Source organism: Rhinolophus sinicus, chromosome 16 (assembly GCF_057876585.1).
Source record: "Rhinolophus sinicus isolate RSI-liver-muscle chromosome 16, RSI-T2T, whole genome shotgun sequence".
In the NCBI taxonomy this organism is placed as follows: Eukaryota; Metazoa; Chordata; class Mammalia; order Chiroptera; family Rhinolophidae; genus Rhinolophus; species Rhinolophus sinicus.
Window position 1 is genome coordinate 33,825,889 of NC_142516.1, and position 121,896 is coordinate 33,947,784.

The 121,896-nt window shown below is 38.3% G+C and overlaps 4 protein-coding genes and 1 long non-coding RNA gene across 8 annotated transcripts; 3 read left to right on the forward strand and 2 right to left on the reverse strand.

Moving 5' to 3' along the window:
• Positions 1-49,523: 49,523 nt before the first annotated feature.
• On the forward strand, positions 49,524-61,595 carry NDUFB6 (NADH:ubiquinone oxidoreductase subunit B6). The gene is made up of 4 exons (XM_019734082.3): positions 49,524-49,830; positions 51,711-51,803; positions 57,678-57,722; positions 61,415-61,595. The coding sequence occupies exons 1-4, from the start codon at positions 49,651-49,653 to the stop codon at positions 61,481-61,483; spliced, it is 387 nt and encodes a 128-aa protein (XP_019589641.2). The 5' UTR covers positions 49,524-49,650; the 3' UTR covers positions 61,484-61,595.
• A 470-nt stretch (positions 61,596-62,065) lies between these two features.
• On the reverse strand, positions 62,066-62,797 carry TZMP1 (transition zone microprotein 1). 2 transcript variants are annotated; one of them, XR_012495826.1, is made up of 2 exons: positions 62,440-62,567; positions 62,066-62,263 (listed from the first exon to the last, which is right to left on the reverse strand). XR_012495826.1 is itself a non-coding variant. In XM_074330627.2 (2 exons), the coding sequence occupies exons 1-2, from the start codon at positions 62,654-62,656 to the stop codon at positions 62,141-62,143; spliced, it is 168 nt and encodes a 55-aa protein (XP_074186728.1). In that variant the 5' UTR covers positions 62,657-62,797; the 3' UTR covers positions 62,066-62,140. The 2 variants fall into 2 exon arrangements, 1 of the variants encoding a protein (XP_074186728.1); XM_074330627.2 differs by lacking the exon at positions 62,440-62,567 and adding an exon at positions 62,612-62,797.
• TOPORS (TOP1 binding arginine/serine rich protein, E3 ubiquitin ligase) lies at positions 62,466-73,196 on the forward strand. Of its 3 annotated transcripts, none has more exons than XM_019734056.3 (3): positions 62,466-62,657; positions 64,205-64,399; positions 69,634-73,196. In XM_019734056.3, exons 1-3 carry the CDS (start codon positions 62,655-62,657, stop codon positions 72,562-72,564), a joined length of 3,129 nt encoding a protein of 1,042 aa, XP_019589615.2. In that variant the 5' UTR covers positions 62,466-62,654; the 3' UTR covers positions 72,565-73,196. The 3 variants fall into 3 exon arrangements, with proteins under 3 accessions (XP_019589615.2, XP_088649204.1, XP_088649203.1); XM_088793078.1 differs by having other exon boundaries at positions 62,467-62,484; XM_088793077.1 differs by lacking the exon at positions 62,466-62,657 and adding an exon at positions 62,862-63,140.
• LOC109448596 (uncharacterized) lies at positions 66,877-80,775 on the reverse strand. The gene is made up of 2 exons (XR_016019282.1): positions 80,649-80,775; positions 66,877-67,015 (listed from the first exon to the last, which is right to left on the reverse strand). It is a non-coding gene; the product is annotated as an uncharacterized LOC109448596 (long non-coding RNA).
• Positions 80,776-80,951: 176 nt separating this feature from the next.
• Positions 80,952-121,254, forward strand: RIGI (RNA sensor RIG-I). Its single transcript, XM_019734070.3, has 18 exons — positions 80,952-81,160; positions 89,144-89,278; positions 91,875-92,056; positions 93,028-93,175; positions 94,239-94,361; positions 96,300-96,401; positions 96,819-96,972; positions 97,500-97,758; positions 99,434-99,596; positions 101,070-101,189; positions 103,853-104,010; positions 104,968-105,103; positions 105,856-106,004; positions 108,389-108,479; positions 110,606-110,776; positions 111,934-112,085; positions 118,316-118,459; positions 120,160-121,254. Exons 1-18 carry the CDS (start codon positions 81,055-81,057, stop codon positions 120,454-120,456), a joined length of 2,790 nt encoding a protein of 929 aa, XP_019589629.3. The 5' UTR covers positions 80,952-81,054; the 3' UTR covers positions 120,457-121,254.
• The last annotated feature ends 642 nt before the right edge of the window (positions 121,255-121,896 follow it).

Genomic DNA, 121,896 nt, shown 5'->3' on the forward strand with positions numbered 1-121,896 from the left:
CTCTTTAATGATTATTTAATCCAGTTCCTATGACTGAATTAAATAAAGAAGAACTCAAGCCTAGACAGGGAAATGGCTTGACCTTGGTCACTCAGCAAGTTACTGCCAGCCAGACTTACAGTCTCTGTCTCAGCTCTTTCTGTCTAGTGCCTCCTCTGCTGTGGGGTGGGAGTAGGGTGTGGCATGGAAATGGGGGTGCTGCTGAAATTCAGTGCTTCAAGTCAAAGAGGAAAGACCCAAGAGGCCATGGCCCCAGGAGAAGTCAAGTCAAAGGGAACCGACAACCCTGAGGCAGTAATCATCAATAGGGACTCAGGTGAGAGTGAGAACCCGTGGACAAGTAGCAGCAGGTCAGAAATCAGGAAGTCCCGGTGGCCGGAAATGTGCAAGCATCAGGCAGGACCCAGAGCCTTCACACAACCTGGGACTTTCTGTAGGGGCCTGAGGCCTTGGGTAAGTGAGTGGAAAGGGCCAACAGTGGCATCCAGGTAACTGGAACAGTATGTACCATAATTGGGAAGTGCCTCAAACGGACACTTGAACCTGAGAGATCTTTCTCAAAACGTAACTTGGAATTAGATTACTCTCTTCTTAAGACTGTCCAAGGGCTCCCTATTGCCTAGACGATAAAGTTCTAACTGTTTATATACCAGTTTCTTTATAATTATGCCCTCTGTACAGTTCCAGTAGTTTTCAAGACCACTACCTAACTTTTTAATGCTCTAGTGATGTAGGAAATTTCTGTGAGTGCTGGGATTGTGGTCTCGCAAAACCAAAGAACGGAAGCACGGATCAGAGAGGCGAGGAGTTGCAAAAGAGGACAGTTTATTAAAAGCAAAGAGTCGCAGCTCTCAAGCAACAGGGGGTACTGACTGGGGTGCCCACGGACTAAAGCAAGAGGCTCATTCTTATATCTTCTCTTGCCCGCTTGGAGAAGGGAGCTGGCGCCTTCTAATGGGATTTGTCTATCAGATTTGCTCTGTTAGTCTTTCCTGAAGGGATTAACGAAATAACCCATTTCTATCTATCAGATCTGCTCTTTTTGTCCGGCCCAAAGGGATTTACGACATAACTTATTAACTTCAGGGTGCTGTTACATTTTTGTCCTGGAGTTTCAGAATATGGTTGCCTTTGTTTCTTCCACCAGGGACCTTCCTGTCTACCTAACAACATGCTAACTAACCTGTCTCACTAGGCTAGTGGTTTTCCAACAGTATTATGGCTTAAAGGTGCAGCAGAATTACCTATAGAGGGCTTGAAACACGCAGATTGCTGATTCTCCATTCTCAGAGTTTCTAACACAGTACATCTGGGGCAGGGCCTGAAATTTGTGTTTCTTCCATGTTCCCAGGTGATGCCCAGGGTCTGGGCACCATATTTTGAAAACTACCGTTATAGCCACTTGCTGGTGTGCTCTGTGGGCCAGCAGCGTCAGCATCACCTGAGAACTTGTTAGAAATGCAGGTTCCTAAGACACACCCCAGGCCTACTGAATCAGAACCTGCATTAAAAAGATCCTCGGGTGAATTCAGATGATGTTAAAATCGGCGAAGTACTATGCTCGCCTTGTAGTTCTCTACCTTGGCTTTACCTTAGAATTGTCTGGAGAGCTTTAAAATTTAAATTTTAAAATATCGTGGAAGCCTGCGCTCCACCCCTACAGATTCTGATTTAATCGAGCTGGTGGTAGGGTTAGGGCATCTGTAGTTTTAAAAGCTCTCCTGGTGAACTTCATCTACAGCAAAGCGGAGAATGACTGTTGCAGCCACAAGGAGCCGCCACCACTCTCCAAACATAATGCAGGCGCCTCCTTGTTGTTCTGCACTGGCTCTCCCCTCAGCTTGCAGAAAAAAAGTTCTACTCATGTTTCAAAACCCAGGTCACAAAACCTTCTCTGGGAAGAGGTTCCAGAAATGTCCCCAGCAGAGTTAACTGCTCCCCTCTTGGGGGTCTGTTCTTTGTGCACTCTGTTAGAGATTAGTCATATTGAATTGTCATTATGTATTTTTATGTCGTTTTTCCCTCACTAGGGAAAACTAAGCTGTGAATGTCTTTAGGGCAAGGAATCTGGTCTATTTCCTTTTTTGATCTGCAGAGTCCTGTTTGTTCTCTATACCTAGTTCTCTATACCTCTATTGGTGATCAAATGCACAAATGATTAAGTCAGGCTTTGAGAACCACGTGCATAGCCTTCATGTGTCCTCAGTCGCCCAATCATCCCCACCAGCAAAATTACCCCCAACCCTGTCAACTCTTTATTGTTCACCCAAAGAAAACAAAAGGAGGAAAACAAGCAAACAAGCAGCACCCCAGAAACAGAGGTGTGCGTACTCGCTGTGTCCTGGCTGTTCAGACAGAGCAGTTGGGAGCAGATGGTAAGATCCATATGGACAGGAATTCTGGTTGGTTTTGTTCGTTGCTGTCACCCCAGTGCCTAGAATAGTACCCCGCATCTAGAAAGGGCTACAATGAATGAATGGATGTGGAAGGGTGATTGTAAGACAGCTGTCTTTTCTTCTCCTCCTTCCCATTTGTTGTTTACTCCTGTGATGTTGGGCTCTGTTTTGAATGCTGTGCCTTTTCCTAAGACAGGATCACCAGGAGCTCCCTCTAAGGATGTTCTGGCTTTGAAAATTTGCTGACCCAACCACAGTATTTTCAGACAAAAATGTGAAGTCGATCTGCTTTTCAAAGACCTGGTTACCTTTAGATTGACTAAATATAATATAGTCATAAGACCCTAAGGTTTTCATCATTCTCTCTCCCTTCTCCCAGCACTCACATACACACACATACACGCACACACACACTACATGCACACACAATGCACACACATACACGCACACATACCTACTCTAAAGGAAAAGCCCGAGTTACACTGAGCTGATGTACATTGAGCTTCACTCGGGTTTGGTAAACTGCGACCCACACAGTGAGGAGTCTGCCTGTAAGAACTCAGAAGCACCTCCTGCCCACTGGGCTGAATCAGCACTGAGTTTGACTGTCTCTTGATGACTGCTTGTCTTGCTGAATCGCTGATGGAAAATGACAGCATTTTAGAGCTGGAAGGGATTTTAGAAAAAACCTGGTTTAACCCCATGCACTTGATGGATAAGGAGACTGAGCTCCAGAGACATGTCACTTGCCCAAAGTAACACAGCTCCTTAGTTGGTAAATACGAGCGTCAGCTGGTGCCCTCGCTTCCGATCGCCTGCATTCCCCTTTTGCCTCATTACCAGCTCTCAAATTTGCTTTATGCTGGGCCTAAACTATTTAGTGTGGGAATAGCAAATCATCCTGTTCCTTACGAAAAAAAAGAACTTCAAAAGAGAGTTATGATCCCTTAAAAATGAATCCCTTTAGGTTAAAAGTGAGGTCAGAAATGCATTGAAGTGTACTGGTCTCAGCTTGAAAGAACAGATAGCAGATTTTTTTCTTTGTTTTGCTACTCAACTGAAAGCAAGCTTCCATTAAAGTTATTCTCAAAACCATTTTTTCTCAGGTTTAGAACTTCACCAAAAACGTCTTAACCAAGCTGATTTATTCACTGTCCTGCAAATACACTTTATATTTGTAGGATATCCTCTTCTCCCTAATCTAAATCTTCTGTCCTGGCTGATCTCATTGCAGTCACATCCTACATGTTTTTCCCAATCTAGTTAAATTTCTTCTCCTCTCTAAGTGTTCTGTGGACCACCGGACTTGCCTGGAATAATATCTTCTTTTTACCTAAGTTCTTTAACATATATAACATTCAATAATTATATATTCATTTTATTGTGTATTAGGAAAATATGTCACTCTCATATCAGACTCATGATTTCACAGTTACTTTTTAAAGGGTGATTTCATTGAAGCTTATATCAGTTTGTTGTTGTTGCAAAACAAACTACCCCAAAACCTAATGTTTTAAAACAGGAATTCCGTCCTGTGCTCATGCTTCTGTGGGTCAGCAGTTTGGGCTGGGTTCAGTGGGGCAGGTCTTTTGGTTCCTTCATGTGTCTGTGGTCAGTGGCAGGTTTGCTAAGTGCTGAGGCCTCTGCGGGTTGGCTGGTGTTGGCTGGAGCCCCTCCCTTCTCCATGTGGCCCTTCCTCCCCCAGTGGGCTTCCAGCCTTTTCCTATGGCAGAGCCAGGCATCCAAGAGATACAGCAGAATAATTCAAGGCCTCTTGAGGCCTCTTGGAACTGGAACAACATCACTTCTGTGGCTTTCTATTGGTTCAAGCAGATCAGAAGGCCAGTCCCTCCGTCTACGTGGGAGGAACTACCAAGTCATATGGCAAGGGGCACGTAGAGAGGGGAGCTGGGGACCCATTGCAATTGTTCTACTTCAAAAGTCAATTTAAAGAAAAATACAGGTAGTAAAGACAGTGACCTTGTTATCCAAATGTCTGAATACAGAGGAACACAGTCCATCTGACACAATTATTCCTACCTTATGACAACCCAATAGCACCAGCCTGGAGTACAACTAGAGTAATGCATTTCCCAGGCCTTGATCTTTATTACTTGGATTTCTAAAATTCTAGCCCCATCTAAGGTCTCCCTTCAGATCTTAGGACTGCAGTGTGTTTGGGGTGGGGGAGGGAGTGTGTTGGGGTAGAGGAACATCTCGAAGGGCATCTCACAAAATGCTGTCTTCCTCCATGACCCTCAGACAGCAGATATCACTGAAGTGGATCCTTGATCACTCCCAGTGTATCTGGACACCAGTGTTGCTATCCTGCTGTGCACTGTTAGTCAGGGGCAGGTAGTCAACATTTTGGTCAAGTTATTCTGACTTAGCCATTGTGATACAGCCACATTGAAGCCAGGGACATTTTGCTAGGGCATAACCTACAACAATTAAAATTTCAGTTGAAAAAAACACATTAGTAATGTGAAAATGGACATTTTCACACTATTCCTACACCCTGCCCCATAGTTGAGACAAGGGGTAGGGGTGAACCAAGCCATGTTAAGTGGTTGACAGTGACCCAGGAGGTCAACCTGGGCTTTAGGCAGAAATGCTAAAATTAAATTACAATACTTTGAAAATATGGTTTCTATTAACTCAGGCTTCCATCAGCAACTGCTTACATAACTAGAAAAATGCAAATTGATCCACTCTTGCTGAGGGAGATAGCGAATCAAGTTGAACTCGGAAGGAAGGAAGGAAGGAAGGAAGGAAGGAAGGAAGGAAAGAGGGAGGGAGGGAGGGAGATAGGGAGGGAGGGAGGGAGAGAGGGAGGGAGGGAGGGAGAGAGGGAGGGAGGGAGGGAGGGAAGGAAGGAAGGAAGGAAAGAAGGAAGGCAGGAAGGGAAAGAAGAAGGGGAAGGGACACGAGGGAGGGGGAATGGGAAGGGGAGGGGGAAGGGGGAAAGCAGGAAAGGAGTAGAGAAAAAAGGTCCTCCTAGGGAAGACACTGACTTGTCAACTACTTTCACAATAAGTGAATGCAAATTACCTGGTACAGTGAGAGACCACAACAATCCTAAGAACATCCAGCTCACAGTCCCCTCATGACTGTAATTGTAGTCAGCCAAATGCTGAGCCTGTTTAATACATGATGTATTCATTTCCTAGGACTTCTGTACAAAAGTACCACAAACTGGATGGTTTACAGCAACAGAAATTTATTGTCTCACGTTCTGGAGACTGCAAGTCTGACATTAAGGTGTCGGCAGGGCTATGCTTTCTCTAAAGCCTGTAGGGAAAAGATTCTCCTTTGCCTCTTCCAGCTCCTGGTGCCCCAGACATTCCTTGGTTTAAACCTGCAGACCTCCAACTCTCCATCTTCACATGTCTCTTTACATAGTCTTGCCTCTGTGCATATCTGTCTTTGTGTCCCAATTTCCCCTTGTTATAATTATGGACACCAGTCATGCTGGATTAGGGCCCACCCTAACAACCTGTTTTAACGTGATTACTTCGGAAAAGACTCTATTTCCAAATAAAGTCACGTTCTGAGGTACTGAAGTTAGGACTTCAACATAGCTTTTTGTGGGGACACAGTTCAACCCGTGACACACGGCATGGTGCTATTATCTGGAATGGGTAATTTACTTTATTGTATAAATTGTAAACTTTCCTTGTAAATACGTAAATTTTAAATACGCCTCTCAAGAAGTTGTTTGGTTCAAAAAAATCACAATGGCAATCTATAGAGAAAACAAAAAATTATCAAAAAATTAGGAAGTGTTTTACCGTCAGAAAATCTGGAAAAACAAGTTTTTAAACATATTTTGAACAATTGCATCTATATTTACACAAACTATCATTTATTGCTTTATTAATGAAGATTAGGTGGCAAATAGCTAGTTAACTAAGAGAGACGGAAAAGGAGTGAAATGATGGCAATTCCAAAGACATGAAAATGTTTTTTTTATGGCCCATATATCTAATAAATGCCTTATCTTTGTAACCCACATATATCTGGAGCCCCACTGGGACCTATCGTATCCAGTGGAGTTACATAAATGAAAAAAGTACATCCCAGGATTAGGACAGAAAAATATAATTGGAAACACTTCATATCTTTTCAATATCTTTTGACAAAAGGCCAAGTGAGAGAATATCCTTAATAAATAGTAAAAATTTCAAGAGAGAACACTCTCCTTGTCTCCTCACATAGACACAGGCACACACATACACAACACTCATAAACACATCTGGCAGTGGCTTCTGAAGTGAAAGAGTCCCCTCTGTTTTTTTCCCCCAAACTCTTTTAATGCCCAACCCTCTGATTGGTCTTCTTCTCTCTTCTTCCCTTTTTACTTGAGTCCTTTATTACAGAATAATGGAGTTTCTCGGGTTCCTTTAGGTTCTTTTTTTCCCACTGTGCCTTTTTCTTGGATGCTGCAGAGCAACCAAACAGCGAGTCCAAATCCATTCTCCTTAGAAGAGGAAGTGCAAGGCTGTGAATACTCACACATTAATATTTTGTGAGCTTCAGTATTTTTGATGGTGACATTTTTAATATAAAGCAAGTGGTATAGTGTTTTATTAATAGAAATAAGTTTCTTCCTTCAGCCATTAAGTAAACATTGAACCAGTATTTTAGAATAATAATAACCAAATTATTAGTCCCCTGGATCCCCCTACATATGAAGATCTTGAGAAGAAGTGCTTTTGGGATCAAAGACAACAGGGTGTTGGTGAAAGAGAACAAGGATGAACAGCTTGGGATTTAATGTGAAAAGATGATGACTGAGAGAAGATGTGGAAAAAAAGAAAAGAAAAATCAATGCAATCATTAAAGGCATAACACGGATGTTACTGTAGTACGCTAATCCCAGGATATTAGTCAATTTAAGAGGTGTGCTTCGAATCAAAAGTGGGGGCTGGAGGCAGTAGTATAATTCCAAACAGCAATTTTAAAGTCCACTTTGTGTCATTTAAAGTTTTAGCCTGATGAAAAGACGGTTTAAAATGAAGTCATGAGTTTCCATGACTCCATGTTAGTAGTACTTAGTATGCCCTTTCAAAGCTTCCCAATACAATGCCTAAGAAAAGGCACAAAAAAGACAGCACTGAAAGTAAAGAGAAGACCACGTGCAGTGGTCTAGTGGCGATTTCTACTAGAGGGAATTTGTATGAACAGAAACACTGATGAATGTGCCCCCAGAGATGAAACTGGGAAAACGCTTTGATCGCCCGTTATTCTCTGCCCTCCTTAAATCTAAGGTGTCTTTGCTAGAATTACATGTGGTCACCCATCTCTGCAAGGGGGCTGTTGCTGTCATAGGCAGAGTTGTGTAACCTGTCCCACACCTGCCTCATCACTTCTCCTTTTATATCCTTTGGAAACTAAAACTCCAAGTATGCAACACAGCCAGGAGTAGAAGAATGTGATTGGGTTCCCATTGCAAATATTCCTTGTCTCAATCCAAGGGTCCTATATTGGGCAGGGCAGAGTGTAGGTGGCACACATTTGTATTCATATTGTCTGAACACTCCCCTACTTTATTTCTGTGGAGCTAATCTGAAAAAGAAAGGTATGGAAAATATACTAATATCTATCATGAGTATTGCTATCAAACAGATTCTCCAAGCATTTATAATTACCCTACCATGTGAGTTCCTGAGCAACACTCCTCAGACCCTCTTTGGAGTTATGTTGATGTTAGGATATGGCAAATTCTTTGGGGGAAGGGGGCACCCTAACATAATGCCAAACTCTTGGAATTGCTAATGCACATTTTATAATTCTAGGAGTTTATGAGTTTGCATTTGGTGCCTATAATCCCTGGTGTGCAATTTGGAGAAGAAAAATGGAGTCTAACTAAGGACAATGTAGACATTTTGGAGATGTAAGTGGAGCATTTGCAATTACAATGGGAAAGGATCCTCTTAAAATTCAAACCCAAAATTTATGCCACTATTTTAATAAATATATGCATACATAATGAAAATTTTTATTAAAATTTATTGGGGTGACAATGGTCAAAAAACTATATGGATTTCATGTGTACAATTCTATAATACATCATCTATATATCACATTGTGTGCTCACCACCCAGAATCAGTTTTCCTTCCATCACCATATATTTAATCCCTTTACTGTCTTCTACCACCTCCCCACTTTCCCTCTGGTAACCACTAAACTGTTTTCTGTGTCTATGAGTTTTTGTTTCTTTATTTGCTTATCTTGTTCTTTTGTTGCCTTCAGTTTTATAACCCACATATGAATGAAGTCATATGGTTCTCAACTTTTTCTGTCTGACTTATTTCATTTAGCATAATAATCACAAAATCCATCCATCTTGTCGCAAATGGCACTATTTCATCTTTTCTATGGCATAGTATTCCATTGTGTATATATACTTTGTGTGTATATTCCATTCCATTGTGTATATATTCTTTATTCAATCACATAATGATAATTTTTAAAGTTGATTATTGTTGTATAGTAAAAGGTAAGAAGGAAGGAAATTTTGCCCTAAAACTGTTGTATATTTTTTTAAGTAACATTTATTTTGCCTTTCAATTTGAAAAGTAACATCTGTTATTGTAGAGAACTTTAAAAACTGATAACATTGTACTACTATAGCAATTTTAAGGTATATAATACTACAATACAGCTAATATTATTCTAAACACTTGATATGCATTAACTGTTTTGATTTTCACAATAACTCCTTAGGTAGGTATTATTAGTCCCATTTATAGATGGGGAAACTGAGTCATAGAGTGTTTAATTAACATGTACGTAATTGTGGTCTTCTTATATCTTTTACAATTTCCCTTTATTATCATCTATTTTTGAAGATCACTAGTAGTTCTCCTTTAACTTTTTAAAAAGCATTGTTAACCTATACTTTTTCTAATTATCAAAATAAGAAATGAAATGGTATCTTCAGATTTTCTTCTCTATATGAATGAGGAATTAACAGTTTTACTTCCTCTTCTCATCTCTCTTTCTAGTCTTTGTTAATGTAACCTGGAGTTTAATTAAATTGCTTTTCTATTATTTTTTTTTCTTTCAGGATTATAGTTTGACAACTATATTCCATTTTGTAACAAAGTTTACAATTCCTTAAATTAATCTCAAAATATTTTCAGTGCTTGTTGCCAGTTCTTTTACCTCTTCCTAATTGTCCCTTTAATTTTGAGTCACATCTTAATCTTAAAGGTTATTGTTTGCTTGCTTGACTTTTAAGAGGATAGGTGAGTAGAAACTTTTAGTCCTTCACAGACCTTTTTTTTTTATTGCCTTCACATCTATTTGAGTGAATTTTTAAAATCTGGGTTGGGACATTTCTCTCCTAAAATCTCTGAAGATATTACTCCATTGCATTCTGGCATTTAATGTTGCAAAAATAAAAGCCTGGGGCCAACTTGGTTTTGGTTCCTTTAGGTGCAGCATGTTTGTTTTAGTAAATATCTGTATGGCTTTTTCTTTATTCATTAATTCTAACCATTTTCACAATATGTCTCTGCATGTATCTTTTTTCAAAGGGAAGCAGGAAGCATAGTGGTTAAGGACTAGGGCTTGGAAATCAAGTAGAATAGACTGAATCTCAACTCAGCTACTTGAGTTGAGCCCTTTGTCAAATTACCCTCTCTAAGCTTCAGTTTCCTCAACATAAAGTGGAATAATGGCAGCACTTTATTGCTTAGGTTTGTTGTTAGACTTCAATGAAATCATGGATGTAAAGTGCATAGCACAGTATCTGGTTCACAGTACGTGATATTATTATCAATCTTGCTGAAAACATACTTCACCCTTTCAATCTTTGTACTGACACAAAAATCAAAGCAGACTCACATGAATCATACATTGTACTCCTCATCAAATTTTCCTAATAATTAAAATGATAAAGGCAAACACCAGATAGAAACAAAGCATTATTTTCCTGGAAGAGCCTGAAATCACCCAAAGCTTACAAAAGTTGGCAAAAATTCTCCTTTTTTTACACATTGGATTTTGGTTTGGGTTTTGGAATAACCAATGAATTTTGAACAATGTGCATGGAAATATTCACAAAAGGGTCCATTGTGGTTTTGAAGGACCATTCCATTTATATTCCATCAATTACACAGAGAGGAAAAAGCTTACATGACTACCTTTTATTTTCCAGCCAGCCATGCTCCTTAAGTCCAGACTATTCACTTAAGTCTACCTCTATTCACAGTAAGCAATCTAGACAAACCAGGTATATCATGATGAAAAGATTCTGTAGAGACTTCGCAGTAAAAATACCATTAGCATATTTACAGTGAGGTCTGATCGAGGTAATTCATTCCCCTAGATAAGGAAGGAGTCAATCCTTTCCTTCTTAACCTTCATACTGTAGTATTTTAAAACTCAAAAAAACCTTTCTGAAAATGTCTTTAATTACTGCTTCTGTCTCAAATTTTACTTCTTTAGAAAGAACATCAACAATTCTGTCCAATTCTCTTTCTTTGCTTTCCATATCTATAATTTTAAATATCATATTTTCTTCATTCTTTTTCCCGCATTTTTTCCTAGTGTAAGTTTTATCTCCAAATGGAGATTTAAATATTATTATGTTTGGATTTGTATCTTTTTTATCTCATTCATCTCCATTTTGAGCTCATCCTGTTGCTTTCCATCTTAGATTGTTCTCTTATAGGTTTTTGCTGTGGTAAGAGTCTTATTTCCTTATACCCTGCTAAAAATGCCAAACAGATTTCTAGAATTTTCTTTTTCTGGATTTTGAATTAGATTATGTTCAGAGTTTTCTTCTTACACTGCATATACATTTCCCTTTTCCTTGTTCTACAGTATTATTTTAAATAAAGCTTCTATCCCTACTGACTTGTACTTGAATAAGAGATTACTACAATAATGATTACCAACAGATTTGGTAAATGGATTGTCTTTGGTCCCATTCTTTGTCCCCTTGAATATGGTTGTATTCTATTTTCAGATGGCAGAATTTAACACTCTTTCAGTTAGTGTGGCTTTGATGGACTGAGATGTTATGGCCTCCTACCCCTATTGCCAGACTCTCTACTAACTAAACAGATGACATCATGAAAATGTATAATTTCCTGTATACTTTTTATCAGGACTTCTCTTTTTCCAGGTCCCCCTATTGTCCTTTATCTAATGGCATTACCTGCTTTGCTACCCTACTTCCCTGCTTTCCCCACTTCATGCTTACATGCTGTCTGAGAGTTACAGTTGCTGATAATGTAGAAAAAGTAAAATAAATAGGAGGTAGAGAATAACATTTGGTAACCTAAAAAAAAAAAAAAAAAAAAAAAGCATTCCTACAATAGATGTATATGTTCTCAGTGTTCCAGTTGGCAAAGACCTTGGCTTTCTTAACAGGGAAAAAAAGTGGTAAGAAGCGAAACAAAACCTCTTACTTTCTGCAAAAGTGAAGGTACATGGGTTCTGAGGCTAGGAAATAAAAGATATGGCATCTTCTGCCTTGCTCTCTTTTTGATCAGTTGTTCTGTGGAAAGCCAGCTTCTGTGTTTTAAGTACACTCAGACAGCCCCATGAAGAAACCCACACTGAGAGAAACCAAGGCCTCCCCACAAGAACCAGCCCCAAGTTGATAGCCATCTGAGTAAACTACTTTTGAAGCAAATTCCCCAGCTCAAGAGCAGTTTAGTCTAGACTTCTTCAGATGACTTTTTCTCCAACTGACATCTTGACTACTTATGGGAGACCCCCAAGTCAGAATCTTCCAACCAATTCACTTTCAAATTCTTGACCCATAGAAACTGTGAAAAACAATACATGTTTATTTTATTTAAATTTTTATTGAGGTAAAATTCATCATACATACAATTTACCATTGTAACGTGTATAATTCAGTGTTTTTAGTATATTCATGATGTTGTACAATCATCACCACTACTTCGTTCCTGAACTTCATTCCTGTATTTCCTAATTCTCCCCCCACTCCCCACTAGCCCCTGACAATAACTAATCTACTTTCTGTCTTTATGGATTTGCCTATTCTGGACATTTCATCTAAATGGAATCATAAAATATGTGGTATTTTGTGTCTGGCTTTTTTCGTTTAACATAATATTTTCAAGCTTTTTCATGTTGTAGCAAACTTATAATATTAATGACAACAATAATTATTATTATTGACCTAAAGAGGGGAGTTTTGAGGAGGGAACAATAAACAGTACAGCATAAAGGCCAAGTATGGTAAGGATTGGAACATACTCAATAGATTTAGCAACTGGAAGGTCATTGACATTGGTGGTCATGGTAAGAACTATACCAATGGATGGGGGGATGCTGTAGCTGCCTGGCAGTGGGGGTGCAGAGGGAATGGGGAGTTAGGACAAGAAAGCAAAAGGAGAGGGCATTGGCTCCAGCAGAAGCAACTATGAAGGGTAGATAATTAGACACTATTTACTATAAGCCCTTTGCTTCTACATGCAATGGATAATAGAATGCCACCTTATAAAAACAGTATACCCAGCAACTCCCCATGCCTGTGCAGGAGATTCAGTCTTTTCCCTTTTTGGGTTAGTGCATTTCTAAATTTTTCTTACCAGAAAAAAAAAGTTAAAAATCCGAACTTCTATTTCTGGCTTCTCTGTAGTTTGCTAAATTACAACTTTAAATTTTTAAAGGTTTTCAGCATACACAGCAAGCTGATGCAATAAATGCAAAAAAAAAAAAAAAAAAAAAAAAGTAAAAAGAAGCTTACCAGTGAGAAGCAGGAGAGATCATTAGTGAAGAGTTACAAATTCCCAGCTGGCTTAGGAATGAATAAATGGTGGAGACTTTGAGCATTTGAGAGGAATCAAATGCAAGCCAAAGATGATGGATTTAGGGGTTTTAACATTGCATACTAAATTGCAAACCCATTCGGCACGTAATCATTATGGGTAAATGTAGGAGGTGATATTGATAGTTTTCCTGAGCTAGTTGGAGGATTTATCTGTGTGGTAATAAGCTCTCCAAGCTGGAACAGTGGGAAGATGCTTGAGTTTGTAATTTATTATTATTCCACTTAGCATTGTATTTTGTGCCAACAGTCATACTTTACCCAAGATCTTTCTGAATAATTTCAGTTCATCAGCCAGAAGGGAGAATGATCCCTCAAGGGTAAGAGCCATGAGCTGAATGCTGTGCCTTTAAAAGGGCACTGGAAACATTGCATGAGGCAGTATCTAGACATTTAATAGAGCCAAGGAGAGCCTTAGTTCTCCCCCTTGGGTGCTTATGGAAGCTTTGATAAATTGTTATCATGAGGAAATAGAAAGGGACTGGACTAGAGTCACAATGTTCAGTATCAAATCCTAGTTCTTTTTATGAACTGTGTGAAGTGGGTCACTTCATGCCCTCTCTAAGCCCCATTTCCTCAGCTGTGAAATGGGGCAATTATATCAATCTCATGGATTGTTGTACAGGTGAGATGAGATGCCAAATGTCTGACATGTTGAAGGTCCAATAAATTCCTTCTGAATTTGGATTCCTAGTACATCTCTACTTTCTATTCAACAAATACGTTGTATTCTTCCTGTGAATACAACCTGTGTAATACCTCTAAATTCTGTCCCCAAAATGCAGAGTAGTGAGTTACCTGTGACAGTTACTGCCACAGTCGTACAGAAAAACATGAATGGGGCAGTGTGGTGAAGTGATGTGACTTTGCTGCCCTGGAAGTCAGGACCCCAGCTGCATCTCTCACCTACTGAGTGACCTTGAAAATGTTATTGACTCTCTGAGCCTGCTTCCTGATTTGTAAATTATGCCCACAGGATGGATTGTGGTGTGAAATAAATACATTCTAACTTTTCTTCTGTCTTGAATATTCCAGGTCTAGATCAGCAAGTTCTTTCCATACTGCACTATTGAGGCATACTTTTACTCATGATAATTTGTTAAGAAGCACTATTACTAGTCATTATTATTATTACCAGTAACTCCAAATGATTCTCGTGGAAGACTTCCGCAGCCAATGAAATCATTCACAATAAATGAATTTGCTAACTAAAATGTGATGCAGTCCTGTGAAGAAGAGAATTTGTTTTATGATAATAAATATTTATTAAAAGGAAGTCATTATCACTCAGTTCCAGAATTGTATGTGCATGCGTATTTGTTGATTTAATCAGTAAATAGATTCCTGTCCTCCATACAGGCAATCTATGCAATTGGGTGAAACCTGAGAAGGAGTGATGTGGACATGAGAGGAAACGCGGACGGGGCTGTGTTCTGATCACTTGCCGTTCTGTGATGCTGATTGGTACTGCTGTCCTAAAATATATCTTTGCCTACAAGGATCCTGCAGGCTAATTTCAGCAAATGAGAACCTGCCCAGGCTGTCATCGGCTTGAAGGTACGCTGCCGCAGGCAGTCACCAGCAGGCATCTATCTCCAGATCTAGGGGGAGCTTGTGGTGACATGACTCCGAGCCCCAATACGGGGCCTAATGGAAAGTGATAAGTCATAGTTACAGATCCAAATGTTTTTGTCAGAATAAATGTGGGACTTGTTTAAAGGTTGTATACATGCACAGAAAAGAGTTAGCTGCACATAGATGTCTGACAATTAAGTTTGCGAACTTATTGCAACGATGTTGCAACCCTTTCTTGATATCAGAGGGATTATTCATTATGAATTTGTACCAACTGGGCTAACAGTTCACCAAGTTTACTATTTGGAAGTGCTGAAAAGGCTGCATGAAAAAGTTAGATGACCAGAACTTTTTGCCAACAATTCATGGCTCTTGTGTCACGACAATGCACCAGCTCACACGGCACTGTCTGTGAGGGAGGTTTTAGCCAGCAAATAACTGTATTGGAACACCCTCCCTACTTGCCTTATCTGGCCTTCAATGACTTCTTTTTTTACCTGAAGTTAAAGGAAATATTGAAAGGAAGACATTTTGATGACACTCAGGACATCAAGGGTAATACGATGACAGCTCTGATGGCCATTCCAGAAAAAGAGTTCCAAAATTTCTTTGAAGGGTGGACTAGGCACTGACGTCGGTGCATAGCTTCCCAAGGGGAGTACTTTGAAGGTGACCGTGGTGATATTCAGCAATGAGGTATGTAGCACTTCTTCTAGGATGAGTTTGCAAACTTAATTGTCAAACCTCATATACCGTGCTGCTGCAAAAAAGAAATGAAAATGGTTACTGTAAAAGCACCACCAGTAAAGGCAGAACTTGCCAACTAATGCTGTTGTGGAACAGTGGATTCTGGGCAGAATCTTGTCAGTCAGGGACAGAAGGAAGTGAGAACCAGTCACGTCTATAACAAGCTTTCCTGCCATTCTTCCCACAGGCTACAGAAAGACCCTAAACCTGGGCCTCAGGGGCACTCCCCACACACAGCCTAAGCTGACCTGTTGGTGAGCTGAGGTGAAAATGAACAAAATAAGTACTAAGCAGTGCCAAAAGTATGTCTTCTTTATTCTGTATAATTTCTCTTTTGCCTTCCCCTATGCTACTCTCATACCTCATGTCGATGCAGTGTTCTCTGTGAGGCAGGCTCTTTCCAAACCCCAAATTGAGACTGGGGTGCAAAAGCCTCTGGTTTTCCTTTCCACAAACTTGCTGGAGACTTTTTTTTGTTTGTTTTTTGTTTTAAAGATTTTATTGGGGAAGGGGAACAGGACTTTATTGGGGAACAGTGTGTACTTCCAGGACGTTTTTCCAAGTCAAGTTGTTGTCCTTTCAATCTTAGTTGTAGAGGGTGCAGCTCAGCTCCAGGTCTAGTTGCCATTGCTAGTTGCAGGGGGCGCAGCCCACCATCCCTTGCGGGAGTCGAACCAGCAACCTTGTGGTTGAGAGGACGCCCTCCAACCAATTGAGCCATCTGGGTGCTCAGTGGCAGCTCAGCTCAAGGTGCCGTGTTCAATCTTAGTTGCAGGGGGCGCTGCCCACCATCCCTTGCGGGACTCGAGGGATTGAACTGGCAGCCCTATGGTTGAGAGCTCACTGGCCCATGTGGGAATCGAACCGGCAGCCTTTGGAGTTAGGAGCATGGAGCTCTAACCACCTGAGACACCGGGCCAGCCCAAACTTGCTGGAGTTTTATCTTGCACAGCCCTTAAGTTACCACCTGGAAGCAAAGGTGGGAAGGGGAAGCCAGGACCCTAGCCTCTGGCCCCTTGCCACTCTTCTCTTCTTTTGGCAAAAGACATTTTACTTTCTACCGTCTATGGGAACTTTCCTTGGGTCACCTCTGAGTCCACTCTACCCATGGCATAGAGGAAAACTATGTATTTTCAGTCCTAGAACCATTGTTTCTTACATGTAAAAAAGGAGATTTTAGAATTTATAAGAATTCTTTTCTCTCTCTGCAATGTCTGGCTTTCAAGTCTGTCTTGCTAGGAATTAAGAAAAACAGACATTTGTTTGATGTGGTACCAACCTCCTCCTTCCCCAAGGCAATACGATTCTTGGCTTATCTTTAAGGCAGATGAGATTCATGGGAAAGACAAAAAACAACAATAAAAAAAACACCTGGGGTACCCAGAAATTACCAAGGAAATAATGGAAGATACTTTAAAAAATTATTATCCCCATGACACTGGTAAAGATCCATGGTTATGCCGTTAGGGTGGATCTTTCATTTGTTCATTTGTGAATATTTATAGAGTCAACATGGGCCAGGCACTGAGGATAGCAATAAACTGAACTTTCCCACTTTCACAGCCCAGATAATAGTACTAAGATCATCCATAAGTGCATTTGTCTGATTTTCACAGAGCCTTGGAAAAGTCTCGTAGAAAATGAGTTGTGTTTTTCTGACTGTCTGTGATGACAATAAAGACTTTTGCTTTTTGAGGGACCATTGCATCAAGCCCTCTGTTCAGGGGTGCTATAGCCTGACCCTGGCTGCATTTTGTATTGGTTATTTAGTGTTGTGTGACAAATTACTCCAAATTTTATCAGAGTAAAACAGCAAATATTTATTATTTCACAATTTCTATGGGTCAGGAAATGGAGAGCTGCTTAGCGGGGTGCCTTTGGCCCAGGGTCTCTCATAAGGTCGTAGTCAAGCTGTCTACTGCAGTCACACCCAGACTGGACGGGGTGAGGAACCTGCTTCCAAACCCACTCACGTGATTATTGGCAGGCCTCAGGTGATCTCTTTCCAAACTTACTCATGTGACCTTCTCCATGAAGCTGCCTTGCAACGTCGCAGATCGCTCCCGCCAGGATAAGCAATCAAGGAAGAGCAAAAGAGAGTGCCCAAGATGGACGTTACAGCCTTTGTATAACCTCATATTAGAATTGACATCCTATCACTTCTGCCATATTATTCTGTTTGTTAGGAGCCAGTCAACAAATCCAGTCCACACTTTAGGGGAAGAGATTACCCAGAATATGAATACCAGGAAGTGGGGATTATTAAGTGCCATCTTAGAGAGAGGTTGTCTAGCATAACCTTCTTCATCTGCCATAAGTGCCTCTTGGGTTATAGGTCACAGTATCGAGTTCTATGATTTCTCCCAATTCTTTGGCATAAATGGCCACAACATTTGATGAAGTATTTCACACATTGGACCTTACCCTCAAATAAGTTTAGGCAACCCTGCCATGATGGTAATGCCTGGCAGGGCCCATAACGTAGAAACTTACTTCTAAGGCTCGTCTTGTAATCACCTGCCCTCTGTTTGCTATTGAGAGAGCATGTTGAGATATAGTCATGGACTCTCAAATGAGTGGTTAATGGGATAAATTAGAAATACAGGAGTTCCTTTTTTCCCCTGTGATGATTCCTGTTCTGTCCTTTTGGGAATTGTTTTAACTACAAAAGCACTTGAACTCATCATATCACAGAATTAAGAGTCAAGAAACCTGGATTTGAACCCCAGCCCTGCCTCTAACTAGTTCTTGGCATGAAACAAGTTACTTTATTTCTCAAAGATTTTATTTCTTTATTTGGAAAATGAAAGTTCAGACAGAAAGGTCTCTAAGGGCCCGTCCAGCTCAAACAGTCTGTGCTTCTTTAGTCACAAATGTTTTTCTTTGTTTTAGGAGCTATGTGTGGAGCCAGGTAAAATGGTCTTGCAGAAATCTTGCTCTGGTTGTATAAATTGTTGGGATTGGATATATTGCTATCATTTGGCAGTTTTCTAGAAGGACAGAGTCTCTGGGAATTGCTAAGACGCATTTTCACCAGTCTTGTATGGGAAAAGAGTAGACATTTATTGAAATTTTACCATGTGCCAGGACTATACTAAGCATTTTGCAGGCTTTCTTATTTGAACCTAATAATGTATGAGGTAGATATCTTTTTATCCACGGTTTATAAAAGAAGAAACTGAGGCTTAGAGAATGAAGTGATTTGTCAAGGTCACAAGTTAATAGTGAGCAGGTCCAAAATTCTAATGGTCAGTCTGTCTGGCTCAAAGCCAGGCCCGTGACTTCTAAGGTACCTATTTTGCTCACCAGTTCCTTGGATGGGGCCTGATCCATCAAGGATCCAAGACCCCGAGCACTAGAGCTCATCAAAGTACTCTGCCAGCGTCGTATCTTAGAAATACCATTTCCAGAATAAGTTGATGGTGTAAAGGTGTAACTTAAAGGAAGGTGAGTCCTATGAGCACCGACCATTTTCTGACAAGACTCCTGAATGTGTGTTGCTGAGCCGATGTGGTCAGTAAACCTTGTGTTTCTCTTTTGTTTTCTCTCTGCTGTGATTTATTTTATTCCAATGAATGTACATTTCTTCGAAAACCTCTCCTGTGTTTTCGGTTAGTAAGAGAGCTGTAAAACGGAGATGCCTCTTTTGGCCCCTTTGGCCCTCCTGGAGGTAGAACTTCGTAAGTTTCTTGTGCAGAGGTCTTTTAAAACTAAAGCGGGAAGGGCCTTGAGGCTGTTTTTTTGCTCCTTTAGTCTTTTAGTCACACAGCGAGAGCTTAGAATTGAATTCGAGCCACAGCACACTGTAGAATAGTCTGCAAGAACTCCACTGGGAGCCCCCTGGCAAAGGATGTGTCTGGTCCCTGGTTCTTAGTTCTCCCTGATGCTGCTCCAGAAGCCAATTCTTGCGATGGGCTGAAAAGGGAGGATATCAATCCCTTTGCCATGGCTCCTGTCCCTAAGTGGCTGTTTTGGGAGGTAGCCCTTTGGGGTTGGAAGAAATGCTATTTTGTATCACCATTTATTGGGCTGTTGCTATCAGGAAATTTTCCACTGACATGAACAAGCCATTCCAAAGATTCTACTAGAAGGGAATGTCTGCATTAGAGTGATCAAAACCGTAAAGTAACAAGGCACAATCACTAACATTTATGGAGAAGTTTGCAGGAGCTTTGCACATTGTCTAAGTAAATCCTTTCACCAAGCTTGGGTGATGGATACTGTTATCTGCGTCATGCAGATTGTGTGTAGCGAGTTTAAGAGACTCACCCAAAGTCACAATTCCTGTAACCGGGGAAACAGAACTAGAATCTGGGTCTTTCAGAATCTGAAGCCAGTGATTTTGGCCAATATGCAAACTACCTGTGAATAAGTTAGGGCTTCCTTTCATTTGCACCCCAGAAACTTGGAACTGTGCTCATCTGTTTAGGGTGGGATTAGCACTTAAAATGCTCACTTCCTGAATTTGTAGCATAGACAAAATTTAAGGTTGAATAGTTAAATTATTTTAAAAGAATACACATTTGTAAAAGACTTCAAAGTACTCATTTACAAAATTGATAGAAAATATGGAATCGTGAAAGCTCCAGGGTAGAAAGACTTTCAGAAGTAACAGACCCTTCCCCCTCCCTCTTCCCTCAGTCCTAATGTCTCTCATCATTTGCAAAGCTCATTTAAACAATCATTTTCTTGGCACAACACTCAGAGTTTATAAAGCTCTGTGCCTTTAAGACAGTCTGCAACGTGGGCGTCTTCCTCACTCAGGTTCTACTTCCCTCAAAATTAGACCAAAAGTATGGACTAATTACTCTTGAGTCGCAACAAATCCTCTGAGGGAGCAAAGTTTATGCAACAGCAAGAATGCCTTAAACCTTTCCATGTTTACTTTCCTCTGGAGAACTTGTACTACTTCCTTATTTGCTTATTCCTCCAACTTCTTTGACTAGAACTGTCCAGTGAGGTCCATTGGCTACATCAGGCTCCTGAGCACTTGAAACGTGGCTAGTCGGAATTGAGAGGTGCTGTGCTATACCTGTAAATACACACTAGAATCAAAAGCCTTAATACAAACAAACAAAATTAAGGAGTCTCATTAATGTTTTATATTGATTACATATTGAAATGATGTTCTGTATACATTGAGTTAAAGCATATTATTAAAATTAATTTCACCTGTTCTAATTTTTTTAAAGAAGGCTACTAGAAACTGTAAAACGACGTAAGTCCACTCACATTATATTTCTATTTGCTGGTGTTAGATAAGAGCATAGAGAGATTAAATAATAAAGGAGATGTAACAACTGTGTTTCCCTGAAAATAAGACCAAGGCAGACAATCAGCTCTAATGCGTCTTTTGGAGCAAAAATTAATATAAGATGCGGTATTATATATATTACATTATATTATAATATATCATATTATATTATACCCAGTATTATATTATATTATATATATTATATTATGTTATATTATACCCAGTCTTACATTATAGTAAAATAGGACTGGGTCTTATATTAATTTTTGCTCCAAAAGACACATTAGAGCTGATTGTCTGGCTAGGTCTTATTTTGGGGGAAACACAGTAGAAGTTGACTAGGTCCCAAACTTGGAAGGCCTTGAAGAACATTTATGAATCAATCTGAGTATTCCAAATATTGCCCACAGCTTACAGAAATACACAATGTCTCACTCAAGACTCACGACTTTAATATTGCCTGGTAATTATAACTCTAACATGTCCATATGCACAGTTGTTTGAGCCACTCACCTTTCCCAGCCCTTTGTTTGTTGTGTTTTATAAAGTGGTTAAGTAGTTAGAAAAAGCTACCAACAATGGAGGTGAGGAAAGAAGAGTGAACAGCTCTGCAAGGGAGAAAAAGACTATTGTGTAATTTCCATCTAAAAGTGAGAAAACTAAGGCACCAAGCCATTAACCCAGGGTGCACTCTCTTGCAGGCCTTTGGCAAAAGGCATAACACCTACTTAAGTGGGTCACAGCCTGATTGTTAATTTCCATTCATGGGGTTTGTTTCATTTTCTGGTGTGTCAGTTAGCTCCAAGGGGATGCTTTAAATAGTTGTGAAGACATCTGTGGAGGTAGTCAAAGTTTCTGGAATGGTCATCATTAACTTCCTTTGTCAGTATTTCTCCACCTTCCGATGAGTCTTCAGCAGAATCTGAGCTATTCCTTTGGAATCCAACCAGCAAGCTGTTATCAGAATTCTCCAGCCACTCCTGGATACCATTGTCGATGAACTGGAAAGAACTGTGTAGGAGGAAACGCTAGTCTTGCTGAGTCAGGCAACTTCTTCAACCCAAAATTGACTGTAATTATCGTGACTGTGTTCATGGGACCACAGGAGGTACAATCAGCCCAGACCCGGCTCTATCGGATTCTCTCAGTCAGGGAAGGGCACTGTCCCGGGTAGTGAAATGTTCCAACTCATGCAGAGAAGAGCTGGCAGAGTCAGGCTATCCACAGGCAGTAGGTATGGTTACCTGCCCTTCTGAATTCTGGGGTTCCTTTGATGTGATTAGATTGTGGCCGAAAGAGAGAATAAAAGCTAGGCACTTTGGCAACCTACTGGAAGCAGCTAAGACAGAGAGCTAGGCTTCTGAGGACTCAGTTGTATAAAGGTTTGGAGACTGGCATTCATGCTGCTGAGAGAGGCCCTAATATAATAATCCCTTCCACTAGTTTGAGACACTCAAATGCTGCAAACCTGGAAGCGTGGGGTCTGAATTTCACTCCAGCTTGCAAAAAACCTCAAACCTTGATCCCAGACTGCTTATATACTCAAGTGTTTTGTAGGAAAAAAAGGAAAATACTTTATGGAGAAAAACAACATCATCCTGGGTCTCAAGCTACCACTAAATGTAATTTCAGTTTGTCCAGAGAACTACCAAAGATTGCAAAGTAAATGAAGATTCAAGACCAATGGCAAATAATGTAGTTCCAAATCACCTATCCACTTAGCATATGAAAAGATGCTCAACATCATTGGTCATCAGGGAGATGCAAATTAGAACCATATCATACCACTACCCTTAAAGCAACTGACAATACAAAATGCTGGTGAGGATGAAGGGCTTTGGAACTCACATGCATTTACTGGTAGGTACGCCAAATGGTACAACCCCTCTGGAAAAAAGTTTGGCAGTTATTAAAAAGTTAAACATACACTTACCGTGTGACCCAGCAATCCCACTTCTAGATATTTACCCAAGAGAAATGAAGACATATATATCCACAGAAAAACCTGTTCCACAAATGTTTATAGTGGCTTTATTTATAATTGTCAAAAATTGGAAATATTTACAATTGATAAATACATATATACATACATACATATCTAAACACACAGTGGAATGCAAAAAGCCATGCTGACTCTTTCGGACTGGTCTGATGTTTCAGTCTGTTAATGGCCGATGGGGCATATGGGAGCCCTTGAGAGCAGGAGGATGATACACCTTTAACTTAGGAAAAGGCAGTGCTGTCACCTCCCGTTTCTCCCTTCCATTTGGCTCTCTTGGTTCCCCATCTGACTTTGTGCTCCTTTAGTGGGTCGTGCTGTCACTTGCGGTTGGGCTCACGGCCCCTGTGATAGGTCCAGACAACCAAGGATGTTTGCACAGGAAAAGCATTTGCTGTGGGCTCAGCTGCCTCATGGATTCTGCCAGTGTTTCACATCCCCTGGAGCAGGAGGGAGAAATAGACTTGTAACTTGAGGGCAGGACTTTGTCTTGTGCTTCCTGTAGTGACCCTTCATCGCCAAGTACAGAGCCTCATGTTTACTTTAGGGCATTGGCACTGATTTTTATAAGTTACTGGTGGGAAAAAACAGAAATTAAACGTTTACCAATGTTTGGAGACTTGTATGTGGACAATCGAATCAGGTTCATGCTTATTGATGTGAAGTGGTGACTTTGAAACATTTGGGAGAATATTTCTATTCAGTAAATTATTTTTCCAAATTAAGATAAATTGAGCTCAAGAGACTCATTCTCTAAGAAGTATTATTAGTCATTTGACCATTAGTCATGATGGAAGAACCTCTGGCTTACAAGAGCCAAGAGGAAATAGCATATATGAGTATACACAGAGGACAAGCCAGGTAAAGGGGGGGATGGAGTGGGTTATTAAGCTGAAGGTGGATCCCAAGCCCCAGAGCAGAACTCCAGTTAGGCTGAAGCATATGGAGGGCTCCTGTTAAATACAGTATTTTTATTTTTTAATTTAAATATTCTTGTTATTTTTTTTATGAAAGTAATACATGATTGGCCGGGGGCGGAGGGCAGAGATGTAAAGCAGAAAGTGAAAGTCCTGCATAATTCTAGGACTCAGAGATATCTAAACATTATAATCAATTTGGTTTATATCTTTTAGGCATCCTTTTTAATAGGTGCATACGATGTCACTGGAGGGGTGTGTATATTTTATTTAACCAGACCTACACTGAGGAGCGTTTAGATTGTCACCAATTTTTCTGTTATGTATAACTTTACAGAAAATATCTTTATACATACATAGATCATTGTACCCTAACTTCTAGGTTATTTCCCTAGAAAGGATGCCTAGAAGTGAAATTTCTATATCATAAGTCTGCAAATTTTATATTTGAATGTATATTGCCAAATTACTTTCAAAAAGGTCACACAAGCTGTGCATCCAACAATAGCATAGGAATGTCAGTTTCCCTATGCTGTGCTTGCAAGGTTGAAGATTTGTGTTTATAAATTAGATATTTTCTTTTTTGTGTGTATTGTCAGTTCACATGTGTTGGGCGGTTGTTCCAGTTATCTATTGTTGTTTAACAACAATCACTCTATCTCATGATTTTGTGGGTTAGGAATTTGGGCAAGACTCAGCCAGGTGACTCTTCAATCCACATGATACCATCACTTGATGGAATGGAGCAGGCACCGGGGGGAGTTTGGAGGGTCTAAGATGGCTTTACTCACCTGCTTGGCACCTTGATTGGGATAGCTGGAAGGGTGCACTCAGCTGGGCCCTGGTCCTTCTCCATATAGTCTCAGAGCTTCTTGATGTGGACTTCTCAGCAAGGTAGCCCAACTTCTTACAGATGGCCCAGGGCTCCAAGAAACCAAAGTGGAAGCTCCCAGTCCTCTCAAAGGCTAGACTCAGAAATGGCATGGTATCACTTCCACCATTCTAAACTGGCCAAAGCAGTCACAGACCACCCCAGGTTCAAGGGGAGGCCCAACAGTCCTCACTGGGAGGAGTGTCAAAGAATTTGCGGCCATCTTTAGTCTACCACAAATATTAGCATTAGTGTGTTTATTAATATTTTTTAAATCTTCCCATTTCTTGAGGAAATGCTACTTGGACATGACGGAAACTCCCTAAATATGTTATTTTATTTAGTTTATAAGTACTTTACCCAAGGTTTTTGCATCTATATTAATGTATAAGATGGGTTTATAGTTGCTGCTATTGTTCTAAGTTTTGATAGCACCGTGATTTCAGTTTTCTTGTATTTAATTAAGTAGAGTTCCATTTTTAAAATATTTGAAGTAGTTTGTAAAGGACGAGAATCTTGTGTTTTTTGAGCATTTGAAAGGTTACTTACAAAGCTTCCCGTTGCTTGCTGCCACTCTCCTGGTCAACTTTTCCCTTCACTGAGTGCTGCACAGGCCATGGCTTTTTTAACCACTTAATTTTCCCAGCAAGTCATCAGGTATGTACTCAAATTCTAGATTTTCTCAGGCTACACAGCAAACGAAAAACACACATAGACTCATGGAAGACTACATCTAGGAGATGTTATGGGACATCTGGTGACACCTGTCTCATTCCTTTCATAGACTGAGGAAACTGCTGAGCTGATGGCAGGCGCAAGATTCATTAAACAGTTTATTCAAGAGGCCAGAGTGTGTTTTTCAGGAAGCAAAAGATACCATTTGACGTAAAGTGATGAGATTAGAAGCAGTCATGCTATGAGGATGGATACATGAGAAGTACATCATGAACTTGTCAAATAGGAGAATAAATACCATCCGTGGGATATATGTTGAACATTTAAAGTCATGATACCTTAAATGTTCTATTTAATTTATCCAATCCACTATATGGATTCAAAAAAATCCTTTCAGTGAAATTTTCTTTTACAACCTTTGAGATGTGAGCCCTTTGCAAGCAGAGAAAGAGTATTTTCATCTCTGATATCTCCAGTGCCTATATTGTTCCTGGCCCCAGCCTGGCCCCGCAGAGTTAGCCTATTGTGTCAGCCAGTTGAGGATACAAGTGCTGCTTCCATTGGCTTTTTAAAAGTGTTAGAATTCACTAATTTTTACTAAATTTACAGAGTTGTACAACCATTACCACAATCAAATTTTTAGAACATTTCCATCACCACACACACACAAAAGCCAACCTCGTACCTATTTGCAGTCAACCCAACACTCCCCTACTCCCTCACCATTTCCACCCCCAGCCCCAGGCAACCACTAATCTATTTCCTGTATCTATAGATTCGCCTATTCTGGGTATTTCATGTAAATGGAATCATACAATATATGGTGTTTTATACCTGACTTCTTTCATTTAACACAGTTCTTTCGAGATTTATCCATATTGAATCATAGATCAGTACTGATTGCTTTTTATTGCTGGAATGGTGTTCCACTGTATAGATATACCATATTTTATTTATCCATTCACCACTTGATGAATATTTGGATTGTTTCCATGTTTTGGATATTATGGCTAATATTCTTAGGAACATTCACATACAAGTCTTAGTGTGGACGTAAGTTTTTATTTCTCTTTGGTAGATAACTAGTAGAATTGTTGGGCCATACAGTACCTCTACGTTTAAAATGTTAAGAAACTGCGAAATGTTTTACAAAGTGGCTGTACCATTTTACATTCCCACCAGCAGAGTATAAGAGTTACAGTTTTCTACATTCTCACAAGCACTTGTTATTTTCTGTCTTTTTATCTGTTGGCTTTGTAAATATTGTAAAGATTGTATGAAACCCTACACCATCTTCCTAGATCCTTAGGTGGAAGTTGCTGTTCTAATCACATTTCAAGAAATAAATTAATTATCCTTTGTAGAAGCTTAGGAACTATGTACACCTTCCAGCTGTTGTATTAAAATCTATAATAGAAACTAGTACCGTTGTAAAAATATCACATCACTTAAAATTTATTGTGTGTGTGTCAGAAACTGTTAATTGTATCCCAGTATCCAGTCTTTCTTTCTTACAGAAATAGAATTATTGGGTGGGCACAACTAAAAGGTACATTTCCAGCCTCCCTTGCAGCTAGATGTAGCTGTATGACTAATTTCCAGTGAATGGGATGTAAGCAAAAATGTTGTGTATTCTTAAACAGAAGTAGTGAGCCCACCTTTTACCCATCTCCACATCTTTACTGGAAGTGGAAATGATGATAAAGGCTGGAGTAGCCTTGTTAGACCCAAGATGAACACCACGTGCTGAAGTGGTGAAATAGAGTCTGGGTCTCTGATTGCAGGGCCACTACACCAGCCCTGGATTGCTTACCTGGACTTAAACATGAGAGATAAGTACAGAGTTATTTTGCATCTCTCTGTTATGACAGCCCAAATGTGAAGTTACTAACATCTAGAAAGCCTCTGTGGAAACATGACTGCAATATAAGAGTCTCCACTGATGAACGCGATCATACAAGGAAAGGCAGGGTAATGTAGTAAAAAGAGTATTGGCTTCAGAAAAAGGTTACTGGAGGTTTAGTATTGACTTTCCTACTAGTCAGATTTGTGATCTCATGCAAGAATCTATATCTCTGTGTCCTCATCTGCAAAACAAGGTGGTTTTATCCAGTTAAAAATAAAATGTTTAACACTTAAAAATAAAAAAAATCTGGTTTCAGAAGTACTTCACTGTATTCATTTTCATGGTATGGAAACTTAATAAAAATTAAAAATGTATAAACTTGAATCTTTGGTACCTGCCTTCTTTAGTAAATAATAAGACAATAATCATTTTCAGCAGCTGCAACATTTGTACAGAGCTAAGAAGTCCCCCATGTATTAAGCTTTCTTATCCTCCCAATGGGTACCATTATCCCCGTTTTACAGATAAGGTACCTGAAGTTCAGTGAGGGTAACTACTTGGCCCTGTTCTGCAGTTAGTGGTGGAGCCAGGATTTAGATTCCTGAGTCCAGAGCACAGGTGTGTAACCGCTGCTACCCTGCCCTCCTAACTTCTGTACCTAACTAGTCACTGTGAAGCATACCAGGAAATCAATGGTAATAGCCATTGGCGCTCATGGCCTCTTCAGCCATTGAGACTAGGAGGCATTTTTATACATATTTCAAAATGAAAAACAACTCTTGCCAATTTGCTCACTAGGTTAAGGTGACATGTGAAGCAATCACTGTGATTCATCTAAGGAACACAGGGAGAATTAAGCTAATGGTGGAGCACACCTGCTAAATGCTGAAAAGAAAATAAACAGCCCTCAGGAATCCGTGACCTGTAATGCTGGGCAGTGCGATCGCTGGGGCTCCATGGACCGAACCTCCTGGCCTTGGCTGGCAGCTGTGATTCCAGAGGCTCAGGGTCCAAGACATGCTGTTTCCTGCCCATTGCACTTCATGGAGGCACATCAGAGAAGCTAAGCCTGATGGACTCTGAACACTGGTTGTTGTTTTTTTCCCCCTGGCAACAAAATTCAAACTGTACTTAGGGATTTATCCACCGTTTTGCTGATCTCGATGGGAACTGTGCAGTGAAATCCCCGAACACAGCACCGACTGTCTCCCAGGGTGTTGCTTAAAATGTGGCTGAGCACAAATGGAAAACATCAAGTCTTATTGAAGTCAGCACACAGGATTAATCTCTAAAAGTGATGAAAGAATTAGTTTCATTCTGTAAGATAAATAAATGCAAAATATGGTAAAGTCAGAAATGTTCAGCTCAGCTGCTTTTAGAAGGAGACATATTGGGAAAAGCATATTGTGTACTTGGGACACCTTTTAATGCCACTCTGACACCTTAGGGGATTGTGAAGCTTTGTGTTTCTTTTTTAAAAATATATTTAATATATGAGAGTTTTAACCTGCAACTATTCACCTTCAGTGCTTTTTAACACTGGGAAAGTTAAAAACTAAAAAGTGTCGTAGCCAATTTTTTTTCTTTTCTTTTATTAGCTCTTAAGAGCATAATTGATATTTAAGTAAATATTTATATTTAAGTAAATATAAAATTAGGAAACATCTCAATATTTAAAGCCAATATGAAATAAAACCTTCTGCTTTCTACCCCATCCTTAATGTTATTTTTACCTTGACTCTGAATTTCATGCTTTGGTTTTTTTCTAAGTGTGGTCCCTGAACCACCTGCTTGGAATCCCCAGAAGTACCTATTTAAAAGTTCTTAAAGTTTGGGGTAAAGGAACTCAGATCAGATAACGTTTCTCCCCCAGTACTTAATGAAATGAACAAAAATATTATTTTTCAAAAGGCCAAAAATTTGTCAGCAGCAATCAAAGTTGAAAAAGGATAAAGCTTCATGTAAGAAATTTTGAAAAGTGGCCCTTAACCTTGCTTACCACATCTGCTCCCCAGAAACAGAACTGAGGAAAGGTGAGTCAACATAAATTTGATATCCTGAACTCACCTTTATTAGAAGAGAAGTGGCCAAAATGTGAGTTGGTGGGGAAACTACAAGCGTTGGAGCCGTCTCTGAACCACTGCAGGTCCTATGGGAGCAAGAGGGGTGGATAGAGCCGGCCATGCTCCAAGGGCCTTGCTGAGTGAGAGGAACCAACCAAAGCCCATGCTTTAGGCAATACCTGGCCCTCTCTGGGAAGACTGGTTCTGGTCAAGGACATTTGCTGGGACTCGGAAGAGAGAATGTAGTCTAGGATCGCAGCCAGGACTGCAGGCAGTTCCAGAAAAGCTCTTCCCCTTCCCACTCTCAAGGCTCAGGCTACAGAAAAGTAAATAGAAAATGACATACAGCCCCGAAGTTGTTGCCCACAGGGGTAATAAAATAGTTTCCAGGGAAGGTAAGAAGAAGGTCAAGAAGAACTACATTAGATCAGAGAAACTGAAGAGTTCTACAGAACTTGTCCAACTGCAGTTCCAGCAAAATGAAAAGAAATGGCACGTTAACCTTGTAAATATGCCACAGAGGAGAGAGAGCGAGAGCGAGAGCTAGAGTGAGAGAGAGAGAGAGAGAGAGAGAGAGAGAGAGAGAGAGAGAGAGACCATGCCAGACACACACAAAAGCATTCTGGAAGAAAACAAATCCTCCAAAACAGAAAACTACCCCTATTGCCTTGTGCTAAAGTAAAACAACAAAAATATGCTATCAATAAAAAAAAGACCTCAAAGACAAAATGCTGAAATGACAGAAAAGGTAAAGAGAAATTGCAAGACTAAGGAAAATAATACAATTGTAGGTCTAACAAATAAATTAGAAATAAAAAAACAGTCTAGACACAACTGAAGAGTTACTGACCCTGAAGAAGGATGTAATCATGAACATAGCAGAAAGTTACAAAGAAGTTAAAACAATTAGAGATTAAATAAGGTGTTCAGATCTAGATGACACAAAATATAGATAATTATTGTCCTTGGAATAGCATTTAGCATTCTCAACAATAGAAGATAAAAAATTATTCAGAAATATAATGAAGGAAATTTCCCTGAAGTGAAAGAATGAACACTGCTATTGAAGGGTAAGATATTTGAGTATATCCAGAAACTATATGATATAAAACAATGGACACTAATTAAGATATTTAACTTTCCTTAAGGCTAAAGAAAGATTTCCTGAGGCATCCAAGCAGAAAGTACTAGCCACCTACCAGGGAGGAATGTCAGTGTGGCCTCCTACTTTTCCACAGAAGACAGGTGAGCACTACGATATCTACAGTTTCTGCAGGAAGGAAAGTGAGACCCAATATTATACTAAGCTCAGTTGTCATTCAAATGGCAAGGCTAAATTTAAAACATATAACAAAATAACCAAAGTGAGGGGGAAAAGAAGGAAAGAAGAGAGGGAGGAGGGAAGGAAGGAAGAAAATATCTATTTCTCTCTCTCTCTCTCTCTCTCTCTTTCTCCCTTTCTCTCTCTCCTTTGACAATAAAATCAAGCCAATCAAGAGATGAGGTTAAATCACCTAATTTTTTCTATCAGATTTTCCCCTGAGATTGTCAAGAATTAGATTTTCAAATTTCATAGGAAACCTCACCCACTTGAGAGCATCAAGAAAGAGGAAGATTGAAATGTTGGGGACAGGCAAGTGGCAATGGGCAAAAAGTACAAAAACATAAAAGTCACACTTTATTGACAATTTTGCATCAGGTTAACCTTCCCTGTGCTCCACAGTCCCATTGGTAACATGAAAATAATAATCCCGCTTCATAGGACTATTGCGAGGAGTAAAAGAGAGAAAGTATATAAAGACTGGACCACTGAACCTCTGTATTCTAAGTGCTCAGGTGTTTTAGTCTCTCCTCCATCCCCATTCCTTGCTCATTGCCTAAACACTGGTGTTTGTTTTATTTTGTTTTGTTCACTCAGACTCACTTTATATTCTTATGTCACTAGGATTTCAGGTTGAGCAATTTATGGCTTAAAGCTAATTTGCTAGCAAACTATTCTTAAAGCAGCAAGGGAAAAACCATGGGCTTTGATATGAGAATTAGGCTTCAACCCCAGGTTGTCTCTCTCAGACATAATGGGAACATCTGAAAGAAAAGAAAGTGAAAGGAACAGAAGCAATATTTGAAGCAATAATGACTGAGAATTTCCCCAAATTCACGTCAGACAGAAATCCACAGATCTGGGAAACTCAGAAAACACCAAATAGGATAAGTGCCCCCCCCCCCCCCCCCGCTCTGCAAACTACACCTAAGTATATCATATTCAAACTGCCGCCAATCAAAAAAGAAAAAAAGAAAGAAAAGAAAAAGTCTTGAAAGAAGCCAGCGGAAAAAAACACCTTCTCTATAGAGGAGCAAAGGTAAGAATTACATCTAGCTTCTCAGAAACCAGGCAAGGAAGAAAAGAGGAATGAAATATTTAAAGCGTTGAGAGAAGTGTAAAACCTCACTAACCTAGGAATTTGTATCCTGTGAAATTATCCTTCAAAAATGAAGGAGAAATACTTTCTTTTTTTATGTAGTTTTAAATTTATTTGTTCTTATTGGTATATTTACCATCAGGTGATTCTATCACGATTTATTAATCCATTCTTCTGTATATTTTCTTAGATAAACAAAAACTGAGGGAATTTGTTGCAAGTAGATCTGCCTGGCAAGAAATATTAAAAGTTCTTCAGAGAAAAGCAAAATAATATAGATCAGAAACTCGGATCTGCATAAAGAAAAGAAGAGCATTAGAGAAAGAATAAATAAAGGTAAAATGAAAACTTTTTATTTATCTAACAGATAACAGTTTGTTTGAGATAATAACAGCAATGTATTTGATGATTTATAGTTTATGTGTAAGTGAAATGAATAACAGCAGTGGCATAAGAGATGGGATGGAAGAATTAGGAATATTTTGGCATTATAAGGTATTTGCATTGCTAGGGGAGTGACACAGTGTTATTTGAAAGTGGTCATACAGGCTACCATCCAACATTGTTGCTTCACCACATGTGATTTAGCATCTAGTAACTTAAGAGGCCAAATGGACCTCACAGCACCACAGATTGTGATCCACCTATAGCCTAAATGCACCGATGACCTCATCTAACTAGATCTGATGGTTCTGCTATGATTCTCCTGGCAGCCCATTCACAAATGACACTTATTGTTGTATGTGTGTGTTTCTTTTAACCTGATTTTCTAGGGGCCTAGATTCCCCCTCTTAATGTCTCTCTCTTTCATACTAAGTCCATTAGCAAGTCTTGCTTATGCTACTTCTGAAATATCTCACACGTATGTCCCCTGCCACTGTGTTTGAGGAGCACTATCTCCTTCTACTAGCCTCCCAACTGGTTCATTTTGCCTCTGAGCTCTTCCTTCTCTTGGCCGACTTTTGCATCGTTGGACAAATTTTCTTTTTACAAACAAACTCTATTAGTCTGATTATAAAACTTCATAGACTGCTTACAGGAAAGCCTACACTCCTTGATATACACGATCATTCAGTATCTACCATGTGTCAGCCTCAGCACCCATTGCTTTCTCATGCACCCTCCAGCCTCACTGAGCATCTCACCTTTCCCAGAATATTCCACATGGCTTTAGGTCTCTCTCCTACTGTTCACACTGTCAAAATACCCTTTCCTTCCTTCTCCACCTAGATAATTACTCATGGTTTAAAATCTAATAAAGAAGCTTGCTACTGTGATATGCCCAGGAAGTCCAATTCGGAGTTTCTCAATGCTTAGTCCTAGGCCTTGTCCCCTGTCTCTAGATTTTTTTTCCTAGTTACTGTCATCCATAATGTGGCTTCAATTATTGACATGCATATGATCCGCAAATTTATATCTCCCACACAGATCTTTCATCCAAGCTCCAGACTCATGTATCCAACCACCTACTTGACATTGCCTTTTTTAATATTCAAAAGCTCTTTTAATCTTTATAAAAATTATGATATAAGCACTGTTATTATTTCCATTTTGGAAACTAGAAGACGATAGCTTAGAAAAGTGAAATACATTGTATACCTTTGCTAATGTTTAATGGAATCTGAACCCAGGACTTTCTGCCCTCAAACTTCATAATTTTGCCCAACATATCATTACTGCCTCTTATCTCAGGGAAACTGAGATAGGTGGCTTAACATCATCATCATCATCATCAGTAAAAGTATGACTGTTAAGAAATGGAACCAATTCATTCGCATAGGAATAAATCAACATTCTAGATAATTCAAAAACTTATACAATATAATAGAATCTTAGGGCTGGATAGGATTTTGAAGGTCATTCAGCCCATGCGTTTTTCTTTCCTTCTTGATTCTGGGACATATCTGAGGTTATAGATTTTTGTTTGTTTTTAAAGAAATATTTTTATTTTTCATTAGAATGGATTAATATTGCTTGTTCTGAGCAATGAGGAAAGAAAATTAATGTCTGTCTTGACTTCAGGAGGGGAAGTTCTGTGTCTATTTTGCCCACCATTGTATTCAAAACCCTAATATAGTGCCTGGAACATAATTAGTACACAACAAATGATTTTTAGATGAGTAGATAGATCCCTCTCTATGTTTCAATACCACTTTCTCTTGATCATTTTGTATTGCAATCCTGTTTTTGCCTTTAAGGACACATACCTTGTTTTATTCATCTTTGTTTTTTACAAAGGGACTGGCACATGGCCTAACTCATAGTAGGTGCTCCAAGTGTGCCTGATTTTCTAATTATTTAAGGCAGAAAGATCCTTGTTACTTTATCATGGCCAGAAGTGGAAGTACATGCACATTATCATGGCCAAACTTAATCCCTCAATTCTCTGAACACACAAATGTACAATTTTTGTGGTCTGGAATTTAATGGATAAGACGATACACAGTTGCCATAAGTTTGTAAGAACCAGGATGGGAAATGTTTTCAATATAATATTTAAGATAACATAGATGACCACAGTATGGGTAGGAGACTGTTTTAGCCTGAATGTAATACTTTGATTTCTTGTCTACAATTGTGGATGTGTATTAAAATGGAGAATTAAGTTCGCGAACTCATCCTAGAAAAAGTGCTACATACCTCACTGCTGAATATCACCATGGTCACCTTTGAAGTACTCCTCTTGAGAAGCTATGCACCCATGCCAGTGCCTAGTCCACCCTTCAAAGCAATTTTGGAACTCTTTTTCTGGAATGGCCGTCAGAGATGTTGTCGTATTACCCTTGATGTCCTTAATGACATCAAAATGTCTTCCTTTCAAAATTTCCTTTATCTTCAGGTAAAGAAAGAAGTCATTGGAGGCCAGATAAGGTGAATAGGGAGGGTGTTCCAATACAGTTATTTGTTTGCTGGCTAAAAACTCCCTCACAGACAGTGCCGTGTGAGCTCGTGCATTGTCGTGATGCAAGAGCCATGAATTGTTGGTGAAAAGTTCAGGTCGTCTAACTTTTTCATGCAGCCTTTTCAGCACTTCCAAATAGTAAACTTGGTTAACTGTTTGTCCAGTTGGTACAAATTCATAATGAATAATCCCTCTGATATCAAAAAAGGTTAGCAACATCGTTGTGACAAGTTCGTGAATTTGATTGTCTGACTTCATAGTGTGAGGGCTCCATTTAAGTACAGGGAGAATCCTGAAGGACGGTAGAAGTGGAGGAAAAAACCCTCTGGTGTTGACTTCCTTTGTTTCTGGGAATAACCCAATGTTGCTATTATCAGATTTGCTAGAGGGATGATTAGAACAGAAGAGGTGGAAGATCCTACCATTGGTCTCCTTTGAGTAGGACTGAGGATTGGGGAAGGGAAGGAAGGAGAGATTCATGGCCCACTATCCATTCCCTTGATTTTCTTTATTTTGAATCAGATGAACTCCTTTTGTGCATTGACAGCTAGCACCTGATACAAAGGATGCCAGTGTTAATGATGCACAAATAGAAAAAAGTGTCCTCTGTTCTTTCTCGTCAGCAATTCTGGAGATGCCTTATAAGGGCAACTACCAGACTCTTGTTGCTAAATGTTGGGTTTGCAGCTTTTCATTATAATCATCCCATTTTTGTTTCAAAGCATATTTTATTTGGGTGGTTTTGACTTCTTTGGAGTTGTCAGAATCCGTATAACAAAGCAGAATAACCTTAGGATTTTGAAATGTGTGTCTCAAAATAGAGCTGGACAAAAAGGAGTAGAATCTGTGTTGGTCTTAAAATCCACTTGGAGCAAGGGAAATTTCCAAATTGGGCTGCTTTCTGGTCTCTCTACCCATCACTACTGATTCTGCACTTTGGGGGACAGGTTGTCATTTCAATGTTGCCAGGTTGTTCATTTTAAGTGATCTGTTCAGAACAAAATACTCTCTGCTAAGAAAACTTTGAGCTAATTGTTTTACGAAAACAGTGTTCGTGTCATATTAAAAGATGAAATTGTCACATCAGTAGTATTTTAAGAAAACCACCTACTGTTGATAATGAAATACACTAAATACTTGAAAAGGTATGAAAGTTGCAATTCATCAGAAAGCTTTCGATCTCCATTTTTGTAATATATCGAAACAGGGCCATCTAGTGGAATCCCCTAACTATGAAACCATGAGTGCATTCTCTTAATACCTTACATTCAAATTTTCAAAAATATCCTTTTTGAGGCTTCTAAATCCAAATGAACTGTCCTGATATAAAGAGTCTATTCAGAAATGAACTTTCCACTCAAATTCCTACGCTGATTAATTCGATAATACCATAATCTGTGGAGACACATTCAGTTAAGTTTCTAAAAGTTTAAAGTTGTTTACTTTTTCCTCCTTCCTATGAAAAACAGCCCTTTCCAGTCTGTCTCTTCTCACACTGCCACCCCTTACAGCATGAAAATCTCACTGAAGAGTTGAGAAATGTTTATGTGAGACAACCTGAGAATTATATAAGACAGTGCATGATACAGGATTCAGATGTTTGTTGCAAATATAACTGGCCTGTACATGACCCATCAGACACATTGTTGGAATTGTGTGAGATGTCAAAGTGTGTTTCCTTGAACTGGTTGGAGAGAACAGGCCTTAAGAACAGGTATTTGTACATTTCTCCCTAACCAAATGGGATAGGGGGTTTGTTCATCAAACTCATTTCATTCTTTTCCTGGAAACATAACTAAATTACATTTTGTAGCATCCTCTGTAGTTAGATGAGGCCTTATGATTGAGTTCTGACAAATGGATGCGGATGGAAGAGATATACACCCCTACCAGTCCTGGCTCCTAAAACATCCTGCATCATCCTCCATGTTTCTTTTGCTTCTCCTCCCCACCCTCCATCCAGTGAATATCGATGGCCAGGACCATGGGAACCTTTATCAGCCTGGGTCCTTCGATGCCTGTGTGGAGCTTACCTCTGCCCCCTAATCTCCACAATATACAATGGACTGTGACATGGATATGAAATATGTTTTCATCATTTTAAGCCAATGAGATTTTGGGATTAGTTGTGAATTACCCTGATTAACACAGGAGGGAAGAAACAACAGGAAGACAGAAAAGAGGATGGTGTCAGAGAAGGGCAGTAAGGTCCAAACTTCCTTCAGAGATATTTGTGAGCATTCTGACACTTTTCTCCAGGTTTCAGAGTAAGCACACGGTTGATAAATTCTGAGAACATCTAACAAAACAGCTGGAAGTAGAACCACAGAGTGCTTTATAACAGGGTTTGAGCTGATGGGGTCAGGAAGCCAGGCTGTGGATGGAGACATTGAAGTTTGGATGGAGATGCTTCCCACAGCTTGAGATGTGGTAAACATGGTATGAAGCGTTACAGTATGGGATATTTGAGAACAAGGCTTGTCAGCGTTAGCCGGCAGATATTTACTAATTGTTTCATGCTAATTAAACTTCTCAATTAACTCTATTCCATGATGTCCTCCTGCAAGATATGGTATGTGCCCATTGCCGTATAATAAATGTTTCAGGTATATTCAGACTAGGCAGAGTGGGATGTTAGCAAAATTGTTCATCTGTGCCATTTGTGGAAGCAATACTTGGCACTGGTTTAACACACAAGGAGTCCGTTAAACGTACAAAAGAAATAGAAATCAGTGAGCCACAGAGGTCACAGTTTTGCAGAGGACGTGGGACTTGAGCTAAACAGTCACCTGGCATAGAGGAAGGAGGCAAACATGACTGGTGACAGAAGGCAAAGTGAAAGGAGTGAATAAGGAGATATTGTTGAGGGGTGGAAAGGTGATTGGTCTTATAATGTAGGACTGAGATAGAGGAAGAGTGAAATTAAACATTGCAGAGACGATGAAGGCAAGTTACTAAAAGTCTAAAAACCATCTTTGGGATTTGGATTAGAAGCCACAGGCCAGAGCTCCCAAGCCAATTGAATATAATTGAAAAATAAGCTGGACTTACCCAATCATTTGTTCTGGTACCTGCCATCATTCACTTTTCCCCGATGGCACACACGTGGGTACTTGAAGCTGAAAGAAGGTCTGACTGAATTCTCTGCTCCTATATCTAAACATGCAGAGATAATGAAAAATACTAGTCTGTGTGCTTCTTCCTCTCATCTGCCCAATGACAGTGTCTCATCCTTCTAGATCCAGTTCTATTGCCTTCTCTGCTGTGATGCCTTCCCTGAAGCCTCCTCCAGGTAGCTCGTCACTCCTTCCTTTGGTATCAGATATATGCCTCTAGTAGAGGCTCCTCTGCTCCTACACTAAACTGTGGACTCCTCGGAGGCAGGGGCTATGTCTCATTTAACTCTGTGTCCCTGACACTGAGGACAAGGACGGCCATCTGGTAGGTACTCAAGGTTAATATATGATAAATGCACAAATGGATGAAGGAAAAGGAGATAGGTTTATTTTCCCAAGGCTGGAGACTTCATTCACATATCCACCATAGCATTATGTATGCTTATTTGTCTACATATCTGTCTTCTTTATTAGATTGTAAGGCTCCTTGAGTCTTGTTCATAAATTTATGCTCAGCATCGTTCAGCGTCTGACATGTATGAAACACTAAGTAAAACGTTTACTGAATGAATGGCTGCATGGATGGTTCCTGCTATAAGCACTCACCAATTACAAAGATTTGGTGGTATGAGATCTTGGAAGAAATTTGATAAATGAAAATTATGTATTATTGTAAGTAAACAGTTGCTAGAAGAGTGTGTGTGTGTGTGTGTGTGTGTGTGTGTGTGTGTGTTTCCACATGGTAAAACACAAAACTGAAAGTAGAAGTAAGACACAGACCTGAAAGTGGAGCATATTTGGAATATTATTATGATATATTGTTTGAAGTAAGCAAATTACAGAAAACTTTACACTTGGCCACAAGAATGTTTTGGAGTTTGATATTGAAACCTTTTCTCCCTGCATAATATAAACCAAATGGAGCCCATTGTAATTAGTCTCTTGCTTCGCCAAGTAGTTCTTGTGAGTAAACAGGTCAATAAAAAGTAAGCCATTGTTTTTTATGTAGTAACCTTGGGAAACATGGATCAGTGACGTCCCTCTGATGGAAGTAGGTGTGCTGAGGCTGGGGGCTGTTGAAGGGTACATCCCACTAGTTTAGATGATACTTTGAGATCTAATGTGACCCTGTGACTTCCACCTTCCACCCAAGAGGAGTCACTGATCTTGCATCAACTATGTCCAAAACCAGTGGAAAATGTCTTGGCAGGGGATTTCTTTTCTGTAAGGGTGAAATTCGGTAAATCAATAATGTAATTAGACTTAGCTAGTTTGCAGTTTAACTCACTGCATATCTCGCTATCTAGCTACCTGTAATTAGACTTAGTTTGTTTGCCGTTTGATCCATCCAGATATTCATCTGTTTTCTCCTTGTTTCTCCCTTCACTGATTAATTGAAGAACTCTGTTTGTTCCCTTTCTCAAGGCTACCCATAACCCGTTAATTAACAGTATCCTAACCTGGAAAAGAGCAATTTCTTAATCCTCAGGAGCCCAGATACCAAAATCCAGTTTACAACTTCTTGCAGTTTTTACTGGTGATGCATAGTCCCAGGCCATGATGACCGAGTTAGAGTCCGGAGTCCAGAGATAACATCATCTTCAAACAGACCAGACCCCAGGAAGGATGTCAGCCCACATAACTGCCTGACTGACTCCCCTATTCCTATATAAGAAAAAACTAACCTGAAGTTAAGTGCAGCTGTCTGTCAGGCACTACCCTGATGAAGCACTTTGCCAGTATTTCTCTTTTCCTAACTTTAATAACACTTTTTCTTTTCTTTCTTTCTTTTCTTTTTTAAGATTTTTTTATTGGGGAAGGGGAACAGGATTTTATTGGGGAACAGTGTGTACTTCCAGGTCTTTTTCCAAGTCAAGTTGTTCTCCTTTCAATCTTAGTTGTGGAGGGCACAGCTCATCTCCAGGTTGCGTTGCCATTGTTAGTTGCTAGGGGCACAGCCCACCATCCCTTGTGGGAGTCAAAGAATCGAACTGGCAACCTTGTGGTTGAGAGCCCACTGGCCCACGTGGGAATCGAACCAGCAGCCTTCAGTGTCAGGAGCACCAAGCTCCAACCGCCTGAGCCACCAGGCCGGCCTAATAACACTTTTTCTTGATCTTCCACTTTGTAGAGTCTTGTGTGAATGCTTTTACCTTCTGTGAATGACCAGGGGTTAATTCCATTCCACGACATTTTCATTGTTGATCCACTAAAACAAACAAGCCATGTTTCCTTTTTTAAGAGCAGGGTGTTAAAAGTACTTATTTGATCATGAGTAGCTTGGGAAGAATGAAGTAGACCATTTCCTCTGACTTTAATTTCTCTAAACCACTCAGTCAACAAAAAACACAGACACAAAAGGTTGTTGTGAGCCTTAAATAAAATATATATGTGAAAGTACTTTACAAACTGGAAATTTTTATGCCAATAATAGGTACTGTAATTAAGATTTATCCACAAAATACACATTGTTTTCACTGAATGAATATTGGTATAATTAATGAGTGAAATAGTTTTTCCCTAATGATGCAGCTAAAAAGTTTGAGTAACATTTAATGAATTGAGCAATGCTAACAAGCACTGGTATAATTCTGGCTAAAATAAATATTAAAAAAAGAATTTTGAAATAGAACATATAATCCTAAAATTTATATGGGACCATAAAAGACCCCAGATAGCCTCAGCAATCTTGAGAAATAAGAACAAAGTGGGAGGTATAACAATACCTGACATCAAATTATACTACAAGGCTACAGTAATCAAAACAGCATGGTACTGGCATAAAAACAGACACATAGATCAATGGAACAGAATAGAGCCCAGAAATAAATCCATGCCTATATGGCCATTTAATCTACGACAATGGGAACAAGAATGTACGGTGGGGTAAAGACAGTCTATTCAATAAATGGTGCTGGGAAACCTGGACAGACACATGCAAAACAATGAAGCTGGACCACCTCCTTACACCATATACAAAAATAAATTCAAAATGGCTTAAAGACTTAAATGTAAGATCTGAAACTATAAAATTCCTAGAAGAAAATATAGGAAGAAACTTCACAGACATTACCCGGAATAAGATTTTTACTGATATATCCCCTCGCGCGAGGGAAGTAAGAGAAAAAATAAACATGTGGGACTACATAAAACTAAAAAGTTTTTTCACAGCAAAGGAAACCATCAATAAAACAAAAAGGGATCCTACTGAATGGGAAAAGATTTGCCAATGATATATCTGATAAGGGGTTAATATCACAAATTTATAAAACACTCATTTAACTCAACTCCAAAAAAACAAACAACCCAATTGAAAAATGGGCAGAGGACATGAAGAGACATTTTTCTAAAAATGACATACAAATGGCAAACAGACATATGAAGAAATGCTCAACCTCACTAACCATCAGAGAAATGCAAATAAAAACCACAATGAGATACCAGCTCACCCCAGTCAAAATGACTATCATCAATAAATCAACAAACAACAAGTGCTGGCGAGGATGTGGAGAAAAGGGAACGCTTGTGCACTGTTGGTGGGAATGCAGATTGGTGCAGCCACTATGAAAAACAGTATGGAGGTATCTCAAAAATCTGAAAATGGAACTACCTTATGATCCAGCAATCCCACTCCTAGGTATCTATCCGGAGAAATCCAAAACTCCAATTCAAAAATCTTTATGCACTCCTATGTTTATTGCAGCACTATACACAATAGCCAAGACATGGAAACAACCGAAATGCCCATCGGTAGATGACTGGATTAAGAAACTGGTACATTTATACAGTGGAGTATTACACAGCCATAAAGAAGAAAGAAATCTTACCATTTGCAACAACATGGATGGACCTAGAGAACATTACGTTAAGTGAAATAAGTCAGACAGAGAAAGACAAATACTATATGATCTCACTTATATGAGGAATCTAAAGAAAAGAATAAGTGAATGGAACTAATCAGAAACAGTTTTGGAGACATAGAGGAAAAACTGAGGGTTGCTTAATGGGTGGGGGGGTGGGGATAAGGGGGAAGGTGAGGGGTTTAGAAAATAATCGGTAACCACAAGATGGTCACGGGGTTTTGAAAATTAATTTGGGGAACGTAATCAATAATGTAAAGATTTTGTAGGGTATCCGACGGACATGTGTCCCATTTGGGAGACCACCTCTGGGATGATGTAGATGCCTGATCTCTGCACTGTACACCTGAAGCTGAACAATAATGAATGCCAACTATAATTATATATATATATATATATATATATATATATATATATATATATATGTATGTATATATATATGTATGTATGTATATATATGTATGTATGTATACGGTTACAGGAAGCGGAGTATAGCATTAGGAATAGAGACAGTGGAAATGTAATGGCTCTGTGCGATGTCAGAGGGATAGTGGATGGAGGGAGGGGGTTCACACAGTGTGAGGGATATAAATGATAAACGTCTAAGTATTGCTTTGTCTTGTGCACCTGAAACTAATAAAATAAAATAAACAAATAAAATTAAAAAAAAATTTATCTAGTTTTATGTTTCAATTCTCCATTTCATTGGGCCTGCCCTAGCCATATTTTTTTCTGAATTTAAATTTGCCAGGTGGGCCGACCCAGTGGCTCAGGCGGTTGGAGCGCCATGCTCCTAACACCAAGATTGCCAGTTCGATCCCCACATGGGCCCAGTGAGCTGCGCCCTCTAAAGCTAAGATTGTGAACAACACCTCTCCCTAGAGCTGGGCTGCTGTGAGCAGCTGGAGTTTGGCGTGAGCTGCAGTGAGCTGCAGTGAGCTGCCGTGGGCTGCCGTGGGCTACCATGTGCTGCCATGAGCGGCCGGTGGCCAGCGTGAGTGGCCAGCAGCCAGTGAGAGCTGCTGTGAGCTGCTGTGAGTGGTGGTGGTGGTGAGGGGGGAGTCCAGGGAGCTGTGTCCTACACAACAAGACTGAGAAACAAGGGCTTGAACCGGAGGGGATGGAGGTGGGGAGGAGGCAGAAGAAGGGGGGAAAAATAAAAATGAAAAATAAAATAAATTTGCCAGGTAAATAAATTGATGACAGTGATTATGGTGTTATCTGAAGTAGGCAGAATCTGTGTGTGTGTGTGTGTGTGTGTGTGTGTGTGTGTGTGTGTGTGTGTGTAAACAAAGAAGTGAGGAGAATAATAAGTCTTCCGGATTATGACCACTACATCATCATGCTAATGAAATACATAAGTACAGAAAAGAGAACAAAGAAGCCATTCAAATGTTCCCATCACTCAAATCACTGCAGAAACTCATAAATACACCAACGCACATGTGTGGAGATTTAAGATAACTGATGAGCAGCAAAGAAACAAAATGTTATTTCAAAAACAAACAGAAGACAGCTGTGTTTTCATAATGATGAAGGCTTTTCATGTTAATTAAAAATTTTTAAACAATACTTTTCCTTTTTATTAATAATAAGGACTTTAAAACTATATTGAGCCTGTCAGATCTATTGAGTAAGAAGTGAATGTGAAGTTTATCAATTGTTATGTAAATTTGTTATAATCAATTGGCACGATTCAGATTCCACCTCCCTTCCTCCAAAAGCCATTTCTTTCATCCAAAGGAAATCAATTAAAATTAAAGGGAGAGGGCACTTTGCCCTGATGCTTTGTGAGATATATAATAATGAAATGTAATTTACTAGGTTGAAATTAAAGAATGATCTCTTACATTTAAGAATATTATATCATACAAAAGTTATTTGTCACTTTAGTCCTCAAAAGGCAGTTCAACTGTTCTTATGACTATATACTTTGTTTTTTCTTTGGTTTATTTTGGTTTATTTCCTGCTGGTCATTAATAACTTTATAGAAAAGAAATAAATCTGTATGATGTTTACAACAGTGTCTTTCAAATTTAAGTAATGTAATAATCCCTTTTCAAGGAGGGAAAACAAATTCTTGCATATTCCTAGAGTAAAATAATTTTCATTATAACATTATTTAAATATCCACAAACAAAAATTACATATAATCTCAGTTTATATTTTGTTTCAACTATAAAACTGAAATTAATTTACAGATTAAATACAAACAAAAATCTAACACTAATAAAATTCAACAGCAGATATGTTTTAACAAAGCAAAAAAAAAGTGATGTTAGTTTGAATAGTGGAAAGATTTATTTTGTGTTTTCTGCTTCGTTGTTTATTGTCTTGATTTTGAAAATGCTGGAACATTATTTGAGTCATTGAGCATTGTTTTTATTTTTCCTTTTAGTCAATTACATTAATTTTAACCAATTCATTGTTTTATTGGGCTGATCTGCCTAATAGCACCCTTCAAGAATTGCAATAGTAACAAAATATTCTAACAATGTGGCGGCATAATGACAACTTTTTCATTTTGCCTGTTCGTTATCTCACTTACTGAATGAACTGTTGCTAGTCAATATATACAAAGATGGAATCTTTGCTGTGAAGTGCTGTGTGCTATGAGGTTGTTCCATTTACCACTTCCCTACCTATAAATGACTGTGAAACCTTTATTCATATAGTGTGCCATAATATCACTTGGTTCCCAAGCAAATTTGGGTACTTGGTTATAGTAAGGTGGTTATCCATATGATCTAGAATACGCTCACATAAACTTTTAAAAATTATTGTTGAAATGAAATCACAAAATTTAGAAATTCTTGTCGAGAACTTGAGGCAAGGTTGCCTTCTGTGTTACAGAGTTAGTGATTTTAATCAATCACTCTTTCTAGAGTGTCTGATTGGCATCACTCGCCGTTGAAAATGCAGAGATCCAACTAGAGGTAAAAGCTTGAGCAAATGGACTTTGCTTTGGAGTACTAAATGCTTGAGAAGTAAATTCATTCTGCTATATTAATCTCAGAAGAATATTAAGACAGCTGTAGTCATGTCAACCGTGCTCCTTCCAAGTTTTGTGGGCTGGTTAAACAAACCTTTTGTAAAACCCAATTTTAATTGCATTAATTTTTCAGCAAGCTTGAGCGCCCCCTTGTGGGATCCAGTAGTTTTCCAGGTGCTGCAAGACCATCTGATTTTATGAGTACACATTTCAACGGGTGCTAAGCTGAATATGCTCCCCCACTGTGCTTTACTTTTATTCAATCTATCTTCAAGGGTTTCAAAGCTATAGGTGTAAGTGGATATATGGTAGACAGTAGCCAGTAGTATAAGAGTATATTTTCCAAAACAATATTCGTATCATTTCTTTCATTGTCTTTTTAAATGTGGTGGTGGGAGGTGGAGAAAGAGTAGTGATTTTCCTACGTCAGAAAGAAGGCCCCATATTCAATAAATTCCTAGATGTCCTTAACTCTACTCACAAAGGAAACATTTATTGGAGTTATCAAATGCCTTATTGAGAATCTAAATACAGTCCTTCCTGGAATGATTAAGCACTCAGGGACTTCCTCTCACTTGAGTACCAATTGTTTGGATCTCATAACAGAGTTGAGAGTGCTAGCCTAAGTAGCCTGTAGAATTTCAGTCCAAAATGTAGTTGTTATAAAACAGAATGAGGATTAAGAATAGCTTAGGGGCACAGTGTACTTACTACTTCAAGGCATAGAGCTTTAGAAAGGTTTTATTTGGAAGAATTTCAAACATATACAAAATAGTATATGAGAGGAGTATAATTAATCCCCATTTACCTATCAGAAAGCTTCAACAATTACCAACTCATTACTATTCTTCCATACCAATTCCTCCCTCTCCAGTTATTAAGTAAATTCCAGACATCATATTCTTTCAGTCATAAATAATTCAGGAGGTATTTCCAAAAGACAGATTTCGCCTTTAGAAGTATAACCACACCATCACATACAAAAATTAACAGTAATTCCTTAATATCATAAAAGATCGAGGTAGTGTTGAAATTTCCCTTATTGTCTCTCTTTTTAAAAAAGACCTTTTAAAAGAGCAATTTGAGGTTTACAATGAGATTGAATGTATTCTATATACTCCCTTCTCTCACACATGCATAGCCTGCCCCATTATCGACATCACTCACCAGAATTTTTTTTAAAGCAATGATGAACCTACACTGATACATCATAATTAACCAAAGTCCATAGTTTACCTAAGGGTTCACTCTTAGTGTTGCACATTCAATGGGTTTAGACAAATGTAAAATAACATATTCCATCATTACAATATCATACAGAATATTTTTCACTGCCCCAAAAATTCTCTGTGCTCTTCCCATTCATCTCCCCACCTCCACCAGCCCTGGAAATCACTGATCTTTCTATTGTCTCCATAGTTTTGCCTTTTCCAGAATGTCATATAGTTGGACTCATACAGTATGTAGCCTTCTCAGATTGGTTTCTTTCACTTAGCAATATGCATTTAAAATTCCTCCATGCCTTTTCATGGCTTGATAGTTCATTTCTTTTTGGCACTGAATATTCCATCGTCTGGATATACCAGAGTTTATTTATTCACTCACCTACTGAAGGACATTTTGATTGCTTCCAAGTTTTGGCAGTTATGAATAAAGTTGCTATAAACATCCATATGCAGGTTTTTGTGTGGACATAAGTTTCCAACTCCTTTGGGTAAATACCAAAGAACAAAATTGCTGGACTGTATGGTAAGAGAACGTTTAGTTTTATAAGAAACTGCTAAACAGTCTTCCAAATTGTCTGTACCATTTTAAGTCATTCCCACCAGCAATATATGAGAACTCCTATTGCTCCATATCCTGGTCAGCATTTGGTGTTGTCAGTGTTCCAGATTTTGGCCATGTTAGTTGGTGTGTGGTGGTGTCTCATTGTTTCAATTTGCATTTCCCTGATGACATATGATGTGGAGCATCTTTTCATATGCTTACTTACCATCTGTATATCTTCTTTTATGAAGTGTCTGTTAATTAAGGTCTTTTATGAAGTGTCTGTTAAGGTCATTTTTTAAGGTCTGAAAAAAATGAATCTCTTCATTTTTTAATCAGGATTTTTGTATTTTATTATTGTTATCGTTTCTTTTGATTTATGGGTTCTTTGTCTTTTTTTCCCCTTGACATATTTTTGTTTAAGAAACAGCGTTGCGGGCGGTCAGATGGCTCAGTTGGTTAGAGCGCGAGCTCTCAACAACAAGGTTGCAGTTTCAATTCCCTCATGGGATGGTGGGCTGCGCCCCGTGCAACTAAGATTGAAAATGGCGACTAGACTTAGAGCTGAGCTGCGCCCTCCACAACTAGATTGAAGGACAACTTGGAGCTGATGGGCCCTGGAGAAACACACTGTTCCCCAATATTCCCCAATAAAATTTAAAAAAAGAAAAAGAAAAGAAACAGTTGATTCTCTGCAGTTTCTGCAATCTAGATTTTTATAAATGTGTCACATTGGTGTTACATAGGAGTTCCTCTGTCTCTTGTATTTCAATTAAACGAGTAGTTAGATCTAAAAACTTGATCAGATTCATGTTCAAGTTTTTGTTCCGCAAGGCTACATCACAGGCAGTGAGGCAGCCTTCCGCCAAGAGGCACAGTTGCTCTCCTTTTGAGATGTCCGTCAGCCGCTATTGATGATCACTGCATTGATTCATTAATGTAATAGCTGTAAAATAGTGATATTCTAACTCTGCCATCCCTTCTTTCTTTTATTAGGTCTTTATGGTTATTTGAATGTTTCCCCTCATCAACTCTTTTGTTACTCTAAGATGCAATTTGTACATATAGGCCAGAAAAATGCTTAATTTTTCCTCTACCAGTTTTTCAAATACAGAGTTGGTTCCCTAACCATTCAAAAGTGAGCAATGAATTTTTAAAAATCATTATGAACTTATGTAGGGGAATGCATTTGATATTTTTCAATCCACTGATACGTACTGATGCTCAAATTATTCCATCTTTGACCAGTTGAAGTCTATTCAAGTTGGCTCTGGAATCCTTTTGACCTGACTCAAATAGTGTTTAAAAACATCCCTGCTGTTTGCTAAGACAAGATGTTCCAGGTTTCTTTTACATTTCCTACCTGGGACCTGGAATTAGCTATTTCTCTAAGGCAATGGTTCTCAAAATATGCTCTAGGGAACCCACGGAATCCCTGTGATCCTTTCACAGGATCTATGAGGTCAAATTTATTTTCATAATAATACTAACATGCTATTTGCCCTTTTTAAATCTCATTTTCTCACAAATATGTATTAAGTTTCCTAAAGGCTCATGATCTGTGATATTATGATTTAATGCGGAAGTGGTTATAAGAATTCTGCTGTCATTTATTAAGCCAGGCATTAAATAAATTTACAAAAATGTAAAACAATGGCATTCTTCTCACTAAACAATTTTTATTAATTTTTTTTATTTTAAATATTTAAATATTTTGTTATTTTAAAGTGTTTTCATTTCTAAGGCAGTTCTAAATTCAATACATATAACCCACACAAACAAAAGCTCTTTGGGGGCCTCAACAATTTTTGAGTTGAAATAAGTTTGGGAAGCAATATGTTTGAGAACTGCCACTTCAAGGAGTCCTAATTCCTTTTAATGGAAAATGGTATTTAGAGATCACAATCTAGGCGCTAGAGATGTTCATGATTACTACTAGGTTGGCCATCGTTTTTTAGGCCATTGTTTTTAGTGCAGAGCTAAGATAAAATTTTGTATATATATTTAAAGATAAAATACTTCATGAGTTGATTCTTTCAATTCAAATTCAGGACTGCAGAATTTTTACTTCAACTCATACAATTTACATTTGTATCTCCTTTCTCCCATTACAAAAATCCCAGCATAAGCATTTATTTTTCGTGTCAGATTAACAATACCACCATTACCATCACTACCAATACGATGACTTAGAACAGCTTAAGATTTTTTTTTTTTTTTGCAGTTCTTTTGTCTTTGAGGTGTATCTCTCTATAGATGTACGGTAATTTGATGGTTTAAAGTTACTTGATATGGTGTGTGTTTTTGAGATTATACCACCAAGCAGATCAGTTAGAACCATGTGTTTTTCCTTTTGATATTTAGAGACTGCTTTTTTTGTAAATTTAATTTTATGATATGAAATGTTTACATGTTTCTAGAGTCAAATCTATTAAATAAGATATATTCAGAGAAGTTTAGCTTCTATCCCTTCTCCTCTATCCTATTCCCTTCCTCCCCATAGGTAACATTTTTTTTTAAAAATTAAGTTTTCCTTTCCATTATTTTTAAAATTTAAGCAAACATGTATATATATTATTACTGCCACCCTCCCTTTTTTTAATAAAAGGTAACATACTATATACACTTGTCTCTCCTTAGTTTTATTCATTTCACCATATATTTAAAAATAATCCACAATTGCATATAGAGCACTTCATTGTGTTATTGTACCATAAATTTATTCAACCAGTCCTCTACTGAGGAATTTTGGGGTCATTTCCAGTATTTTATTATAAATAGTGCTGAAGAGAATAGCCGTGCACATTCCTTTTATATTTTTACTGTATCTTTAGGATGCAGCCCTAGAAATGGGATTGCAGGTCAACATGTGTATGTGTCTAATTCTCCTAAACTACTCTTTTTACTTCCGAAGTACATACAAATGAAGGAACATACTGATATAGCTGGTCAAGGTCACCAGTCACCCTCACGGCTGGGATTTAAACTTGGACGTAAGACTCCAGACTCTCTAGGTCAGGGGAAGAGTTAATTCCAAGGTGAGAAAGGAAAAGGAAGAACTTTGCATTGGGACACCACATTCAATGAATCACATATTCGCAACGTTCCAGCTCCCAGGACACCAGTTCTTCCTTATCAGAACCTCTAGTCCTCTCACTTCTCATACTTTTTTCTTATCGCCTCTTCTCCTCTTTCTCACAAATAAAACGCTACCCCCACCGCTAGTCTGGGCTCGCGCAGGTCTCTGCGCATGCTCAGCCACTACGCAGCGATTGGAGCCCCTGAAGAGGTAGGACCAGAGTGACATCATATCGGCGCGCCGCTGCCAGGCGTCCTCGCAAGGTCGCTTTGCCCAGAGGAAGCGCGCATAAGTAACAAGACCCTGGTTCGGGGGCGCGCCGTCCCTTTCCGCCTGGGTACCAGCGGCGACATGACGGGGTACACGCCAGACGAGAAGCTGCGGCTGCAGCAGCTTCGAGAACTGAGAAGGCGATGGCTGAAGGACCAGGAGCTGAGCCCCCGGGAGCCTTTGCTGCCTCCGCAGAGGATGTGGCCTATGGAGAGTTTCTGGAATAAATTTCTGCAACACCAGACCCCCTGGAAGAACATGGTGAGTGACAGGCCTTCCCCGCCCCCATACACACAACCCACCACGACCTGGGACGCCTACTCCTTGTAGCCAAACCAAGGGCTGACATACATCGCCTTGGTGTGCGGGCTGACACCGCCCGCAAGTCCTGGTGGTTCCCCGACGGAGAAGCAGGTTCAACCGAGACTTAGGTTCAGCGGGGATGCTGCCTTGTCTTAATAGTGCTGGGCAGGGAGCTAGGAGTCCAGGAGTATGTACGGCTTTGGAAGAGTCATGCCCCTTTGCTGTCAAATATAACGAGAGGGAAGCGAATCTGTTTAGGTTTTACAGGACGCTGCACGTTTGGTTCTCTTTTGACTAGAAATCTTCCCTGAGAATGATAGCCAAGGATTCACTGGTTAAAATTCTATGATTTTAGTATTTGAGAACATTTGTCTGATTTTTTTTAAGGTTGAGGTTAAGAGACCAACTAACACTACATCCAACTACCAGAAGGCACCATGAGCCTCTAGCTGGTAGTGCAGCCTCCAGGCGATCACCACAAAAGACAGGTCCTGTTGGTGTGCTCGATGAGTCATATTCATGAACCACCTTCCTAAACTACCACCATCTACTTTTAACACACTTTTTCGTTAAAAAATGCCATTCCTGGACTTGGCAGAAAATCACTCCTTCAAGAGCTGTCTTTATTTTCAGGGTCTCTGGGACATTTTCTTGAGGCCTTAATTAGATCACATCAATATGGGTGATGAACAGTACGAGTTGCTTTCAATTAGCTATGACCTTGGCTGATAATGGTAATACTACTAATAAGTAACACTTGGGTGCTTACTGTATGTGTGGCACTTTGCTGAGGGTTTTACATGTTACTTTAATTCTTTACTCCTATAAGGTAGCAAACTATTCCTAATTCTCATTGAAATGAGTGGAAACTGAGGCCTACAAAAATTCAGTGATTTATCTATGGTCACAGAGCTAGGGATCGAAGGAGTTTACATTGAAATCCATGCGTACCTACGTTTTTACTGTGCTCCAACATCTGGTGCAAATTTTTCCAAGAAGGTGGTATGAGATATTTATGGTGGTAAAATTAAACTCTAATTTAACCCTTCTCCCGCCCTTTGTATCCTTGACATTACTTGTTGATTCTGGCAGCCACTGGTTGAAAGTAGACATCCTACCCATCAGCTAGTGATATAAATAATCATTTGTTAAATCTGTCTTTCCTTACTTTGAGTTAATTTTTACTTCTATAATCATATCTATTATAACACTTAGAATCCTTTCCCTGAAAGGGTAGGTGTGTTTCAGTCAAATTGGCTGCACAGGGAAGTTCCATTTTTTAGTTCTCTTTTGCCTTTCTCTTTTGAAGTAGTGTGAAGGCATCTCAAAGTGAGCTTGGAACACCCCTATCCCAGTATGTAAAACACTCTTTTTCCAGCATCGGTGTGCCCAGGTTTTCTGCCTTACACCTAGAATGATACAAGTGGTGGTGATTGTATCTGAAATTGATAAATTAGGGAGATGACTACCTGAAAAATTCTATAGGTTTGATTACTCTGGTTAAATCAGTAAAAATTCTTCCATTATTTATGCCATGTTTTATCTTGAACAAAAATATAAGGATATTTTTAGAAATACGTTTTAAAAGAAATATCTATTAATGTCTTACTATAGTTTTGCAAAATGCTACTTGTCTTAAGGGTCATTTGCCCTCAACACTATGATAGGCCCTATAAAAATATTTGAATGGGTCAGGTTAGCTACAGACTATCAAGAATTATGTAGCATTTAGAGATTTTAATGTAATCATGACATTATTTTATCATTGAGGCTTTTTTTCTGCCACAAATGTAAAAGATGAGGTATGTTTATTTTGTGTATTGTTTTTCCCCCCCCAGATCTATAAGACATACCGACACACTATCTTTGCTTTCACTCATGTACTTATACCTGCCTGGATTATTCATTATTATCTCAAGTATCATGTGAATGTAAGTATGTTTTAAATATGTGTTTTTCAGAATTTATTTTCAGTATTGTACAAAACTATTTCTTATGTGGGTATGCCCTACCTTGCTTTAGTTAGTGGAAATAATCCGCCACTTATAACTAATTTTGAACTACTTTGAATCCTTTTAGGTAAAAGGTTTGATGAAACTTAAATAATGTATGGTTTTTTCAAAAAGGAAATCTTTATATATTAGTTGCTTACAACTTGAAATGCACTCCTCATTGAAACAGTACTTAAATGATCAGAATGTGGTTGACATAATAATATTAGTGTAAACTCAGGGTCATGAGTAAGAAGAGAGAAGAGAATTTCTGCTTCTTTTTTTGATCTGGTATAAGATAAAATTCAAGATGAACAAAGGTTATCTTTGTCATCATCCCATTTCCCTTTTCTTCATTTTATATGCTTTTTCACAGCTTTTTTCTTAAGAATCCAGGATGTTCAAAGGCTTGAACTTTTTCACTGAAAGATCTTCCATGTGGTGATTGAACTGAGCCAATTGCCATCTTTTAAAGGCTAAGGATAGCCTGGTTTAGGGTACAGGCTCCCCATCAGGGTTAGGAAGGAGTGCATTTTGGGGAGTGGCATGGAAGGGAGAGCAGTGGTGGCTGCCTAGCATGGAGTATTGTAACCCAAACAGAGTAGGAGGGCATTCTTGTACCCACTGAGGAGTGTTAGAGCCTGAATGGGTTGCTAGGTGGGTGGGGAGTGGGGGAGTTAGTATACCTGTTTGAAGAGTAACCAGCAACAACCTGGTGTATGTAGGATATTGAAACCTAAGCAAGGGGACGAGGACATCTGGAACCGTGTTTCCCTGAAAATAAGACCTAGCTGGACAATCAGCTCCAATGCATCTTTTGGAACAAAAATTAATATAAGACCCGGTCTTATTTTACTATAACACCAGGTCTTTCTAATATAATATAATATAATGTAGTGTAGTGTAGTGTAGTGTAGTGTAGTGTAGTATAGTATAATATAATATAGTATAATATAATATAATATAGTATATAATACAGTATAGTATAATATACAGTATAGTATAATATAACATAATATAATATAATACTGGTTCTTATATTAATTTTTGCTCCAAAAGATGCATTAGAGCTGGTTGTCTGGCTAGGTCTTATTTTCGGGGAAACACAGAAGGGTGGTTTGGGGCAACGATGGAGATGGCAATACAGAATAAGACGTTAGAACCTGAATAAGTTAACGAGGTTATTTATACTGGAGTGTTGTGGTGACAGGAGATTGGTTGTTTACAGGAAGATTGATCAGATAAGTGCATATATTGATGATAATGGGACCCAGGATTCTCATAGTTGGAAAAGTTCTGTCTGTTACATGTGGGAGAAAACCTTGTGTTACAGGAATGGAATTGGAAGTATTGGTGTGAACTCATGTTTTTTAATGGTGTATTGATATAGAAATAAATATAGATGTAAATGTGGATATTTCCTAGCTCTGTCCACTGACAGCATCTGGAGGCAGTGCTACCTTGTGGTAATTAGTACATCTAGCAGCCTGGTCTTATTTTCTAAATAAAATTCTCCATGGACAGGATCCAGAGCTCTTTGGAGAAATGGCCCATTCCAGGGCTGGGGCAAGGAAAATACAAGATGAGCTTGTTGTGACAGAAAGTAAGGAATTATTTAAAGAATGATGGGGATACATCAAAAGGACATAGAAAGGACTGCCATTGGGACAATTTGAGCATCAAAATAAATAATGATAGTAGAAGATGATAGATGACTGAATAAATAAAATGTAAATCTATGAGTCCATGCTCATATAAATAATTCAGTGAATTAATAAATGGGTAAAAGAGAAAGCTCTTTTGTATTATACAATAGATTGCTACATAATAAATGGACAAGGAATAATATTAGGTTGGTGCAAAAGTAATTGCGGTTCAACAGGTTGAAATAGTAATTGCAGAAACCACAATTACTTTTGCACCAACCTAATAGAAAAGTAATTATTTGAGAATCATAATAGTAATATTTTATTTAGCCAAGGAACATCAAAAGATGCTAAGATTAATTCCAAAATACATATCTTCAACATACTTATTTGTTACAAAGGGAAAAAAGGTAATTTTGTGGTACAGAAACCTGGCAAGCACCAGCTTAATCAAGAAATTTAAATTAACATTCCCAATAATGGGACACACTGAAATTGCATACTACTTGATAAGATGCAATAAAAAGAAAACAGCATCAAATTTGAGATTTTCCTGCCAAAAATGCATAATCTGAATCTAATCATGAGGAAACAAGACAAATCCAAACTGAGGGAGTTTTCTGCATAATAATTGGCTTGTTATCTTCAAAAGTGTCAAGATCATGAAAGTTAAAGATTAAAGATTCCATGTTGAAGAAAACTAAAGAGGTATGTCAACTAAATGCAGTTCTTGATTAATAGGCTTAATCTGCTTGGTCAAAAGAACAAAGAGGGTATTGGCAGTCAGAATTTTAAAGAGCATATACAATGGAGAACAAGTCACGTAAGAGGGGATTTTCTGAGAATTTTAAACAAATTATGGAAGCAATTGGTAAAATTTGAATGGATTCTTTAGGTAGAAGTTAGGAATGTATCAATGTTAATTTCATGATTTTGATGGCTATATATTGATTATTTTATGAATATCATCCTTATTTGTAGGCAATACATCCTAAAGTAATAAGCCAGTCAGCAATTTATTATGAAGTGATTCAGTAAAAACAATAAATTATTTTTACAATTCTTACAACTTTCTATAAGTTTAAAATTGTTTCAAGATAAAAACGAAAATTAAGGACTGCCTAACAAATTACGGATAATCCAGTTGAGGTTTGCTTTCTGTTAGCCTGTTGAAAAGAGAATGAAACAAACTGGGGTTCTCAGAAAATTCCATCTAATATGTATTGTTCTCTGTTGATTATGTGGTCTCTTTAAAATCTGATCGCTGACATCATCTTTGTTCTCTTCACTAAGACGATTACATCCCTTGATCTACAACTATGGAACGGGTAGTATGTCCTCTTCCTTTATTGCTATAGAAAAATATATAAGACACCTTTTAAAGAAGAAATAGCTCAAGTTAAGTTAGGGGGGAAACCAAAGTTCAGAGTCATTTATGGCTCTAAAATTTCTAGCCTCGGAAGTTATAAGTAGGGTTTTGAAAAGGCAGGCTTTCTGGTCATGGGGAGGAAGTAAATGTGTTTAGGAGTGTATGTCCCCGCATCAATTTCTGGGGGTGTCCAAATGGACATGGCCTGTCTCATGTGTTAGAAATATGAGATTAGTAGAGGCTAGTAGGAATTTGAGTTGGAGTTTAGTGTTTTCATTATATATATATACACCAACCAACAGAAAATCTTTCTGCAGCCATTAAAAGGGGCTAACAATTTATATGTCTAAGGGTCAGTTTAGTTTATATTTCTATTGCCTTTGGGCTTAAAAAAGGTTTCATATTTATGTTTACCTGCAAATCCACAGGCCACTTTATAGGTCTGATTTTTTCACTATCTTAACATGCAAGATCCTAGAAAAGAAAATACTACTTTCTGTCAGTTTTTTAACATCCAAGAGTGGTTTTCATGTGCAGAAAGAACTGTTCAGTTATCTGGGATATAAATTAATATTCAGTGTGTTAGTTTCAAATTTAAAAACTTTTTTTCTAATTCTTTAAATCCATTTTTAAAAAATTCTGTTAAAACTACTTACACATCTAGTAAAATACGAAGTCTCCTTTCTTTGTTCTTATTATTTTTGGATTAATTCAAGTTGAACTCTCCTAAAACAATTCCACGTATAAACATAATCAAATTCTCTTAAGTACTTTAAACTGCATTTATAAATTTTACATAATTTTATTTTTAAGTATTTTATAGGGCAAATTAATGATCCCAAGAAGCAAAATCTTTTTAAACTTAAAATCACAAGTCTAAATCAATTATGCACTTTAACTAGAATCCTGAAACTAATATTTTAAAACCTCTAATAGCCAGATTATCTTAAATATTATAAATACTCTAAGAGAATATATGGATTGTCCCAGTGATTTCAGAACTTATTAAATTTGACATTCACCTGTTTATACTCTGGGTTTAATTTACTTTCTCATCCATATTTAACTAAATTTTTCTAGAATTTAAAAGACATTTACAAGAGAAGCAAATTTAACAAGCTGCAGTTACTGGGTCGACAATTCATGACATTAATATGGTTACTTATCTGAGGGACTCATACTTCCAGGTGATTTTTCCTGAGCCAAACATGGACATCTTTAGTTAAAGGTTTTGTGTCAATAGAGGTCCCAAGGCCTCTCTCTTCTTACCTTATTTACTCTCTTGATTTGAGTAGGACTGCATCAATAACCTTTGGAGCCCGTTTACTTCAGCTAACTCCTTTACTGCCTACTTGAATTTTACAATTCTCTGTGATGACATTTCAATGTCTTCTTGCCTCTAGCCACAGTTCTTAGAGACATTTTAATGTCTTCACACTGTATTATATAAAATGTTTTTACGCACATTTTAATGTGCTCACACTGTGTTCTGCATTTCTCACCTGCTTTTGGCTCCAATTTCTCCAAGTTTTACATCCTGCCAGTAATCTTCTAGATTTTTTGGTTTGGGATTTCCTGCAGATGTATGTTCTTAATAAGTATATTTATTTAACAAATATTTATTAAGTTCCTCCTTTGTGCAAGGCACTGTTCTAAACACTGGGATACAGCAGTGAACAAGTCAGATTGAATCCCTGCCCTCATATTTATTCTAGTCTTGGAGACTGGCAATAAATAAACAAAGAGGTATATATAATGGAGGTGATAAGTCTATAGAAGAAAAACTAAGCAGGGTAAAAGACAAGAGAATGACAGGGGCTGCTATTTTAATTAGGCCTCTCTGGGGAAGTGCTATTTGAAGAGAAACGTTAATGAGAGGGGATATGGATCAAGCAGATATCTAGAAGAGCATTTCAGGTAGAGGAATCAAGTATAAGAGCCCTGACGCTCAAGCAGGCCCAACTGATTGGACTAATAGCAAAGGAGCCACCGTATTCCCAGTGTCTTAAAACATCTCTGTTTTTTCTGTAGTATGGAGGAGAGAGGTAGGCACTCAGAGAGATTATGCAAGGTCTTAGAGATCACAGCAAGGACTTTGGCTTTTTCCCTAAGAAATAAGAAACTGTGAGAAGAGGAGTGATACATCTTAAAGAATCACTCTACTCTGCCTACAGAATAGATTGTAGGAGGGCATGAGTGGGAGCCTGGAAACTAGTAGGTGAAAAATGATAGAGATTTAGAAAAAGGGTAGTACCCTGTTTCCCCGAAAATAAGACCTAGCTGGACCATCAGCTCTAATGCGTCTTTTGGAGCAAAAATTAATATAAGATGTGGTATTATATTATATTATATAGACCTGGTCTTATAGTAAAATAAGACTGGGTCTTATGTTAATTTTTGCTCCAAAAGACGCATTAGAGCTGATGGTCCGGCTAGGTCTTATTTTCGGGGAAACGGTAGTAGTACTAGAGGTAGTGAGAAGCAGATTCAGGATAATAAACTCAAGGTAGAACCAACAGGATCTGCTTAGCAGTCCAAGTTTTTGACCTTAATTGGAAGAATGAAAGAATCATGTGCTGAGATAGGGGACAGTTAGGGGTTGGGGGAAGTTAAGTAATTGACGTGGTTAACTTTAAGATGCCAGTTTGATAGCCAATTAGCGATCTTGAGTAAATAGTTGGATGTGAGTCTGGAGTTTGGTGCAAGTTTGTGACTTAAGTCAACCATTTGAGATATGATCTATTATATTTTAGGAGAAACTCTAAAACCATAATTAACAGAACATTACTTTCATTGCAGACAAAACCATATGCCATTGTTGAAAGGAAGCCCAAAATATTCCCAGTAAGTCTTAAAATGTCTCTGGTTTTTCTTTTGTTCATTGTTTTTCTCTCTCCTTTCCCTCTCCAAGTGATCATTAGACTAAAATGTTCCTTCTCCCTGTCAGTTTAAGTGCCTGTTTTGCATATTCTTGTTTTTTTGTTTTTTTTTTAAAAGAGGAAATTGTGTGAGGTAGCAGTTACAGTTGAAAATGGGAGGTGGACACGTTTCTTTTCAAGCTAGCTGTAAAACTCGTATCACCTTTGTATCCATGTAGGGTTAAGGACTTAGGGCACTAACCTGAGTGTCTAGACACCTGAGCACAGTAATAGCAAGTGAATTCCTCTGTTATTATTTCCAAACTATCATTTCTCAGGGCAGTTGGACCTTAACCTATCCATCTGTGAATTTAAAATCTGCTGATGTGTGCTTAAATTTTATAAGATGAATATGTAAGTTATCGTAATTTAAAATGTCTTTTCAGCATTAGAAGATTACACAGTAGTCAGTTTTATTGGTTGTTTGTGAGGTTATTTAACATAGTAAAATACATGTTATGTTCTTGTCTATTTCTGGTCAGATAACGAACTATCAGTCTCTAAGTTCTGTGATTTTAAAAAACAAAACTCAGTGTTGATTCTTGCTTCAATCAAATGACAGTCACAGTGATCCATCATCTATTGGAACAGAAGTGAATTTTAGGGAGAACCACCAAAATTGGCTAACCTTTCCAGTTGGAACTCCGCTTTAGGAAATAGTAGGGGATTTCGTCTATATTTTATTGTGTAAAATTGATATATCGGGGCCTAGATACTGTATTTCCCCGAAAATAAGACCTAGCCGGACAATCAGCTCTAATGCGTCTTTTGGAGCAAAAATTAATGTAAGACCTGGTCTTATTTTACTATAAGACCAGATCTTATATAATAATATAATATAATATAATATACTGGGTCTTATATTAATTTTTGCTCCAAAAGACGCATTAGAGCTGATTGTCCGGCTAGGTCTTAATTTCAGAGAAACATGGTAGTCTCAGAATAGGAAATTATCTTACTGGTTTCACCAGTTGGGCAATTTATTCTTCCATTTATATATTTTTTTATTATTTATTTGGTCATTATTATTCAAATGAAAAGAAAGGGGGCTGTCATTAGAAGACCACATAGTGATTCCATGGCATTTCTCCTACTTTCGTATTTTTGCCATTGTGGTTTTCCCATTTCTATGCCTTTGACCCCTTTGAGAAGCTTCCCATTTGATGACCTGAAGAAAGCTCATTTGTACACATATTATTAGGTTGGTGCAAAAGTAATTGCAGTTTAAAAGGTTAAAAATAATTGTGAAAACACAATTACTTTTGCACCAACCTAATAGAATAGGATGGGCAGTAACAAACATACTCCCAAATTTCAGTGGCTTAATAATACAAAGGGCTATTTCTTATTGATATCACAGACTAACGTAGATCAGGCGATCTTCCTCAATCTGATAATTATGCCACCTGGACTAGGAGGCTTCCAAGAGCATGTTAAGAGAAAAGAGGTCTGGACATCTCGGGATGCTTTTAAGGTCTAATCTTAGAAGTAGTTTATATCACTTCTCTTAAATCCTGTTGGCCAGAACTCATTCTCGTCCCAAATAGCTATGTGGTTGTTGTTTTTTCCCCCAGCCTCTCATGCCTGGAATTTCTGCCACAGTCCATCCTTCTAGTCACCAAATATCTCTTTGCTTCCTTCTCCCCTCACATACTCCTATAACACAGTTCCTTCCTTAGGAAGAAATCCCAAATCCTATTCCATCACTGCATCCAGTCCCAAATCCAAGATCTCTAGATGATGCACAGTAGTGTCTGTCATGTTTAGATGTGACTTCTCTTGAGATTTGAGAACCAGTGAATTAATAAGGCAAGTTAATTGTATCTCTTGTCGTTGTCCCCCCATCCCATCCATTTCTCAGTGGTGGAATTAGGACAGCAGTGCAGTCACTGGTTCTTGGCAATTCTGAAATCTGTGGTCAAATATTGTGGACTCCTAACTCCTTATGTGTAGAAAGTGACTTGAATGGGCATTGATTGTTTTCTGGAAGTAACACCTTTGTTCATTGTTCTTCCTGGCCCCTGGCTCTGGCCAAGGAGTTCTTTCTTTTCCATTACCTAGACCACATGGAAAATGGGTACTGGGAGGCATGCCCTTCTTAGGGTTGTACAGCCTTTTAAATCTGCCTCCTGCTCACAGGAGGTTGAGTGCCAGAGGTTGTTTTAAGCTCATTCATAAGCCTTTGTTGTCTATATATTTGGTTTCTTTGACCATCTACTTCCCACAACATTTGGCAGGCAGAAAAAAGAAAATACTTGGTAGGAGTCTGTTTGCTTCTAGTCAGTCCCACATGCATCTGTGCTTTCTATACATAGTTACCAAGTTCTCTCCTTTGTCCTCATGCAACTGCCTCTCTCAACTCAGTGGCAGCTATGTGGAGGCCATCTGAAATAGACTGATTCAAAGGCTACCTTCACTTCAATCTGATTTTTGTCATAGGGCTGCGTCCCTCTGTTTACCGAGTTTTATTGGGTTTCTCAAGAATTTCTTCAGTGTTAACCCTTACTGTTTAGAGATTCAGAAGCAACTTGATTTTCCAATCCTGCAAGGTCCTGAATTTTTTATTCTCTCCATTTTTATTTTTCCTCTCAAATCAGCCACTTCTGGCCTGAGCTCATGTTTCCTAAAGTATATTCCCAAGGCAGCTAGTAGTAGTCAAACACATATTATAACGTTTTCCCAGCTACCTCTCCTAGAACCTCAAGTTCATTAGACTCTGTTTCCAAGTTATTACTGCCTTTTATTTCCATCTTTCAGCCTCCAGTGCCAGTCCTTGCCTCCAGACTAAACCAGTGCTATGTGTTTCAATTTTTATTACAGCAGCATTAGTACCACTTCAGGGTACTATTTTCTGTTAGGGTAATGCTAGCTGTGGTAATAAATTATTCCCAAAATATATAATGGCTCAAACATAATAAACATGTATTTCTTTATCAGCTAATAGTCCTGAGCAGTACCAGGTCGGAAAATGGCAGGGGTGGTGATGAGGGAATAATTCTACTGTACCCAGTCATTCATGGACTGTCAGACTGACAGAATCTGCTGTCTTACACAAAGCTGAAACTAAAGCTAAGGTTTTTGCTTCAAGTTATACAGCTTGTCAGTGGAGGTTCCAGGATTGTCATCACTTGGTTCTGGCTCCAAAGTCCATGTCTTTTCTACCACACACTGTATCTAGGTCTGAAAAGACACCTGAACCAGCTACCTAGGCAAAGTTTGCATATCCTGTACCAAATGGTAAATTGATGGTTGCCTAACACATTTAGTTACTGTGAATACATTACCTCCTTATGTTGAGCTGAAGATGTTCCCCTGTAACTTACTTCTAGGGCTTCTCCTATTTCTTGGGACAATGCAAAATAAACATCATCCCTTTATCATTTTGTGAAGACCACTTGCCTGTCCTTTCTGTTCATTTTGAGTGAAACTTCCCGTTCTTTCACTTACACCTTAAGATTTTGAATACTGGTTGCTTATATTTAGACAGCTTCTACTTTGCCTAAGTCCCTTTTATAGTATGAAGGCCAAAGCTGAACTAGATTTTTGGTGTGAGGTCTGACCAAGTAGATGCACCTCTGCAGACAAGATTTTTGTACTAAAGCATGTTTGTTTTCCTAGGGTGATACAATTCTGGAGACTGGAGAAGTAATTCCACCAATGAAAGCATTTCCTGATCAACATCACTGAAGATTACTTTAAAATTTCAAAGGCATATAAGCCCAAGTTTTGTTGCTACATTACCATATTTACTGAATATATTTTCTGAAAAAGTAACTTTATAATAAAGTTTACTCTCAGATATGTGTTGTCTTATTTCTTCCTAAACACTATACAACTTGAAACTGAATTATTTAACAATAAATAAAAACTGGATGTGCTAAAAAATGATATGAACAACCACCTACTTTTTCTGGTCATTCTTGACTTGGAAAACAGGATATAGAAAAATAGTCACATTTTTTTTTTTTTTACATAGTACTTAATCTATTCTGGTGTGTAGGTATGCAACAGAATGAAATGTTGCAATAAATATAAGAATAGAAATACCACACACTTTTGTTTTAAAGGTGGTTTTCTGGGGCATTTAAAACGTATTTTAGAAACTCTTAAGTTGAAAAGCATGTTGTCCCATCTATGATCTGATACTCAAAGGCTGTCGGATCTAGGTTGCTTTGTTATATAAGAATGTAAAAGACAAACCTAAATATTTGAAAAATTAGCATATTAGAGCGGTTATTATAAAGGACTGTATGAAAAAATAAAATTGGAAACTGTATTATGGATTTTACTTTAAATCTAGACACATGCCAGAGAAGTATTTGCATAGAATAAAATCTAGAGGAATTACAAATTTTCATTCATCCCGAAGATTTTGTCTGGGTACGCCTTCCTTAGCTGTCGTCGAGCGGCTACTGTTGATGCATAGAGGACGTATCCCCAGGAGAGTAATACTATCGCGAGGAGCAACTAAAAAAAAAAAAAAAAAAATGCAAGAAGGGGAGTAAACGCAAAAAAATTCATTCTAATGTGAGTGGTACCTCCTCCCCGCCCCCCGTAGGTTGCCATGCACGTTGCTAAGGCGGAAATTACAGTGACAAAAGAATAAATGGGATTCCAAGGCACGTACACCCAGCTGTCCTTACGTAAGCAGCGGAAGAGCGTATCCTCCAGGAAGAGGCGGAGTCGAGGTGAGGGAGTGAAATGCTTAATTCAGGAATGGATTTTGGAGTTTCTGGGCGCTGAGTGGAATAGGGGGGCTTCGCCTGCGGGCCTAGAGAGTGGACACTGCGGGGCCTCGCCAGACCCGGGACCTACCACTGAATAAATCCAGTCCAGGGTGCGGCGACTCACTGGCTTCATGGTAAGGAGGCAACGGCAGTCCGCGGGAACGGGCAGAACCTGCAGGCCCTAGAGTAACCTCCCGGGCGGCAGTTGCCGGGCGGCGGCGGCAGCGGCGGCGGTGGCGGCGGCCACAACGGCCATCTTTCAGCCGGGCACAAACGCCCGCCCACTCGCCTCCAGGAGCGTTTCCCACCGGCATGGCCGGCCTCTTCCGCCCGGAGCTGGGGGCGGACTCACGTGATCGGGGGCCTAGCCCGCCTTTCAGGGAGGGGATGGGATAAACGAGAAAATGTGTTTTTAAATTACTTTTTTTTGCCACTTAGGTAAGCGTATCTCGTCAATTGGTCTTTCCGTTGCAGTAAATGTTAATGCAGGACATTATACCGTCGTGTGCATTTAAAGTTTATTTGAAAAACTAATCTATATTTTAAATACTGCACCGGCATCTAACGCTGGAAGAATTAACGTTTCTTAAGTCTGTTCCGACATTATATTGATAGAGGTTCGTATATTCATTTTTGATGTAAACAAGCATACTACTCAATTTTATATTAACAGTGACGAATCATTGTGGGAATCCGTTAATTGAACCCTTCTTCAAGAAACAAGTCTTTCCGAACGCAATGGCTTGTTGATGTAAATAACTTCTGAGGATAACGTGGCACCGTTAACTGTCATAATGTACCTGCCAATCAGCAAGTGTTTGTTGAGCGTTTATATTCTGTGCCCAGAACGGCAGCACGTATCAAATATTAAGCCAAAGGACGGCGGTTTGGCACTTGGCAGGTTGTACCAAGTTCAACTTGAGAATGTTTGGGACGCTCATATTTGAGGCCAGAGGGTAGAATGGGGCAACGGGCCGCTTTAGGCCCAGACGTTCTTTCTCTGGACATCTCATAATATCATCTAAACAGGGTTTAATCCTGATTTCGGGGCGTGGGGAAGGGGGAAAGCAGTCTTTTGAGAGAAAAACGTTCTTGTTTTGGGAAGATTTCAAGGCTCTGTTCTCAGGTAATCCCTGTTTATCCTCAGACTGGAGTAGATCTCTCTCTCAAGACTGTAGGGTACTGGTTGGGCTCTGGCTTTGGATTCCATTCGAATCCCGGTGATATTACCTAGCTGTGCAATCGGAAGTAAAGTCACTTCACCTCCATGTAACTCGGTTCTTTTATATACTAGAGATAATTTTAGTAACTTCTCGCAGAGTTTGGTGGGGTTTAAATGAGGCCGAGTTGGTTATCGTGTTTTCCAGGTAAGTGAGGAGGGGGCATTAAGTTAGTGCCCCTGTAACCCTCAGAGATTAGTAAGAACAAGAATCATGACGGTGAGGATAGTGACTTCTGCCTCTGAGGGGTCACGTCGCTCTGATTCCTGGGTGTGGGCGTTGGGGGAAGGACCCGGGCTCTGGCCGAGCGCGTAGGCCCCTCCTTCCCTGCCGGCGTCCTTCCACTGCGCATGCGTTACGTTGGTGGGTGTTGTGTTTTGACGCGCCGGGGCCCGCGGGGTGGGTTTTGCCTCTACCGCCGCCCCCAAGCTGCCACTGGTGATGAACGCTTTACGTCACAGGGGTCGCAGCAGCCGCCGGGGTCTCCGCTGTCTCGCGAGGAGGGTGAAGCGCCCCCGCCTGCTCCCGCTCCTGAGGGCCGGCGGAGAAGTCGCCGGGTACGCCTTCGTGGATCCTGTCGTCACCGACCTAGCTTCCTGGGCCGCCGGGAGCTTGCCACGAGCGCCCCAGCTCGGCCTGCGACGGCATCCTCCGAGGTGAGTGAGATCGGGAACAATGGGGCGCGGGGGTCGGAAGGGCTGGGCCAGCTGGAGCTGCCGTCTGGAGCGAGGCCCAGCGACGAGGGAGCTGAGAGGCCGTCCGGGCCTCAGTGGGGCAGGGGTCCCGGCGGGCGGACGGCACCTGCGGCGCACCTGTGGATTTGTGCCGGTGGGCGGGGGAGGGCTACGTTTCCAAGGAGCGCTCCCGAGGGGCGCGAGCCTAGCGGTGTACTGGAAAGGGCTTGGTCTCAGGGGAAAAAACTCAACACAAAACATTCGAGTCTGAATGGTGGCACCTGCACTGTCAGAGGTGTGACCTTGAATGGGCCCTCTAATCTCTCTGATCCTGTCTGTATAATGGGAATAACAGTATTTTAGTTCGTTGTGATTATGTAATGCACGTGGTGATTGTCTTAGATCCTGGCCGGTGGCAGTTTTCGGCCTAAGGAAGGGACTGTCACCGTGACTGTTGGAGTTGTCTGCGCAGTGCTAAACATTGTGTGCTGGGCTCACCTGCCGTGATTTATTCATCCAGCGAGTTAGTGCAGCTTTCCTGGTGGGCTGCAGATGCCTAGACTGACATGAGCAAATAGTGATTTAGGAGGAAAATGAATAGACTTTTTGGTAGGTAATTTCAAGATTAAGGTAAATTAACAAAGAGCTGTCAGTTAATAGTGATGAGGGTTGGGGGTTTTTAATTAGTCAGTGACATGCAAAGCTATAGTCAGTCAAAATAATCTCGCTTGTCTGAAATAAGTGACTTTAGAGGGGAATGGTTCCCAAGCAATTCTTTTTTATTGCTGGAATTGGAATTAAATTTTATAGGATCTGATCAATAGATCCTAAAACTTCTATATGATCTTTTGGAATTTATTGCATTGCAGTTCAGAGTGATTTCATTAAGGACACAAGAGGTAGAACCCAGATTATTTTTAATATTTGGAGGTGTATTTCTAGTTTATCCACCTGTGAACCCTTTTTTGCCATTTTGCCTAGATGTATTAAGTACAATAATTATATTACTTATGAAGATTAGTTGTTATAGATTGTCATCTTTCTGGGCCTTTATAACCACTTATGGGTGATGGAAATGACCAGAAATAAGTTTATTTTTACATAACATAGGAAACAGTATTCCATTCTTACTGTTTGAAATGCATTATCCTAAGTGTTTACATGGAATATATCCCTTTACACAACCACCTTTTCAGGTGGGTACTATTACATAACCCATTTTAAAATTACAAAATTTAAGGTTTTGAGAAATTAAATAACTTCCTCCAGATCGCACAGCTATTAAGTGGTTTTGGTTCTCCGCCCTGACTCTGCATTAGAATTAACATCATTTCTCCAAATATAATCAGCTAGTGGTTTAATTTTGTATTCAGTGATAATTTAAGGAATGCCATAGAACGTGACTTTTATAGGCAGTCTGGCTTTATAAAATATTTAACTCTTCAGAGTATTCCTCCTTTGTTTATATCACTGTGCAGTTTTTATGCAGTCTATGGTCTAATTTGGACTTCAGCCTCCTGATTCTTTATCCTGGTTTTTTAGATATGTATGCTTAATGATTATCTGAAATACCCTCAAAATATGGCACGAAGGGTTCTTATCCTTGTTAAAGCTAACAGAGTTGAAGATTTGGGGAAGGGAAGGTTTGGCTTAATCAGTTGGTAAACTTTATTTAGAATTTTGGAGACAGTTAAGGAAATGGAATCAGAAGAACTGATTATTTTTCTCCCCTATAGGGAAATGAATTTGAAGTCCTAATTCCTCGAGTGCTAGCGTGGAGAAACATTTATCACAAACTTCATCTAGAACCCCAATCTAAATTTACCATCAGGTCCACCTTTGCTACCTAAACCCAGAACCCCTCCTACAAACCTACAAATCTTAATCTGTTTCTAGCCATCCCTGTTCTATGCTTTATTTTTTAAATAGCTTTATTGAGATATAACTACATTTCATCCATAAAGTTCACCTATAAAGTATATATATAATCCAATGTGTTTTTGTTTTTTTTAGTATATTTACAGAGTGCAACTATGATCAAATTGAACATTTTCATCACCCTAGAAAGAAACCTTATAATCCCTCCCCTTCTCTCCTAGCTACCACTAATACACTTTCCACCTATAGATTTGCCTATTCTGGACATTTCTTATAAATGGCATCATACAACATGTGGTATTTTGTGACTGATTTTTTTTTTTCATTTAGCATAGTGAAAAGGTTCATCCATGTTGTAGCGTGTATCTATACTGCATTCCTTTGTATTGCCAAATATTCCATTGTATGGATATACCACATTTATCCTCCCCAGCTGATGGTCATTTGGGTTATTTCTACTTTTGAACTTTTAGGACAAATGATGCTATGAATATTCACTTACAAGTTTTTGTGTGGACATGTGTCTTCATTTCTCTTGGATAGATGTGGAATTGCTGGGTCATATGGTAATTTTACTTCACTTGAATCTTAACAGATATTTTAATTTTAGTACTGTTGAGTGATGATTTTGAAGGAGTAAATTCCCAATTTGATGATTTACATTCATTGACATTGTTTGGTGTTTCCGATGAATACCATTCTTTGTAGCCAAAGCTATTCCTGTGTAGAAATACAAAACAATTCTAATTAATTAATTTGTTCTTTTTACCTACTATGGATGGATTTGTGCTGTCAAAGTGGTTAACAGGCTTACAAAACTAGGAAAGGGAAGACTAAGATATAAAAATCATACTTAGTTGAGATTTTGTTTTATTTGAACTTCAAGTTTACTACCTAATAATTTTCTTTAATATATTCATTCTGGGTTGTAATTTTTATGTGAACTGGAAATGGTTAGTTAATAAACACTAAACTTTGTATTCCAAAGAAATAACTTAAGATAAAATGTATTAACTTAAAATTTCACCAGTCTTTTAAAGTCTAATAATCCCTTTATTATATAGAGGGGCAAACTAAGTCCTGAGCTAATGTGGATTTCACCAGTCTACAGAGTTAGTTTTACTCGTAGGTAATACCTGGTCTTCAATCCAGATCTTCTGATAACCTCTCCAGTCCCCTTTCTTTACTGCTTCCCCTATTACATACAAAATGTCTCTTAATCCTAAAGGTTTTTATTTTTAGGGTTATTTCTCTTTTTTCTGAGTAAAAGAATAAAAAATATTAGAAGTAGGAAGAAATGCTGATAAATTTATTCAATATTAAGGTTTCAGAGTTTAAATATATTAACAGAAAAGTGATATATATATATATATATATATATATATATATATTTTCCCCCATACTATTCTCTTTAAGGACAGTGATGATTTTTGCATTTTCACTCTAGAAAATAGAAGACTAGAAATTTTTGGACCCTTGAAGAAACTTGTTCAGCATCAGTTGGTTTCCTATTAAATTATGGCTCTGAGAAAGTTAAGATACCCTAGATGAGCAAGTTTAATTTGAAATCTGTGATGAAATACTTAATATTTTGCAGTTTCATATTTTTGTTGTGGGTTTGTTTTTCTTAGAGCTTGGTATGGCAAATGAGTCTATTATTTAGAAAATTACAGTTCTATTATTTGACTAACTTGACAGTGGTTCACTAGTGATAGGACTATCTGAGATAGAGGAGGTAGAGAAAGATGAATAATAGGCCCAGAAAAACACGATTAGTGTAGAATGCAACTAAAGAAGGATTGTATAAGATAACAAGGACAAAATGTAATGCAAACTAGATTTCAGCTCTGGCAAGTTCATTTTTTGAGTTATGGGCCAATATAAACTGATAAATTCAAAGTAAACAAAACTAATCTTTAAGATTTTAGTGATCAGGGAAAGGGACCAAAAGCATGATTCAAGATGCTTTGTAGCTGACTTTGGATTAAATAAGAAGGCTATAAAAGGTTTTTTTAAGGGTGCTGAAAGGAATCAGTGATGAACTGAATATAATAATGTAATAATAGTAGTAGTTTAGTCCTGATAACAGCAACTAATATTTAGTGAGCATTTGCTATGAGCCAGGTACTGTCCTTGAGTGCTTTTACATTTCATACTTAATTTAATTTTCGCCAAAAATATGTTTTTGTGAAAGAATCTTTCACTAAAAACCACAAAATTGGGAAAAAACAAATAAACCCCACAGAATTGGTTTTAGCAGCTTCACTTTTTTGGTAGGCAAATTATCTCACTAAAGCATCTTTTTTTTTTTTTTTAAGTTTAAATTTTTTTTTAAAAAAATTGGGAAATATTGGGGAACAGTGTGTTTTTCCAGGACCCATCAGCTCCAAGTCATGTCGTTGTTTTCAATCTAGTTGTGGAGGGCGCAGCTCGCTGGCCCATGTGGGAACTGAACCAGCAACCCGTGTTATGAGTACAAATGAGCATTGCGCTCTAACCAACTGAGCAAACCGGCCGCCCTAAAGCTTCTTTTTTAGTTATAGTTGACATACAATACTATATTAGTTTCAGGTGTATAACATAGTGATTGCGCACTATGTGGTCACTTACTATGTTACCACCACGATAAGTCTAGCAACCACCTGTCAACATACAAAGTTATTACTAAAGCTGTTTAAAGTTACACATACAGTACTTAACACAAATAAGATAAATCAGTAGTCTATATTGTTTGGGGCATATGTATGAAAGATATAAAACCATAGATAGAAATAACACCAACTGAGGAGTGTAATATTTTTAGTTTTTGTTTTCTGGAGAGAGATAGGAGGGGAAGATAAGTGACGTTTTTAAAAATCTGGAATAACCATGAGAAAGTGTTAGTTGCTAAATCTGAGTGGTGGATACATGGGCACTTGGTATATTTTCTTTTGTACTTTCTTTTATGTATCAAGTATTTCTTTCTCGTTATTTTTTTTTAAGAATAACAGAATGTTATATAATATTTGAGAGCTTACTGTGTACCAGGCACCTTTTCTAAGGGCTTTTTACATCTTCACGAGGCCTGTGAGGCAGTGACCTACAGATGAAATTGAAGCATAGAGGTGGTAACTAGTGCACAGTTACACTGCTAGTATGGAACCAGGATTCAAACAAAGGAAATTTTACTTTAGAGCTTGTGCTTACTATGTTACTATGCTGCACTGCCTCTTTATATTACAAAGATAATGAGCTACTCAACTGTGTTCACCTAAGTATGTTTCAGAGTCATTATTTGCAATTTTTTCAGGTTTAGTCATTTCTGTCAGGTTACTGATGTAATTTTTTCCCTTTTACAGATAATGGCATCAGCCGCTAAGGAATTTAAAATGGACAACTTTTCACCTAAAGCTGGCACTAGCAAATTGCAACAGACAGTACCAGCTGATGCATCTCCTGATTCTAAGTGTCCTATATGCTTGGATAGGTTTGATAATGTGTCTTATTTAGATCGCTGTTTACACAAGTTCTGTTTTCGCTGTGTACAGGAGTGGTCTAAAAACAAAGCTGAATGTCCACTGTGTAAACAGCCCTTTGATTCTATCTTCCATTCTGTGAGGGCAGAAGATGACTTCAAGGAGTACGTCCTCAGGCCTTCATATAATGGTTCTTTTGTCACACCTGATGTTCGAAGGTTCCGCTATCGTACAACTATGACCAGAGACCGAAGTGCTTCTGTTTATTCACCCAGTAGTACGATGAATAGAAGAACAACAACTCCACCAGATAGTGGGGTACTATTTGAAGGATTAGGTATTTCAGCAAGACCTAGAGATGGTGAAATTCCTCAATTTATGAGACAGATTCCAAGGAGGCCAACTACTGCAGATGAAAGATCTTTGCGGAAAATTCAAGAACAGGATATTATTAATTTTAGGCGAACTCTCTATCGTGCTGGTACTCGTGTTAGAAATATTGAAGATGGTGGTCGCTACAGGGATATTTCAGCTGAATTTTTCCGTAGAAATCCAGCTTGTCTTCATAGATTAGTCCCCTGGTTAAAACGTGAACTTACAGTTCTTTTTGGAGCTCATGGATCTTTAGTGAATATAGTGCAGCACATCATCATGAGTAATGTTACTCGATATGACTTGGAGAGTCAGGCATTTGTATCTGATTTAAGGCCATTTTTACTTAATCGGACTGAGCATTTTATACATGAATTTATCAGTTTTGCTCGATCTCCTTTTAACATGGCAGCCTTTGACCAGCATGCTAATTATGATTGCCCTGCTCCTTCCTATGAAGAAGGTAGCCATTCTGATTCTTCAGTCATAACAATATCTCCAGATGAAGCTGAGACCCAAGAGCTGGATATTAATGTAGCCACTGTTAGTCAGGCACCATGGGATGATGAAACTCCAGGGCCATCTTATTCAAGCTCAGAGCAGGTACACGCTGCCATGTCTTCCCTTTTAAATACTTCTGACAGTTCAGATGAAGAACTTGTAACGGGAAGAGCCACGTCTCAGATACAAGGAGTACAAACCAATGAGGACCTAAATAATGACAGTGATTCTTCTTCGGATAATTGTTTCATTGTTGGGTTTGTTAAACCACTAGCTGAGAGGACCCCAGAACTTGTTGAACTGTCCTCCGATTCTGAGGAGTTAGGTTCTTATGAGAAAATGGAGACAGCGAAGACACAAGAACAAGAACAGTCTTACAGTTCTGGTGATAGTGATGTTAGTAGATGTTCATCTCCACGCTCTGTCCTTGGAAAGGATGAGCAAGTAAATAAAGATCATTGCGATCCTGGTACAAGAATCAAATCAAAGAAGGAAGAGAAACGATCTACATCATTGTCCTCTCCCAGAGACCTGAGCTCATCTGTCAGAGGAGACAGAGTATATTCCCCATATAACCATAGACACAGAAGGAGGGGAAGATCGAGAAGTTCTGATTCACGTTCCCAGAGTAGAAGTGGGCATGATCAGAAGAATCGTAGAAAGCATCATGGGAAGAAAAGAATGAAAAGAAAACGATCCAGAAGCAGGGAGAGTAGCAGACCTAGAGGTAGAAGAGACAAAAAAAGATCAAGAACTAGAGATAGTAGTTGGTCTAGAAGAAGCCAAACTCTGTCTCTAAGTAGTGAAAGCACAAGCAGATCAAGGTCTCGTAGCAGTGATCATGGTAAAAGAAGATCACGGAGCAGAACTAGAGATCGTTATTATTTAAGAAATAATTATGGAAGCAGATATAAGTGGGAGTATACTTACTATAGTAGAAACAAGGATAGGGATGGCTACGAATCATCTTACAGGAGGAGGACTCTATCCAGAGCTCATTATTCCAGACAATCTTCAAGTCCAGAATTTAGAATTCAGTCCTTTTCTGAAAGAACAAATGCTAGGAAAAAAAATAATCACAGTGAAAGGAAGTATTACTACTATGAAAGGCATAGGTCAAGGAGTCTATCTAGTAACAGATCGAAGACTGCATCTACAGGGCCTGACCGGGTAAGAAATGAAAAGCCTGGAGGGAAACGAAAATACAAAACACGGCATTTGGAGGGTACGAGCGAAATGGCTCAACCATCTCGTGAATTTGCTTCTAAAGTAAAGGAAGGTCATTACCAAAAGTCTTCATCAAAATTGGATGGAAACTACAAAAATGAGACTGATAGCTTTTCAGATAGCCGATCATCAGACAGAGAAACAAAATACAAGAGGAGAAAAAGGAGGGCTCGGAGCCTAAGTGTAGAGATAGTTTATGAAGGGAAAGCTACAGATACAACTAGACATCATAAAAAGAAAAAGAAGAAGCATAAGAAGAAGCATAAGAAACACCATGGAGATAATGCTTCACGTTCCCCAATTGTAATTACCATTGACAGTGACAGTGATAAGGATTCTGAAGTAAAGGAGGGTACCGAATGTGACAATAGTGGTCCTCAAGACCGTCTGCAAAATGAGTTTTTGGCTCCTTTAGAAACATTTGAAACTGAAGATATAGTTACAATAGAAGATGAACTTGGTGTCCTGGACAAAGAGTGTGATATTACCACACTTAATAACAACTTAAATAATGCTCACAAAACTGTAGATAATATGTCACTCCAGGCAGCGTCAATTGAACAGATTCTTGATGTAAGAGAAGAGAGCACCTTTGCCTCTGATTTGGAGAACCAGCCTACTAATCTCTCTGTTCAAACTGAGCCATCAAGGCAGTTGCCATCTCCACAGACATCATTGTCAGTGTCTCTTGTTAGAGACCATGATATGTCTTAAAATTGCCAAAGCATCTCACTGAGAATTTTGCTGGTATAAAAAGGAAAAAAGAACAACGTCATCTACTTCAGTCTATTTAAAGATGACTTTTGGTGAAAACTCTTTTCCCCCTTAAAAATATTTTAAGTGATTTTTTTGTGTGTGTTAAAAATTTGTAAAAATTATTTGTTGAAAAAGTATGTATGTCCCACCCTCAGAGATATGCACTTTTAAGTGAAAAAAAAACCACAAATGATATTGCTAGCAGTTTATTTAAAACTTGGATCCTTTTTAAATAAAAATTATAAATTTTAGAAGTTATTTCATAAAGCCATATGGTATTGACATATTTTTAAAGTAGTCAAGGAGTATTTTTGAATTTTTTTTTTGAGAGTTATTCTGGAAATATGTTATAAACTAGGAGAATCCCTTTGGACAGTCTTTATTTTTCTTCTTAAAAATTTGTATGATTCAAAACCATTTCTTCAGGTTAAATTGAGGCATTTTAATCTGCACAGTTTATCTTAATGTCTGCCAAAAGAAAAGTTTAAATATTTCCTTTATATACTTGTTTATCTGGACTGCCAGTAAAACAAATGTATATTCAACAAAATAAAAAATAAAACAGTAACATTTTAAAACAAGAATCCATACATTTTCCTATGCAGTATTGATATATTCTTTAAGTGCGTTATTTTAGTGAAAATTAAGGATATACTTATGTCATAAATACAAACTTCAGGTGAGCTGCATTTAACTTTACAGTTTTAATGATTTAGTTCTTTAATCTGATTATGAAGTATATATTATTTGCTTTCTATATTTAGAAAAATGAGTTATGTAGCATTTAGATAACTAAATACAAATGAAAAAACCCTTGCCAGACTTCTATATTGGTAGTTCTTTTACACAAAGTGGCTGTTTATGTTTTATCCTGTTTTAGAGATGATAAAAATTGTTCTACATCTATAACCTGATGAAGGATTGCCAGTGAACAGCAGAATTTGGATTAAATCTAAATTTAGCCTACAATTTGCCTTGCTACCATATTTATTCATTATTCAACAGAAATCAGAATGCCAGCTGTGTGGCAGGTTCTGTACTAAGTTCTTGGGGATTTAGTGATAGAACAAAGCAGACAGATATGCTCCCTGCCCGTGAGTGTGTGTGTGTGTACGTGTATACATATATATAACACTATAAGTCCTCTGGACAGAAAGTATAATTTACTATAAAAGCATACAATCTAATATCCTGTAATTTCACCACTCCCCCTGCTTTGATCCTAATCTAAGATGCCATCATCTCTCCCGTGGACTAGTACTGTTGCTTCTTACCTAGTTACTTTGCTTCCACCCTTGGCCTACCACCCCCGCAGTTTGCTGTCCTCAGGTCATCCACAGTGATCCTTTAAAAACATGAAACCATGTTATTCCCCCTCTCAAAATCCTGCAATGGTTCCCCATCATATTTAGGATCAAAACCAAAGTCCTTATCTTGGTCTGTCAGGCCTTACAGCAACTGCTGTGGTCACCTGTCTCCTCTCTTTCCCCAGACCACTCCACTCCAGCAACCTTGCTCACCTCCTGTTCTTTTGCAGACTCAGTTCACTCCTGCCTTTGGGCCTTGGCACTTTCTCTTCCTTTTGAGTAGAATTTTCTTCACCCAAATGGCATGCTCTCTCACTTCGTTTAGGTCTTCCCTGATCAACTCATCTAATATCAGCACTCCCCATTATTCTTTATTTGCTTATCCTGCTTCATTTTTTCTCCGCTTATTATTACCTAATATCTATTTTCCTTGTCTCTCACACTAGAATGTGATAACCTCTAAACCTGTCTTCTCCATTTCATGTTCGCAGTTGCTCAAACCAGATAACCTGGAATATAGCTTTGATGTTTTTTTCCCTCTTTCTAGTGCCACTTACTCAATCCTACCTCTAAAGTATACCTCAAGCAATTCACCTCTTACACTCTCCAATGCCACTGTTCTTGTCTGTGCTCTCATCTCTCACTTGAGTCATCTACCAACTGATCTACTAGTTCTGCACAGGAGGCAGAGGTCTTTTCACGAAAGTGATCAGATTATGTTACGTACTTCTTGCTTAAAACCCTGCAGTGTGTTCCCATAGCACTTCATTCCTCGCCTCACAAGGCTCTGTTTACCTATTCAGCAACACTGCATACCATGTACCCCTTGTTCATGAAGTTCCATCTGCAAGTGTTTTCACTTTCTTTGTGACGCATTTGTGCTATCGGTCCCCCTGTATGTAACCCCCCCACGCTGCTTTTTTTGAATAGTTGATTCTCATGCTTAAGGATTCAGTTGAAATGTGACCTACTCAGAGATATTCCCCTACCACTATATTAAAATAAGTTCTTCCCAACCTCCATTTTCTCTCATGACTCTATTTACTTTCTTTGTATCACTTCACATTTGGCAATTATTTGTGTTTTTACGTTTCTATTGTCTATCTTCCTCACCATCGGAGTCTAAGCTTGAGAGTCTAAGCTTCTAAGATGAGGGAAACTTTTTCACTCATCTCCATATGCGCAGTACTTTTCACAATACCTGGCATATAGTAGATACTCTGTAAATGTGTTGGGTAAATCAGTGCCCATGTGAGGAGAGGGTCTAAGACAAGAGTTCTTTCTTCTCACTATTTTGTGACACTCCTCTTCTCTGGCCTTGGTAAAATTTTACCTACAAATCTGCCAAATGATTTTCTTTTTGGGACTTCAGTTCTTTTAGATTCAGTCTAAACTATAACTGCTGATGTTTAATAAATCCCCTTATTCAAGGCTATGTTATTTCCCACTGTTAGCATAAAGGAGGCATGGATTTATTTTTTAAAAGGAATTTTGGATCTGATTTCTTTCTCTTAGTTAAAAATCCAAAACCAAGTATTGGCAGAATAGCTTGTATGATAGTTAACAGTTATAAAAATGGACAAAACATAAAGAACAAGTACTTGAAGGCACTGGAGAAAAATCAAAAGGCAGAAACTGGAAGGAATTAGACCACTGAAAGATAGGTACTGCATGAAAACTACATATATTTATGGCTTTTCTTCTGAGGGTCCTCCCCAGTCCACATGGAAGTTAGAACACAAGCAGAAAGCCATAGTCATTGAATTAGAAGATGAACTCTGGGGCTGCCAGAGTGATGATACTGAGGGGGAAATTTCAGAAAGAAAGGAAACAAAGGGGAAACGCTACAATTTGTATATAATCTTCACTCAATTCCTTAGCTGACCTTGAAACACAAACATGCATGGGAGATTCCAAGGAGACCAGGTAAGCAGTAGCTGGAAGGCTGAAAGAGCTCATCAGACATCAGCTGCCACCACAGGGAAAACAGAATTTGGAGTCATTGAGTTGCACCAACTTAACAAGGGAAGGGAAAACAGGGCTTTTCACTGAAACCCCTACAGGGCCACACCTTTGCCGAAAAGACCATGACCCAGGACTAAGGGATTCACCTTGCACTAAGGGCACAGCTGAACAGACCCACCACAATGTAAAACAAAAGCTATAAATTAAAAATGAAGAGCTGGTATATTAGCATGCTAGAACAAAGAGCAACACTCCCCAGTGTAAAATGATAGAATCTAGAGATTCTACAGCATATCTATAATGTCCAGTATAAAATAAAATTACTAGACGTGAAGGTACCCATAGTCAAGAAAAAGCAGTTACAAAAAACATACTTTAAATAATCCACATGATGAAATTAGGAGACAGACTTTAAAGACACTATTAGGAATACGTACATGAACTTAAAAGATGGTTATATTAATGAACAGATGGAGGTTCTCAGCTGAGAAATAGAAAAAGAACCTACGAAAGTCTCCAAATTTTTTAAAACGGTATTTGAAATGAAAAATTCACTGTAAGCCTTAACAATACATTGGAGAAGCCGGAAGGGAAATGACATCAGATAGAAACCAGTATTTACAGAAAAGAATGAATATCACCAGAAATGGTAAATAGATGGGAAAATAGAAAAGACTATAATTTTCTTAAAAGACAACTGACTTTTTACAATAAAGCTTATAACATTGTATTATGTGGTTTGTAACATCTAGAGAAGTAAAAATTATGACTAGCATAAAGGATGGACTGGGGTAGATGGCATTATGTGGTTGCACGGATCTTACATTTTACCTGGTATGATATAATTCTAAGTAGATTGATAAAATCTGAGGATGAGAGAGAGAGGTAGGTAGCTAAAAGAATACAGTCATGGGCTCATGACAATGTTTTGGTCAACAATGGTCTACATATATAACGGGTCCCAAAAGATTGTAACAGAGTTGAAAACTTCGTATTGCCTAGGGATGTCATAGTTGTAACATTGGAGCACAATGCAGTCTTGTGATGCTGGTGTAAACCTGCGCTGCCAGTCATATAAAACGATAGCATATACAATCATGTACAAAACATACTAATGATGATAAATGACTGTGGCTAGTTTATTTACTGCACTATATATTTTATTTTAGTGTGCACTCTTTCTACTTACATAAAAAAAAGTTTGCTGTAAAACAATATGTTGTGTCACACCAGCAGCAGCCTCATCCAGCTTGTGTTTACTGTTGTCTCTTGATGGCATCCTTTTCTCTTGTGCTTGATTTAATCTTGTGTTGTTTTGTACAGTAACATGTTGCATAGGCTTGTAGCATAGGAGCAACAGGCTATACCATGTAGCCTAGGTGTGTTGTAGATTATACCATCTAGGTTTGTGTAAGTGCATTCTACGATGTTCGCACAATGATAAAATTGCCTGACGAGGCATTTCTCAGAACTTACCCCATTGTTAAGCGGCATGTGACTGTACAGAGCATTATAGCTAAAAGAGAAAAGTAATGTACTTGATTAACCCAAATTGAAGGAATATAGGAACAAAGGAACATAATTGGATGAAACAAACAGCAAACTTGCTGTTTTAAGCTCATGTCAATAATTAAATGTAAATGGATTTATTGCTCCAATTAGAAGCCAGAGATTATCAGACTGGATACAATAAAGGAAGACTCAACTATAAGCTGTATACTAGAATGTGATTTAAATATTAGAAGAGGTTGAAAGCAATAGGATGGAAAAAGATATACCATGCAACAGTAACCATAAGAAAGCTGTTACAGGAATAGTAATATATGAAGTAGACTTTGATATAACAAGCATTAACAGAGACAAAAGAGACATTTCATAATGATAAAAGGCATAATTTATCAGGAAAATACAACCTTAAATGTGTATGTATCTAATAACAGCTATAAAATTTATGACGCAAAATATGATACAACAAAAGGGACAAATGGACAAATCAATAATCATAGTTGGAGATTTTAATACCCCCTCTCAGTATTTGACAAAACAAATAGAAAATTAGTAAGGATATAGGTGACTTGAACCACACTATAACTCAACCTGAATAATTGACATCTATAGAACATTACAGCCAAGAACTGCAGAATACACATTCTTAAGTGTATCTGGGACGTATATCAAGATAGTCCATATGCTGGGCTATAAAACAAGTTTCAACAGATTTCGAAAGGTTGAAGTCTTACAACACATTACACTGATCACAACAGATTAGAATCAAGTCAATAACCCTCAAATGTTTAGGAAATTCCCAATATTTGAAAAATAAATATCATACTTCTCAATTAACTCATAGGTTAAAAAATCACAAGGATATTAGAAACTATTTCAAATGGAATGACATTGAAAACCATATATCAAAATTGATGGAATGTTAGAACTTATCAGCTGAGAAAAGGGAAATTTATAGCCTCAAATGCTTACATTGGAAAAAAAAATGTAAAATCATTGATCAAAACTTCTACCTTAACAAACTAGTAAAGGAAGAGCAAAGTAAACCTAAAGTAGGAGAAAAAAATAATGATTAGAGCGGAAATCAATGAAATAGAAAATGGAATAACAATTTTGAAAAGCTAAAGCCAAAGTTGGTTTTTGAAAAGATAAATAAAATTGGTAAATTCCTGGCAAGACTGATTTTTTAAAAAAGGTATAGGATAATAAGGAATATCACGAACAACTTTTTGCCAGTCAATGTAATAACTTAGAGGAAATGGTCAAATTCCTTGAAAAGCACAACTTACCAAAACTGATTTGAGATCAAATAAAAAAGCAGAATAGCCTATGTCTAGTACAGAAATTGAATAGTTATAAACAATCTTCAAAGAAAACTCCAAGCCTTAATGGTTTCGTTTGTGGATTCTGTTAAATGTTTCAGAAAGAAATGATACCAGTCTTACACAAACTCGTTTTAGGAGGCCAGCATAACCCTGACATTACAAGAAAAGAAACTTACAGACCAATATCCTTTATGAACATAGATACAAAAATATTAGCAAATGGAATCCAGAAATATATATTAAAAAGGATGCTACATCATGACCAAATGGACTTTTTCCCAGGAATTCTAGGTTGTTTTAATACTCAGAAAAAAAATCAGTGAAATGCAGTTATACTAACAATATATGATCACCTCAATAAATTTAAAAAAAAAATTGAAAAATTCAATATTCATGATAAATACTCTGAGTAAACCAGGAATAAAAGCGGATCAATCTGATAAAAGGCATCTAAAAAAACCTACAGCCAACGTTGTAATTAAAGTGAAATATGGATCGTTTTCCCACGGAGATTAGTATAATAAGATAAGGGTATCAACTCTTCACCACTTACATTCAACATTTTATTAGGGATCATAGGTGGTGCAATAATGAAACAAAATAAAAGGCATAAAGATTGGAAAGGAAAAAGTAAAAACCATGTGTTCACAAAGGACATGATTGTTTACCTAGCAAAATTTAAGGAATCTACAGAACAATTACGAGACCTAATAAGTGAATTCATCAGTGTTGTATAAAACAGGATCAAGAAACAGAACATTTGTATTTCTATATACTAACGACAATTTCAAAATTAAACTTTAAAAATAATTCCATTTAGAGTAGCATCAAAGAACATGAAATAGTTAAATTTAACAGATAGGTATAAAAACACTACTCTTAAAACTCTAAAATACCTCTGAGAAATTAAAGACAAATAAATGAAAAACTAAATAAGACCTAAGTAAATGAATTCATGGATTAGAACTCAATATTGTTAAGATGTCAATTCTCCCCAAGTTCATCTGTAGGATCAATGCAGTCCTGATCACAGTCTCAATAGGTGTGTGTGTGTGTAGGAACTGACAAGTTGATTCTTATAGGGAAATGCAAAGAGCCTGGAAGAGCCAATACAGTCTTTACAAAGAAGAATAAAACAGTATAAGCAAATAAATGAAACAGACTAGAGTTAAAAATAGACCTGGACACATACAGTCAATTGATTCTTTTGACAAAGATACCAAGGCTATTCAGTGGGAGAAGGAAAATTTTTCAACAAATGAAACAATTTGTGCTGGAACAATTAGAAGTATGGTGAAAAAAATGAAGCCTTGACCCCTACCTCACACCACAACAAAATTAATTTGAGATGATCATAGACCTAAATGTAAAAGCTAAAAACACAAAGACTCTAAAAGAAAACACAGAGTATCTTTATGACCTTGGACTAGGCAGAGAGTTATTAAAGAGAACACAAAAATCAGTAAACAAAAGAAAAAAACTGATAAATTAGGTTTCACCAAAATAAACGTCTACTCAAATGACACCTTTAAGAAAATGAAATGGTAAGTCACAGACTGGGAGAAGATATTTGGAATACATATATTTGACAATGAGCTTGTATCCAGTAAATAAAAAACTTGTAAATCCATAACGCAAAGAAAAACCACTCAATCTGGCAAAAGATTGGCACAGATATTTCACACAAAAAGATACATGAATGGCGAATAAGTATATGCAAATGTGCCCAATATCATTATTTGAGGAATTAAAGTGAAAACCACAGTAATAGGCCATTTCATACCAACCAAGGTGGCAAACAAAACTGACCAGTGTCTGTATTTACTGGATGTGTATTTATTGGAGCTCTCACACTACTGGTGGGAATGCAAAATGGTAAGGCCATTTGGAAGAGGTTGCAGTTTCCTGTCAAGTTAAACATACGCTGACACTTACCTACCTTAGGGCGCACACAACCTGGGGCAAGTGGTTCCACTGCATGCATTTTTCAAAACTCAAAACTGTACATTTCAAATCTGTGCACTGTATTGAACCTCAATTTTACCGCTATAAAAGCAACACAAAAAAGTTAAGATAACATGAAAATAAAAAAAGCGATCCCCCAGGGGGTCTTCGAACCCTCAGGGCAGGCGAGCGCCGACGGGTGGGAAAAGCAAGCTGCGGGCGAAGAAACGAAACCAAGCGAGGACAGGGAGGCGGGGCAGCTGTGCCGTTTGGTAGCCCAGCCTCCGCGGACCCGCCCGGGCTAGTAGTTGCAGTTTCGTTTTTCGGGAAAATCCCTCCCGATTCTCAGCCGGCTCCCAGGGAGGAAGAGCGCAGGTGAGACGGGGAGCCGAGCTGCAGCTATGACGGCCGAGGAGCGGCGGAATCTGCACGCTTTCCAGAACTATGTCACGAAGATTCTGGACCCTACCTACATCCTGAGCTACATGACCCCTTGGTTTAAGGAGGGTGAGTGGTCCCCAGCGGCGCCCGCCTCTTGGGACCGGAAAACAATTCAAGATGTGTTTTCCTTTACTTCCCACCGCCCACCCTTCTTTTAATCAATACAGGTAGCCTGCTGGGAACGCCGAGTTTGTGGCAAGACCGCAAAGGCATTTTAGACTAGAGATTGTCAGAGTTTGAGGAGCCCTTAGAGACCCGGATAAGGAAACCGAGTCCCAGCAAGATGAAATGACTCGCTTAGATGTGCACGTCTATTTAGGTCAAAGCTGGAGAAACAGGGTCGCTACCCATTTCATTCGTTTCTATGAATAGCGTCTACTGTGAGTGTTGACTTTGTGCTGACCTCAGAGATTCAGAAATACAGGCCCTCCCTTAAAATACTTTACAGCCCAGGGTTTTGGGGGTGGGAGACAGGTGAGGAAGGATGTATACAAATGGTTACAAAATACTGTCCGAGCTACCAGGAAATTCACACTTACTCTGCAGGTAACTTCCAAATACCTGGAAGCTTGAGAGGAGCAAGACTTGGACTGAGGGGCTTTATGTTTCAATTCAGGTATTTCCATCCAGCCTTTGAGACACATGATGATGGATAATGGGCCATTTTATACATTTGTATTGAAAGGCTCTGTGTTGGAGATGAGGGGAGATTTTGGAGACTGAGAAGGGAGGTGGTGCCTGGAAGGAGCTGTGGTGAGAGGGGGGATCTGGCAATTCCTTTTCAGACTCTAAGTGCGTAAATATCTTTCCTGGTGTGATCTTATCCATACTCTCCTTATGCACATACATTCCCATGGACACACATACAAATACACCAATATGTTTAAATTACATTAGCAATATCCTGGGTCTCTTTTACTATAATTCTTTTTTTTTTCTAATTTATTGGGGTGACAATTGTTAGTGAAATTATTAACAATTAAGTAAGATTTCAGGTGTACAATTCTGTATTGCATCAGCTATAAATCCCATTGTGTGTTCACCATCCACAGTCATGAAAATCAAGAGATTCCATCACCATATATTTGATACCCCTTAACCTCATCTCCCACCTGCCATCCCCCTTACCCTCTGGTAACCACTAAACTATTGTCTCTATGAGTTTTTGTTTCTCATTTGTTTGTCTTGTTCTTTTGTTGTTTTTGGTTTATATACCACATATCAGTGAAATCATATGGTTCTCTGCTTTTTCTGTCTGACTTATTTCGCTTAGCATTATATTCTCAAGATCCATCCATGTTGTCACAAATGTTCCTATATCATCTTTTCTTACTGCCGAATAGTATTCCATTGTGTATATATACCACAACTTCTTTATCCATTCATCTATCAAAGGACATTTTGGTTGTTTCCATGTCTTAGCCACCGTAAACAAAGCTACAATGAACATTGGAGCACACGTGTCTTTATGTATAAATCTTTTCAGATTTTTTGGGTAGATACCCAAGAGAGGGACTGCTGGGTCATATGGTAATTTTACTCATAATTTTTTGAGGAACCTCCACACTGCATTCCATAGCGGCTGCACCAGTCTGCATTTCCACCAACAGTGGATGAGGGTTCCTTTTTCTCCACAGCCTCTCCAACACTTGTTACTATTTGTCTTGTTGATGATAGCCATTCTGACTGGGGTGAGGTGATATCTCATTGTGGTTTTGATTTGCATTTCTCTGATGATTAGTGATGTTGAGCATTTTTTCATATGTCTATTTGCCATTTGTATGTCCTCTTTGGAGAAATGTCTCTTCAGGTCGTCTGCCTATTTCTCACTTGGGTTGTTTGTTTTTTGTTGTTGAGTTTCATAAGTTCCTTGTATATTTTGGATATTAGCCCCTTATCGGAGGCACTGTTTGCAAAAATCTTCTCCCATTCAGTTGGTTGCCTCTTTATTTTGTTGATGGTTTCTTGTGCTGTGCAGAAGCTTTTAAGTTTCATATAGTCCCATTCGTTTATTTTAGCTTTTACTTCCCTTGCCTTTGGAGTCAAATTCATAAAATGCTCTTTGAACCCAAGGTCCATAAGTTTAGTACCTATGTTTTCTTCTATGCAGTTTATGTTTCAGGTCTTATGCTTAAGTCTTTGATCCATTTTGAATGAATTTTGGTACATGGTGACAGATAGCAGTCCAGTTTCATTCTTTTGCATGTGGCTATCCAATTCTGCCAGCACCATTTATTGAAGAGGCTGTCTTTTCTCCATTGTATGTTTTTTGCTTCTTTGTCAAAAATTATCTGTCCATATTTATGTGGTTTTATTTCTGGGTTCTCGATTCTATTCCATTGGTCTATATGTCTGTTTTTCTGCCAATACCATGCTGTTTTGATTATTGTAGCCCTGTAGTACAAGCCAAAGTCAGGAAGTGTGATACCTCCATTATTGTTCTTTTTTCTTAAGATTGCTTTGGCTATTCGGGGTCTTTTGTGGTTCCAAACAAATCTGATCAATTTTTGTTCTATTTCTTTTAAAAAACTCCATTGGGATTTTGATGGGGATTGCATTAAAACTGTATATTGCTTTGGGTAATATGGCCATTTTAACTATGTTGATTCTTCCAATCCATGAGCACGGAATGTCTTTCCATTTCTTTGTGTCTTCTTCAATTTCTTTTAAAAATGTCTTATAGTTTCAGCATATAGTTTTTTCACATCCTTGGTTAAGTTTATTCCTAGGTATTTTATTTTTTTTGCTGCAATTGCAAAAGGAATTGTTTTTTGTATTTCTTTTTCTGAGATTTCATTGTTAGTATATAGGAATGCAGTGGACTTTTGTACATTGATTTTGTAGCTGGCAACTTTACTGTATCCGTTGATTGTTTCTAATAGCTTTTTGATGGAGTCATTAGGGTTTTCTATATATAGCATCATGTCATCTGCAAAGAGTGATAATTTAACTTCTTCACCCAATTTGGATGCCTTTTATTTCTTTCTCTTGCCTGATTGCTCTGGCAAGGACTTCCAACACTATGTTGAAAAGCAGAGATGATAGGGGACAGCCCTGTCGTGTTCCTGAATGTAGAGCAAATGGCTTCAGTTTTTCACCATTAATTATGAGATTAGCTGAGGGTTTGTCATATATGGCCTTTATTATGTTAAGGTATTTTCCTTCTATGCCTATTTTATTAAGTGTTTTAATCATAAATGGATGTTGTATCTTGTCAAATGCTTTTTCTGCATCAATTGATATAATCATATGATTTTTGTCCTTTATTTTGTTTATGTGATGTATCACATTGATGGATTTGTGGATGTTGAACCATCCTTGTGCCCCAGGGATGAACCCCACTTGGTCGTGATGAATAATCTTTTTAATGCATTGTTGTATTCGATTTGCTAGAATTTTGTTTAGGATTTTTGCTTCTGTATTCATCAGAGATATTGGTCTGTAGTTTTCTTTTTTTGTGTTGTCCTTACCAGGTTTTGGTATCAGGGTAATGTTTGCCTCATATAATGAGTTAGGGAGTTCTGTCTCTTCTTCAGTTTATTGGAAGAGTTTGAGCAGGATTGGTATTAGATCCTCTTTGAAGGTTTGGTAGAATTCACTAGTGAAGCCGTCTGGTCCAGGACTTTTACTTTTGGGAAGGTTTTGGATGACTGATTCAATTTCATTACTGGTCTGTTTAGATTTTCCAGTTCTTCATGGTTCAGCCTAGGAAGGCTATATGTTTCTAAGAACCTGTCCATTTCTTCTAGGGTATTGAATTTCGTGGCATATAGTCCTTCATACTATTCTTGGATGATCCTTTGTATTTCTGTGGTGTCCGTGATAACTTCCCCTTTTTCATTTCTGATTTTGTTAATTAGTGTCTTCTCTCTTTATCTTAGTGTGTCTAGCCAAGGGTTTATCAATTTTGTTAATCTTTTCAGAGAAACAGCTCTTTGTCACATTAGTTTTTTCTATTGTCTTTTTGTTCTTTATTTCATTTAGTTCTGCTCTGGTTTTTGTTATTTCTTTTCTTCTGCTGACCTTGGGTTTCATTTGTTCTTCTTTGTCTAGTTCTTTAAGGTGTACCGTGAAGTTATTTATTTGGGATTTTTCTTGTTTCCTGAGATAGGCCTGCAATGATATAAATTTCCCTCTTAAAACTGCTTTTGCTGCATCCCAAAAATTTTGGTAGGATGTATTTTCATTGTCATTTGCTTCTATGTATCTTTTGATCTCTCCTCTAATTTCTTCTTTGACCGGGTCGTTCTTTAAAAGTATGTTGTTTAATCTCCATGTATTTGTGTTTTTTCCTGCTTTCTTTTTGCAGTTGATACCCAATTTCAAAGCCTTGTGATCAGAGAATATGCTTGGTATGATATCAATCTTCTTAAATTTGCTGAGGCTGATTTTATGTCCCAATATATGGTCTATCCTTGAGAATGTTCCATGTACACTAGGAAAAAATGTATAGTCTGATGTTTTAGGATGAAGTGCTCCATATATGTCAATTATGTCCATTTCATCTAATGTGTCATTTAGGGCTGCTATTTCATTATTTATTTTCTGTTTGGATGATCTATCCATAGCTGTCAATGATGTATTTAAGTCCCCTAGTATAATTGTGTTTTGGTCAATTTCTCCCATTAGTTCTGTTAGTAGTTGCTTGGTATATTTTGGTGCTCCCTGATTGGGGGCATAAATATTGATGACTGTTATGTCATCTTGTTGTATAGTCCCCTTTACCATTATGAAATGTACATCTTTGTCTCTTGTTACCTTTTTCACCCTGAAGTCTGTTTCATCTGATGCAGTATGGCTACACCTGATTTTCTCTGAATACCATTTGCTTGGAGTGTCAATTTCCACCCTTTCACTTTGAGTCTATGCTTGTCCTTGTAGCTGAGATGTGTCTCTTGGAGACAGCATATGGTTGGGTTTAAGTTTTTGATCCAATCTGCTACTCTGTGCCTTTTTATTGGTGAGTTCAGTCCATTTACGTTTAGGGTGATTATTGATATGTGAGGATTTCCTGTCATTCTATCTTTAGTTTTCTGGTAAGGCTGTGTCTCCATTGTTTCTTTGCCTTTTTGTTGTTGTCTATTATTTCTGTGTGGTGGTATTCTATGATGTTTTCCTCTGTTTCTTCTTTTATTATAGTATATATTTCAGTTCTGGATTTATTTTGAGTGGTTACCCTTAAGTTTATGTAAAAGAAAGTTTGATATTTAGAGTATTCCATTTTCTTCAGCATGCTTACTTTCTCCATTCCCATATTCCGGCTCAGGCCTTTACTCTCCCCCTTTTTATGTTTTGGTTGCCACAAATTGTCCCTGTTGATGGTAATCGAATAGCTTCCTTTAGTATTTCTTGTAGTGCAGGTCGTGTGTTAGAAAATTCCCTCAGCTTCTGTATGTCTGGAAAGGTCTTTATTCCTCCTTCATACCTAAAGGATATCTTTGCTGGATATATTATTCTTGGCTCATAATTTCTCTCTTTCAATAGTTTGAATATATGGTTCCACTCCCTCCTGGCTTGTAGAGTTTCTGCTGAAAAATCTGATGATAATCTAATGGTCTTTCCTTTGTAGGTTACCATCTTCTTTTCCCTGGCTGCCTTGAGGATTCTTTCTTTGTCGTTGATTTTAGACAGCTTCAATACAATGTGCCTTGGAGAAGGCCTGTTGGGATTGAGGTAATTTGGTGTTCTATTTGCTTCTTGGATTCGAGGATCCAGTTCTGTCCACAAGTTTGGGAAGTTCTCATTGACGATTTGTTTGAATATATTCTCTGTTCCCTTCTCTCTTTCTTCTCCTTCCAGTATGCCCATTATTCTTATATTGCTCTTTCTGATGGGTTCAGAAAGTTCTTGTAGAGTTCTTTCATTTCTTTTAAGTCTCAAGTCTCTTTCTTCTTCCATCCGTGTAATTTCCAGGTTTCTATCTTCAATGTCACTGATTCTTTCCTCCATCTGGTCAACTCTGCTACCTAAGCTGGCTATTTAATTCTTGATTTCTTCTATTGAGTTCTTAATCTCCAGAAATTCTATTTGGTTCTTTTTTAAAATTTCTATCTCTTTCGTAAAATGCTCATGTTGTTCTTTGATTGTGTTTCTGAGTTCATTAAACTGGCTTTCTGTGTTTGCTTGCATCTCATTGAGTTTTTTTCAGAACTGTAGTCTTGAATAATCTGTCATTTGTCACATATTTCCATATCTTTAAGTTCCTTTTCTGGAGACTTTTCACTTTCTTTCTGAGCTGTCTTGTTGCCTTGGTTATTCATGGCAATTACTGATTTACTATTTCTCTTCCTAGACATCTACCGGAGTGGCTTCTGCAACAGGTTGATAGGAAGAGGTCTTTCTTTTGTTTTCCAGTACTTGTTGGTAGAATGTTTTATTTTCTCTCCGACTGCAGCCTTTTTTTCTCTCTCACACGGTAGTGCTATGTTTTCTCTGCACTATTCCAGCTTCTCACACAATGGGGGGATTCCCTGGGAGACGGGCTTCTCCTCTGTTAATAGTTCGCCTGGGTCACAGGGTGCAATGTCTGTGTGGGTATGCGGAGAGCTTTTGAAGTTCCAAAGCTCTTCTTGCACCAGATTCAGAGCCCGTATGTTTCAGCAGTTCTGTTTACTCCTGCAGGGATCCGCCCAGATAGGTGGGCCAGAGGCAGTGAGTTGTGAAAGGTGGCCCAGAGCAGTGGCGGCGACCACCACCACAGCTGGTCCAGTTTCCACAGCTCCCTCCCCTTTGCTGGAACTAATTGGGCTGCGAATCTGTGTCTGTGGTCCACAGTTCTCAGAACAGCAAATATTCTGTTCTTTTGGTCTGACTCTGCTACTGTTCTGCTTCTAGCACCAGGCAGGTGGTGGCGGGGCGAGCTCTGGGAGGATAAGGAGGGGGCGGCTAATCTCAGTGCCTAAGGCTTCCGTTCTCCGCTCGGCATGAGGGCTTAATCCACTGTTTTCAGCCTTCTTCTCTCAGTCTTTTCTCCAAGGTCTCTGCCGTGAGCGTTGGGTTCAGCCGTGTTATTTGCTGTCCCCTCAGCCCTGTGGATCATAAACGGAGCCGTAGCAGTCTGAGTTCTTCCCTCTCCCGCAGCTGTGGTAGTCCTGGGATGCAGAGAGCTCGGAGCACTGAGCTAGGTCTGCGTCCTGCGCCCGCGCGTCTCTGTCTCCGCACTTCTCCCTTTCCTCCCCTGCTCGTGCGATTCGCCCACCTTTAGGTGAATTCAGTAGTGGGCCTCTTCGTCTTGCCTTTCTGCTCTGCAGGGAGTCCTTTGTGGAGTTATAGTTCCATTAGTTGTAAATTCCAGGGGAGATTTACAGAGGCTCACCTCACGCTGCCATTTTGATGACCTATAATTCTTCACTGCATATGTTGGATATTGTACCCTGATTACATCTTGGGAAAGGAGAATTGAAGCCAAGTTTCTTATGGAGAGGTTACATGGACACTGGAGGTTTGCAGGGCTTTGGTGAGGTTATCTATGATGTGTCAAGGTAGACGTAAGTGTGGGCTACAGATTGTTTTGCAGTATCTCTTTGGAGTCAAAGGCTAACCCTTAGTACTGCAGGAGCCATACTCGAGTATTATCCATTCCGTCAGTAACATTTTTCTGGACACATGCATGAGCCAGGCACTTTATTGATGATTAGAGTTCAAAGATGGATACATGTCCATGGTCACAGTTTAAGGGAGAAAACAGACCCTTAAACAATTACTATATACTATGGAGGGTCAATGCTCTAGTCAGGGGCATGTAAAGACAGAAAGCAAAGAAATGAGATCAAGAAATTCTACCTGGGGAACCTGAGGTATGCCGCATACATGGACAAACCTTGAAAACAGTATGCTAAGTGAAAGAACCCAGTCAGAAAGCCTACATGTTGTGTGATTCTACTCGTTTGCCGGTGCAGAGAATTTGCTGCCTTCCTGCAGTTCCTTCATTGCTGTGATTTGTTACTGTCTCCATCCCCATTTGAGAAGGTTTAACAACTCTTTTCAGGTTTTTCTTCCAATAATTAGTGGTGCTGCAGTTTTATGAGTGACTCTTGCTTCTGTTTGTAGATGAGCTGCAGTATATTCAGGCTGAGAAAACCAACAAGGGCGCGATGGAGGCTGCCTCACTTTTTCTCAAGTTCCTATTGGAGCTTCAGGAGGAAGGCTGGTTCCGTGGCTTTTTGGATGCTCTTGACCATGCAGGTTAGTTCTTTCTTACTCACAAATCGGTATATTATCTGACCATTTCAGAACTGGAAAAGTAAAATGCGGCTAATTTTGAGGTATCCCCATATAGTTCATGTCTTTTAATGTGAGACAATGTAAAGACTGTGTTCAGGCAGATATATAATTGCCTACCTGAAATATACAAAGGAAACTAGAGAGAGCATTGTAACTAATGGGATAGTTTAGTAAGTTTATTGGAAATAAGATCAGTATGCAAAAGTTAGTTGCATTTCCACCCACTGGAAACAAATAGAATATTGAATTTAAAATGAAATATCATTTATAATAGTAACAAAAGTTACAATGTATTTTGGAGTAAATCTAGCAAAAGATGTGTAAATTTGAAACGGAGAACATGATAAAATGTTATTGAAAGATATTAAAAGAAGTCTTAACCAACTGGAGATACACACCTATGCACATGGAAAGGAAAACTTAATATCATGAAAATGTCAGCTCTCCCAACCATTGATCTATATATTCAATTTTAATAAAAATCTTACATGCTTTTTCATGAGTTTGACAAGCTGATTCTAAAATGTGTCAGCGAAAAACATCCAGCCTAAGAGAAAGCTTATTTTTGAGCCACTGACTACAATTGCCAGGCAGCAAAGTCTCAACGGATTGAGAAAATGCTCCTGGAAATGGCCATTTTGCAACTTATTTTATACATTAGAATCAAAGGAAGAAGGTTACATGAAATCCATTGGTTGTAGATTATGGGGGTGGGAGAAAGCGAAGCAGGGAAATCTCTGGGATTGGATAAAAAGCAAAACGGAGCAACACACACTTCTTTTACGTTGGTGGGTACAGGATAGTTAATAGCATTTTACAGCACATTGGGATGGTATTTGGGGAACAAGATAACAATGAGGGATTTTGTAGTTTTCTGCTCTAGTGTGGTGGGTTGTGACCCCTGGGGGGGTCCAGAAAAGGGGACTACTCTGACATTCCACGGGTATGTTATCTTAGATGCAAAAAGACAACATATAGACTTATTTAAGGTAAATATTGACCTTTGTCAAAGCCAAGGATGTGACTTCCCGCCATGGCCCACCTTAGTTATGAGTTTTTATGCTCACGCCATCCTATGTGGTTATTTTCAGTCTCCTGAGCTTATCAGGTTTAACATGTGGCCCCTTTTCCGTCCACAAATGTATATGGAAAAATTGTGACCCAAAAATAGTCAAGACATCCCTAAAGAAGAAGAATTAAGTAGTCTATGTTCCGCCTTCTAGATACCAGGATTAATTGTAACACCATAGGCATTGACCCAGTGTAACTCTGCTCCTGATATCGACCAGCTGACCACTGAAATAGGATAGAGAGCCTTCAGTTAGGCTCATATATTTATGGAAACCTGCTATATTAGAGATCACTGGGAAAGGAGGATCATCAGGAAAGGAGGGGCTTTTTGATAAATTTTAACGGGCCATTATAAACAGGATAACCTAAAGAGGATAATGTTTAAAACCAAACAAACCCTAACTTTCATATTCATGTTGATACAAATAAATTTGTATTCTTTACCTCATTCCAGTCACATAAATACAAAATGAATTCAGAAGAATTAAAGATTTAATTCTAAGAGGCAAATTTTTAACAATTTTAGAAAAGAACATGAAATAATATTTTTATTGCCTGGGGGTATGGCAGGATTTATGAAACAAGACATTTAAGCATTAACCATAAAAGAAAGATTGATAAATTTGAAGACATCAAAATTAAGAACATCTGTTTATCAAAACACATTAAAATGAAAGTGACAAAACAAATCACAAACTAGGAGAGGATATTTGCAAAATACATAATCACCAAAGAATTGGTATATAGAACATATTAAAAAGGCTTTAAAATCAATTAGAAAAAAAGAAAACATCTATAGGGCATAAAATGTGAATTGACATTTCGAAGGATAGGAAGCATGAAAGGTTAATAATATATGAAAAGATTCTCAGCCCAATTAGCAGTTAGGGAATTGTAAATTAGGAACACAATGAGATAGCAAAACTTAAGAAGTCCAACAGTATTAAGACGTGAAGAGGATGTTTAATAATGGGAAATCTTAAATATCACTATACAGAGTGTAACTTCATACAACTATTTTGAAAAACAATTTGGAGTCATCTTGTGTAGTTCAACTCTGATATCTCCTGCTATCCAACAGTTTCACTCTTAAGTATGTGCCCTAGAAAAACTCTTACACATATATTCCAGAATACTCACGTACGAATGTTCAGAGTATAATTGTTTGTAATAACAAAAGCATGCAAGCAAACAAACAAAACTGGAAGCAACCCCAGTATCTTTGAAAAGGAGAATGGATAAATAAATTTTAAAATATTCATACAATGGTTCATTATACTGCAATGAAAATGTATGAACAAAGCTACAGATGATAACACAGGAAAAGCTTAGAAATGTAATACTAAACTTTTTTTTTAAGTCAGAGAAAATACGTTTAGTAGGATATAATTATAAAGTTCCAAACAAGCAAAATAAAACATATATTGTTTAGAGAATCAAAGTATTTTTTTAGTTGATCTCATAAAGGCCCCCAATTCTTTTACAGGTTATTCTGGCCTTTGTGAAGCCATTGAAAGTTGGGATTTCCAAAAAATTGAGAAGTTGGAGGAGTATAGATTGCTTTTAAGGCGTTTGCAACCAGAATTTAAAACCAGTATTGATCCAGATCATATCCTTCCTGATATGTGTGAATGTTTAATTAATCAAGAATGTGAAGAAATTAAACAGGTAATTTAATTAAAATAAAATATTGAATTTGGGAGAAATAATTTGAACATAGAAAATGTTTTCTGTTTTCTGTACTGTTTTAGACCTAAGAAAGATCATTGAAAGCCATGAAAATCCTCAAATCTAAGATATACTTACCTAGAATAGTACTTTTAATTGTGAACTGAGTAGTTGTTATGTGACAGGTTTTTTTTCAGGTTTGCCCTATTTTCAGTTAAAATTACTTTATTACTTTTGTGAATAATGTTTCATGCAAATTTAAATAAAATCAAACAGTTTAGCAAATAAAAAGAAAAAAGTCATAAACTCTAGTGGTTAAGTGTTCAGGCTCTGAACACATAATTTGTTAGAATACTACTCAACCACTTATTAGTGGTGTGACCTTAGGCAAGTTACTTAGTTTCTCTAAGCCTCTGTTTCTTCATGTATAAAATGGAAATAATAATAGTCCCTTATTACTATATTTTTACAAGAATTAAATGAGATAATATATGGAAAGAGTTTATATATGCCTGACCCATAACAATAAGTGCTCAATAAATTTTAGTTATTATGATTAATAATATAAGTCATGTAAGTCCCACTACCCTGAAAAAAACATTTGTTAATATTTGGTTATATACTTCCAAATATCTCTCTATGCCAGTATACCCATATTTTGAATGGTTGTCATATGGATTATTTTCCTAATACTGCTGATGATGATTGGATATAAGATCTCAGAGGAGGTGAGAATTCTTGGCTTGACATAATGATATAACATGTAGAAGACAAGGACCAAGGAAAGGGTAAAGTTAAAGATTGTGTTGGATGGAGCAAAAGTGGTCATGAATAAGACCTATTGAACTATAGTATGCAATGATTTTACATCTTTTAAATCAGATAGCACTTGAATTGATATTTCTTTGGTAAAAGCTCGTTAAAGGAAAACTTGAAATTATTCATCAGTCAATCGCAGTTGTCTTGCTTAGATTTGTTCCAACAAGGGGTCAATGGCTGGTGCAGAGAAAATGGTTGAATGCCTTCTCAGATCAGACAAGGAGAACTGGCCCAAAACTTTGAAACTTGCTTTGGAGAAAGACGAGAACAAGTTCAGTGAACTGTGGATTGTAGATAAAGGTAGGATATTCCAGGAAGATCTTGCTCTGACGGGTGGGAGGGTCTGAAAATATGCTCTGCCTTCCTCATAGTTCTCTTTAGGGCTTCCTTCATTCCTGCCTGTTTTTGACTCACCATCAGAAGGACTTTTCCCCTCAGGTGCCACGGCTACATCTCTAATATTAGAGACCAGCATGAAATTGAGTTCTGGAAGGCAAGTGGCTACTTGCCTACAGAAGTAGTTTGGTTGTATATAACCCCTACAAATGGACCACTGCAAACCATTCTCATCCAGAATCAGCCCGTCTGGTCCACAGGATTTAGGGAAGGCAGAGTCTGAGCTTGCTGTCTGGGTTTAGATTATCAGAGAAATAGCTTGAAAATTCTAGAGTTGAAGGTTCAAACTCCAGAACTCATCCCCTTCTCAGAGTAGACTCATAATAGACATTGCTTGGTTCTCTTTCTGGAAGCCATCTGGAACTGAACCAGAACACGACTGAAAAAAAGAATCTATTGTGATTAAGTATCTGAGCTATCATTTGGCTTCCTGAAGCTAGCATCTTCTAAGAGCATTGTTTTAAAGGCTGAGTTTGGCAAACCCTCTGAGTGTCTGGTCTTAGCTTTGCCCAGGCTTCTTTAGATCCCAAGTTGTCTGTATAAATACACATATGATTTCTTGGGTCAGGTCAGGATTGGAAGACATGAATATCTGCTAAATTTTGCCTCTCTTCTTTAGTGTGCATGTGAATCACCTGGGGAATTTATTCAAATGCAGAATCTGATTCAATAGGGGCTCAAGAGTCTGCATTTCGAGCAAGCTCCCAAAATTGCTGGTTTATGTTCCACACTTTGAATGATAAAGTCTGAAATGACATTGGAGTTCAAACTCTAAATTACGATGTCAAACTCACAAAGATTATTCTAATTGTTTTAAAAGGTGAAGAGGGTGGTTGTGAGAAATCTTAATGGATTTAAAATTTAAAGTTTAAAATTTTTAGTATTATGACCTGTTTGTAGTGCTTTCACCATCACAACTGTAATCAGATTACGTAAATATTCTAAGATGTTTTTTGGTCTCATAAAGCTTCCAAAGATGTTGAAACGAAAGATCTCGAAGATGAGGAAACGAATACTTCTGACATACAGATTGTCTACAAGGAAGAACCAGAATGCCAGAATCTTAGTCAGAATTCATGTCCACCTTCAGGTACCCAGCATTGTTTGTTCTTTTACATAATGATGGCTCTTCAAGTATTTTGTGTAGGGACACATCTTTTCAATGTCAAAAGTCACAGCCTTCTGAAATGGTTTTTAAGGAAAAGAAAGAAAAGTGAATTTATATTACAATAGATACTTTTTTCTATTATTAGGAATGTCATTCTCTTCCTGTCATTCTCTCATGGCTATTGTCAGCTGTTTCTCCCTCTTTTATATATATTTTTCTCTTCCTTTATCATTGAGAAAGTATGTGCATGTCTACATTGAAAATGCAACTGGAGTCCTCCCAGAAACGCAAAATCAGCCTGGCTTTCTAAAGTAATACTACTATTTGTGAGTCACTTGCTCAATTTCCTTTTTCAGAGCCCAGGGCTGCAAAGTAAGTTGATGAAGTTTGTGCACTACACATGTGTGTCCAGCTGAGAGGTTGAGAGGAGGCTGATCCAGCCTGTGCTGTTTGCCAAACTGAATTAAGGGGCTGTGTCCTCCAAGAGGGGTGCTTTTTCTAATTCATACAGAGGCAATGTGTAAGTTAGCTGTGGCCATATAAGGCCCACTTTGTGTTTCTAAAAGCATAGTTTTATGAGGAGACCAGAAAGTTGTGTAATAAGCCACAGTAAAAAGTTACTTACAAAAGGGCATCAGGGAAAAAATTATTATTAATCATGAGTAGTGTTAGAAGAAAGATGTGATTTGGGGATAAAAACCACAAGAAGAAAATTTATAGATTACTTCTGCAACTGAATGATATAAGTCTTTTGTCATTCTAGAATAAAAATCAATGAATGTAAGTTGCTTTAATTTTTTCTGACATATGAATGTCCTTAGTGAAATCTCTTAACCTTTTAGAAATTCTCCTTTTCTTTAAAATGCATAGGTTGGACTCAGTAGATGATTTCCAAGGTCTTTTGTAGCTTTTTTTTTTTTTTTTTTTTTTTTTTTTTTTTTTTTTTTTTTTTTTTTTTTTTTTTTTATTAAATTTATTGAGGTGACAGTTGTTAGTAAAATTACATAGATTTCAGGTGTACAATTCTGTATTACATCATCTATAAATCCCGTTGTGTGTTCATCACCCAGAGTCAGTTCTCCTTCCATCACCATATATTCGATCCCCCTTACCCACATCTCCCACCCCCCACCCCCCACCCCCCACCCCCCTTACCCTCTGGCAACCACCAAACCATTGTCTGTGTCTATGAGTTTCTGTTTCTCATTTGTTTGTCTTGTTCTTTTGTTGTTTTGGTTTATATACCACATATCAGTGAAATCACATGGTTCTCTGCTTTTTCTGTCTGACTTATTTCGCTCAGCATTACACTCTCAAGATCCATCCATGTTGTCACAAATGTTCCTATATCATCTTTTCTTACTGCCGAATAGTATTCCATTGTGTATATATACCACAACTTCTTCATCCATTCATCTTTTGTAGCTTTTAACGTTTTATATACTTATCTATTATTGACATAAAGCCTCTGCTTGTTTTTTAAAACTTCTGATTCTGTTGAAAGAAAATACCATGTGACAGCCTTCAGAATTACAAAGCGTGGTTGCTCTTCAATAAGATTTCCTTGGGAATTCAATGTCTCCAGTTTAGTGCTTTTCAAAGATCTTGCAGGGGTTTGTTGCAGTTTTGTTCCATGTAGCATTTCCTTTAACTGGTGGCCATCTGTCTTGACCTGAATTAAGCCATTTGGGGTTTTTTGGTTGTTGTTTGTTTGTTTTTTCTTTCCCTTTTTGTCATTACTTCTGTATTTCAAATCAGTGGAGAAGCTGACATGGTTAACAAGAGACAGGATTGTAAACTTGCTTACATGAAGCCCTTCTTGCTGAAGTCAGAATTCCTATCTATTTAACAATAGATAGCTATTGTCTTGATTCCTCAAAACAGTCACTATTTGGTAATTCTGTTCCTTTTGTGTTTCAGAAGTGTCTCATACGTACAGTCCGATAAAGCCAAGGAATTACCAACTAGAGCTCACTTTGCCTGCTAAGCAAGGAAGAAACACAATAATATGTGCTCCTACTGGTAAGCTGATGGCCATTATTTATATTTGCGTTATATATGCGTTGACTTCCTTTTTTGTTCTTTTATTGAATACTGGGATGAAATGGGCAAGTTCCTTTTTTTTTTCTTGTTCCATTTGTCTTTTGAGAAAACCATCCTATTGATATATAATCTCAAGATATTTTAAGGAACACAATGGAAAAGAAAAATGCCGTCTTTTAGCTTCCTTCAGGCCCTGACTGTTGGAGTATGTATTACCTAGGAAATCGCTTGATATTTTTCAGTCATGTTGTAAATCCTGCCATTGTTAACCCATCCACATTACCAACGTACTAGTCTGCACAGTGGTTTTAGGAGAGCCACAAATAATTACCTGTTTACAGAAATATTTCAGTGCGATATTAGTTACATGTTTTCTTTTGCTTTGTATGTTAAAAGGTTGTGGGAAAACCTTTGTTTCACTTCTTATATGTGAACATCATCTTCAAAAATTTCCACAAGGACAAAAGGGGAAGGTTGTGTTTTTTGCTATTCAAATTCCAGTGTATGAACAGCAGAAATCTGTGTTCTCCAACTATTTTGAGAGACGTGGGTAGGTATCACAGTTGATCCAACTTCTTTTTCTCTAGCTTCATATAACTGGTGCGCTTTCTGCTTTGTTTTGTTTTTGAAAAACCATAATGCAAAAAATTTATGATAGATTCAGCTTGTATGTAATCTAGATGTAATTCCATCATGAATTCAAGCCTTTTTTGTCAGATATACCTGAAATCCTAAGTTTCTTTGGTTAGTTAACTCTTGCAGAGTGAGTAAATGACTTGAGATAAACTTTACATTTAAGTGGCACATTTAACTTTTTAATGATTTTATAATTTATTTAATATTACTCTTTAAGTACTATTTTCTTTCTTAGTGGCTTGAAAGAATACATACTACTAGCAATTTTAACTAGGTTGCATTTATTAATCTATGTGTAAGGCTCTGTGCTAACTAAGCACCGGTCTCTCCTTTTGGACTTAGGGAGAACTTAATCGATTGATATTCTGATTTAGTGTTTTATATTTTGTGGTTCCTCATTCACACCGTGGTTGGTAATAAGCAGTTTTTGTCATTTTCCAGATACAAAGTTTCAGGCATTTCTGGAGCCACGTCTGAGAAGGTCTCAGTGGAGCAGATTGTTGAGAACAGTGACATCATCATCTTAACTCCACAGATTCTTTTGAACAGCCTTAAAAATGGGACTGTTCCATCACTCTCTGTCTTTACTTTGATGATATTTGATGAATGCCACAACACCAGTAAACACCATCCTTACAATATGATCATGTTTAATTATCTAGATCAGAAACTCGGAGGGTCTTCAGACCCACTGCCTCAGGTATCTACAAAGTCAGATGGATTTCTTAGAAGAGCCACGACCTTCCTAAACCTATTGACTTACTCTTACGGCCCCAGAAAGGATGTCCTTCTCAGGTCCTAAGTCCATATTATATAACTCATTAATTAATTTTCATCGATTCATTCATTTATCTACTTAACAAGTCTATATCAGGTGCCTCCATGTGTTGTGCACTGTGCAGGGCAGTGGAGATACCAATGTAAAAAGACATCCTTGCCCTCGAACAGCTTTTGTTCTGCAGGAAGCCAGATATGTAAGAATTATGTCATAATTGATCACGATGGCACACTGTGGAGATGAGTATAAGGCGCAATCAGAACGGAAGTAAGAGTTCCTAGGTGTGCTATGAAAGTAAGGCAAGACCTAACAGAAGTAAGGGAGGGCAGAAACTAACAAAAGTGTACAAGGTAGACAGCTGCGTGGTTTTCAGTGAAGGCTCCTGTGTGTCCAAAGGCACAGGTATGAAAGGATATGGTGTGCTCAGGAATCTTAAAGCTCTTCAGTATCCCTTAATGCAGAGTGTGAAGCAGTGAATGGCAGTAGGTGAGGCAGGATGGGAGAGAGGGAATGATCGATAGAACAAGATGCCAGGAAAGACCGGAGGGTATGAGATAAGCAGGTAAGTAAATGGATTAGTACAGGAGAGCAGACGGAACCCCATTTTTGGTGTCGTTAGAGAAGAGAGAGTGAGAAGGGTCAAGACAGAGAGTAGGTCTTAGATGGGAGCAGAAAGGGTAGGGAATCCCTGGCATATAACCTCTCTTTTCTCTTGAACGTAGGAGATGTAGATAGATCATTTGCTGAGAATAATCAAGATGGGAATGGCAGAAGGGAGCTCAGGGTGCATGGAGAGGATTTGAAATAGAGAACAAAGAGGAATACACAGAAGAATTGACTCGTCATACTGGGGTCCAAATGAGTGGGAAATGATGAACTTATAACAACCCCACACGTGTGTAAAGTTCTCTACCCCTAATAATTACCTGTGTAGGAAACACAGGTTAGAAATTCAGTATGGTGCCCATAGACAAAATTCAGTGGCAGTCACATTTCTTATAGCTTTTTCTTCTAGAAAAAAATAATTGGTAGTTAACTAGATTCCTTGCTAATGAGTCAATTATTCAATATTTATTGAATGGCTATTAGAGGAAGAAATAAGTATTTATTAGGTGACCATTAAGCTAAATTCATTACAAATGATATCTGACTAAATTTACACTGCTACCATTTAAAATCACTATTGTTACCCAGCTTGAAAGAGCTGAAGATGCTTGTCCCAGGGTACACAAGCGGTGTGACATGGCTGAGAGCAGAATGGACGTGTGTCTTATGTCAGTCCTTTTCCTCTTCAGTATGTCGTTCTACACATCATGAGGGCCACAAGGATGAGGAAGAGAGACGTCCTCCCTTGGAAGGGTTTCCTCTCTTCGTTTCTATGCTGATTAGAGTTCAGCTGATGAGTTGTGCCTCCTGAATTTACTCAGGTCTTTGCCTAATGGGGACCTTTCCATTTGCAGTGCCATTGAGAATTTCAGGGAAAAAGAAAAAAATGTTCTTGCTCTTTATCTGAAGTTAGGAAACCCTAGTCACATGAGGGGCTGTGGAAATGTCATGCTCTTTCCCAGACATCTCACAGTTGGAATACTCTTCACAGATCATTGGGCTGACTGCCTCGGTCGGTGTCGGGGATGCCAAAAGCACAACTGAAGCCATGGAATATATCTGCAAACTGTGTGCGTCTCTTGACATATCAGTGATAGCAACAGTCAAAGACAACTTGGAGGAACTGGAGGAAATTGTTTATAAGCCGCAGAAGTGTAAGTGGGATCCAGTAACAAGCCCTTTGGGACTTTGCGACCCTCTGCTATCCCTAGTTCAGAGCCATTTGGATGAACACTGAATTTTTACCTGTTTAGTAGAAAATGTTTAATCCTAAACTTGGGAAATCATGTTTTTGGCGTCTCTCTTCAACTGAGTTCTCTCCCCACGCAGTGGATGAAGCCCAGGAATGGCCTGTAGAAAGCAAACATTCTTACTCTTCAGTTCCATAAAACTCTCATAACGATACTAATAATGAGAGAGAGATGATGAGACAATCTAAGCATGTAAATGGCCAGGAGCCGCCTCAGTCCTTCCCTGTGCCCCATCCCTGAAGAGAATATTATGTGGTCATTCATTATTTCAATATGTGTCTAATAATGTGGGTTGAAATGAAATTATCTGAATTCATCGTATCTTTCCTCAAAAGATCAGAATATGATTTTTAAAATAATATTGACTAGCAAATGTTTATTGGATACCAATGCTATACTAACCCAGCAAGGGTGAGGGAAGAGGAGATAGATACGACTTCATCCAGGCTCTCGGGATAGCATATGACTATATGAGTATTAAGCAGAACACACACAGGGCATAGTAAGGGAGGGGGCAGTTAAGTAAGTTTCTTTCTGGGAGCTGCCTATAAGGGGTTTAGAAATGGTACCCAATCTAAACGTTTTAGTACCAACTAGTCCCCACTGCCCTCTGAGCTTCATCTCCTCCCATCTCCCATAAACCCAACCATGTTGCATTCCTGTGGGCTCCTCACAGGTGTCATGTGCTTTCTCTCTCTAAGCTCTTTTTTCACGAACAACTGCGTTTTCTTCCTCCTTTCTTCTTTGCCTGCTTATCCCACAACACTGCCTCCCCTGGAAGAATTCGCGATTCCTTTCCCAGTCCTCCATGACTCCTTGCACATATTTATGTTAGAGCAATCTACTGTGGTGATTTGGCTACGTATCTTTCTCTCCCCTAAGAGCACAGACCTCTTTGGAACATGGAGTGTGTTTTTACAACTGTCTATCACCAGAACATGGCACATGGTAGGCAATTAATATGTTTCTGCTGAAACAATGCAATAATTAATGTTTGGAACAGTATGAACAGTCCTGAGGGCTGAGTGGGAAAGGATCAAAGAACAGAGACAGGGTTAAAAAGTGTGGCATTTACACAGATAAGATGGATACCAGCCTCATCCGAGCAGAGGCTCTGTGCTGAGGAACAGGGAGAGAAGTTGGATTAGACCCAGCGCGTGAAAGACAGAGATGTGCACTGATCAGTGCATTGAGCACAGGGAGCTGTTACAAGGTTGCTGAGCATTTGTTTCATCATCTAGACTATCTACCTGCCTGTGAGCTCAGGGCCTCAGGTTTTACAGAGGAAGTAACAAAGGCAGGGAAAGGTTTGGAAATGCCCAACTTGAACTCATGTGTTCTTCCCGAAAAATACTGACTTTCTTTTGATGGCTCTAGTTTTCAGGAAAGTGGAATTACGGACTAACGACAGATTTAAATATATTATCTCTCAGTTAATGAGGGAGACAGAGAGTCTGGCAAAGAATGTCTTTGACGAACTGGGTACCATAACTCTCGGTAAGATAAATCTCATTTTGTATCCTCTCCTTTTGGGAATGTCTATATATTGTTCACTAGTGTCTGTTTGCATTCTCCTTAGTTCAGACAATGTCAAGACATATCCAGAGGTTGACATTCTTGATTATAGATAATTCAGGTTATTCAGGAACCTTCTAACTCTGCCTTCATTTTCTCTTGCCTTTTTTTTTTTTTTTCTTTTTTTTTTTTTTTCTGTTTAAATCCACAGTAAATTTATCTGGACACACACACCTAAAATTTATTATATTTAAATCAGTTCATTCTTTTTTTTGAACTTCCAGATTAGTTTTCCATCCTGACTTCCGTATTATATGAATGAAACCACCATTCCCCCTGATGTTAGCCTCAAACCCTAGAGGTGATCTTTGATTCTTTCTTCTTTTGAGACTTTCTCGTGAAGTCACCAAGTGCTGTTCTCCTTTTTACTCATTCATTCACCATATATTTATTGTGCCAGGTACTGTGCAAGGTGATGGAAATAACAAGATTAAAGACATAGTCCCCACCCTCGTGGAACTCACAGTCAAATCATGAGACAGAGATGTGAGTTGTTTCCATGGGGCAGGGCAGAGTTATACCCTGGGTGCCTTAGGAGCACATGGGAACTGTGGCCTGGCCTGGACTGCACGGAAGGCTTCCTGGGGAAGCCGGAGACAGATCTTGAAGTCAGCCAGGTTCAGAAAGAGAACAGCCAAGTGAGGTTGAAAAGGCAGTAGGCATAGAGAGAAGAGAGAGCACACTGAATTTTAGGAACTGCAAGCATTTCCTGACAATTCTAACATGTGAGCGGTAGAAAGAGGTGAGACTAAAGGGAGAGGCAGGGGGCAAACAGGGAAGGGTCTGGTAGGCCAAGCTGAGTTTAAATTTTATTCTAAAAGCAATGGGAAGCAACTGAAAATTTTAAACTGGTTAGTGATGTGATGAAACTACTAGTGAAGGAAGAGGGCCAAACAGAGGCCCTGGAGATGGGTTGGTGAAGGGAGGAGGTTTGTGCAAAGAGCTGCAAATAGGAAGTGTTTAGATTTAATGGCTAACTGTATTTGGGTGGGAATGAGAGAGGGGAGTGCAAGACTTCTCCCAGGCTTCTGGCTTGGGCACCTGTATGTATGCCAGTGGGTGGTACTGCGTTCTAGGACTAGGAGCAGCTTTGGCAGGTACGAGGTGAATTTAGAGTTTTAGAAATGTTGACTTTTTGATATCTGCAAGATACCTCATGTTGTGTCGCCTTCTTTCCCTTACTTTGCTTTTCTTTTTCAGCTAGATTTAGGATTTATTCTAACAGTCTTCTAGCTGGTTTGCCCACCTCCACTCTTTTCTATCCAACCCCCCCCCCCCACACCCCTTACCTGGTTAGTCTTCCTGAAATACCAGTTTTATCATGTTAATATCCTGCTTGAATTCCTTTGCCTTCCAGGCAAAGCTCTCTAAGTCTCTAACTTGACAGTTTGAGCCATGCCTGCACAATCGTTCCATTTGTCTTTCCAGTTGTATCTTCCCTACTTTATTTAATTCTTTGATTTAGCAGTTCTTTAAACATGTCCATTCACTTGTTCATTCATTCAGTGCTAGGCAGTGTGCGAGGTGATGGGAATACAGCATGGCCCCCGGGCCACAGCCCCTTCCCTCGTGGCCTTTCCAGTATAACAGTAAAGCCAAAATTAGTAAGTAATAAAAATGCAACAGGGGATAAAGGTAGGTGCCTGGTGGGGGTAAGGTGGGTTTCAGGCAGAGGGAACAGTATGTGCAAAGGCCAGGAGAGTAGAGAGAGTATGGAGACTTCCATGAGTCCTGTAAAATTTAAGAAGGGAAGCGTCTAGAGATGAAGATCAGAAGTAGGTGGAGGCGAGATCACAGAGGTCCCTGTGGGCCAGGATGGGAGTTTGGCCCAAGGAATCCATAACGGCTCTTAAGCAGTGAGTGGGGTAACGTACTTTCTCATCCTCAGTATGGAAACTCCCCCGAGCTGCTGAGTAGGGAACGGATTGGAGGGAGTAGGGCAAGAGGTAGGGAGACCAATTAGGAGGCCATCATGTTATCCAGGAACATTATGAAATGGTCTGAATTGGGGAGGTGGCAGAGGGGTGGAGAGACATGAATTTCTACCTTCTTATTCCTTCCACCTGTAATACCCTACTTTCACCTTTTCGCTAGTCCAAATCCTGTTAACTGCTCATTTCTGGATTCCTTAGCTTCTTTTCACATCTCCCCAAGTCTATGAATATTTGTTGATTCATTTAGCTTACTCCTGGCCACCTCATTTGTAGTTGGGGCTGGGAAAGAAGCAGCTCAGTGCCACTTGTCTGGGTAGCCTCCTTTGTTCCTCTTGTTTAAAAAGAGGAGCATTTTAACCCAGAAGGATAGCTCTTACCTGTGAATTTTATTGTGTTGTGCTCTTCCAGAGGAGCCCTGGACAACTGATCCTAGAGTAACTCACAGACTGAGCTGCTTGAAACAGGGCTGTGTCTTCCTCATCCTTTTATCCCCAGCACCATGCACAGAGCCAGACGACTGAAAACAGGCTATTTCAGGAAGACTACTCTGTGTACAGAGAGTTAAGGAAAAAAAAATAGAGGGTAAGGCATGTTTAGAACCTTAAATGACTGACATATGGCATAATGAAAAACTTTTTTTTTTCCCTCCAGAAAACTTATCTGAAATTCAAAACAGGAATTTTGGAACACAGAAATACGAACAATGGATTGTTACAGTTCAGAAAAAGTGCATGGTGTTACAGATGGCAGACAAAGATGAAGAGAGCAGGATTTGTAAAGCGCTGTTTTTGTACACTTCACATTTGAGGGTATGTTGCTTCTGTGGAAAGTCACATTTTAGCTGCAGCAGCTACTGGGAACTGCTGTGGCAGCTGAGAGAACATCAACTTTTCATCCTGTCCACAACAGCTCACTTAGGAACTTTCCAGAAGGTTGTTAATGAAGCAGACTCCAAAAGTTATCCCATTCAGTCTCTTCTTTGTGTGTTTTCTGAAACTTAACACTAGAGGCAACAGGACAGAAGCAAAGACGGAGGGTCTATGCTGTGCCCCAAGCATTCCCATGATTAACAGGGAAGGGAGATAGAAGTGATTAGAAAAATTGGATGATGATGAACATCCTTGTTAGACATGTGACTGGTGACAGCCACCTTTAAAGTTCAGTACAGGGCTCCTGTTGCCCTGTCCTGAACCATATGTTTTACATTTGATAAAGCCCCATGCGCATGAGGAAGATAAAAATATTTTCAAATGCACTCAACAGTATGCATTTATAGAATTGTAATGAACTTAATTGAATGTTTGGTGTAAGTGGTCAGTGCCATCATCGTAAACAGGTGCAATTACAATTCAGTAATGGCTTTAGATGTGTAAAGAGATTAAATTGAATGTCTGAATTATGAGGCAGGTTGATGTGAAAGTTGATTTGCTTTTATTTTTTTGTTTTTCAAATCTTTGACATGCATTTTTCTTGTAATTTTCTCTCTTCTGAGGTAGAAATTTTAGTGATCCTGATTAATTAGTTAATGATTCTATCTTATTGAGATGTTTTTTTAAAATAGTGTTTGATTCAAAGATTTTATTACAGCACCATTAGGGACTATTCATCTTAAAAAACTTAAGTTGGAATAGATTTGAGAAAAGTTTATTCTTAAAATTAATTCTGTGCTAAGTAGAGCTAATGAGTTAAGTACAGCTAATGACTTAAAAACAGCAAATGAGTTAGACATTAGAAACACATTGAAACTCAGTTTTCATTTTAAACAGAAATTGAATGATGCCCTCATTATCAATGAGCATGCGCGGATGAAAGATGCTCTGGATTACTTGAAAGACTTCTTCACTAATGTCCGATCAGCAGGATTTGATGAGATAGAGCAAGATCTTACTCGGAGATTTGAAGGTGAGTGGTGTTTCCAGAGGAGGAAGCCATGGCGCCTGGTGACTCCAGTGGCAGCGTACTTACATTGTGTTACTTGGCATATGGTGATGTTCAGTGAGTTTGTCCTTGGGTTAAGAAGATATTATAGATGGCAAGACTGTTAAGCTTTTGTAAAATCGGGTACTTGAGGAAAAAATCTGCTGCTTATGCTATTTCCTATTTTGAAGAAGGAAAAATAGTAGGATTCGTAAAGAATACATCCCATAGAAATAGTTAATATAACATTTTTTAGTTTTACTTTTAGTAATTTTATACAGGTTTAAAAAAATACAAAAAAGTGTTTTAATGATATTAAAAATACTATAATTTATATACACTTCTATATAAAGAAGAACACCAAAATGACCCATAATCCCACATCCTTCATATTAAGAAAAATACAGTAAGATACTAAGTGAAAAGTGAGTCTTCCTTCTCCCACTCCCCAATTTTTTCCCCAAAGGTAATTACTGTTAATAATCTTTCTTTGGCCTATACCAAAATATTTACTATACATATGTGTAATCCAGTGAAGGGCTACTGAACATTGAACAACCAGCTCTCTGGGGAAAAATATATGCATTTATTGGTGTATCTAATGTATGCATTAAATCAGTGGTTATTACTTATAAAATAGATCGAGAGATTAACTGTTTGAACTATAGCTGAAGGTCACGGTGTGTTCTAAATTTCTAGAATGTGTAAGCAATTTATAAAACATTCTCCTTTTGCAGAAAAGTTGCAAGAACTAGAAAGCATTTCCATGGATCCCAGCAATGAGAACCCTAAACTCAAAGACCTCTGCTTCATCTTGCAAGAGGAGTACCACTTTAACCCAGACACTAGAACCATTCTCTTTGTGAAAACCAGAGCACTTGTGGATGTAAGCTTCTTCTTCCTTGTGGATAACAAATTGACTCAGTACCATTTGGTTGAAAAGATTATCCTTTCTTTACAGCTCTGCAAACAAGCATCATATATGTGTGGGTCTGTTTCTGGGCTTTCTATTCTGTTCTGATTACCTAGTGGTTTATCCTTACACTACACTAATAGCTCACTGCCTTAATCACTCTAGTTTATATGTCTTGGTGCCTGGAGAGCAAGCACTTCATACGTCTTTTGATTTTTTTCCATCAGTTTTTAAAATTTTAGCCATTCTGTGGGCACATGGTGATATTCTCTGGGTACAGGGTTTTAATTTGCATTTCACTAATGACTAATATAGTTTAGCATTTTTCACATACTTGTTAGCCATCCATGTATCTTTAGTGAAGTGTCTGTTCACATCTTTTGCCCATTTTAAAATTGGGTTTCATTGGATTGTTTGTCATGTTATTATTGAGTTTTTGAGAGTTTTTTATATTTGGACAAAAAAGTCTTTTGTCAGGAATGTGATGTGAAATTTTTTCTTCTGATCTTCTCATTCTCTTAACAGTGTCTTTTATAGATTGAAAGTTTTAACTTTTGATGAAGTCCAGTTAATCAATTTTTTTGTTTGCTTGTTTGTTTGTTTTGGATTGTGCTTTTGATACTATATCTACGAGTAAAAGCCCTTTGCTTACCCAAGATCACAAAGGTTTTCTCTATGTTGTCTTCTAGAAGTTTTGTAGTTTTACATTTATGTCTACAATCCATTTTGAGGTATGGGTTGAATGCTTTTTGTTCTGTTTTGTATGTGGACATCCAATTGTTCCAGCACTGTATGTTGTGAAGACTATTCTTTCTCCATTGAATTGCCTTTGTAACTTTTTCAAAAATCAGTTGACTGTTTTTACGTGGATCTATTTCTGGAGTCTCTGTTCTGTTCCATTCATCTATATAGCTATCTTTTTACCCATCTTACATTGTATTGATTACTGTAGTTTTATAGTAAGTCTTGAAATCAAATAATCTGAGCCCTCCAACTTTTTTCTTTTCTTTAAAATTGCTTTAGCTATCTTCCTTTGTCTTTTCATTGATACAGAGGATGCCTAAAAAATGTATACACATTTTAAGAAAGGAAAAAACTGTATTAAAATTGTAATACTCAATATATACCAATAACAAAAGATGAATACAAGTTACGTGTATACATTTTTTTGGCACCCCCGGTATTTTAGAATCAGCTCATCTACATCTGTGAAAAAGTCTGCTGGGATTTCTATTGGGATGGGTTCTATAAATAAAATTGGGGTGGAATGACATCTTAACAATATCAAGTCTTCAAATTCATGACCATAGTATATCTCTTCATTTATATAGAGCTTCTGTATTAGTCATGTATTATTGATAACAAATTGCCCCAAAACTTAGGGGCTGGAAGCAACAAACTCTATTATCTTATAATATCTATTGGTCAGGAAGCTTGAAACAACTGAACTGGATGTTTCTGGCTCAGGGTCTCTCATGAGGCTGCAATCAAGGTGCAGCAAGGCCATGGCTGCAGTCATCTCAAGGCTTGACTTGGGGGGATGAACTCCTAGCCTCACTTAGATGGCTACTGGCAGGCCTCAGAAGATGTGCTTCCAAGCTCACTCATGTGGGCCTCTCCACAGGCCTCACAGCATGGCAGCTGGCTTCCCCTAGAGTGAGTGGTCCAAGAGAGATTGGGAGAGAGTGCCTAACATGGAGGTCACAGTCATTTTATAACTTCAACTTGGAAGTGATATCCCATCATGTCTGCCATATTTTATTCCTAAAAGCAAGTCAATAAGTTGTTCACACTTGAGGGGAGGGGACACAAGGATCTGAATACCAGGGAGTGGGGATCATTGAGGGTTACCTTAGCGACCACCTACCACATCTTCTTTGGTTCCTTTCATCAGTGTTTTGTTTTTTTCAGCATACAGATCCTGCACATATTTTGTTAGACTTATACCTAAGTATTACTTTTTTTTTAATGCTACTGTAAATGGTACTTTTAATTGGTTTTTTATTGCTGGTATATGGAACTACAACTCATTTCTGCATATTGATATCTTGTGTCCTGATATCTTGCTAAACTCATTTATTAGTTCTACATACCCACTATTCTGAACTTTGCTTTCTTCATTTAAAAAGCCTCTTAGAGAGTAAACAGTAGTATCACATCACAAAGATCTATACCTTTATGGTTAATTATTACATAGACTTCAATTCCAAGAAGCTTTTACTCTCAGGTTTGTCAGTCTGAAAACTTTCTGTATACTAACTTAAAGTTTTTTTTCCTTCTTGTATATATTTCAATATTGAATTAATAGAGATGGTAATACAAATAGTGTCCAACTGATAATTGCTTTTCATTTTCAGGCTTTAAAGAAATGGATTGAAGAAAATTCTAAACTCAGCTTTCTAAAACCTGGCATATTGACTGGACGTGGCAAAACAAATCAGAACATAGGTATTTATATATAGCATAATATATATATATATATATATCATGTTCAAATTCTTTTTTAATGTTTGTAGTAGTCAGGGTTCAACCAGAGAAGCAAAGCCAGGAGATGATACATATACATAATGCATATATACATATACAAAGAAAGAGAGAGATTTATTACAAGGAATCGGCATACACAGTTGGACTAGCAAAGGAAATCTGAAGTCTGTAGGGTAGGTGGTCAGTAGCAGGCTGGAACCCCACAGGCGTGAGCTGTTTGGAGTCTCTGAGCTCAGGGAATGCCCAAGTATTCAAAGAGGTAAAGGGCTGACTTGATTAAGTCAGGCCCAACTAGGATGAAACTCCTTTTGATTAAGTTAATGTAAGCTGATTAGGAACTTTAATTACATCTGCAAATTCCATTCACAGAAACACCTGAAAGAATAACTGGGGACTGTAGTTCAGCCTAGCCAGGCTGATAAATCACAAAACCATCACAATGCTCAAATGCCAAAAAGTTGTACACATTGCCTCCCTCCATGTATTCTGCAAACAAAACCAAAGTTACTTTTTAAACTGTTGTTGGAGCATGTCACTCTTCTGTTCAACCAATAGGTTAACTGGAAATAGAAATATTCTGTTATTTTATTGTTATTCTTTAACCTGTAGTTGCTATTGTGTATTATATATTTTATAATTAAAAAAATAGTCCAAGCAGATGATCCTGAAATGGAGCGAGAGTGGACAGAGGCTGTAAGTTGGACCCTAAGGTGGCCAGCGCTCACCTCACCTCACAGCCGTGCTCCCCAGGCCTCAGTGATCCGTAGTGACAGGTCCTCATGCTGTTTCTTCTATTTGGTCTTGTTTATAATAAGTAGTCCCCACTCGTCAGTTCTCAGTCATGCATTTTCCCATTGTACAAATTTTAAATTTCATGAATCTTGAAAAGCAAATTCAAATTTTGAAAATCTGGCTTACCCCATGCAGTCCAACACCACATCACTGTGGTTGGAATTCAAAGTTCTCTGCCATCTGACTCCAATATGAGTCTAATTTAATTTTCCAACTTTGTTACTTCCCCATAAATAAGCACTTAGAAAACATTTTCTTGTTTATTTATTCGTCCATCCATCCACATTTATTTAGAACTTTGTGCCCGTTGTTGTGCTTCTGTCAAGCAGCCTTGCCCAACCTCCTCCACATCCACACAGCATCCAGTTCTCCCTCCATTTCTGCTCATCTCATTGAATTACAGCTTCCTATTATATCCTTCCACAAACTATGAACTCCTTGTAGGTAATGGTGGACCTTTAACTGCGGTATCACTATTGGACAAACCAGAATGCTGAATAAATGTTTGAGGAACAAATGGATAAATAAGTTCAGAAATTAATGAAGTGTGATGTCTGTCTTGGGCATGGCCATTGTTCAGTAGAAGATGATGGTGAAAGGAAATTCTTTGGGCCTTAACAAAATATAGCTCAAGATTTTGACTGCCAATATACTAGGGGGGAAAGTGGAACTTTTATAAATTCTATTAATTCTGAGATGGTGATCACTGAAATTCTTTCTCCTCTCAGTATATCAGTGCCTGAGAACTGTACACTATTAGGGTCCTAGACTGAAAAATTCAAGGTCCAGTTGTGCTGTAAGCTAGACTGTCAGCTTACCACACTTCCCAAACCTCAAGGTCTTCATCTAGAAAGGGGAATCAGAACACTTGGCACATCAACCTAAAAGGGCTTTTTGAAGTTTCAGTGAGTAAGTAGATATGAAAATGTTTTGTCAGCTGTAAATGCTTATACACATGCAGAGGCATTACAATTAGTGAATATTTTTGCAAAAGAAAAATAAAATCAATATTTGTTTTGAGACAACATGATTAAAGCCACACAGCTAGTGAGTGCCGCAGCTGGGATTTGAACTCAGGCAATCTGCAGCACAGTCCAAGTTGTCACCACCCTAAATGTCCTCTCCAAAACAAGAATAGGAATAGGCCCCACTGCCTAAGGTTGTTGGGAAATCATGAATATAAAACACTTACCACAGTACCTGGCATGTAAGAAGCATTCCATAATTAATAGCTAGTTTTTCAAGGGTAAAGTTCCCTCTGGTGAGTTGTGTAATGCCGTCTGACTCTGACGCAGGAATGACCCTCCCAGCACAGAAGTGCATATTGGATGCATTCAGATCCACTGATGATAACAAGATTCTGATCGCCACCTCAGTTGCTGATGAAGGCATCGACATTGCTCAGTGCAATCTGGTCATCCTGTATGAGTATGTGGGCAATGTCATCAAAATGATCCAAACCAGAGGTGAGAGAAGCTTTGGTGCCATTGTTAAATGGCTGCCAGTGTGTCTGTCATTCCAGCTTTTCTCCTTTACCGAGTGAGTGTGTGACCTCTGTCACGGTGGACCCTGGTATCATTGGCTTACTTGGTCAGGATTTGGTGGCTAGTTTTGTCCTCTAACATATACACTAGTTTAATTCTTGTTCACAATGAATACTGTATACTTGACCAACATTAACTGACATATTTATGGAAGGATAATTCTCACTTGGATTGAGGCTTTGGCGGTCAGTGTGCGGACTTTTCATGGTTGTGCTTGTGGTGCTGATGGGCTCCCTGTATTCAAGAAGACATACTCCAAGGAACTCTTCTGTCATACTTGAACTAGACAGTCTCTTAATCAGTCTCTCTTCCTCTTTTTCAGTTTCCATAACAGCTGCCACATTACTTTTCCTGGAAAACAGCTCTGAGCATGTCACTTCCCTATATAGAAACTCCAGTGGTTCCCCAATTTTATTGAGGTTAAAAGAGTTTTCATATCCAACACTAACTTATCTTTCCAACCTATTTCCAATTCTTTTTCTTTACTCATTATTCACTTCAGCCAACTTGACTTCATCATTTTTTCCTTGTTGAAGGATGATGTTCATTTTACCTCTTCCCTTGCCTCCATATCACCAGTCCCTAATTCCCCTAGCTGGGAATATGCATAATGTCTCTTTTGAATGCCCATACTCCTTTATATTGACCTTTCAGCATTTCTCATTTTCCACCTATATTCTGGGGTTGTGAACATATCTCATTTCGCCATGGCCTACAAGGCTCTTGAGGGAGGATTTATTTATTATTCATGTTAGAGCCCTCACACTCTCATCCTGAGGGTTCGTGTTTGATTGTCTTTAAAGCAGAATTTCTGATAATGTGGCTGTCTGATCACACTGCACCATAGAGACCCCCAAGGAAGCCCGTCTAAGGTGGGCTCCTAGTTTATCTGCATGTGTAATGCACAGGTGCGCGCCTGCATTTGACTCCGTGCTCTTAACAGCTCAGCTTCCCTGGAAAGTGGGGTTCAGTGACCAAAGTTGAATTTTAGGGATACCTAACCCCTTTGCTTTACCTGTTCTCAGATTTATTACAGTTTTACATCAAAGACATCAAATAAAATATTTATTTTGTGACAGGCAGAGGAAGAGCAAGAGGTAGCAAGTGCTTCCTTCTGACTAGTAATGCTGATGTAATTGAAAAAGAAAAAATAAACATGTACAAAGAAAAAATGATGAATGACTCCATTTTAAAGCTTCAGTCATGGGATGAAGAAGTATTTAAAGAGAAGGTAAGTCTTTTCATCTGTGCTACTCTTTCAGAATCTGACCATAAGTCACATACAGGAAACCTGAGCATGGTTGGTACCTTATAGCAGACGGATCTGAGTATTGTATTAGAACAATAAGTTCAAACTGAAAAATTTGTCCTGCAGTGAACATCAAATTCATTCTGCCAAAAAAAAAAAAAAAAACCATACTGCCTTTAAGTCTCAATGAGATTGAAATATATTTTATTAATGTTAATACCTAAAGTTATGTTTGTAGATCTAAAAGAATTGCGCTTAAGTTGATAGTTTATCTTGAGGACAACACCCTAACATGGAAAGACATAGCCCTTCTTAGTCTTTTCCTCAAATCTCTCTCTTTCTAACATCTGGAGTCCTCAGAGAAAAGCTCCCATTGCACTGTACAGGTGTTGAAATGCTGAACTACAGGAATGAATAATAACGTATACTTTGGAGCGGCACATCTGTTCAGTTCAACCCCTTGATAGTAACCTTCATTTTGTGGTAATTTCCTTTAGAACACAGAAACATGGAACCAGATTGGGGAAAAGCAAGACACACACACACACGCATGTGTTCGCACTCACATGTATGCACACTCACACTTTCTCCAGACTCTATGGAGATTTTTGTCTCTGAATTTCTGGAAGCATTGAACACTGCAGCACTCAGAGAGAATGTTAACATTAGAATCAGTGGTTCCAATACTAGTTCTGCCACTTACAAGATCTGTGACCTCAGGTAGTTACTCTGTCTTTTAAATCTCCTCATTTGTAAAGTTGGGGAAATAACAGTATTTAACTCACAGGGCCATTTGGGGGATAAAATGAGATGTATGCATTGCTTAGCACAGTGCCTTAGTATAAAATAAGTGCTCAGAAAATGAGAGTTACTATTGGACAGAGGCATGAGCCATACTTTAACTTCATAAAGATGAACCGTACAATCCAGTGGGCCAATTTCACAGTGTCCATAATTTTTTTAAAAAAACTTTTATTTATTTTAAGTGTGTTTTCCCAGGACCCATCAGTTCCAAGTGAAGTAGTTATTTCAGTCTAGTTGTGGAGGGTGCAGCTCACGGTGGCCTGTGTGGGGATCGAACCAGCAACCTTGTTAAGAGCATTTCGCTCTAACCAACTGAGCTAACGGGCTGCCCCCACCCCAGTGTCCATAATTTTAAATAGTCGTAATATCTATGCTCAAAAAGTATTGAGAAGCAGTGATATAAAGCAAATCAGCACTTATTTGAGGACAAAAATATAACTTTATGTCAGTGTTTACTCATTTTAAAAAACATTTCTTCCTAAAGTTTGGAGACCAAGATATTTAAAAACACCTCTTCCCCATTTTCAGTGAGAAGAATTGCAGGGAAATTCATTAGTTCCTCTTAATTTTCCTTTTTTAATTTTAGTGAAGGATATGTTTTTTTCACTGAACCACCTTCCCATTTTGTAGGAGACGGAGATGTTGACAAAAAAGGCTGTAAAACCATATTAGCTTTAATACCCGTGCATAATGTGTATCCCCTTCATGGGGTAATGAGCTCATTAGACTCATATGTGGCAGAAGCAGTAGAGTAAAAGTTTCCTGAGGAAGATGGAGGCTGGACCAGGCACAGACTTTCTTTGGTAGCCAGCACACCAGGTCAAAGAGTGGCGTGAGGAGAAAACAGGTTAAATATCTGTTGGGTCAGGCTATTGAATAGCGTTTGGGATTCCCCTGACACCCGTCGATAGAAAATGGGCAGAGATGGCAAAGAACAAGAGGGAGCCCAGAACAAGTGTAGCTGGGAGTCATTGGTAGCTGGTAATTATGTGGCAGCTAGGAGCTCGGAATCTTGGTGTCATCCCTGTCCTGTCATAGATGATGAAAGAGAAAGGTTTTGCTTTCAAAGGCTTAGTTGAAGTATAATAGGGTAGGGAAAAATCTTATATTTTTAAAACTAAAAAGAATTATGGTTCTTGGGGTGAGACCCCTTTCTGTGGTGTTTTGATTAGGGCTGGGGTGTTGAATCTGAGCACCCAGTCCCTTGTGTTGGCTTTAATGGGAGGAAAAACTGCGGAACAGAGGGAGGCAGTTTCGGGCTCTTTAGGGCAACCTAGAGTAAGTGGAGTGGGAGACTGTACACTTTTTTCCCAGCCCCACAGCTGCACGTGTCTGACCTTCCTTAGAGCACTGTGGTCCTTGGGGAATCTCTGGTTATTCTGCAGCCATTTTAACATGTAGATGGTCCAGAAGTATCCAGGACTGATTTCCATCATGGAAGCTTCAGGATTTGGTATTATCTCATTCTGGAGGAATAAGGTATAAAGGATATTTTTCACAGTTCCAGTTGTGAAGGGTTCTCTGGAATCAAAATGAGAAAGCTCTTTCCTGCCTCATGGAGTAGAAAACAAGATGTGGGGTGAAAGGAAGTTCATTTTGACCACAGAATTTTCAACATGATATGTTTCCATGACCGCACACAATCAGGATTTCATAGTTTTGCTTTTTTCCACCTTAGTGCACAAAATCGCTGCTTCTTCACCCACAGGTGGGCGGGGAAGGCCGTATGCTATAGATTTAATTTGTGCCATTGACTGAGCCTCTTCACCCAGTTATTGAGTTAGTTTTAAGTATAACAGTCATAGTTTTAATTTATTGGGATTTATTGACTGTAGTAACATTTAAAATATTTGGGATTTTACTATTTAATTGACTTTTAGTATATAATTGAATATCATTAGGTATTAGTGAATTTTTAAAATATTGGATGCCCAAAGGGCAAGTTTATATTTTTACTCTTTCCTATCACATTCTCCCCAGCCCCAGCCTGCCTCAAGTAGTGATTAGAAACATATGTGAGAAAAGGAAATTAAAATTGTTCATAGGGAAATGTATACCATGTAGCCCAGGAATTTTGCTTCTAGAAATTAATCCAAAAGAAATAATGGTAATGGAAATGGAAATACATAATGTAACAGTTTTACAGCAATGAAAAATTGAATTGAAAATAGGCATAAACTTCCTTTTAATTTTACAAAAACAATGAAGATAATTTCAGATGAGATGTGGCAGAGAATGGGGGTTGGGAATATTGTATTTTGATTGTTCTTGTAGCCTACATTCCAGGCCTACATTTATTTATATGTCAAATTTTATTTGATTTTGAAGTGCATTAGAGATTAATGGATTCTCTATGAATGATCAGTAACTAGAAGATAAAAGTGGGAGGGAGATTTCTACTCAGAGTGACAATAATAATTTCAGCTAACATACAGAACATGGACTCTCCACCAAGCCCTCTTATTGTCATTTTATAGGAGGGAAACGGGGGCCTGAGGAGCTCTATTTCCAGTAGATCACACAGTTAGGAGCTGGCAAAGTACATCTATTTAATTACTACACCTAGTGGCCTAACCAGAAATGTTTGAAGCATAAATAATGATGACTATAAAACTTTTACTGAGAGATGTGAGGCAAATTAAGACAAAAGAAAAGAAATCCTATGCTCTTGAATGGAATAACTGAATATTTTAAAGATGTGCATTCACTCCAAATTCAATTACAGGTTTATCGCAACTCAGAATCAAAGTATACATATTTTCAACTTGATAAAATGGTTCCAGAGTTTATGTAGAATAAACAGATGAAAATAGCTGTAATATTAGCTGAAAAAAATATATCTGTTGAATGGTGATTGCCCTACGCAATACTAAAGTAGAAACCACTAACGTTTTCATGGTTCCTAACATAAGACTATCCTAATGGACCAAGGATAACACTGACGAGCATTTAACCTGTGCCAGGTGGCCTAAGTTTATGTTACCTCCCACAGCCCACGAAGTAGATGCTATAATTGTTCCCATTTTGTATTTGAGGAAACTGAGACACTTGCCCAAAATCACACATCTGGTAAGTGGTAGGAACAGGATTTGCACCTAAGCTGTCTGATTCCACCTGGAACACTTGAAAATATAGCCTGATAAAATACAGGCAGCACCACAAACCAGTGAGACAGGGTAGTTCCTTTTACAGCTGACATTGTGGAAATCACCATGTTCTTTCATCCTTTATGATGTTTCAAGATTCCTTCTTTTATCATTTCCTTCCTTTTGCCATTCTTTTAAGGAAGTTCTGCTGGTGAACAAATTTTCTTAGTTTCCCTTCATCTCAGAATGTCTTGATTTCCCCTTTATTTCTGAAGGATATATTGTTGGGTATAGGAGTCCAGGTTGACAGTTTTTCCTTTTAAGCATTTGAAAAATATTGTGTTACTTCCTTCTGGCCTCCATGGTCTCTGATGAGAAATCTGTTGTCATTCAGATTGTTTTTCCTCTATAGGTAAGGTGTCATTTTATTTTCTGGCTGCTTTTATGGTGGTGGTGGTGTTTTTTTTTTTTCCTATGTCTTTAGTTTTTCAGAAGTTTAATTATAAGGTGTCTTGGTGTGGATTTCTTTGGGTTTATCCTGTTTTGTATTTGTTCAGCTTTTTGAATCTGTAAGTTTATGTGACATTATATTCAGTTTGGGAAATGTTCAGCCATCATTTCTTCCAGTACTTTTTAAGCTCTGCTCTCTTTTTTCCTTCAAGGACTCCAGTGACATGAATGTTAGATCTGTTTTAGTAGTCCTAAAGATCCCTGAGGTTCTGTTCAATTTTTTTTCCCAGTCTATTTTCTTTCTGTTGGGTAATCTATTGTTATGTATTCCAGTTCACTGATTCTTTCTTTTGTCCCCTCCATTCTGCTGTGGAGCCCATCCACTGAGCTTTTTATTTTCGTTATTGCATCTTTCAGTTCTAAAACTTCCGTTTGATTCTTCTTTATATCTTCCATTTCTTTGTTGAGCCTTTATATTTGTTCATGTTTTAAGAGTTTGTAAAGGCTTATTGAAGCATTTTTACTGTGGCTGCTTTGAAATCTTTCTCAGATAATTCTAACATCTCTGTCTTCTCAGTGGTAGCATCCACTGTCTTTTTTTCATTCAGTTTGAGATCTTTCTGGGTTTTTGGCATGAAGAGTGATTTTTGATCAAAACCCGAACATTTTCATTTTATTATGAGACTCAGGAGAGGAGGTAGGGACAGTGTCTCATCACTATCAAGTAGAGCTAGAAGTCTAGGTTCCCCACTCAGCCTCTGTTGACACTAGCCAGCGGGAGGCTCCTTGTTACTGCTGGTTGGAGATAGGAGTTCTGGCTCCACACATAATTTCCATTGACACCACAGGTGAGGGGGGCTATCATTCAGCCAGGCTGATAGTCCTGGCTCCCTCCTTGGCCTTCTCTGACACCACCAGTGTCAGGGTGTTTCATTACAGTCCTGCAAAGTGGAAATCTAGGTGTCCTACTCAGCCTTTGCTAGCATGGGTGGTGGTTTAGTGACAGTTTTTTGTTTTGTTTTCTGTGGTACTTGGCTGGAGTACAATAGTTGTTATCTAAAAGTTTTCTTGCTAGGCTGCCCCTTTCCTGACCCTTTGGATAGAGAGAGTAGGATTTTGTTCAGATTTTTTTTTTTTTTTAATCTGTGCCCATAGGCATTTCTGATTGCCAATTTCTTCAGCTCCAATCTGGGACATATGAGATGAAATGAAAACCCACGGAACTCACTGCCATGTTGTTCCTAGGGTCCCAAGGTTCCTAGCTGGTCTATTTTCCTCTCTTTACCCTCTAGAATCTTCTTATATTTATTTAAAATATAATGTGTGGGTTCTTCAGCTAAGGCCTAAATGTAGAAATACAGTCATACTATACATACATTCAACTTTACTGTAATTCAGCAATACTTTCTGTGGTTGGAAGGGGAGAGAGAAAAAAGATTTTAGATGGTGGGGGTTCTTCTGCCTGCTATTCCATTCAATAGGTTTATGCCCTGGAAGTGGGTGTAATTATGTCTAAAACAATCAATTCATATAATATATCTATTTGTAAAGGATATTTTAAGTTTTACCAGCTATTAAAGTAGAAAGCATGCTTCACATTGACTATTTTATGGACACCTTTAGTGCTTTTATGGGCATCTGTGATGAGGAAACTAAAAGACTAACTTCAGGTCACAATTAAATATTGACTAACAAAGATTTAGGAGAACCAATAAAATTATCTATGGAATCTTTATAAACAAAGCCAGGTATGGCATGCTCATGGAAGGTGTATATGGATGAAGAATGGATGATTATATGCATATATGTGTCTCCTAATTATACTCAAAGTACATTTATGAGGTGTTTTATTGTTTTTTGTTTTCCACGTAGGTTCGCCAGATACAGATTCATGAAAAATTCATCAGGGATAATCAAGGAAAAGAAAAACCTGTACTTGATAAGAAAAATAAAAAACTGCTCTGCAGAAAGTGCAAAGCTTTTGCGTGTTATACAGCTGATATAAGAGTGGTGGAGGTAAGCAGCCTTTTTCACAAAGAGCACTGGTCACTTTTTAGCACTAATTAAAGCTTACTAACTATCGGTGCGATATTTATAGTAAGAATACTATTCTTTCTGTTGTAATCATGGCCATGGTCCATGTATTTTACAAAAGCTAAAAAGTTAAAAAACAAACAAACCCTTAATGTTCAACAATAAAGAAATCGTTTTAAAAATTGGTACACAGCCACTTAAGTACTATGTAGCCATGAAAAATAATGGTTATGCTAAATGCAATGAGGTTTCCTGGATTAGATCCTAGAACAGATAAAGGATATTACTAGAAAAGGTGGTAAAATCTGTAGTTTAGCTAATAGTAATGTGCTGATATTAATGTCTTAGTTTTGACAAATATACTGTGGTATACAAGAGGTTAGCATTAAGGGAAGCTGGGTGAAGGGTATGCAGGATTCTCTGGACTATATTTGCAAACTAATGGTTATGAACTTGTGTAGTATAATGAAAAACTCCTTACAAACTAATCGTAAAGTGGAAAAAATAACCAGCACGCAAAATTATAAATATATTATGATTATAGCTGTGAAATAATATTAGCAATACCACCATCACCACCAACAACAAATATCAAAACACTTTGTACAGAAAAAAAGATTAAAGGAAATATGCTAAAATGTATTAATATTTTGTAGTGATACTCCATGATGTTTTCTCTGTACTAGTTTATGTTTTCCAAACTTTCTTTTTGGGATAGGCTCACTTAGATAATGAAAACAAAGTATCTCCTTATTTTAAAAACATAACATGTGTAGGTTAGACATATATATAATATATATGTAAAATATATATTATATATATTTTTTTTTTTTCTTTCCTTAAAACTTTTAGATAAAGGATTATAAAAGTCTCCAAAGACAAAAAAATGGATGCAGCTATTGGTGAAGATGGAGGGGAAGGGGAAGTGCCCAGGCTGGTTCAGATGATGAGTTACTACTTTAGGGTTCTGTTTGGTCTTCAGAAAGCAGAAGTCTCTCATCAGTTCAAGTGTTTGAGCAGGAAGCATATTAGGGGTGATGCTGGCAAGTTCCCAGACCTTTCTGAGTCTGCTTCTTCAGCTATAAAAGATCCTTCGAGGTCCAATATAGGTGATTTTTCTATTGAAATGGCCCTTTGAGACTGCACATTTTCGTGAAGGACTGGTGTGTTGGATCTGCATTTGTTCTGTGCAGTGTGGCCTTTTTTCAGGTTTGCTGTGAAGTTGACTGTAGGCGGGCCGTGTGGACACATTAGTCCTTGACCCTGTTCACATTCACAGTGACCCTTTGCTGTTCTTCCCTGTATCTTTTGGATTACGTCTATCAGGCCACTGGTAAACTCAGGCTTCACAGATCTTCAACAAATACTCCTTTTGTTTCTGAATTAATAAAGAGTATCGACTTTAAGAAGCTAGGTTGCCTGGAAAGTTCTTAGTCCTCTTCTTGAGGAGATGTCTCACTTGCCCCTCCACCCTCACCATGTAATTGGGAGTCAGGCTGTATGGATTCTGCACTGGCCTTCAGGTGAATCCGTATTTCCTTATTTCCCCAGCTGTAAAATAAGTAGGGTATCTATCACCTGCTCTTCATCTCAGATTATTGTGGAGTTTTCCTTTTTTAATCACAATCATGTACCGGTTCTAACATTCTGTTTTGTATGTTATTCGCTCCTTTCATCTGTAGGAGTGCCATTTCACTGTACTTGGAGATGCTTTCAGAGAGCGCTTTGTGAGTAAATTACACCCCAGACCAAAGAGTTTTGGGTGTTTTGAGAAGAAAGCAAAGATATTCTGTGCCAGAGAAAACTGTCACCATGACTGGGGGATCTATGTGAAGTATAACACATTTGAGATTCCAGTTATAAAAATTGAAAGTTTTGTGGTGGAGGATATTGCAACTGGACAACAGACACTATATGCAAAGTGGAGGGACTTTCATTTTGAGAAGCTACCATATGATGCTGCAGAAATGTCCAAATGACCTCAAGACCCCAATCTTCAGCTACAGGGAATGAGTGACCTTGCATGAAGAACTTATCCCCAGTGGGTAAGTCATGAATGGCTTGTACCACTGCAAAGATATTTACCAAACACTTGTGCTGTACTGAATAGTTATTACTTAATTCACCTTCTGTTCATTGTTTTCGACAGTTTGAACTATGTCATATATGTAAAGCCGCACGTAAGTGAATCACAACACTGAATGTTTCATATGCCAATAGAGCTCTAAGTACTTAAAAGCCTTAACTCCTCTTTCTGTCCTTCCCTTCAGAACCAACTGCCAGAATAAAACCCCCAGTAGCCACTCAGTACACTTTGGCAATAAATGAATGAATGAATGGACTGTTGAAAATTTTTCCATACTTCCCTTTCTTTCCTTAACCTATTGTAAACTGGCTTTTGCCCTTAACAATCTACTGAAATTGTTCTCATTGAAGTCACCAGTGACTCTGTTGCTAAATCCATTAGGCATTTCTTAGCCGTTCTCTCTGAGCTCTTTGCTGCTTTTGCCCCTGTTGAGGACTCCGTTCTTAGAACTCCTTACTGGCTTCTAGCTCTTCTAGCTGTAGCCCAGTCTTTTCCGTTGGTTCCTCTTTGCTGATCCCTTAAATGTTGATAATTCCAAGGGGTCAACATATATACATATTCATCAATGTAATAGTTACATATGCTCATGTTCTCTAGGTAGCAGTGTGTGGCATGTCATCTTAAAATTCTATAGTGGACAACTTTTCGTAATGGGGTCATGTAAATAATACAGTACTGCTTGAGAAGTTGACTTCTGTTCTTTTAATTTATTGTTCACCTTTCCCCATTGTTTTCGTAATCTGTGCCATTGTTCCCTTTGGTCACCTCAAGTCATTTCCCAGTAGTAGTTGATGGTCAATACTTGGACTCTGTTCTCAGTTTGCTCCCTTGGATGATACTGACAAGGCAGCTTAATTTGTCAGTCTTCCTACTTAAAAAAATTAAAGTACATATCCAAATGGTATTCCTGTATCATTTAACAAGGTTTGCTTATGCTCCAGAGCTTAGTTTGGGGTTTTTCAGACATGGACACAACTGCCTCAGTTTTACTGTTTCTATCCAGGCCAAGGGATTTTGTGTTGAATCCAGGGTAGGCTCTATAGTAATGTAAGCATTTTTCTGAAACAGACTCAGCTGAGTTGTTTGTAATTCATTTTGGTGATCCAAAAGTCACCTCATTAACATAGGTAACAAGAGATACCTTCGTCACTCTCATCACCTAGGAAAGTCCAAGGGTTTTAGGAACTCTGTGCTAGAAGAGATGATTTGTTATTATAAATCACCATCTCATGAGTATCCCTTTTTATATGTAATTGCCTTTTTTGAATGCTGTTGTTCAAGAACTCCAATATGGTGTATAAAACATATACAGGAGATCTATTGAGAAAAGTTC

Bases quoted from the DNA above. Each gene is read 5' to 3' on its own strand.
- TOPORS (XM_019734056.3), top strand. The intron at 64,400-69,633 runs GTGAGTGAGATC...TCCCTTTTACAG, and splicing joins CTGCGACGGCATCCTCCGAG to ATAATGGCATCAGCCGCTAA.
- TZMP1 (XM_074330627.2), bottom strand. From the start codon at position 62,656: ATGAAGCCAGTGAGTCGCCGCACCCTGGACTGGATTTATTCAGTG. The intron at 62,264-62,611 runs GTAGGTCCCGGG...TTTTTTTTTTAG, and splicing joins TGGACTGGATTTATTCAGTG to TTGCTCCTCGCGATAGTATT.
- RIGI (XM_019734070.3), top strand. From the start codon at position 81,055: ATGACGGCCGAGGAGCGGCGGAATCTGCACGCTTTCCAGAACTATGTC. The intron at 92,057-93,027 runs GTAATTTAATTA...TGTCTTGCTTAG, and splicing joins AATGTGAAGAAATTAAACAG to ATTTGTTCCAACAAGGGGTC. The intron at 99,597-101,069 runs GTAAGTGGGATC...TGATGGCTCTAG, and splicing joins TGTTTATAAGCCGCAGAAGT to TTTTCAGGAAAGTGGAATTA.
- NDUFB6 (XM_019734082.3), top strand. From the start codon at position 49,651: ATGACGGGGTACACGCCAGACGAGAAGCTGCGGCTGCAGCAGCTTCGA. The intron at 51,804-57,677 runs GTAAGTATGTTT...CTTTCATTGCAG, and splicing joins ATCTCAAGTATCATGTGAAT to ACAAAACCATATGCCATTGT. The intron at 57,723-61,414 runs GTAAGTCTTAAA...TTGTTTTCCTAG, and splicing joins GGAAGCCCAAAATATTCCCA to GGTGATACAATTCTGGAGAC.